The sequence below is a fragment of the Pseudopipra pipra genome, chromosome 22 (assembly GCF_036250125.1).
Source record: "Pseudopipra pipra isolate bDixPip1 chromosome 22, bDixPip1.hap1, whole genome shotgun sequence".
Taxonomy (NCBI): domain Eukaryota; kingdom Metazoa; phylum Chordata; class Aves; order Passeriformes; family Pipridae; genus Pseudopipra; species Pseudopipra pipra.
Window position 1 is genome coordinate 3,742,476 of NC_087570.1, and position 140,104 is coordinate 3,882,579.

Here is a 140,104-nt window from a genome sequence, read left to right on the forward strand (position 1 = left end):
ACCTATGGAGCCTGCTCTGGGAAGTGGTGCTGTGATGCAAGGCCAGTGAGGGACACAACAGAGAACTCTGTTTTAGCATCCTATTGCTAGGCTGCAGTTAGGATGCAAAATCCTGAACTGAAATATGTTAAAGATAAGCCCTGGAATATGTGTGAGAAAATCCAGAAGGGACTTTTTTCACTGGAGTTGAGACAAGGAAAAGATTTGGACTTCTTTTCTGACATAGGAAGGCCTGGAAGGTCTGGGTGGTTTTTTTCATTCTTCTAGGAAATTGTCTGTCCCTTTTAGCCTTTCCAGAAGGTGACAGCAGGTAGCAGAAAAAATATGAAGGTCAGGAAAACAGCAGCATTTCTATGGGCTGGTATGGTTTCTAAACCTGGTATGTGTTACTACAGGGCAGTGTCTGGCTGGTGAACCCACAGAGCAGATATATATAGGCCAGGAAAACACACACAAGTTATGAAATACAAGTGCCCTGCCATGAGATGTGGTGCTTCTGCCAAAAACAGTGTCTGTCTCGGGGCTGCCTGGTGCACAGTTCTCCCACAGAGTCCTCCAGTTCAATCCAGGGCAGGCTTCCTCCTCCAGACATCAGCTCAGATCTGCTGCTTTTCCTCTAGGAAGGTGAGGCGAGACCAGCCAGGAAGCCGGTGCCATTAGAGTTGTCTCACAGATTTCCCCATTTTGCTAGGGCAGAGGAATGGTGAAGGGAAGGAGAATGGGCAGATGGATTTTCCAGGTAACACCTGGTGAAAGAGGGACGACAGAGTCTCACTCAGAACAATGGGTTTGTTTTGAGCTACTTGTCAGGAACTGACCTCTTTCCCCTCTCATCCTCTGAGCATAGGATCCTTGGGGTTTTTGTTTTCTTTCTGCTCTCTCACCCTCAGATAATGTTTTCCTCTCAGTGCAGTGACACATGTAGTGTCCATCAGGTCTCCTTGACATAAATGCCTCCGGGCTATGTCCTTGGTGGTGTCGCTACGGGTGTTGAAAGACTGTGAGAGTGGACTCCAGTTGCAGAGGTCAGGTTATAGTAATCCTTCTCCTAAACTGCAGACAGCCCAAGGCTTTTGGCCGATACGATGGCTATGTCAGGGTGGACGTGTTTAATTCCCTTTTGCCCACCACCTGAGCACTTAGTGCGGGAGAGGCACTTTAGGGAGGTCAGTTATCATTTGGACTGCAAGGAGAGGAGGAGCAGCACTTGCTTGAGTTCTGACGAAGGAAAATGCAAGTGCAAACCTGGCAGGGAGGATACAGCTGCATCCTCCTGAGTGTGCTGCTGCAGCGGATGCGGCCCTCCCTGTCAGGGATCTGTGGCTGTTCTACCGGCCGCTTGCTCCGGAAGCCATGGCCATGATACACCCACTAGGAATGAACATTGCTCACAGCCCCTGTAATCAAAATATAATCTGAACCCACAGTTACAGCCTGTCCCCTACTCAGAGCCCCTCTGTGAGCCAAAGCAATAAAGTGTGGGTAGATAGGGAAGCAAGCCAAGGACGGGCCTCGGACTCTGCTCTTCACGCTGGCCTCAAAACTTCTGAGAAGGGTCCTGATATTGTGTTCATCCTGGTGGCATCCACAGCAAGTCTGTCCCCAGCCACAAGGTGTTGAAGTACCATCCTAAGTCCCACAGACAAAGCTGGCCTGTCACTGTCACACTGCGTGGGTATTGTACAGCCTTGCTGCGCTGCTGCTGGACCTTATTGCATTCAGGCTGTAGTGGCATCCTGTTTCCTCAGTCCCACTGGCACAGAGGCCACTGCCACATCAGCAGGTCATTGTTCCACCCTGTGGATGGGCCAAAGGGACTGTGCCCAGGGTCACACTCTGCTGCTCCTCTCCCAGGATGAACCCAGGACCTCGGCAGCCATGGTGGTGGCCACGTCAGTGTCAGGACACTGCCCAGGGTTGTCAGCATCACTTCTTTAGACAGTTGGCAGAGCCTGATCCTGGGTCCTGGCATGGGGGGCAGTCCCAGACCAGCCCCAGACCAATCCCAGAGCTATCCTGTCATTGTTAACGTGGCACTCGCCTCCCCACATTTTCCATGGTCTGAGCAGACCGGCAGCTCCTTCCTGCCCTCGTGGCCGTCTTGGCGGGCTCTGCTCATCTCTGCCGGCCTCTCCAAAGGAGTGAGATATTCCTCTGCACCATGAGCTGCCCAGATGGGCAGCATCCTCTCCCTGCCACAGCTTCCCGCTGCTGCAGCCACGAGCTGTCCCTGCTCACACAGCCCTGAGGGGGCCAGGTCAAGAGGGACAGGGCTGAGGGAGCCAGGGCTGAGGGAGCCAGGGCTCAGGGAGCCAGGACTGAGGGAGCCAGGACTGTCCCTGCTTGAACAGCCATGGCTCTGAGGGCTGAGGGAGTCAGAGCTGAGGGGGACTAGGCTTAGAGAGTCAGGGTTAAGAGGGATAGAGTTGAGGGAGCCAGGACTGTCCCTGCTTGAACAGCCATGGCTCTGAGGGCTGAGGGAGCCAGAGCCTTGTCTGCAGCTGGGGTACCCTCTATGGACAGGGCAGAGATGGGGGAGCAAGTCCCTGCACTCCCCCCACCGTCCACAGCAAAGGAGAAAGAAAAGAAAAACTAGGTGTGTGCTTTTAGCCATGAGGTGAAACAGCTGTGGGAGCAGGTTCCCGATGGCTCCCTCAGAAAGAAGCGGTAAATGCAGCCTGGTAGATCTGAGAGAAACCCTCTGGCTTCACCTGGTGCTGGAGGTGCCATGAAGGTAAGGTGCAATGGAGCTGGGGAAGGGGTTGGAACATCAGGAGCGGCTGAGGGAGCTGGGAGGGCTCAGCCTGGAGAAAAGGAGGCTCAGGGGGGACCTTCTCATTCTCTGCAACTCCCTGAAAGGAAGGGGAGCCGAGGAGGGGTCGGGCTCTGCTCCCAGGGAACAAGTGATAGGACAAGGGGAAACAGCCTCAAGTTGCACCAGGGGAGATTTAGGTTGTGTATTAGGAAAAATATCTTCACCAAAAAGGCTGTCAAGCCCTGGAACAGGCTGCCCAGCTAAGCAATGCCGTCACCATCCCTAGAGGGATTTAAAAGACGTGTGAATGTGGCACTTGGGGACATGGTTTAGAGGGGGACTTGGCAGTGCTGGGTTACTGGTTTGACTTGATGATCTTAGAGGTCTTTTCCAATGTAAATGATTCTGTGTGAGGGCAGGCAAGACATGCCCATGGTCTGTGCTGGTTGTAATGCCTGGATGGAGGCCACGTGAATCATCTGCCTCCTCCCAAGCAGCTCCTCCCTGCGCTCCCACTGCCTGGAGCAGCTGCCCATGGCCTCCCTGCCCCAGGGACTGGCCCATCATCAGGACTGGCACGAGGGAGTGAGGGCAGCCACAACCCAGGCTGCAAGTTCAGCATGTGCTTGCCAAACCTTGGTTTTCTCAGCCAGTCACAGAATTGATGGGACGTTTCATACGCACGATGCCTGCACTCATGGGAGGCCCTGGGCAGGGGTAGTGGGAGGATGTATAGATAAAGCTGCATAGTAAATTTGGAATATGGCATTCACACACAAAGGAAATTATTTGTAGTGGAACTCCTTGGGTAAGTTTTGAGGGTCTTTGTTGCAAAGAGACATTGTCAATCTAAACATCTGTGCCACAGTACGTTTCATCCTGATGTGCCTCTAAAAAAGAATATAAAGACATTACAAAAATGGGAAAAAAAGAGAAAAATCATCACAGTGTCTGTAATAGCAGAGATTGGCTTCTCATTCTCTCTGCAGAAAAACAACTCTGCAAGTGCCAACAGCAGCTGAAGTCTCTTGGTGCTTCTCAGGTGCTGCCTGTGAGCAATTCTCACCATGGAGGCAGGAGAATGGGATATACCTGACTCTGGGCACCACTGAGAGGAAGTGACTTTAGCCTTCAAATGTGCTTAGTAGTTAAGACCTGCCAGCAAAGCTTCTGCGTGGAAATTCTGCCTGGAAAGGAGTCAGGAAGGTACTGTTCAAACTTTATGGTAACTGAAATCACAAAAAGGAGGCAAAGAAAGGAAAGGGGCTTTTAATTTTTTCTGGTTTACCCTTTTTTATTATTTAAAAACTTGTTTCTAATTAGGTGATGCAAATTCTTCAGATGAACTCTGGGTCTGACGGGGAATATAGGGTTTTATAGAGCCCGGCGTGAGGTTGTGTGTTTTGTACCTTGTCTCCTAGCAGCAAAAACCACATGGATGTGAGAGGCTGTTTTATGATCCGCCAGGGCTGTTGTTGGACAGGCTACAGTGAGCAGAGTTATTCCAACCACGTTGGATTGCTGATCCTTCCCTCTTTCTTGCTTGCTTTTTTTTTCCCTTTCCCTTAATTTTTTTCTTCTCTCTTTTCCTTTTTTTATATTTCTTTTTTTTTTTCTCTTTTCCCTCTTCACCAGGCAAGTGTGAGAGGGGTGGATGCTTTTACCATCCTTGTACCAGAACTCTCTCGCTGGACTTGGCGTCAACACGCTTCTCATCTCCCTTGCAAGCCCTTTTCCCTTGCTGGCTAGGATTTCACCAGGCGTTTCTAAAGAGGCACTGAACTATGCTGGTTACTCTTTCAATTGCTCATCTCTTTAGTGTTTCCAAGAAAAAAAACCCCAACCCCAAAAAACAACAACTCTGTGCTCATGCTGCGCAGCAACTTCCGTCAGCGGATTTCGGAGCAGCTTGGCAAACATTAATGAGCTCGGGCTCACAATGCCCCTGTGTAGGAGGGAAGGGCTGTCATCTCTATTTCACAGCTGGGGAAATTGAGGTGTGGGGAAGCTCAAAGATTTTGCCTGGGCACAGTGTCTCAATTCTACCCTGACCTGGGTTGACTTCTTGGTGCTTTGACCTCCCCAGGTTGATTCTGGTCCTGCTCCTCTATATTCTGACTGCAATCCTTCCTGTCAGTCAGTCTGGTGGCTGTGCAAGCTGTGATTACAGAAATAACACCCTCCCATCTTCCCTGTGTTATCCCACTCACAGTCATTCCTGGGAAGACCTATTCATTGAACCACATGACTGTTTCTTTTTTTTGTTAGAAAAGCACTTGTAACCACTGCTCCCAGAGAGAGGCAACTTCAGGTCTGCATCAGAGCATCACAACAGCCCTGTTATGTCCATGTTGCACATTGCTTTCCTTACACTGCCTTTTTTCCTCTTATTTTCTGCTTGTGAGGCCCATGCAGGAGAACTAAACTTTGACAGACTGTCTTGCATTTAGCACTAGTTCTGGTAGAGCCATTCAGTGCAAGGGCAGTATTGAATTGTTCCCTCTGGCTTTGGAAATACCACCTGTGCAATGTTTTCAGCTCACCTGAAGTTCAGTCCAAAGAAAACTGAAAGAACTGTTAGCGTTTGCACGGGTTTTGGGTCATAATCCAAACCACACACTGAAAGATTTCAACACTTTTGAGTAAGAATCTTCCCTGCCCTTCTCCTCAATCCACAGGGCTTCACACCACCAGTAATTCCCAGCTTCTTCAGTGTTCTGCAAAACAGAGAACAAAAATTCCAACAGAGGAAATGCAATTGCAGTGCAACTTCCTCTCCATGGGATGCCTTTGGGCTGTTCTATCAGCTGCCACCCACAGTTCTGCATAAGACTGAAATCATGAGTCATGACATGGACCAAGAAGTGGAATTCTGATTAAAGACGCGGTGCTGAGATACGGCACTGGCTCCAGACAGAGATGCAGACACACAGCACAAGTCCTGGTTATGAATTAAGAGCTGATAACACCACATATGAAATGTGGGTGTCCTTCAAAAATCCATGTATGGCCCAGAAGAGCAGCAATGAATTGCACTGGTTACAGAGTGGGTAATTTTCATAATTTTTTCCACTTGTTTTAGCCTGGATTTAGGCCCTTTGACTGTCTCTCTGCATGAACAATTATTGGTCCATTGCAAATGAGTCAAACAAAGAGGAAAATGTTCCTAAGTCACTAAGTTCTGGCAGGTGTCATTGAAATTACACCTGGTCAAGGCTGGAGATCCTCTTTGTGTTAGTCTCTACTAGACACGCTTGCCTTGTGAGTTCAGTCCTCAAGAATTCAGATTTTACCTCCAATACAGGAGAGCAACACCTTATCAGGCATGAGAGATTCCTCCCACAACCATACATAGTAAAGGAATAAATCAGATGGATCACAGCATCCTTGTAGTCTACCTTGTATTATTTCCTCAAACATCTGTTACAGACCACTGTCAAAGAAAGATAATTGCTAGAAAAATGGTCTGACTCAGTGTGGTGTTCTTCATGAATCCTGGGGCAGGAAGAAAATACAAATTAGCTTTGTGCCTTCCTGCCCTTCAGAGGGGGAAACTCTGCATTGTCTCTGTCTTGCTGTAAGTGGAAACAGGCTGCTCATGGAAAGAAAGTCTGTTCTGGGATGAAAACATCTGGCTCAGCTCAGTTTTATCCAGCCCAGGCTGGGATTTGCACCAGTTGTTATCTGAATCTTCTGAGCATTTATTTCTATTCTGCCAAGCCTAGCACCAAGCTTTTATTCATACTGGGATGTTATTCCCAGTGTGTACATCCAGGCACCAAGCTTTTATTCATACTGGGATGTTATTCCCAGTGTGCACATCCAGGCAGTGCTGGGGCAGATGTGGTTGATTGCAATGACAGCTCTGTCTCACCATCAGTAAGGTCAAGGCCAAACTGCAACACATCAATCTCTACCTAAATACATGTGGTCCAGAGAAGCCCATGTCAGTCCTGGGTACAAAGGATTTGAAGGAGAGGATGCCTGTCTTTAGACTGAGCTTTTGCCTTAGCTCCTTAGAGCCAGGCAAAATATTTTAACCTGTACATGCCATGAATATTAGGGGTCAACTCTGCCCCAGGCAGATGGGACTCAAAAGGGATGATGCTACTTGCATCCAGTGGCTCCTTGGATTACCCTTTGCTTCCTAGTGGCATGGAATTGGCCAGGATTTATTTTCCACTGACAGAGGAAATGTCTGTGATGATTTTTTCCCTGTACAGCCAGTTTGGTATGTGTGAGACAAGTCAGGTCACAAGTCAGCCAGAGCAGGATGTTTGCAAAAGACACAGACCCCAAAGAATTTGCCTGCTTTGCTTGTGACTGTAAAGGGTACATGATTCAACATGTTACAGGCACTATCTCGGGAGATTTTGAATGCAATGCTACTCTCCTTCAGTCTAGTATAAAGCTGTTGATTCCTTCCTGGTGATTACAGAAATACAACTGACTCCTTTTTGGTATGAATAAATCCCCAGGGAAGTGAGCTGAATGATGGGGAGAATCAGCAGAGTTCAAATCCCTACGTTTGCTCCTTGCTCCTTTCTGCCAGGTTAAGATTGCTGGATGTACAAATGATTCCTGCACAGAGCTGGTGGCCAAATGCCACCCAAGCTAAGCATCAGAGGCAGAAAAATCAGCTTTGCTTAGAAAGAGAAGGACAAGCATGGAAAATCCCCCTAATTATTGTGACTTGCAGCCAAAAGCACTTGAAAGCAGAATAGTTCATGCTCGTTAAGTAGACTTCGTAGGTTGAAAATGTCGTGTTTAATTAGCAAATCATTTTCTTAAGGTCACACAGACAAACTGGTAAAAGGTACAACATACAGCCACAGCAAGAGCTGTGTGTCAGGGCTGCTGGAAGGAAGCTGAATGTGCAGGAACCTCAGTGGAGATGTGATGATTTAAAGTACTGGCAGAAATTAGTGTGATGGATGACACTGGCTTCAGTAATCTCTTATGCTCACCTATCCCCAGGTCTAAGAGAGAGCATGAGGTGTGATGTGTGAGCAGATTGTGCCTTGGACTGGAGCACACCTTGTCCATCAGGAATGAGCCTGGCCATGTGCACCAGACAGAGTGTCCGAGCCCACTCCCCCAAGCCCAGGGGCTGCCCGAAATCTGGGCTTTACCAGAGGAAGGTATTTCTGAAGGGAACAAATCCAACTGCAGGGTATGTCTGTCTGCTGACATCAGTGGCTCGCTATCACAGATGGAATTGATCCTCAGACAGCTTCATCTGAGCGTTTCTAAAGTCATGTATCCCAACAGTTGGATTCACTCTTCTTGCTGCTCTCCTCCCTTCGTTTTGTTCTCCCTTGTGCCTCTTTCCCGCTCCATACTCTTCCTCCCTGTGCAGATCCCTGGCTCTGCACTCCTCTGCCCCCCTCCTTCTCCCACCACATGTGGAGAGGATGACATGCTCCTGCAGGCACCTCAAAGGCCCGTGTCTGCACTGGGAGCAGAACAGCTTCCTGAGGGAGAGGGGCCAGACAGCGCAGCAGTTCCCTCCTCCTGCTCTGGCTCTGCTTCAGAGGGCCGGGGCAGACAGCCCCGCGCGAGCCGAGCTGCCCACACGGCTCTGTGGAGAAGCAGGGAATGGGCTGGAACTAATCAGGATTACACCACAATTAAATAAAAGACAGAGAGAGAGTGCCCTGTGTAAGGGAAAGAATGGCCATGAGGTCCCTGAGGCCCTGATCTGCACAGAGAAGTACTGCTATAATATCACAGTGCTCTTTATCCCCAGGCATTGCACGTGTTTTCACTAGGACTGTTAATGCTGCCCTCTGTATATCTCAAGCAGAAAAAAAATAGGGTTTTCTACGTGCAGGGTAAGAACTAATATGGTTTTTCAGGGCCTTGTTAATAGTTTAGATAAATTGTTTATGTCCTGCTTCTAGTTCCACTTTACTGCAGACTTCCCAAACTGTTCTGGATTACTTGCTGTGCTCAGATCTCAGGAGACCTGTGAGCAGTTGTTAGCCATGTGTATACTGCTGGCCCATCTTACACACTCCACCTCTTCAGTAGTGGCCAAAATATGCCCTGCAGCTGGTCTGCCTCACTTTCTGTGCTCTGGCTGCTTACAATTTATTTTCTGTAGTAGAGACAATTGTTTTTATTTTCTTGTTTGGTTCACATGCAGCCAGTTCCAGAGAAACGATCCGAAGAAACACAATTTGGTATAATGGTATTTACTAAATATGCACATTTCATGCCTGATTTTATACATCCTGCTAGTTTATGGAGTGCTCCCTAGCACAGGACATCAGGCCAATAGAAAGCTTCCCAACTTTTAAAAAAATACCTCCTCATTGCTCTAAGCCACAACAAAGCACAGGCACTTGTATTCTCTTTCATTGAAGCATAGTTCTTTCATTCACCTGCATCACAAAAGGGACTGGGAATGTTTGTGTATAGTAGAACAACACAGAAAAGAGATTGCTGTGCAGGGCGTGGGGAATTATTTCAGTTTCTCTTCTGCCAGAAATAGTTCATCTGGGTGGAAAGCAGAATAACACTTCTGTGTGAAAGCTATTGGCCACCTATACAGGCAAAGCCCAAGTGGCACCTTTCTTTATGTTATATAAAGTCTTTAAATCCTCCCCATGCCTCAGAGCAAAGGGCTGAAGGGAGCAATGTTTTCTGATACATTTCTTTTAAAACTAGTCCAAAGCACACTTTTTTTTTTTAATAATGTCATGCTTACATATCTTATATTTTATTGGAGGAAGTCCTTTTCTGAATGTCAGCCACCTGAGCCCAGCAGAAACATGAGCTCTGGCTTTGGGGTGACCCTGGGGGTCTGAGAGCTGTCTGCTGTCAGGTGCTGCTGCAGATGAGCAGCCACAGGGCCGGGGGAGTTTCCAGTAAAGGCAGTTTCAGTCTCTCACATATGAGCTCCAGACAGACTAACCACAACCACAGGCTATGGCAACTGTGGCAGCAGTGGAGAGGAAGCAAGGAACATCTGGCCTTTGACTTCCTTTAAAGAGATTTGGGGGCAGGTTGTTCTCATTTCCCCCTCCCCTCTCTGTTGGCTCTCAGGGCTGCTCCGTGGGACTCAGAGACAGAAACCACACACCTCGTGGTGCCAGACCAGACAGACACCAGGGTCAGCCCAACCTCTGCTGTGCCTTCATGAGGATGTGGCTGAAAAAGGGAGGGCTGCCTTCTGCCATGACCATCCTTACACAGCCTTTCTCCTTCTGTCCATTCATGGAGGTAATTTCTGCAGTTTCCATCTCACCCTGCTCCCCCAGTTGAACACACCCACACCTGAGGACACAAAACCAGCTCCATTCACAAGACACATCTTGGGCAATTAGCAATTTGCTGGGCAGGATGTCACCTAGCCAAATAAGCCTCTTTGTCTGCATTTTTTTTGGTTTTTTCTTCCTAGCTGATAAGAGCTGTGGTTTGCTTAATTATTAGTATATTTTTTTCCCTCCCTTTTATTCTAAGGAAAAATATTGGAAGTACAGGATCCTTTAGAAAGAATGAAATGTAGCAAACACATTAGGAACAGGGATCAGCAGAGGCTGAATTAGGCAAGCCCACTAGAAGTGACATTTAACTCTCCTGACAGTGCTCAGGAGCAGAACCCTAAGGATGTCTTTATCACTGCCTCTTACAGAAGTAGGGAAACTGAGGCAGGAATCAGTGAATTGACTCATTGAATGGCAATCAAAAGGCCAGTGTAATGTTAGGAATTGAGCCACAGTGTCTTGAATTCCACTCCAGAGGTCTCTTCACAGGGACATGGTGCTCCTGGGTTTGGGTGTTGCCTGGTTTCTGTGTTACTCTGTCTGCACAGGAAGCAGTTTACTTAAGACGTGAATAAACGTGAATAGTGCTCAGAGTTGATTTTTTTTTTTCACCCTGTTTTCTTTTTAAAGGACAGTCTCCCAAAATAAATGTTCCCTTGAGTCAGTTCAAGTTCTGCTAGGAAGAGTTTCCACAGAGTAAAGACCTTTACCATTGGAAGTGGACAAAAGGGTGAGTCAAATTTTTTTTAAAAAACTAGCCCATGATCATATAACTTGCTATATTAGGAATTTGTGTAATTGAGTCTTCTGCTCAGTAACTTCTGAGAATAGCCAGTATAGATACTTCAGGGAAAAACAACCCTGCCCTCCCTTTCACCTGCCCCTGGGTGTCTATAAAAGACAATTGTGTAACATTCATTTCTCTGTAATTTCAACTGTCTCTTTGGGACCAACAGTGTTACCCTTCCAGCCTTTTCACTGCTACCTAAAAATGGTCTAACTTTAATTTTGGCTTCCCAGCTGAGGTTCCCACGGCCTGTAACAAAGGGCTACTTGACACATATGCAGCACTGCCCTTTCCCCAGTGCCTTCCCTGGTGCCTCTGGTATGTCTTTTCCCCAGGCTTGGGCAGTTTGTCCTGAGCAACTCAGTGCTGTGACTTTCCATCCCTTAAGTGCTTCTCTCTGCTCTGACTCACTAATATGACCTGACTGTAGCTTCTTTATTGCTTAACTTACACTAATTATTGTCACAAGGGCAGCACTGGTCAGGCACCTCCCTGTTGCATCAGAATGCACTTTCTAAACCGTGGTGTCAGGCCAGGAGAGAATCCCAATGACCAATGTCATCATCAAAGTGAGTGTCTGTATGTCACTCTCTCCTTGCCATGCTGAAGAAAGGAAAGAGAATGGGAACTGGAGGGGAAAACAGTTTGGAGATAAAGGAGTTAATACCTCAAATACCTTTAGGAAGGGAGGAGAGTGTGAGACAGACAAAGGGTGGGAAATGCAGTTTCCTGATGGAAGAACTTTGGCTGACATATTTGCTGTGAGTAACACAGACCTAGTGACCTGTGTCTGATAGCTATTTATAACTGCTATTTATAACAATGATTCCCTTATCATGAGGCCATGGTTGGTGTCTGCACACCAAGCAGGGGGAGAAATCAAGATAGAAGTGATGTTTTTGCAACGAAAATAAGCAAATTGCCAAGAAACCCTCTTCTCTGTGAGTGAGGCCGTGGTCCAACATGTAATCAGAATCAGAGAAAGGACTCTTGCTCTGCTCCACATACTGTGTAGATCAAAGGAATTAAATACAAGGTGTCAATGGTTCTTCACCAGAGCACATAGATCCATGACACTATCCCTTTTGGGAGGCATTCCCTAACTAGGCTGGGAGCAGTACCTGAGGTGAAAAAGCAGCCAGCAAGTGTCTCACTGGGACATTGCTGCTCTGTTGTGTGGCATGGACACACGTGGTTTGAAGTTCACAAGAGCTGCCTAAACAAGACAGATTGCCCACAGTGTAGAAAGGTGTTCTTGCTTTACACTGTCATTTGCTGTCTCTTTGTCTATGGCATCAGATAGCTAGCACTGAAAATGGGAAATGTGCAAAGTTTAGGGGTAAAATTCCTTTTAAAAAATTATGAGACAAAAGGTAGTTGTGTAAAGCAGAATTAGCTTTTGTGTGCATCTACGAATTTCTCAGCAATCTTTAACAATAGAAAGTGTGTTGGATCTAGTTTCTTTGTATCATTTCCTTCCTTCCCAATCCTAAGAATTCCCTAGCAATCTTATCATACTGCTAAAGTTGTGCTGCATCACACAATTCCATATCAGCCTTAAATGCTGTAATCATGATGTTCCTCCTTGTTCCTGAGCTGCTGTAGTTTGTAGGGAGTCCCTGGCTGTGAAACAAGTGGAAAGTTCTCAGACCTGAAAACTACTGCATATCCACATAGGTACTACTTTCCTGTTAGCTATTTACACCTGTACAGATCCCTTTGTAGCAGTGAAGTTGTGTGAAAGGCCATAGTAAAAGACAGAGGAGTTACTGGAATCCCATGGAGATTACAGTCTGGTTTCACAGATAATGACTAATAGCAGTCCTCTAAAGGAAGACCTCAGAAAGGCCTGTAATTTAACATGCTGATGTTCCTAATGGTTCCCTGAGTAGGACTACCTGCTTCCTACCTTTGTCAACCTGCAGCCATTGTTCTGTGTGATAAATGCACTGATAGCAACAGTTGGTGCTGAGTCTTCCCTGGCCCAGCTGTCAGGACCGTAGCAGAGGTGAGAAATCTTTTACCTGGCATACATGGTGTGAAATGCAGTGGGAATCTCTGCACCCAATATGGTCAGGAAAAAATTGAAGCTTGCATTGAGAAGTTTTTTTGCCTTTTTTTTTTTTTTCTTTCTTTTGACATTTTTATTTCTGTGCTCCACTATTAATTAAATGGTCATGTTAAGAAACTAATGCTTTTACATTAAATAACTTTGAATAGGAATAGCACTTGGCCTAATCTTAAAACTACAGCAAGGGACTGGAGGAAGGAAAGAACCCAGTAAAGCTTTGCCAGCCCAGAGTGGGTGAGAGATGGCTGCAAACCCACCAGGCTTTCTCACTCCCAGGACCAGGCCAGTGCATTTAAGCCTGTTCTCTCCCAGTCCTTGAGCATCTGCTGCTCTGAGAGGGGAAGGTGTTTTTACCATTCAGCCAAGTGGCAGTGCTTGTGTGGCAAGAGAATGACTCAAAAACGCCTGGGAAGCTGTGGTGAGGGTGATGACATCACTGGGCGTCACTACAGCAATCTGCATAAGCTCATTGAAAGATAAATCTTAATAACAAGATAGAATACAGTGATACAGATCTCCAGCAGTAAGCCTGGGGAAGCGTGGAGGCTTTGGGAAGCATGAAGGGAAAACGTGCATGGACACACCCAGGATCTGATGCTCTTAGGCAAGCCTGGGCCTTTGGGTGTATGGGACCCATCACCTGAGCTGAGGGATTGGTGCCAGGGAGGGGTGGCCCTGCAGGCAGGACAGCTTATTATTCTCCAGGTATGGTGAAAGGACTTCATACAGCCCAGAGAGAGCTGGTTGTGTCACTGCTGTCCCTGGATGGGAATAAGGGAAGCCCAAGCACAGCTGCAGAGACAGCTGAACAGAGGCTGTACAGCTCAGCACAGAGCTCTGGGAAATCTCCCTGAACTTGGCATCAAGGCCTTGCTGCAGCTGCAAGGACTGTCCCCCATCCATCTCCCCACACAAAGGGGCCGCATACTTTTGTCAGCCCTATCATCTTTAAAGCCTTGAAGCCAGCTGCTGTCCTGCTGCTGAGGGGGTGGGAAGGAGCAGTGGGGATACTCAGTTCTTGTGGATTCCAGTTCTGATTAGTGTTTCCTCTGCTCACCGGGAAGGACTGGGAGCAGCGCACACCAGCCATGACCACTGCATGTGCAGGCTTCCTCAGCTTGGTTCACTGTGCTGCCACTTCTTTCTCTGTCTAAATCCAGTTCAAGTGCCTGGGCTGACATAATTTCTCACAGGTCAGATGGGCACAAAGCGAGGGGAGAGGCCTTGATGACAAATCATAGAACTGATTGCTGGCAGTGAGGCCTCCCACTAGAAGTCTTCCAAGACCTGCAAGTCACTGGCCTGCATTGTCTGTTCCTGTCCCTCCAAAGACTGGATTCACTTTATAAAAAAGGCAGCAGATACCTGAAAGCAGAGACCCCTGGCATCCATGTTTCCTTAAAAACCTGCTAGGAAAAAGGCACATTTTCCCAGCGAAAGCACTGGAGGATTCAACTCCTTGACCTTTCTCTGACTTCTAGGATGAGCTAACATTTGGGCAGTTTACTTTCTGCTGGCATAATCCATCTCTGAGTGACAGTGACATCTCTGTGTCCAGGGCTGAGGTTTGTAGGTCAGATGTTTGCCCGGTGTGTGGGATTCCCTGGAGAAAGTACCGTGTTCCTGCAGGCTGTTATTAAAGCCAATTATGTCTGTAAAAATTTCTTTCCGGGTGGAAGGTTGAGGTGTTTCATGACATGTAAGTCACACAAAGGACACAGATGGGTATTTATTGCCACAGGAGTCCAACCTCACTCTTCCCCTCCTGCTCCCCCACCATCACCTGCAGAACCGGTTCTCCCCTCCCCGAGGCAGTAACCTAAAACCTTGTGTAGCAAGATGGAGAGAGGAGAGGGAAGAGCAGTCATGTCCAGCTCTTGATGTGACACTCCTTTCCCCCAGGGGCTGAAGGAAGATTTGACATGGAAACTTCCTTCATCCTGTTATCAGCGACTTGATCCCATGGCTCTGCCTGCTGTCTCCGGGCTGTCCCAGGGGTGTCTCAGAGGTCTGGGATGTTAACAGCCTCCAGGCACGACTGAGCCACACTGATAACAGCACCAGAGAGCCACTGCCTGCTGAGAAGCATAAGCAGTTAAAACCCTGCCTGATTCCTGTATCAGTGCCAAGATGGAATCAAAATCATCTTGTGAGCCTACTCTAGGGGTGCAGTTCCCACAAGGAAACCAGAGAGATGGCTGAAAGCTCAGGCTCCTGGGCCAAAAATTGTACTTCCATCCCATTTCAGCCCAAGAGATGAAAGAGATCCATAGGTATTAACCCTCCACTAAATCAGTTTTATCCATAAACAGGCCAATATTCTGGAACATATCATTCTGTAACTCTTCTGTTTTCTCAGCTAGATCTTTATCTGACCTCGTCAGCTCAGGACAATGTCACCCAAATATTGCTTAACAGTGGGCTGCACCTATGTTGCATAAAATTGAATTAATTACAAGGAGCTGCAGAGGTTGTATATCCAGTAATGCCTTACTGCCTCACACCTGAGCAGCTGCAGGCTCACTGCACTCATGTTCTCTTGTATTCAAGAGGTGGTACAGGTGCTGATTTGTGTTCCTGTCATGACTTAGTCAGTTCTTAGACTTGTGAGAGAGTTGCTTCCACTCAGTCGTGCCAAGCTGTCAGTAGAGTTTCACTGTGAATTTTATCTGCTGAATATGGATGGTTTTGCTGTTGTGACAGAATGGAAATTTGCCTACATCTCAGGCAGTGGCTGAGCCATTCAGCTGCTCTTCACTCTCTTCATCGCGTGTGGCAACAGGTAAAATCAAATTTATTCTTGAATTCCCAGTGAGATGTGGTCAGTGGAGCTCAGGTATAGGATTAGACAGTGATCTTGACTGTTGTTGTGTCCCATTCCCAAAACCCCCACTCCCACTGATAGGGCAGCTTCTTCCTATCTCCAATTAGTTGTGATTTCTGCCCTCAGGGCTGTGGTACCTACGTGGAGCACTTTGATGTATAAATAACGTGGCACCTCATCACTTTTGAATGTTGTTTATACCCCACTGCTGCCACGTCATGTGCCAAGGTTATAAATATGCTACTGCGTCTAGACTGTATCTAAACTTGGCTTTGGGCACCCAGATTCATGAGAGTAGTGGTTTCATCTATTAGCACAAAGGGGGTGCCCCAAAGTGTTTGATCAGGGGTCCAGAGGAGGCTTGGCAAGAGACTGCTCTCCTCCTGCCATGCCAGAGCAGCACTGGCCCCACTTTCCAAGGGGGCCTTGGAAACTCTCTTCCTCCCCTGCTCCAAAGCTGCTGGGCACCCAGCCCAAAGGAAATACCTGACCTTATCCTTTCCTGATGTGCTTCAATGCACCATTGAGTGCAAGAGGTCCGAAACATCACAGACTCACCTTCACCAGCCCAGACAGATCCAAGCTGAGGCTGGGCTGGGGCTGGCAAGGCAGGCTGAGATACCAGAGGGGTGGCAAATGGCTGTAAGACTGAGCTGGGTAGGAAGAATAAACAAGCATGAGCTGCCTGTTAAAGCCATGCTGATAGAGCTGCAGCAGGAACCTCAGCTAGTAAATACAGAGTCACAAGCAAAGCTGATGTATTTTCCCATGCAACATGAGAGTAATAATATGTATTTTGACTAAGGACAGTGAACCACTTCGGGCCAGATTGTCTGTAGCTATGTAAGGGAGACTGTGTGAACTCCTTCCCGCTCCTGGGTTTTGTTTGGAGGCTGAGAACACTCTTGGCATATCGTGGGGCTGTTCCATGATGGACGACTGACAGAACCAGGGATCACATCTCACATCGGAGCACTGGCTGTAAATACATTTTGGGCCAACACTGGTGAAATCTCACTGGACTGTAACCTTAGTCAGCAGCATGTGAGTCCTTAAGCTGCCTAATTGCTGCACAGCATTGCTCCTCTCTGACAAAGGCCACAGCATTCCCTGAAGGAATGGGGAATTGGGACAGACTTTTTGTGGCTCGACTGTGAATGTAGAACATCTCACTGTGGTTGTGGCATGCAGGCAGGGCTGCAAACTGCAGGGAGCACAGGGATGCCAGTCAGTCCCTGAGGAGACCCTGATGATTTATGGGATGCAGCTAACTTCTACAGGCCTTGGAAAGGTAAACCTGTGGTCATGATATACCAAGCAGCAACACTGCCAGAACTGTGTTTGGCTTGGGAGATGAGCTCATTTGATACAAAGGCTGTAGAAAAGGGACACCAGACTTGATATGACCCCTTTACCCAGATGACATTCCCCGTGACTTCAGTGAGTTGCCTGAATTATTAATCCCGTATTAGCAGTCTGGGATTGCTGAGTGCCTGCCACAGCCTTCATTCCAGCTGCTTAACCCCTTGCAGGGACTGAAAGGCTCCGTGTGTTGAGTTCTTGTATCCAGCTCAGGCAGTGGCTCCGGAGGACAGAGTGTGTACTGCAGGATTATCTGTTTGGCTGTAGGTTCTCCCAGTGTGTGTCAGAGCACGTCCTTTCCCAGAGGATACAGCCCAGGGCCTGCCTTTGCAGGTAGGGGGGAGGTTCCAGAGGGGGTGGTGTGAGCTGGGCTGCCTTTGCCTCGTGGCTTTGCACGTGTTTGGAGAAGCTGGAGGGTGTGAGGAGTGGGGGGGATGCTGTGGATTTTGTGTCAGGCACTGTGTGCTGAATGAGGTGCCTGCCCAGGAATCTGGCTGGGGATGTTTCTCCTCCAAGCTCTCCAATATTCTGGGATGTCCTGGGGAGGCTGCAAAGCTCATTTCCTCAGCGCCTGGCACTCAGTCTGCTTCCCAGCTCTCCAGCAGCCATGTGAAGCTGCAGGGAGGCCATGAGGTGAGGCATGTTTGAGCTGTTACCTGGGCAACAGCTAAACACTGACTTCAGATAATAATTGTAAAATAACTTAACATCAGGGTGATGAGGCAGGGGGAGAGGGGGGCTGCCACTGCCCGTGGTCCCAGGGAGCCCCATAAAATCCTCATGAAACGCTACTTGTGCAAGCCAAATTGGCTGAAGCCCAACCTGTGCTCAGAGTTCTTGACAAACTGTACCCAGGCAGAGGCTGTGGTGTCCTGATCCTTTCAGGTGGCCTCCTGCACCATCACATCCAGTCACCTGCTACTGCCTGCCACCCCTCTGTGTTGCCTTTGGCTTTGATGAGGCTCTGGATGACTCTATGAAACACATCCAAGGGGAAAGATTTACACAGAGACTGTTTCTCAAGGATCCCTGAGGCAGTACCTCTTGGCACACTCCTCAGAGTCTCTGAGCAGCAATCTGGCTCTCCTGCACCAAAGAAATTGCTGGACTTTAGTCAGTGAGAGGTTACTTTTGTGGTTCATCTTTGAAAATAACAGCAAAAGAAAGGAAGAGCACTAGGGCAGGTTACAACTCAGCCAGTGTTGGACCAGTGCTGGGGCTGGGTATGTGGGTATGTGTGTGAGTAGCTGGGCAGAGAATGACCTTGTTCTGCATGGAATTAGCCTTGGTACTGTGAGCATGGCTCAGCCAGGACTTGCATCTTGCTGTGCTGGGATTGAAGTTTGGCTTGGGAAGCAGAAGGCTGACCCTGGGTTTTTAGATGCCTCAGAAATGGGAGGAAGGGAGGAAAGAGCAGCTGTCTGTGGAGAAAGTGGCAGCCTTTCCTCCTTGTGTTCTCTGCCTGTGCCCCTGAATAAGAGGAACCAAGATTTTCTGCAGCTTTGCCCTCCATGCCCAAGTGACAATCTGTGGTCAGCTCATGTACAGTTCATCAGGTGCAGAGAACACGTGAGGTACTGCAGGGATGGTTGCTGCAGTTTGCCCTGCCTGGCTGGATTGTATTTTCTAAGGATGTTACGCACGAGCTGAACAACAAAACCGAGGCAGAGGTGCCCCAGTCTGGTCACACACCCCCAGCACACTGAGGATCCAGGGCCAGGACAAGGTTCTTCTGGCACAGCAGCGATGCCAAGACGAACCGAGGGGTTTTGCACAGTGTGTAAAGCATGACATAAACCTGTACCTAAGCACTCAGCCACTCTGCATCATGTACATGTGACAGTGCAGGACTTAGTAATTGTTTGCTGCTCCCAGATTTACTGGAAAATGCCTTGACCAGGGCAGGCTGTATAATAGAGTCACTACAAATGACGAGCACTGTTGTGTCTCTATGGTAAAGCTGGCCCTGGTGAGGACTCGCTTCCTGACAGATGGAGCTGCAGCATTAGGTAGTCATGGGAGGGATGGGACTGGATTTGACAAGCAGCATGAGGTCACTTTTTCAGTCCCCTTTGGGTGGGATATATCCACAGGCTGCCGTTTGCCTTGAATGCAGTGACTAATTTATTTTTTAAAATCTGCTTGTGCTGCTTCCCCTTCCCTCTTAACCCATTCTCATCCCTTGCCTTTCCTCATTGTTTCGGTCAGAGATGACAAAGAAGTGTGAACTACATCAAATAATGTCATTTGCTAAGGAGCCACCTGTTTCTCACAGTAGCCAACATACAACAAGCTCACACACTCTCACAGGCGTCTCTACACATCCACAACATAAAAATAACTCTACTTCTTTTACCAGCCTCATCCCCTTAGACTGTGAACCATGTAGGTCTTGACAATGGGATTAAAACTGCAATGGAATCCTGAGGATTAGATAAAAAGGTATCCCAAGGGCAGTGGCATTTAGGGCACATTTCAGCACAGCTGTCAGAAGAGCTGGTGAACCAACAAGACTGAAGTGCCCACAGCACAAAGACCTCACCTGGCTCCAGGTTTCATTTCCCATGAGCCACAATAAATGGCACAGTAAGAAAAGGGGTGGGCTGGCCACTGACCACAGGCCAGTAGATAGATTTGTGCTGGGACTGCAGAGAGCCTGGATCTGTCCTGCTCTGCCTCTCCTGCATGTGAAGAAAAGAGCAAGAGAAGGAGAAAGGAAATTAACACAACAGAGGACTTGACATAAAAGTGTTTTATATCATCTCCTATAAAACAACCCATAAATCCCTGCCCTCCTGCTCCACCCCTCACATGTTTTTAATTTTGCTGGCTGGCTGAAAAGCAGAGAAGTGGAGGGTACAAAGCACATATTCTTGGTGGGAGAGGCTCCCCCATTCCCTACACGCTTCCTACTCACACCTTGTCCCTGTGCCTACAGCACGGCACTCTCTCCTCCTGAGGAATCCCAGCATGGAGGAATTCAGCATCTGTCTGCCATTTGCATGACTCTAATTCCTCCCACTTGGGAGGAATCTCTGCCCCTCCACCAGCACCCTCTGCTCAGTGCAGGGAAAGGCACTGGCTTGGGCAGAACTTCTCAGCCACCAGCACAAACCCCCAGGTAACTGGAACACAGAGTCGAGCCAAAATAACAAATTTCCTTTAGACTGTCACTAGGACACCTTTCAGGAGGAAGCACATTCCAGGCTGGTGGCCCCAGCAGAGCAAGAGCTCCAAAGTCTTGCATGCACAACACACACCAGTGCAACCCCTGACAGGCAGTGTAGAGTCCTATCTCACCGAGTCCTGGCTGCCAGGGAATGAACAGCTCACCTGGGGGCCACAGCTCCAAACAGCCTGGGTGGGTGTCTCTGGGTGGGCTGGATGGCAGTGAGGAAGCTCTGGCATCGGTGACACGGAGGCAGCCCTTCAGCATCGGGAGAAAGGGAAGAGCTTTGAAAGATCCTCCTGTCCAGACTTGGTCCCAAAAGAAATCCTGAGATGTTTCAGGGCATTGCAGGTTATTCTGGAGTTCTTGGGGAAAGCGGGTGAGGAATTTTCTAGAAGGATCTGGTGACCGACAGCTTCAAATTTATAGAAAAAGAGGCAGGGCCCATAAAACTGCAACAATAGGACACAGAGTCCTTGAGGGTTTATTGCTGTATTGCAAAGAGCCATGTTGGCTCACTGTTCCTCTATCCAGATTGTAACGTTGCAGAGCATTTTTAAATGGAAATTCCCATCCACTAAATAAAAAACAAACCTAAGAAAAAAATATGTTCAAATTGTAGCAATTACTGCTTTTGTTCCCATAAAACGTAATCCAAGTCTTGGGCTGTTAGACCAAATCTTTTTAAAGCCATGCTGGACAGAAGATTAACTGAGATAAATCTGAAGGTCACCCAGAGCTTTCATGTTGTAGTTAGAGTGGTAATTTCAGGGGGTCTGTGCACAGACTTCATGGCACAATCAGCATGTCAGGGATGAGGTAAAGAAAGTAGTCCTGGAATAACCCAAAGAACCTTGTACAGTAAGACATAGAAAATGCTTGGTTACAACCTTGTTACTTAATTCTGGAGTGAGGACAGCAAAGATCAAGACACAGGAAAGGTTGGAAAGGATTGTTTAAAGCTCAGCTAATGATAATAAAAAAGCACATGTGGAAGGTAATAAAACTGATGGGATGGGCAGCCATTTTACTGAGCACTTTATGCTGATGTTAGCTAATAAAACAGCAGAGCATTTGTAACTGAGCTTGTCTCCTGTGCATTCCACCCTCACTTAGATTATTTAATTCCTCTTTAAAAAAACCCCACTCCTTATTTTTAAGGGAAAGATTAAATCGAGTGATGACGTGCAAATCCAGGGAGGTGAGAGGTATTGTTGAGATGAAGGATATTTCATGGCATTCTTGCAGGTATTTTGTTAGTTAAACTGCAGAGAAGCAGAAACACAGGAAACAGAGATATTCAGAGCACTGTCACATTGAAAATTTTCCTCACCATGTTTCTGCTATAATTCCAGTTGAGGGATGACAAGAGCATGTAGGTGGTGCAGGTTGTCACCATGATTTTAGGGTTTGAATTGGAAGCAACTCTATTCTGCTGTGTAACAACACACTGTTCACTTGCATTATACATTGTCTTTAGACCTCAGCAAGGACCAATGTCCCTCATGGCTTGTCCAGTTCTGACAGTTTGATTTGGGAGGAAGGGAAAGAGGTGTTGTGGGAAGGTGCAGGGTATGGTTAGTGACTCTCATGCTTTGCTGTGCTGGATCTGGAACATTCTCAGACTGGCGTGTTGCCCTGGGAGGGTGGGAACCACCAAACTGGACCCTGCACCTTTTAAGTTCCCCACCCAGCCCACTCCCCATTCACAAGATGTTTGATCCCTGAGCTCACTCCTGAATGGGGTCCAGGTAGCTCCTTCATGCTTCAGCTGCTCATCCTGGAGCCCTGGATCACAGGCTCTCTTCCCATATGTTTCCTATTAATCCCAGCCTTGCCTGCAGAGAAGGCTATGAGGATGGAGGGAAGGGGGTTCACAGAGAGGGATGCTGCTATTTTTTTCCATTGATCCCCTTTTCATTCTCCAGAAATCATGATTATTTCTGACTATATTTGTCTATATACCCTATATTTGGCTATTTAGGCTACATTTTTACTGAACTGCCAAGGCTGGAATAGCTCTGCTCACCCACTGCACTTCAATAATGCTGGTTCTTGGAAAAAGGCTCTCATGGGCTCCTGGTATTCCCCACAGACCTCTGGAAGCTTCATGTATCCTTCAGAGGGAAAGCTATTGAGATATCTCAGCACTGTGCTACAGGTCATCCTTACCACAGTGTGAAGCCACCAGTATTTTCTGATGTTTCCAGCAGAACCAGAGGTGGCCTTCCCACGGTCAGTGGTGGTGGCTCTCTGAGTCAGCAGGGATCCAGGTTGTCCACAGGCCAGTTCTGAACAGCCTCCCAGTAACCAAGGGCTCTCAGGGCTCTCAGTCACTCGTTCCCACTGATCACACCTCCTGTTCTTCTAGAGAGAAAAAACAAAAGACTGAATTCTTGGCCTTAGTGGCATCCTCTCACCTCAAGCTCCTGAATTCAGTTCCGTGTTAGTGTGGAAAAAATGTCTTTTGCCAGTTACAATTTTACCCACTTTCCCATCCCCTTGAATGCCCGTGTTGTTCCTGTGCTGCCAGGCTGCTGCTCCCCTGGTGGCTCAGCCTGCAGTGGCAGAATGACCAAGCAGCTGCTCCTTGGTGTCTTGGCCCTGGAGGTGGAACTAAACCTATTTTAGCCATGGCAACGTGTTCAGAATCAGAGGCCAAGTCATGTAAGAACCCAAGACTCCATCCAGAACATCCAGGCACAGCTGACTGAGGGAGTACATGTTGTGACAGATAACTGCTGACCTTTGGGCAAGGCAGTCCCTGCCCTGGCCTCATCCCTGCTTGATCATTTTGTGCCCACTGTCTTGGTGCTTCAGCTTTCCACATGGAAAACAGGAGGAGTCAATAATCCCTCACTGCAAAATGAGACAGATAGAAGGAATTCAAATATGCAGGTGCATTTTATAGCCTTTAGGATGCCCATCAAATCACTTGAAATGCTCTCAACAAAATCTTGCTGACAGAATAGCCACGTGATGTGTCTCTTCATTATGTTCTTGGACGCCACGTAGTCTTCACTGTGACTTTGGATAGATACTCTTTTGGACACACACTTCTCCCAAGGATGCTCCTAAAATCTGAGCAATGACCTCAGCCATTCTTAGGGCAGATGAGTGCTATTGGGATGCTCATCACCACCAGAGAGATTTCTTTGATGGTGTTCCTGGCAGGGATGCACTTTGGAAAGAGTATCAGCCTCCCACTGACATGCACTTAAGCAGGCTTCTAGATTCCTTTCACCAGGTGCTTTGGCTGCTCTAAGTTCAAGCCTTCAGTGTTTTCAGGAAAGAAACATAATTCCTCATGCTCCTGCTTGACTGTGTTGCTGGTTTTAAAATAGCAGGGTTGCAGGCACCTATCTGCTGTGTTGGACTGTTTTACCAATATTTCACCAATCTGAGGACTTGAGATACATCTGCTACAGGGATGTCAGACCCAGCTCCAGCTGCACCCAGAGGAAAAACAGTAACTGACTGCAGTGGGAGCTGGATTGGGACCTAAAACAGTGAGTGCAGTGGTGCTGCAATGTCTTTCATCTCCAAGATGCTGGGTGAGATCCAGACTAGGCTGGTAATGGTTGGCAAGCTGCCAGCTGCTAATGATGTGGAACAAGCTGGTGAGTCCTTGCTCCACTTTGTAGGAAGCCACCAGACAAAACAAGTCCCAGGAATAGTCGGCTCAACCCTTTCCTGGTTGGGTTCATTCTGTACTGGCAAGACAGTAATTTAGGAACTTCCCCTGATGTGGCTCCTGTGGTGTCTGATCTGTGGAGGCCACAATGCTTCTGTGCACATTTATCCTCATGAAATTCCCTAGAAACACTCCACATGCTGTAACAGCAGTGTCTGGAACACAGTGTTTTCCCAGATCTGGCCCACTCTCCCGGTGCTTTGATAGGCCCACAGCATGACCACAAAACCTGTGTTCCTCTGGTTCCCCTGCCTGTACCCACATCCCCTGGACCGAATACCTGCACTCTGCAGAGCTCCCTCCTCCAGCTCACAGAACTGAAGGGCACCCTGAGGCAGAGGAGCAGACACATCATGGTGTGTGGTACCCCCGGAGCTCAAATTCAATGGATGGCTGAAGCAAGAAAGAGTTTGATTCCCCAACAATATCCCACTGGGCATGTGAAGCAGTCCGGGGATTGGACAATCAATGTTTTCCAAGTTTGAGATCACTACCAGAAAGTTATGATGGGGAAGGAGAAGCACTCCAGAGCAGCCCGTCTGTACAGCTGTTGAGGTGAACAGGTATGAGCAAAAACACCTCCTCATTCCACCTGGTGGGGGAAAATGAAAATCAGGTGATGATGGCCAGGAAGCAGGTAGGAATTTTGCTGTCTGGATCAAGCAAGTGAGGTGCCCAAACAGTGCCAATGGCACTGTGTCCCAGAAGAAGTCATCAGTGCCTGAGCTTTTTAGAACTGATCTCCCCTCGGAGATGTGTTTGGTGAAGAGGAGCAGGAGCCACAAGACAGAGTATCTTCGAAGTGTCCAGAGTGAGTGATAGGCATATATAGGCAAAACTGGAGGTGCAGTCAGAGACTGCACAGGAGCTGGTAAAGATCAAACCTTACACGCCTAATCCCTCACTGCTCCAAGGTGACTCTGCTCCTAACACTGCTCTTGCAGTGCTCTCTGCTGGGGAACGAGAGGTAGAGGCAGGCAGGGCTGCCTCCAGCCTGGAAGGCAGACAGCTCCACAGGCTAAGGAATAATGTGCAAATTTAGCTTACGCATCGCTCCAGTGAGTGTGTCCATCGTCCTCTGGCCCACCCAGGTACAAACCAGGATGTGCCCATGCTCCAGGAGTGAGTTTCCAGCAGATGCAGGAGCAGGTGGCACAAATGTCTGGAGCCAGTGGCATGTTGCTGTTCTGTTGGTGTGACGGTGTTCCCCGGGCAAACAGGCTTCTCGTGCAGCTCGGGGGACATTCAGGCTGCCCAGCCCAGGCACCCAGCTGGAATCCGTGTCACAGACTCCTTAATGAGCTCGGCAAGACAATTACATTAGTGTCTTCTACTGCTCCCCCTGTGCTGCCGGCCATGGTAGGTAAGGCAAACAGTAAATTCCACCGGGATAACTGCTCGCCTCGTAAATTAGGGAACCATCCACTGTTGATCACCTAGGCAAGTCCTGCTAAGCTCGCGTTCGGTGGTGGAAGAGCACTTTTGTCACCTTATCAGATGCAAGTTTTGGATGGGAACACACCTTCCTGTGCTGCTCAGGTGCTCCCACCAGAGGGCGCAGCGAACACACCCACTCAGGTACAGGTGAGAAACCAGGCGGAAAGGAACAGTTTTAACCAAATTATTGGCTAAAAAATTACGGTGTTATGTTATTGTAGAGTCCTCCTCGTTAATTAGCATTCTTTAGGGGAAGTGCTCTACACAAAAAGCCTGTAGCTTTACTTTACTATCATTGTATTAACTCCCAATAGCTTGGAACTTGTTGTTATGCACCCTCAGTGGGGATGAATTGGGATATGTGGTTTCACACCCTACAGCACATACAGAACTAAGCAGAAAGTGTTCATAGGTAGACAAAAAGTGTTCATTGGTAGTTTGGACAGTCTTGGACAGATTCTATGATTCTTGCCTGAGGAACCTACCTTAGGTGCTGCACTGTATTAAATTTAACTGAAATCTAGGGACATTTAAATTGCCATGCTGGGCTGTAGATGTGATGACTGAGGAGTCAGCTCTGTCAGTTCTGCTGCCTACAGTCAGACACCTCCTAAACTGCTTCCATGTGAATTAGGAGAGCTCAAGTACCAGACTTCAGTGGCTGCTGCATCTCTGGCAGCACAAAGGGGCATAAAGGGAGTGATGATGCTTCTGTAGGAGCTGAGTATTTAAAGATGTCACCCTAGACCTGGTAAATCTCACACAAGGCAGGCAGGGACGTGCTGGGTTGCAGTCTGCCCTTGTGGCTATTTTCTACTGCTGCCCATCTCTGCTTCTGTCTGGGCCACAGGCTGTAGAGTGTACATTGCACTTAAGTTATAAACAGTATAAACTTCATCTGTCCTGCCTCAGCCTGGAAATAGAGAATGTGGAAATCAGGCCTTACAGCTTTTACTGTAACATGACCTGCCATTCCAATCAGTGAACCGACTCCAGGGGCTGTGTTCAAGAGAACACAGTTCTGGACACATCCTCCCCCAGGTCTCAGATCACAGACAGCCCTCCTGGAAACCCTTCCCAGAAATCCGGAGGACTTTCTGGGAAGCTGTTTGATGAGTGGCTGTCTTGAGCTACGCCTCCCACACACCCCCTGCTTGGGCTGGCACCCAAGACGTGGCCCTGGCTCCCTCCTTGGCCTGGCAGCTGCTCTTGCTCCCACTCAGCCCTTTGCCTGGCATAAAACCCCACTGCCCTGGTACCAATGGGCAGGAGCAGGACATTGTTCACTGTGCAGAGTTTAAGGGCAAGGAAAGAGCGAAGGAACAGCAACAGAATAAAACAAACTGATGGAAAGGACATCCAGCCCATGTGCACGTTCTGAAGGTCCTTATATGCTCCAGTTGCTTAAACTGATTTTTCCCTTGACCTTCGTGCCAAGAAGGCACAGCTGCTTCTCTCCTCGACCACCTGCCCTTGTGCCTTTGTAGTTTGTGTGTGCAAATGAGCCTATTTGGCCCAGTTTTCCCTGTGAACCCTTACATATTTGCAGTGTGCATGTGTGCCACTGTCCTGCTGAGCTGGCAGCCTCAGCAAAGAGGCCCTCACAGCCAGGTTGTGTCGATGTTATCACCTGTCACAGATGTGTTGCCCAATGTTTACGCCTACGTGGAAGTTTTTGTCATTGTGATAAGGTCAGAGGGCTTTTGGGCTGGTGAGAGACACTATAAACAAGGTGGCTGAGTCAATATCTTGAGCAAACAAAGGAGATGTGTTAGTAGAGTCATCTGTGTTCTGATAACCCATGATGGTTACCAGCTCCCTTCTGAGTCATCTCCTCTCCAGATTTTATTATTCTTACATTCATTTGTACGATCTAATGGGATTACACTGTAGAGAAAACTGTTCATTTACCATTTTACAGGCCCAGCATCCTTGATATATTAACAACAGCAAATCCATATTGCTGCCTGGATCTTGGGTATCTATTCAATGTCGTTAAAAAAGTAACTTTATAGAATCTCAATGATCATTCGGGGTCCTCAGCTTCCCAGGAGGTTTGGGGACCAGGTGGCCAGAGCTGTAACTTTGCCTCAGATCCTATTTGCACATAATGCTCTATTCATTCCTCAGTTTTAGCAAACTCCATTTACAGGGGTCACCCCCCGTGTCCCTCCGCCCGCGGTGACGTCACGGCGAGGCGGGAGTGTGTGCAGTGACGTCATCCCGCGGGGCGGGGCCTCTGGTGACGTCACCGCGCGGCCGGCCCCGCCCCGCCCGCCGGGAGTCACGTGCGCGCGCGCGGCCCGTTCGCCGCCCGCAGCTCCCGGCGGGGCCCGAGCGCGGCCCGGCGGCACCGCCCGCGCCACCTTCCTTCATCACCGCCCTTCATCACCGCCAGCCCCGCCGCGGCCATGGCGGGCGGCCCGCAGGAGAACACGCTGCTGCACCTCTTCGCCGGCGGGTGAGTGCGGGCCCCGCCGGGAGGGACGCGCCGGCCCCGCGGCTCCCGCGTGAGGGGCGGATGGGGACGCTCTGCCCCCCCCCCCTCCCCGTGCCCCGCCGTGAGGGACCCCCCTGTGCCCACTGCCGCCTGGAAGGAGCCGGGCCGCCCAGGAATAGCAAATCCATCCTTGGCGGCCCGGGCAGGAAGGGCAGGGAGGGCTCGCGGGGCCGCCCGAGGTCAGGCCGGCAGCGCTGGTCGCTGTGGCAGTCGCTGTGTGCGAGGCCCGGAGCCGGCAGGGCGCGGGGAAATGGAGCCCCGTGAATCCGCCCTCCCGTGCGGGGCCGGGCAGGGGCTGAGCGGTGTCGCCCGAAAAGCGCTGCCCCACGGGTGGCTGCGGGTCTGTCGCGGGGCCGCGGCCCGGGCTGGGCAAGGAAGGTGTCGGCCCAGCGCTGCCGTGGGCTCTGGGGAGGTGGCAGGAAACGTGGAGGAGTTCCACGGAGCCCGTAACTGCCTGAGCCGTGGGATGGCACTGAAAAGCTCCCGAAAGGGGAAAGCAGCGGGGGGAAGGGGAGTTCGAGAAGGGCCTGGTACTTGTGTGCTAATGACCTGGCATTCCAGGCCACTTCTTGCTTCGAGGACCTGTAAACGTACTGGTTTTGTTGTGTTAAAGTAACAGCCCTAGCCCACAAACCACCAGCCAAAATCCCTTCCTAAAAGCCCTGTTGGTTGACTTAGGACAGTTGTTTTAACAGTAATCCAGTAAGAAAGTTTTATGCTGTAAACTAATTTTTAATCATCTGTCGTGCAGATTAAGTGCACTTTTGCCCTTGTCAGAAATATTTTATTTTAAGTTTTTAGCAGCTTAAATTATCTAAGTAATAGAATATTCCGTAGTGCTTGTCAGCTGACGGTAGTTGGGAAACCAACATGAAATCTGTTGTCAGTTTAAATCTGTTTAATAGCAGACCGATTTTTTTTTTTGATTGTTAACAGGAGATTTCAGTCTCCTCTGACATGTCCTTGGAGCAATAGGTTCATTTAATTTAATATTAAACCCAACAGAGCTCAGTTTTTCAGAGACACTTCTGCTGGCTTGAATACTTGTGCTGAGTCCTCTCTTCCCCCACTTGCATCAGAGCAGTACCTGGAACCTGGGACAGAAGCTGGACCTGGATGTACACATGGAAATTCTTTGGGTACTAACAATGCCTATCCAGAGCTCCTGGTGTCCTCATGTAACTCATCAGACTATAAATAAATAGGAATTTTATACTCATTAGGGTTTTAATCTAGTACTTGGTGGTCAGCATCTTCCTCAGTGATTTGTTGTACTCTTCTCCAGGGATCCCAGCAACACTTTCTGCAGCAGGCCCAGGAAGGCACGAGGTCCAGTCTGGTTTTGAGAGAGGTTACAGGGAGAACCCAGCAGGGAATATCCCCCCTGACCACTCTGGTGGGATAGGATTGATCTGGTTCTGAAGCAGTGATGAAGATGCAGCACAGGGGACAGAGATGCCCTTTTAGGGTAAATGGGCCTTTAAAGGTTCAGTGCTGGACCTATTGCTGGTTCTGCATTTCTTGTTATTTAAAGGGACAAGGGAAGCTGTGCCATCACTTCTGTGATGGGAAAATGAGACAGCAGATTTAGGATCCTCCAGCACCAGCCAAGGCTGAAGTGTCTGGCCCCACACACACCCAACCTGCCATGCAGTCCAGTTTCAGGCCCTCAATTCCCATATTCTCTCTGTGTGTGCACATTTATTAATGCTATTATCTGCTTTTTAAGTGAGAAATGCGCTTTTTGGGGCTCACTGGATAGAACAAGACATGGAACAGGAAACTGGTGCCTGAGTGATTAAAATGCCCATGTAGGGACATGTAAGAAATGTTGTGGGAAAGGGGTGATGTGTTTGGAGGGGTGCTGGGCCAGCCCACTGACAGGCAAGCTGGAAACCCTAATCAAATTAGGTAAAAGGCTCTCTGCCATATCTGCCTTGAGCATTTTGCTTTTTAATAGTAGTAGTGGTAGAGAATGTTTGCTCAGTAAAGTCTGATTAAAGGAGCTCAGCTGTGATAATATTTTGCTGCATCTATTACATCCCAAAGGAATTTTAGAAAGAATTAGTGTGTTAGTGCTTGAGTAATAGTGTCTGTTGAGATCTTTTCCTCAGTCCTTCACATACCTTTACCTTTGCAATTCGTTTCACAGAACCCTGTTACAGCAAATGGGTTGTACTGTGACATAAAGCTGCTTGCAGAACCAGGACCTTGGATAAAATTACCCATACAGCCAAAGAAAATGCTGGAAGTTCAGAATACTTTATAAATTGTGTAAGGTGCCAACCTTTGTTCACTTGTAAAGTGTTTTCTGCGGATAAAGCAGCCCATTCACTTGAAATAATTTGAATAGAGACATTATTGCGACTAGGATGGCTTTCTGGGAAGGTGAGGGTGGGGGGTGGTGTGAGATTAAAATGTAATACACTATCTTTATGTGTGCACAAACCAGGCCAGCCTCAGATAATCTCGGTGGCCAGAACAGAAGTGTTTAGTACTTCAGAGCCTGGGGGTGATGAAATGCACTTGAATGTTGCAAAGTGCTCTGCAGTTGTTGAAAGAGATGGTTTCCTATTAACCAGGTTATTCAAGGCACACGGACTCATTGGCCCCTTTGTTTCTGTTAGTTCCTTTTAAGGCTGCCAGTGGTAACAGCAAAGCAAAGGGTCTTGGAGTTCTGATGGGAACATGACTCTGAGGACTGGGAAGGTTTTGGAGGCAGCAGGGACAGTGATGCCCAAGTTGCACAACAGATATAAGGCTGTTTACAAGCCTGGGTTCCTGTTTCCCTGCTCAGGTCAGGGCAGTTGCTGCTTGTTTTTGTTTAGGAAAAGCTGTTGCAGCAGAGGTTACTCCATGTTGTCTTTCCAGCTGGAGTAATGCTGTTTACTACAGGGATTTCCTAAGAAGTGGTATTGGGAGGCTGCAGTGCCCTTCCTAGAACTGGCAAAGAGCAAAACCTGGGCAGAAACTTTTAATCCCGAGTTCATACAGGCACTGTGTGCTGTGTGTTCTGGAGTAGTTTGGTGCAGACTGGGGGGAGTGTTTGAATGGAGCCATGTTTGTGACTTGGCTGTTTTCCATCTTGGAATTGAAGCCTAATTCCACAACTCCCTTGCTCCTGTGGCTCTGAAAAGCAGCCTTAGATACCAAAGCTTGTTTAAGCCACCTGTATAAGAGTTGGAAGCATTAATGTGGGAAGTGGGTGACACCCAGCTGCTTTGAATTGAGGGCACGGTGGTATCTGTCTCCCTGGGCACAGGTGGATTGTCTCAGTCAAAGCTGGAAATTCATTGAATGACCAATATCTTAAAATTCATTAGGAACAATCTGTTGCTGTGATACTCAGTTTCCTGTGGAGTCTGAGAATTCAGCAGATTGTTTTCTTTACAGTATTGACAGTGCAGTGATGAAATCTCCAAGGCAGAACCTGCCTCACAGTTTCTGCTGTGCACGTCACGTTAGACCACGTGGCATGGTTTGGAAAACCAGAAGAACTTCATATACTCCCACTGCAAAATGTGTCAGGCTGGTTATAAGCTGTGATTTCTCTAACCAGGCAGCTCCATCATCATTGCTTGTGATCTTGGTGAAGTCAGGGGTACTCTACTGAAAGATCTTTGTTTTGCAGGGCTCCCTTTAACGTTCAGCATTGTCTTGTTATTTGTACTGAGAATATTGCTCAGTGATTAAATCTAGGACTGATGAAGTAAGTCTTACTCTTAATTAAGATTCTTGGCATCTCTATCAATTGTTCTGGTGGGTGCTGAGGGTTTATTTCAAGTGCAAGTCATGGGTACATTGGGGGTGGACTTTGTACATACAGACAGAAAGCTGGCAGCAAGGGAGAAATGGGAGTTGGATTTTGAGATGTGAATCTTCTGTGTGTTTTTTTAAAGTGTTCTCTTTTATGGAAGTAAATTATTTTTCTGTAGCTGTCAATGTAGAATACATTAGGTTTCTCCATGTATCACCGTGTTTGACCTGTTGAAAATACTCTACCATTGTGTTATGTTTCTAGGGAAGTTTCTGTCTTTTCACTAAGGACAGATTCAGGCACTGTTATGGGATTTTTGCAAGAGGCTGTTGCAGTAAACACTGCTTAACATCTCTGGAACTATTGTTCTGCACTGATGGATTAAAAAAATCCCTGACTCACAGCAGTACGAAGACTTGAGGCTTTGCCTTGATTGCAGCATAAGATTTTCCCAAATCAAGTTTATCTTCCTGCATAGCCCTGAACCTTTTGGGGTCTGTGGCTGTTTATGTAGCTGAGGTTGTTTCTCCTTTCTTCCCAGAGTCAGGCATTTGGAACACCCCAGGAATACAGTGTTTCTCTTGTGCACAGTGTGTTGTTTTTCAGGCATGTTCCCAGGGACTGGAGCAACACCAGGGAGTGATGTGTAGAATTCCCATGCAGAGGAAAATAATCTCATCTGAAAAAACTGCCCAATACATCAAAGTCCTTACTTGAACTATCTGCAGTATATTTATATTTGAGACAGTGTGTGTGCACCCTGGTGACACTTTGAGAATTGCTCTGTTAGATAATGGTTTTTTTCTTAAATGTCACACTGACAACATAAACTCTGAGCTGTTAAAACTGGTGTTGCAAATATTCACTCATTGTGCTGAATATCAGAGGATTACATGTGCATTGCCAGAAGTACTTAACTATTAAAGGCTGCATAAATTAACTGGATTATCAGTCTAAAAGGATGAAAGGCAAGGAGTGGAGTAGGAAAGCAAGAAGACAGCTGATGGAGGAGGGAATATGCCAGAGAGGCTAAAAAGCTGTATGGCAAGATGTCACTAGACTGAGCAGCTGGTGGTTCAGAAAATAGCAAATAGAGTTTCAGTGCTCTGAATTTATGAATTGTTACTGACAAAGTATTGTTGTAATGGTGATAAATGTGAAATAAATGAGGACTGAAGACAGGGTACCCAGTAGTGTAGCATTGGTAGAGGAATGAATTGGGAATTAAGGCAATCAAATTCTCTTCATCAAGTTCCCACAGACTTACAATTGCTCTGAGTAGGCTGATTAGTCAGGTGTTAATTGTATGTACTTATATCTGTGTTGGATGTACATCTTAGGGAAGGAATCAGTGAGGACCTGGAAGGGGGATCCTCAAAACACTTTCTGCTCGGAGTTATGTGTGGAACAGGAAAGGTTTTGCTGGAGAAGCCATTCCTGACCGACCTTTTCCCCCTGAGGTCTAATTTCAGAGAAGTGTGAGCAACATGAGCTTCATCTGACAAAACAACACCACTGAACTGGAGGCTCTTGTTGACACAGAGACCTCGGCTCCGAGCCCTGGGTCAGTACACAGAATAATCAGCCCTGATAAGGTCTGTGAGCACAGTCATTTCTGAGCCAAATGACACAGTTTCAGCTGCTCTGGACCCAGTTCCATGGATGACTCCTGACTTCAGGCAGCACTCAAAGCATAAGTGCTCCAAAGGGAGAAGGCCAAGTCCATTCTTATGGTGTCTGTCACTGTGGATGTGTGGCTTGTCCCAAGTTTAGGGTTTTATCCCTTTCAGCAGGAAAGAGGAAGGAGCAAGGACTTAGAGAAGAAACTCGTGGAACAGTCCTGTTAAATCATACTGTCAGACTCTGTGAAAACAGTTTCTTCTGTTGGATGCATTTAACATCTGAAAAGCACAGTTTGGGGTCATTCTCAGACAGAATCTTGCAGAACATGAAAGCTGTGGTGAGGAAGTTGTGTTCCCTGGCCATGAGGTCTGGGGTGTCCTTTTGAACCTTATAAAGACCTTCATTTCTGTGGTTGTGTAGCCAGGGTGGTCAGGCTGTTAAAAACTTCAGGGGTTTGGCAAAGAGTGGTTTCTGTTGATGCAAGACATACTGTTTCAACAAGCAAAAATAAGCTGTACTGGATAAAGCCTTTATAACCTTCAATTCCAAGACAGTATCTACAGCTGGGATCTTTTTGCCATTCTTTTATTGCCCTTTTCCTTGTGTATAAAAAAAGATTCTCCTAGTAAAGTACTTCACATCTAGAAGGGGCTTTAGGAAACATGCACTAGTACATTAATTAATGTCCTTCTATGGATCCCTGTTCCCAAATTAGTGCAGGTAATGTTCTTTAGCAAGCAGTGGGGCTTTTTATACACAAGAAAAAAGGTGGGATTATTTTTTTAAATTCATAATTTTTTTAAATTCATCTCCCTTTCATGGAAAACTATTTAAATTACAATTTCAAAGAGAGTTAAGTTGTTGACTCATGGTGTTTTGTAAGGAAAATTGTCACGTGCTTTGACACTTGTGTAAACAAAGAAAATATTTCCTGATCAGTTCAGTTGTAGTAAATACTCTTAAAAAAACCCCCTGAAGTATTTTGTTAAGTCTAATATTTAGTTAAATCCTGGTGTGTTTGAGTAATAAAATGTAGATTTTATTACCTTTTAGCCAAGCCCAGCATTATGTTTAATTGTGAAGTTTGCCAGAGGGGACATTCAATTACGACAGAGGAACAGCAGCAGAGAGAGAAATGGGTTTGACCAGTCACTCTCCAGATCACTGATTAAAATGAAAATTAGGACTCATACACTTTATATTCTTGGCCAAGTGTCCTTTTTATGAGGCTCAGTGTGACAGTATTAAGATGAATATATGCCTATTATAGGATTGTGTGTGTATAATATTTTATTTCTGTTCTTCTGTTATCAGAGTGGGGTGGGTTGTTCCTTAGTAGCCTTTCTGCCCTGTTATTCTGTTTTCTCACCCTCTTTCTCATCCTTGCAGCTTCCTTCCCTCTATACAACCCCCCAAAAAAGTTGACATCCATTCTTTTATTTAAGAGTGCCTAACTTAGTATAGTTTTTATATTTACTCCTCTGTAATCATAAGTACTGAAGTGGTGAAGAATTATATTGTTGTGTTTTCAGTCTGTAGTGTCCTAATCCCCAGTGGCTTGTTCTCATCTGCCAACTTCCTGCTTCTCATAAGAAAATCCTTCCAAGGGTACATCTGTTTTAGGACAACAGCCTCTGAAACATGGATGCCTCTGAAGCTTTTACAGGCAGAATTCCACGTCGTGGTAGAACATGGGACCAGTCCCATGGTCAGTCAGGGATTTTGTGTTAGTGCTGGGAATCACCTTTGTGTTTACCAATCTCATCACTACACAACGATCATTCTACCAGTTTCTCCAACTTTCTCCCTTCCCCCAGGGCCTGGGAACAGTTTTCCTTTGCCTCCTGCCAAAATTGCCCTGTTTCTTAATGATTTGTCCAACACGTAGAACCAGCTGGAGACAAGTCTGCAGGTTTTATTTACACACTGTGCTGTGATTTGGTTTTCAACCTCTGTCTTCTGTTTAAATTGTATTTTGCAGATGTGGGGGAACAGTTGGTGCCATCTTTACGTGTCCCTTAGAGGTAATAAAGACAAGGCTTCAATCTTCCAAGCTGGCCTTCCGGACTGTCTACTACCCACAGGTGCAGCTGGGGACCATCAGTGGTGAAGGGATGGTCAGGCCAACATCTGTGTCACCTGGGCTCTTCAGTGTCCTCAAGTGAGTGCTGCTGCTCCTCCTCCTCTCATTCAGTGTTTCTTGACTCCAGTGATCCGAGTTTTCCCTTCCTCTGTGCAAACACAGAATGCAGATTCTGCTTGGGACTTGCACTGGAAAGATTCATGTCAGTTGGGCTTCTGCCTTCAGCCACAGAAAGAGAAATGGTTCTTTTAAAAACACAGCTGTATTCAGGACTCCTCAGTGCTCCTTTGAACTTCCACAGGAATTTGTTTCCAGTGCTTAGAAACTTTCCAAATTGAATAAGAGCCTGGAGGGTTATTTTTAAATTGTCTCCTCACATTTAGGCTTTTTGGTACTTATGATTTCCTAGGGGTCAATACACAGGACAGACTGTAAGATCTTAATGTACCTTAGCTTGTGGGAACTGTCAGAAAGGACTTTTTTCTCTTTTTCAACACTGAAAAGTGTCACCTTTGTCACTCATTTGGAATAATCGTGTTTGCTGTGTCCTTTGAGCATTGCACACGTAATCCTTACTAACTGAGGGCAGTTCCTGGTAAGGGATTGAAGGACTGCATAAGTCATACATGCTGTCTTTTTCTTTTTCCTGGAGCTGTTCCTGATTTTCTTTGAGTAACAAGTAGAGATACTTGTTGCTATTGCTGTCCATTTACCTATTGCTGCCCATTTACCTGTTTGATGGAGGGAATTTTTAATCCCTCTCAGGAAGCACTCTCTCTTTGCATCCTAATACAGAAGTGAGAGCCTTTCCTTCACCTCCATGGGCCAGCACTGTAACCAGGTTTGTGATTCCTGCCCTTAGTGCTGCAGGTCTGCCCCTGGTCTATCCTTGAAGCTGGCACTGCTTTGAACCAGGTGACCTCCAGAATTCTGTGTTCCCATACATTTTAAGACACGCTTGCTGTACTTTTGTATGGATGATCTAAAACTGAAACTTATGGCAGTGGGGCAGAACACTTTTTGCAAAAGCACTCCCTAAAATGTAATATCTACTTGGAGGCTTTTACCTTCTCGGCTGTAGCTGACAATGAGCTCTCTGCTATTAGATGTTGTCTTTGCTGATTATTATTATCCATCAATCCTGTCTACACCAGTATTACAGTCTCTGTTAAAAGCCTTCTGAGTGGCTCAGGCTGCAGCACTTGCTGCTCTCGCTGTGCCCTTTCAGCTGTGTGTTCATGAAGAAGAGCAAATGTGAAATTACTTATCTTACAGCTGCTGACAAATTCTACCAGCAACTCTGACATCCCAATCCCTACCACTGTGTTTAATACCAGAGCACCATCGACATATGGGTCAGACCTCCTGCAAAAGGATTGAGTTCTTTTGGCTCCCTGGGCACCCCAGGGCGATGCAGAGAGGTCCTGTTGAGATCAGGTAGCAGGAATGCCAAAGAAAACACCGGGTGGCAATGCAAGTTGAATGATTTTATGTAAGGCCAGCAGGCCTGGCAGCCTGCCTGGGGAGAAGCTGCACAGTTATATAACAGTGGAGTGCTAATTCAAATTCTCTGCAGAGCTCTCTGCCTGGGAGTCATTCTGGCACTTGAGTTTCTGTATTGTAAACAGCCTGCTTTCCCCTGCCAAACATTTCTTTGTCTGCTCAGAGGTGAGTCTAGAGCAGTTCGTGACTGAATGCGTGAGGTAGTGCCAGTTGCCTTTGATTTGCATTTCCTTTCCCTTGCTGTCTTTTCACCTTGCAGCATTTGACTTTAGGCAGCTGTAACTAAAGGAGGTGAAAACTTTAAGGCAAAAGGTTCTTAATTCATCCTCTGGGCCCATCTTTTTCTGGGGCTGTCTCATTTTTTTAGGGGGAGAGGAAATGGTTTAAAATTGGGTCAACCTTTTAATATATTTATTAAGCTTGTTAAATATGATGACTGTGATCTTGTTTTCATTTCACTTCAGGAATTGCTTAGCTATGTGTATTACCAAGTTTTCAAGCTGATTACTTTAGAGGATTGAGAAGTAAGAGCAAAATACTTCTGCTGTCATTCCCCTGCAGGCAGCATCTATGAAGAGCAGATAATGCTGTTGATTAACCTAAGAAAATAAAAATGTATGAAGAAACAAGTGAAGTTCAGTCTCTTGCTTTTACTCTTCCAGCCCTTTCTCAATCCTGATCGTGCATTCATTGCCAAACTGGGTATGACTTGGGCTTCCAGGTTTGGGAAAATTATATGGCTGTGGAAGCAGCCATTAGAGCCCTACCTGTAAAATTGCTCTGTAAGGGTTAAAGGTGTTAAGTATGAAAACCCCTTAACTGCTGTAAATAGAAAAAAAACAGGTACCCAGGGAGGCAGGTTAAGCCTGCTGCTGATAGAAGTTCATTCCAGAAGGACAGGCTGTTTTTGTCTAATCCATTTAAGATTCTGATGAGTTAGCCCAGCTGGAATCTGCAGTCGTGACTGTTAAGTGACAAAGAACAAGTAGTTGGTGGATCTGTCTCCTTGGAGACACTCAGCCCTGGAGTTTATACAGAAAGTTCAACTCTGCTGCAGAAAAAAAGTGTTTCAGAAGCTCATGTATCTCCTCCTGTCTAATGAGCTTGGGTTTGAAGTCTGTGGGGAACACTCTCAACAGTGCTAATGACCTAGAGAGCAAATTATGAAAACTGGCAGTTCCAGTGAGTGCAGTGACTACCCATGGAGCCTGGAATTATCTGGATTTTCTTGCATGGTTTTCACATGGGGAGTTCAGTTTGGAGAGCTGCTGTCTCTGTGCACTCACATAGCTTGTGGTATGGCTGCCACATTTCACCTTTGTGTCATCACTGGGTCACTGTGAAAGGGAAAAGCATTTCTTTTTTCATGTCTCTGTACAGGACTGTACAGGAGGCAAACTCCTGAATTGCTTAGATGCAGAGAATGCCAAAGATATCCTTTCTTCATCAGACTCAACTATCACTGGATTTCTCCAGGAAACTTTGAATCAATTCCTGACAGCTTTCAATGAATGGAAATTATAACCTGGTGCCATATGCCACCCATTTGCCTGTAGTGCACTGAATTTTATGGTACAGTGGCTTTTATTCAGTAGTGTATAATTCTACTAATTTTGAAGGATATCATGTAGCTTAAAATCTTTATAGCTTCACAGTAATACTCATTGCTTTTATATAGTTCTTTTGACTCTCTGCCTGACAGAACAAGAAATGTAACTTTTAACCTAAATACTGTCGTTGTTTTTATTTTAAGGTCGATTCTGGAAAAAGAAGGACCAAGGTCACTCTTCCGAGGGCTGGGTCCAAACTTGGTTGGAGTTGCACCATCAAGGTAAATAGTTAAACTATTGCTAAAAGTAACATTTGAGATGCCAACACAAATGTTAACAGTGCATTTGTGGTTCAGAATAGTAGGCCATGAAGTTATCCCATCTGTAAAGTGAGATTTGTAGAGGTACTGCTCAGTGTGCACACCAAGAAACACTGGTAGAAATCTGGTTTACACTTGTGTAACACTGTAAGGTGCAGAGTAAATACAGCACTTAAATTCCAAGTCATTGCAAGAGCCACTTATGTGCTTGAGAAAGCAAGATAAAGTAGTGCAGAGAAGTCTGTAGGACTAATAATTGCATTATTGTAATATACTGCTTCTCTTGAATACGTAACCCAGCAGTGAGTGGGAGCTGGATGCCAGGGGGCAGGGATGCCTGTCTGCTCCTTGATTGTCTGAATTCTTCTCCAATGAAACACTGCAGCTGAGGGGGAAGGAGTCTCATTGCTGCCACACAACCCCAGAAGGGAATGTGTGTCCCTCTTTTAACAGCAACAACAAAAGCAGCTACAAATTTGCTTGCTTTTGGAAGTCTTACAGGCACCGAAAGGGCTTCTGTGTGTGCCTGTGGCTGTCCCAGTCTTGGCAGGGCTGAAGATCTTTCTGTCTAAGAAATGTTAAAACTCATTGGCCACTGGAAAATTGGCAGATGTTTTGTGCCTAAAATTGAACCAGTTAAAAGGGAACTTCAAGGGTGGTGAACATCCTGCCTGGCCTCTTGCCTAGTAGGTGGGATGTTCCCCTCTGGAAGCAGGGAGTCCTGCTTCTGTACAGGTAACCTTTGCAGCAGCAGGGATCTGAATCCAATCCATGCTTGTCCATGCAACTCACTCATGCTCTCTTTTGTGTTCCTTCACATTCATCCATAAGATTGAAATAAGGTACTTCATGGAAATTCTCAAATTGTAGCCACCATTATTCACCTTTTTCTAGCAGTTCCCTTAGCTGTGAGCTGAGCTTACTTAATTCAGGCAGCTTCTTACTCAGCCCATTGATTGTTGTAGATCAGCTGAGCTTCCTCCATTCCTGTGCATTTTGTAGGGATTTGAGGTGGATAAAACTTTTATTTCAGTCCAGGCTTAAGTGTTTAAAGCATGAAGTGCTGCTGATGCAGTTAGAGTGCTGCACAAATTTATGGAAATCATGGGCTCCAGGTGGGAAAGTGACAGTCCCAAGTTTACAAAGAGTGTATAGTGCCAGAGCTGGTGTAGGTATCAGGTCTAACTTGCTTTGTCTGCAAGACCATATTGCCTCCCATAGTAAAATATTTTTACTCTGTAGGTGTCAAGTCAAATAGGGGGAAAAAAAAAAAAACAAAGCCAAACAAAACCTCCTGTGTCCTTGTAGATGGAAGTGGTCACGTGGAGGCCTCTTTGGAGAGAGGTTTGGTTTTCAGGGATGGGGAGAAGAACAGAACAGTAATTGTCTCATTTGACATTGTATTACACTGCTTTTCTTTTTTTTCCCCACAGAGCTGTCTACTTTGGATGCTACTCCAAAGCCAAAGAGCAATTCAACAGCATGTTTGTGCCCAACAGCAACATTGTGCATGTCTGTTCTGCAGGTTCTGCAGGTTTGTGTTTATAGTTCACCTTCCCCATGGTCTGCAGCAGTACCTGTGTCCAGCCCTCAGCAGGCAGTGCACTGCTGTCTGAGACAGTGGCTCTGAGATGCACCTTAATTCTTTAAAGTATTTATTCCAAGCTGTTGTTGCTACAAGACTCCTTCTGGCCCTCCAGATAGTTCAGAAATTAAAAGAATGGATCATAAGGTGGAGACTGGGCTGTCTGTCTGTGCAGGACCTGGGCTAACACCAGTCCTGGCTGACACACACCTCTGGGTGATTGTGGTGTATAAACAAGTACAAAGGCCAGTGTGTGGCATGTTCTGAGGTACACTTAGTCTGAGGTGGTACGTGCCAGAAAACAGCAGTTTGCAAGCTCCTAAATTGACTTTGTCTGTGGAGGCACTGTTTTTCTGTTCAACCTTGAAATATTTCTAGATTGTTCTTTACTAATTTGGAATGTTTTTCCAGCTGCAATGCTCTGGTAATGTCTCTGAAGGCATGAAAAAAATTATTAGTGGACACCAGCAAACTTCTAATACTGTTTTAGCCACATTGTTTCAGGATGCTGTATTTTTCCTACCAGGCTGGGGAAAATGGTTTGTTCTTGTAGGAAAAATACTGCAGAAGAGCTCTGCTAGTTCAATCATCAGTCATCAGAGTGGTCACTAAAAATAACCGTTCCCAAACGAATCCCTTAATTAGGGGTGGGTTCTGTTAATGAGCGGCTCAAGGGCACCACCTACAGCCCTGGGGAACACAAGTCCGGTACAGGAGTGTGTTCCCACGGGTTTGCTTGGAGCTGGGATTCCAAAACCCAGGCAGTAAGGAAGGTATGTTGTCTGCAGCAGCCTTTAGGAACGTGACATACATGTTAAAATAGGTGCAAAAAGGAAGGATCCACTGGTTGATGCCTCCTGAAGTTTAACATGAGATTGTAAGCTGTGAACCTGGGGGGCTTTTGACACCTCTAGCCAGAGCTGGTGACTGGAACTGCATCACTGCACAGGGGGATAAAGGTCATGACAATCCACCAGCCTGGATTCAGCTACATGTTTGGTTTTTTTTCTTTTCTCCAGCCTTTATCACAAATTCCCTGATGAATCCTATCTGGATGGTGAAAACGAGAATGCAACTGGAACGGAAGTAAGTGACTGACTGAGAGAGATTGGATGCCACTGCATGGCTAAGGGAGCCTCTGGAAAACTGAACTTCCATGTCTTTCCTCATGGCTCTTTGTACTTCAATAGAGCTTGCCCAGTTGTTTCCCTGACTCCCAGTTCCACCTTTTGAGCCACCATATTTCCATCTGGTCAGACTAAAAGTTCTGGTTCTGTGTGTCCTGTGTCAGTTGGATGCACAGATCCTGTTGAGAAGGATGTGGAAGTTGCCTTGAGAGCTGTTTGGTTCAGTCTCTGGTTTCACTGTAAATCTTTAGTTGAGCACAACATTATTTTTCTCCCAAATTCCTGCATACAGAATCCTCTGTAATTCAGGGGTCATGTTGAAGATAAATGTAATAAGGACTGAAATGTTTTGATACAGCAGTAACAGAGGCTATGGAAAGGTCACTTGTACTGAATCCAGGTCGTGCAGGTGTGTGTTACTGCAGCAGGCCAAGGGTGCTGATGCTCATGTAAACAGAGAGATGATGAGTTTAAACTGTAAAGAAGCCACATTAGTGTAGTTTCATCAAACACCCCGGAGGCACTAAGAATCTGTTGCAGTGGTTTAATGTTGTTTTGCCTCCTTCAGCATTGTGTTGCTGTTAAGCACAGCTCCTGAAGACAGAGAGGGAATTTGCCAGCAGTATCTTAGCCGAGTGATTCACAGTCACTGATGGATATCGGAGCAATAAGGGACTCTGCTAATAACGTGACTGCTTAGAATGGAAATTCCCTCCTGCAAGGAAGGACATGTTAGGTCAAATAAGAAGGATCTTATAAGGCACGACAACTTTATAAATAATTTATAAGACTTAATTCCAGCACTTCACAGAGTGGCACCTTTGAACAGAGTGCTGCCTGAAGGATCATTCCTCATGCAGCAGACCTGTGTCTCTTGGCCTGCTGAACATGGCTTTAAATGGAATCAGTGGTTTAGCACAAAGCAGTGTCTCTTCAGTGCTTATTGTCTTTTAAAGCATAGGTGTGAACTGTGACAGACTGCATAGAACTCGAGCTGAAAGAATTCTTATGAGTATGTATTAGTGAAGTAGCAAAGCCAAGTGTGCACTCCTAGCACGATAGTCCAGCTGTGTGCAGCTTTCCTAGGAAAATGTGGGAGTAACACTTGTCAGAGAACCATTTCTGTAGTTATAAAAACCACTGAAAGCCATAAGGGTGGGTGTTTTTTGAATATTAATTCTTTTCTTTGTTCATAATATGCTCTGTTCTGTTTATTTTTTAGAGTCAGGGGCTCCAAACCGATGAATGCTTTGCAGTGTGCTAGACATGTGTACCAAACAGAAGGGATCCGTGGCTTTTATAGGGGCCTGACTGCCTCCTATGCAGGGATTTCTGAGACCATTATCTGCTTTGCTATTTATGAAAGTTTGAAAAAGCACTTAAAGGAAGTCCAACCACCCCCTTCTTCCAATGGGACTGAAAGGAGCTCGACGAACTTCTTTGGACTGATGTTTGCTGCTGCTGTTTCCAAGGGCTGTGCCTCTTGTATTGCTTATCCACACGGTATGTCAGCTCTTCCATTTATGAGAACTGTAGAGCAGCTGTTGCCTGTAATCCAAGACAAATGATGGGGTTTAGGGATGAAAATTCCTAGTTCTTTGAATGGCCAACTGCGTGTTGTGCATTGGCATTTTCAGTACTGGTCCCACCATTCCTAGGGAGACACTAGGTTGGTGCTTGGGACTTGCTGGTTTAAAAACAACCCAAAAAAACACCAAAAAGAAATGGCTTGCCTAATGTTTCTGTTTTTACTAGTAGCCTCATGTAGCTAAGTCCCCACAGCCTTTGGGATTCTGTGATCAAGTTGTGGGAAAGAAACACTTGTGGGCTGAGCAGTGTTATTCTTTTTGGATAGATGTGAACGGTGCCATGGTTGTATAGAGAGCAATATTGATTATGTAGCATCAGTAAAGCATTTAGATCTGTAGTAGCTTCAATGAGCAAACCATTCATTTATTCCACATGAAGAACTCTTTAACTTTTCCTCTTGCCTGAAGGGCGGTGTGTCCAGGATTCCATGGCTGGATGTACTGGCAGGCTGTTGGTACAGGAAGGTTTTCCTGTCCCTGGGGTTTGCATACAAGGCCTTTCCTGGTAGTGGCACGTTTCTTAAAATGAAGGATCATTCCTCATGCAGCAGACCTGTGTCTCTTGGCCTGCTGAACATGGTTTTAAATGGAATCAGTAGTTTAACACAAAGCAGTGTCTTTTCAGTGCTTATTGTCTTTTAAAGCATAGGTGTGAACTGTGACAGACTGCATAGAACTCGAGCTGAAAGAATTCTTATGAGTATGTATTAGTGAAGTAGCAAAGCCAAGTGTGCACTCCTAGCATGATTGTCCTGCTGTGTGCAGCTTTCCTAGGAGAATGTGGGAGTAACACTTGTCAGAGAACCATTTCTGTAGTTATAAGAGCTGTTGAAAGCCGTAAGGGTGGAAGGTTTGCTCTGTTGACGCTGTTCCCCTGCTCTGCAGAGGTCATACGGACACGGCTGCGGGAGGAAGGCACCAAGTACAAGGCTTTCATCCAGACAGCTCGGCTGGTGGCCCGGGAGGAAGGTTACCTGGCCTTCTACAGAGGACTCTTTGCCCAGCTCATCCGGCAGATCCCAAACACAGCCATTGTGTTGTCCACCTACGAGTTGATTGTGTATCTCTTAGAAGACCATGCAAAGTAGCAGAGCCAAGACTTCAGTTACAGACTGAAGACCAATTCCTTCACTGAACAAATAGTCCTTTAAGAGACTGGTGCAGGTGGCAGCGCTGGTGGGAAAACTACAAGTCTGTGACCACCTGTGGATATTTCCTTTTGGATTCATGCTTTCTGAAAGGTTTCGAGTCATTAACGTTAATAGTTAATTATAATTTTTTTTTTAACTTGATGATAATTAAAATGCTACTAAATTAAATTACACTATTTAATTTAAGTATATGTTTGTACTTTTCCTTAAGCACAGCCATATGTGGTCAAGGAATGTACCTCATACTATCAAGTGATCTCTTGGACTGATGTTCATTAAAACTGTATTAAAACAGGAGAACTGGTTTGGACATTTGAAACTCTGTCTTCTTAGCACTGGTGTCATGTTGCTTTTTAGCTCTGTAATGCCCTAAATGCCCAAATAAGTTTGAGAGTAGTTCTGGTTTATTCAAGGTGCATCATTCATTGCTGTGTGAACACTCTTGAGTGTTCAGGTAGGACAATCTTGTTTCTCTGTTTTGATGGTGTGAACTATGCACACCAGAATCTCTTAGAAAAATCACTTCCAATATGATTCTGGGAGGCTTTTCATAAAAATGTAACTACAGTTCTGATCCCCCTGTGCATTTGGGATACATGGTTATGCTACTGGCTATAAACAGATCTGTCAGGACTTGGCTTTTAGACCTTGTTTGTGCTCAGGCCTGAGAGCATAAGGACAGTCAGTGATTGTGGCCTGGCTGCCCTGTGGGAATCCCATGAGATGGAGTGATTTGGTCGGGTATCCTTTTACTGCAGTGGGACTTTATTGAGCTATGTTTGCCTTCTACTTCAATGTCAGGGGTCTAGAGAGTAGAAGAGAAGATAAGCTATGTCCTAAATACTATAAATGCAGTTGTGGATTCTACTTTACAATATGATACTCAGGAATAAGTCCCTCTTGACTTGATATCCTTGTAGAGCAGTGCTTCTGATGGGAATGAGATACTGTGTTATCCTGTAGACACATCACTGCAGTTAACACCAAAAAAATCCCCAGTCTATGTAAATAGTTCCTTCATGTTATTAGTTGATTTCTTGCTGAAGGCAATAAGGATTCATCAGCTTAGTACAGCTTTCTGAAGAGTTCTCACATTTCATATAGCTGTGATGTCTGCCTTCCCCTTCACAAACACAGTATCCAAGGGGTATTCTTCAACAGTTCTCACGATACAATTCTTGCCTTTCACTTAAAAATCAAATATCCTGCATACCTGAGATTATTAAAATTGAAACCATATTCTATTTTTTATGAAAAACTAATCTTCACCACTTGCAGCAGTACCTTGTAATTCATGTGTGGTATATGAAATGCTGTTACTGATAGTGTTTTAGAACTCAAATGTGTAGATTTGTGTTTTGCTTTGGCCATACTATGCTCTTCATTAGTGTCATTTGCCTTGGCAGCTGAGACAAACCCTGCAGCATTTGAGCCCAGCTTCAGCCTTCCCTGGTGACCTGAACCATGAGCTCCTCATGATCTGAGCAGGAGCTGAGTTCTTGAGCATAAACAAGTGTTTATGGACATCTTTGGCTTCAGGGACCGCTCACAGCAGAGATGGTGGTGTGCAGGCTTGGAAGGAGCATGGGAAGCATTGAGAAACAGCCTGGTAGTGAGCAGGGCTGTCTTTGATCAGGTAAAGTTTCCAGGCTGGTGTTCTGCTGCAGAAAAAGAATGGGCTGATAACTGGATTCAGATCCCATTTGTTCGCACCAGACCCCAGCTGGTGACTGGTACTCGAGGTCATGTTTGACATCAGTGTGATGTAGGAGCTTACAGCAAAGACAGCAGACTGTGTGTGTATACCTCATTGTGAGGCAAAAATAACTGATTTCTGTTATGTCTTACTGAACAAAACAGATCACGTTCCTCCTAAGCTAAAACAGGAAAGAGTTGAGTAAAAATTGACACGGGTTTTTTATGGAGACAGTGAGCAGCAAAAGCTTCCCTCGCTGTATAGGAGGCAAAACTGTCAAACAGTGCTGATGCTATTTTTGAGAACTGGGACACTTGTGCTGCTACTCTGAAACATTTTCTGAGATTTGCTTTCCTAAATTAGCATTCCTCTGTACGTACAGTGCTCTAGCTCACTTCTAAAATGTTAGTCAAATGTGTAGACTGCTGATGTCTTCTGAGAATGAGGGGAGGGAACTCCAGCCCTTTGGAGGAGTCTGGGCCTTGGTAAGAGAGAAAGCAAGAGAAAGTGAACAGTTTTTTGTTCTGCCTAAATCTGATGGAAAATCAGGAATTCTGCGGGATTTTTGTTCTTGTTCTTTAAGCTTTGTTACCAATCCTGACAGAATTAGTCTTAATTTGATAGAGGGTTAATAAGCTATATTGGGAACTAATAGAGTTTCTGAATTAACATAATTAAATCCTTTTTCCTTCCTCTATCTAATAGAATTTTTAAAATTCACTGGCCCTTGATTCCTTAAACCCTATAAAGAGTTACCATTTTTAGGTGACGCTCTGTGAGCAATCCCATTGATGTCACTGAGTATGGAATAAGCCTATTACCAGAGGAAAGAATTTGAAGTAGCTTTTACCAAAACGATACCTGAATTTAAAAATAACCAACCTTTCTCTGCTTGTGAAAGTCAAACTAAAAGCATTTTTCACTCTTCATTCCTCTTCTCCAGCTTCCACAGAAAGTCATTTTCATGGAAGATAGGTAAAGGCTTCACTAATAGACCCTTTGTAGTTTAATTATCAGTAAGGTGATGAAACTACAGTCCTATCTGAAGTCACCACTATGACTCCATTAACTTTACCAGGACTGAACCCGTTCCTATTCATATATTAACAGTTAAATTGAAGTTACAAACACACTGTTGCTGCAATTGTATGAGCTGCTCTTGTTGGTTAATTTAGTTTTGGAAGCATTTTTGAGGCATTTGAAGATTTGTCAAAGTCCTTATGCTGTAAAACTTACTGCCTCCTTTTAGGTATTGTGATATCCCTCAAAATACCTGCATTTGCTGAGAATTGGCATCCATGCTTGTATTGTGATTGTGCCCCTCACTGTGATTTATAGTGGTTTTGCACAAGTTCCTCATTAGCTCCTTTAAGGAGGAAACTTTCAAACAATGCATCTCTGGCTGGACTGGTGCTACAGAGAGTTGATAGGAAGGGAGGGACCTCTGAAGAAAAAATAACTAGGTCTCCAGAAGTCCTAGAGGACCTCAAAGGTCTTCATGTGCCAAATAACAGGGTGGGTTGTTCCTCCTATCCCTATCACTTGGGCTCATAAAACAATCCTTAAGTGACTGTGCTAAACAGTGGAAGAGAGATGGAAAAATTATGTCCCTTTTACGTTTGTCAAGATGAAATATTCACTGTTACTCCACAGAATTCATTACTGTGGTTAAATCTGTGGAGAGGGAAATGGAACAGTGAAGAGAGCCCAACCATAGTTAAGACAACCTTAAAAGCACAGCTTACTTCCAGCACAAATATTTGGGAAGAGCTTTTCCATTTGTGCCTTTTTAAATGGTGTTAAACATGATGTTTGAAGCCTTTTTCCCCCTTCAGAGCTGGGACCTGTGAAGGGCCTTGAGGGGAAGGTGTGGGTGGAGCGGCTGAGGGGACTGAGAGGAGACCTCATTGCAGGTACAACTTCATTGTGAGGGGAAATGGAGGGGCAGGTGCTGATGTCTGTGGGGATCAGTGACAGGACCAGGGAGCAGCTGGAGCTGTGCCAGGGCAGGTTTAGGTTGGATTCCAGGAGAAGGTTCTTCCCCCAGAGGGTGGTCGGGCACTGCCCAGGCTCCCCAGGGTTTGGTCACAGCCCCAAGGCTCCCAGAGCTCGAGGGTTTGGACAACGCTCTGAGGGACAGGGTGGGATTGTTGGGGTGTCTGTGCAGGGCCAGGAGTTGGATTGGATGATCTCTGTGTGTCCCTTCCAGCCCGGGATGTTCTGTGCCTGTGCAGCGCGGCCGCCCTTCACCGGGACGCCCGGCCTGTCCGTCTCTAACGCGGAAAGCGCCGCGTCTAAATTTAGTCAAGCCAACGACTCCCCACCGCCTCCCGAGCGCGGCGGGCCCCGGGCCAGGCACGGCGGGGGCCAGGCACGACCTCCCCTCCGCCAGCCCCCGCACGGGGCCCGGGCAGCGCCGGGGGGCCCGCGGGGCCGCCCCCGCCGCCACGATCTCGGCCTTTTTTCGGCGGCGCTGACTCACGGCGGCCCCGCCGCACGACTCCGGCCTTTCCGTGAGTCACGCGCCGCCCCCGCCGCCGAGCGAGGGGCGGGACGGGGGGGCGGCCGCGCCGCGTACAAAGCGCCGCCGCCGCCGCCGGGTCGGGGCCGGGGCCGGCATGGAGGGAGCCGGGCTGGGCGCCACCGTGTGCGCCGCGGCCGCGGGGCTGCTGCTCTACCGCTTCGCGCGGAGGTACGGCCGGCAGGGAGGAGGAGGAGGAGGAGGAGGGTGTGGGAAGGGAAGGAGGGAATGAAGGGAGGGAGGGACATGGCGGGGTGTGCGGCCCGCGGCGGCGGGAAGGCGCCACGCGGGGCCCGGTGCCCGGCTGTGGGGACACCGCGGCTGTGGGGACACCGCGGGTGCGCCCGGCCAGGGTCTGGGTCCGTCCCCGAGGCGGGCGCTGAGGGAAAGGCCCCCCGCGTTGTCAGGGTGTGGGTGAGTGGCCGGATCTGTCCTTCCGTGTCCCCCGGAATGGCTTTTGTGTGTGCCGGGCTGAGCATCCAGGACGCGCCGCGGTGGAAGCGGTGAGTACCGCGGGTCGCTGCCCTCACGCCGCCGGGGACACGGGCTCCCGGCGATCGGGGGCTCCCCCGTTTTTTCTGAAGTGTTTGGGGCAGGGAAAGAGAAAATCCTGCTTGCTGTCGTGGTTGGCGAAGGGTGAAGGCAGGATTGCAGGACTGTAAAATAACAGCGCCCTTAGCACGGTGCTAGAACTCGGGGGGGGTGTCCGTAGAAGTCAAAATGATTGATTAGAGAGCAAAAGTCTTTGGTTACTTGGTTTCTTGATTGCACAGAACGTTCCTGACTTTAGGACAAATGAAAAGCATCAGGAGAGATGTGAGGATGCAGGGACAGAGGCTCCCAGGGGTCGGGGTCTCCCCCATTTTTTTCTGACGTGTTTGAGGCAGGGAAAGAGAAAATCCTGCTTGTTGTGCTGGTTGATGAGGGGCGAAGGCAGGATTTCCTGGGGATCAGGGCTGTGAAATCACAGCACACTTAGCATGGTGCTAGAACTTCGGGGGGATTCCATAGAAGTCAAAATTATTGATTAGGGAGCAAAATTCTTTGGTTACTTGGTTTCTTGATTGCACAGGACATTCCTGACTTTTGGACAAATTCAGACCAGTTGGAAAGCAGGCTTGAAAAGCATCAGGACAGATGTCAGGATGCAGATCGCATAAAAAGGAGCAAAGCTTTAATTTGACAGATTCTAATCTAGCCTAGCGTGACAGGAGTGCAGGGATGTATGGAATACGAGGCACTTTAGTCTTTATAGCAACAGACAGCAATCAGCTCATCTACTGAGTGCTTCTCTTGGAGAAAAGGCAGCCCCAAGGGCTCCCTGTGTTAAGGTTCACTTCAAGTTTATGCTTAGCAGTAGAAGCATATTTCTTCATTCACAATATCATGCTTAAGGTTAGCTCTAAAGCCTTTGCTGTTTGTGGAACCATATAAGTGATCAGTGGTACATTAGCCCATATACAAGACTTGGCATTTCTGTGACATATTTAGGGTAGGCAAGAAATCCTGGTGCCCTGAAGCAATCCCAGTGAAGCAGGCAGTGTTTCTTTGACCCAGTTGAGGCTAACATGCCTTTTGAGGGAGGAGATTGGATTTGTTTTGCTCAAGTTCATCAAAAGGTCTCTGGAATGGAAAGCATTTCTTCCCAAGTCCTTGAAGACTGCTGGTAAATTCTGTCAGGAGGTGACCTTGATAATTCTTTGGGGGTACGTGTTTGTGTTTCTTAGTAATGTTCTGATGTTACCAGATTTCTTACTCTGTCTCAGAAATTAATCTTCCACAGTCATCAAGGAGGACAGCTTTATAAGGGACACAGACACGATGTCAAACACAAATATGATGCTACCTTTGCTTTTTGAATCAAGGAAATAAAAGATTTGATGTACAGTGTACAGGAACTCCTTAATCCGCGTGAGTTTGGGTCAGATAGAAAAACTCTGGTATGTTTTGTGGTCTTTCTTTGAGATCACAGCCTGGCTGCCTGTTTGTTGGTTGGGGTGCTGAGTTCAGACCAGCAGCTGTAGCAACATTTCCTTGGGAAGCTTGTCACAGGTACTGCAGTGGCAAAAAGAGGCACCTTTCCTGGAGCATCCTGTCCTGGGGCCAGTGTTCTCCAGAGTGTTCAAAGTTGCTGAAGCTGCAGTTTCACAGTTCTGACAGCCCTTGAGGGGGACAAGCCCAGAGAGTGGTTACAACTGTGAGTCTGTGTCCCTGCCTAGGTCCACTGGGCACCTTATTCCCTCTTAAGAGGACACTAAGTCTGGCTTTTATGAGAGGAGAGGGTGCATTGTAACCTCTGACACTGTACTAGAAATCTGATCTTGTGGCTCAATCTTCAACCCTGTGCACAACTGGTACGTGTGAGCAGATGTGTCTGTGACAGCATTCACCTGCTGGACTTTAGATAGATGTGTTTTTCTTGCACTGGAAAATGGGCTTTAGCACTGGGTCTGCACTGACAGACCCCTTTATTGGCAGGTGATGGACATGGGCACCACCTGGAACTACCCAGGAGCTTCCCTGATGGTGAGCTGGACTGTGCCATGGCTTGATCTGTGCCTGGGACTGATCTGTGCAAATCAGCTCCTCTTCCTAGCGTGTCTTTCCTTCAGATTTGCTGGCATAGCCTTTTGTATAATTGCTTTGTAATCCAGTTGTGCCAGAATGAAGAGTGCTGCTTTAAATACTTTTAATAGAGAATTGGGTTTTTCTTCTAATCCTTGAGAGAGGATGAGGATAACCCCCTGAAGAACTGCATATCCATATTTCTTTTAAATATGGAAAACCAAACATCTTCATTTTCTGACCTAGTAGTAAAGGGAGGGAGGGGGAATAGATGTAAATATTTATAAATAAATATATAAATATTTATAGATCCAGTGTATTATTATCAGCACTTTTCAGGCAGACTGTTCTTCTGGCAATCCATTAAAAGTGTGGCCTTGAGTATGTGTATAAATGAGGAATAGTGAAGGGTGCTGGGAGTTGGAAGGAACCTAAGGTCCTCTTATGTTACACGACAGACACAAAGTAGTTGCTAAACAGTGTCAACAGGACCTGCAGAGCTGCAACCTGATTTTTGTGAGCAAAATGAAGTCGTCTGATGGCCCCTCACAAAGAAACATTTTGTGTTATATGAGGGCTGTCAGACATTTAGGTGTTGATCCCCTAAATGTGTTTACTGCGGGTATTTTCCCCTCACTGTTGTCTTAAGCAAATATCTTCTACCTGCAGAATAATTTATCGAAGCCTGGGGATTTTCTCGAGCTTGTTTGTGTGTGCAGGTTCCACACGGAGTTAGCACAGCAGGTGAGCTGGGAGTGGAATCCCCCTGTGCTGTCAGTAATTGTCACCTCTTGCTGCTCAGGTTTTCTTTTGCTGGGAGGTTCTCTGTCCCAGTGAAGCTGGTTCGAGTTAGTGCAGTGGTACATTTAAACTCCTCGGGGATGATTTGCCTCGTGTTTTGCAAGGGATTGAGCACATTGTAAGTGCTCAGTTTTGCATTGTCTGTCTCATCCCAGGGTGTGACTTCAGAAGCAGTGTGTGCTGTAGCTTATTGCCTTCAGCTGCTGCCTGAATTCAGTCAAGGTAAATATAGCTCCAAACTCATTAAATCTGTATTTGAGAGTCTTTCCAAATGCAGTACTTGTTTTTTGCTTTTTAAGTCCTGCCCAATTACTAGAAAACTAGTACCCCACCTACATGTTCTTGCCTAAAATGACCTTTTTTCCCCCTTGTTCTTCTTTTTGCATCCAGCAGATTGGAACTTGGGTTTTTTGCACCTATTTCTATGGCAACAGATCATAGGTTCACAAAAGGAAGGATTATTGCCTCTTATCCTAAATAATCCAGGACTTAGCCATTTCTTTTGCATACATTGTGAGAATGAAGGGCTGCTGTTTAATCCTCGGTAGCAGTTCCTCAGCCTCAAGAACTAGAAGTGGAATCCTGTTTGGGAAATGATGGGAAGGTCTGGAGTATACTGAGGATTTGGTCTCTTATATTAGCAAGTTCTTGGAGAGGGTCTGGCATTGATTCTTTTTTTACTGAAAATCAGTGCTTCCACCTCCTCTGTCATGTCATGGAAGACGCTGGGGGTGGGTAGGGGCTGAAGTGTGGGGTGTCTTATTTCCATGGATGCCAGAGGATGGGGAACAGCAGCATGGGGGTGGGATTGTGGCATGTTCCACAGTACCTGGGACTTGTGCAATAACCTCCCTCAGTGGGTGGAGTTCAGGCTGTACTTACTGTGAAGCCTGTGCTCGAGGAGCACTAGGATTTGTGTTTTCGTGGTTAAAGAAGCCTGCATGTTATACTTGTACCCCTGTGATGGTGAGATGAAACCAGTACCAACAGGTGTTGCTGTCCATCCTTCACATGACTGTTTTGACAAGTGGTTTTCTTGGCATTTGGACAGTGGGAGCTCATGGATAAGTCAGACTAACGACCTAGATTTGTCTGCTTTAAACTTTTTTTTTTTTGCCTGTTAGTTTCAGGAGTGGTATTTTTAACTCGCATCAGTTACTGTTTTGAGCCCCCTTGGCAGTGAAGAAAGTTGAGCAAGGAATATTCATTTTAGGAGGGGTGTGGGTGTTTGCATCTATTTTGGGGTGAGAATCTGTCACCCAAGTAGCTCCAGCTATTTTCTTTCAGCATCTGGCAGGGAATCCTCAATGCATGCTGGAGTTTCAGTGCTTCATTGCAAGCACTGTTAGTACCTAGACTGGAAGGCCAGGCATTGCCTGAGGGTTGGATATTCTATGAACCAAGTTTCAAGGCACAGTCTGTGGAAATGAGAGGGAAGAAGAATGTTAATTTTAGGCATCCAACTACAGAGGTGATGGCTGAGAGAGAGGGGAAGACCCAGCTGCCTGTTTGGTCGCAGGGTGCCAGACAACACTTCTGCAGGATTCAGAGTGTGTTTCACTATGGAATTTTGTAGCAGCAGATACCATTTCCTAGAGCAGGAAGAAGAGAAGTTGCTCTCAATTTGGGAGCATTTGGATTCCTGTTAGTTGCTTCCCAGGCCCTCCATGAGCCCCCTGCTCCATTGCTTTCTCTGCCGCTGCAGTGGAGCCACACAGATTAATGCCTTGGTGGAGCTGGGCTCGTGGCAGCTGGGTCCATCTGTCTGCATAGCTGCCATAGCCAGTCCCTGAGCAGCTGCCTTCCCTTGGAAGTGGGACTGGGGCTGGTTCTGATAAACCCAGACAGCTGGGCTGTGCTGCCTTGACCTGCCAGGGAGCTCCTTGTGGAGATTGCACCAAGTTCTGAGACAAATGCAGACCTTCTTTAGCAGACAGGCCCAGGGCTTGGGCCGCTGGAGCTCTTTGCTCAAACATCTGTCACAACCTGTGGTCACATCACAGCTGGTTGTCTGTATTGGCTGTTGTTTTAACAGGATTGCTTTAAGAAACAAGGGGCTCATGGATCAAGGTCATTAGTCTTTATCCCTTCCGTTCTCAGGGAAGACGTGTTGTTTCCTCAGTTCTTTATGTATCTAAAGCTGTGAAGAAACAGCTGTTAACAGTGCCTGAGCCTTGAGATAATGTGATAACTCTTGCCCTTGAAAAATTTTCTGTCAAAATAGATAGAACTGTAACCATGAGCCCCTTTCCTGGGTTTCTGAGCACCATCATAGGCAGCTCTTGTGGATCGTAACTTCCTTTTCCTGGGATTCTATGTATTAAACATCAACTCTACAGCACCCTTCTCATATAATAACACTGCTGATTATGAAGAGGATTTGCACCCCCAAATGTGCCCCTGGAAAACAGGGAAGTTGATAATTCAGCATGTTCATGGTATTAGTACAGAATTAATTTCTACTTTAACAACCCACCTTTTCATTGCCAAAGCGACTACTCTGAGTCGTATCACGGAATGGGAAGACTGATTGTTTTTCCAGCCCCTGTTTGAAAGCCTGTGCTTTCCTGTCCACCAGCTGAGTTCAGTGTTCGTGCCTGACACGTTTCCTCCCCCAGCAGGAAGAAGCCCACACACGTGACGGTGAACTGCTGGTTCTGCAACCAGGACACGGTGGTGCCGTACGGGAACCGCAACTGCTGGGACTGCCCCAACTGCGAGCAGTACAACGGCTTCCAGGAGGTACTGGGACGGGCTGGGAAGGTGGGACAGTGCTTTGGGAAATCCCTGCTCCTCCTCTGAGGTGATGCAGGCCCAGTGCACGGGAATGTCCAGCGGTTTGACAGCTGTGCTGAGCACTGGTGAGCTCAGCAGCCCATCACTTGATCAGCTTTGAGAAGGAATCTGCTGTACTGGGGTGTGCTGGCTGTGATAATGAAGACAAATTTTCCTCCCTTTCTTTAAAGGGCAAAAGCAGCCTTGACATATCTCTTAAGAATATTTTTTTAAGTATATGAAACAGTGTAAAAATCCCTGTGCTAGGTGTGATAAAAAGGCTTTAATATAAACATTGCATGCAATTCCACCATTCTGGGTGATTTCTGCTCCTTTCTACTGGACGAGGAGGATGGAAGAATAAAACCTCTGGTTTTTAATGATGCAATCAGATTGTCTTTATTAATAGCCAACAACAGTAAAAGAGTTTAAAATCATGTCAGAATAGATTTTAGGTGTCGGCACTATATTAAACTATTAGCAATATTGATTAAATATTAATTAAATTATTAATAATTTAATATTATCAACAATAAACATAGCAAATAATATATAAAATATTAACAGTAATTAGAAATATATTAAAATATTATTATTCTCCGGGTTTGTATTCTGTTAAATAGCAAAACCTGTCTTAAGCCAGAATCCAGCACAACCTGCAATAGGTGTGTGGAACAGTGGAGGTGGGCAGAAGATTTGAAGCATTTTGTCTCTTTTTTTTTTTTCTTATTTACTTTGTTACATAGGTGAATGCATGTAGAGCTCCTGACAGAGCTTAGGGAATCTTATTGCCAACCCAGTTTTGATTTTATGATCATTAGATCTGCTTCCCCTCCTGCTTTTTTGTCAGAATGGAGACTACAACAAGCCCATCCCTGCCCAGTACATGGAGCACCTTAACCACGTTGTGTCGGGCGGCACAACTTTCTGTGATCCCACCAAACCACAGCAGTGGGTGAGCAGCCAAATTCTGCTCTGCAAGAAGTGCAACAACCATCAAACCATGAAAATCAAACAGCTGGCTTCATTCTCACCGAGGGAGGAGGTGAGTGTTTGACCGAGGCGTTCCCGTGCGTGGCTCTGCTATTCCTGCTCGGTTTAATTCATCCTGCAGCCTTGTAAGCAGGAGAGAGAGCAGTTTTTCAGTGTACTGTGGAATGATGCTCCAATAGTCTTCAGAAGCATTATGTGGCACTCCAGTGCAGAGAAGGTTACTGATTAGTGTTGCAAATTTACCTAATTCTATTCCAAAGCTGGAATGTAATGCCCTGTTCTAGATGAGCACTGGGAGTTGAAGCTCGAGCCCAAAACATTGCTGAGATCAGCTTACAGCTCCAGTGCTTCCCATGGCCAAGCTTCCAGGATTTGGCAGGCACAGCTGCCCGCTGGATACCTTGAAACCTTAACAGATTCTGTTTTTCCTGGGGCCCTGCCTGTGCTGCTCTGCATTATTAGTGCAGTGGGAGAGGAATCCTGTGCAGCCACATAATTTCCCTGGTCAGGCATCTGTGCCTAGGAGGGCAAAGGGAATTTTACAGTTACAGCAACAGGATTTCCTGCTGAGCAACTTCTTGGCTTTCCCTTTACTTAATATGCATGGAGGATGGGATAATGGGGTTTTTCCTTCACAGTTTTATGCCTCCCCAGCGTTTCACACAGAGAATTTAGTGCTGCACTCCTTAGCTTTCCACCATTGTCAACAAGCCTTGGGGTTAGACTGTGCTGTAGTGGGATGTGTTCATCCTCTGGTTTTACCTAATCCAGTCTGCTTTGTGTAATTGTAATGAGTTTGATCAGGATGACTCCCAGAGAACAGATTTAAATTTGATCATGCTTAATGAGAGTATCTTCAGCTGGTGCCCTTTTCTCAGCTTCATTTCTAGTCCCTGCCTCTTGCCAGACCTGTGCAGTTCCTCAAAGCACTGCCTCTGGCCACTTTTTAGGCATTCAGTGACCTGCAATGTCTGTGCCAGCTGAGAAACACAGGACTGTGTTATCCAGCATGGTTGGATAAGTGTGTCAGTGGCAGCAGTGGCCTCTTGCAGCATTGCTGGCCTGTTCCAGTGAGGGATGACCCTGCTGCTCCTGGTCTCTGCCATGGGATTCCTTCTTGGTTCCAAAAGATGGAGCCTATGGAACTGCTGGAGCAAACTCTTGGGCAGCCTCAATGCACCATCCTGCTTCCAAAGAAGCTGCATGCTTTCAGCTGACACTTTTGGTACAGGGATCTTGGAGTTAGAAGAGCCCTAGGAGCTTCTGTGATAAGTGATGTGTCTGCTGAAGTGACACTGAAAAACTTACCTACTGACTGTTTTTACCAGTGTTATTAATGATTTGTGGAGCTCATCTCCCAAACAGGGACAGCCTTCAAGTTTGAGGCTGATTTTTGAAAGGAACTTATCTCTTTCTCCAGCACAGTGGAGTGAAGGGGCAACAGGTATTTTGTGTCCCCTCATTTGAGGAGGGGAAGAGCAGTTTTAGTTTCTTGTCTCACCTCCTGTGTTGAGTTCATAAGGTCTCAACAAAGACGGCAAAATAGGGCCACAGAAATTCAGCATCCTGGAATTGGGCCACAGCAGCCTTCTGCAAGGCTTTTTTCATCTCTTCTGGGACATGGAGGCTGGGTCAGCTGTATGTGAGGCTGGTTGCATGCGTGGCCTCCAGCTTGGTTCCTCTGGGGGCTGTTCCGTGACCGGAGTCACGCTTTGTCCGCCTGTCAGGAGCAAATATGATAACAGGTGAGGGACCTGCAGTGCTCACCTACGTTTCCTCTCCTGTTCTCTCACCAGGGCAAGTATGATGAGGAGATTGAGGTGTACAAGCACCACCTGGAGCAGACCTACAAGCTGTGCCGCCCGTGCCAGGCTGCTGTGGAGTATTACATCAAACACCAGAACCGGCAGCTCCGCGCGCTGCTGCTCAGCCACCACTTCAAACGCCGCGAGACAGACAAGGCCTACGCCCAGGTGAGGGGGCTCAGGAGGAAATGCAGGGAACTTGATCCCACTGCACCTGGGTTTGCTGCTGGGAAAGGGAGGCAGCAGCCTTGGGGCTCCCTAAACCTGGGAGCTGCTTCTGTCCCAGCAGTTTAGAAGAGTACAGCGTACACAGATGCTCCTGATGTTAGTTTGAGGTTTTCCTCCTGCTGGTGTCATTCAGGGCAGTTGCCAGAAGGCAAGTCTAATGTAATAATAACAGAGTGGAAGGAAAATTATGGGACAGGCAGAGAAGGGGAGGTAGGGAAGGCAATTTATGGCTGCAGTGCAAGAAACTAGAGTACAAGGGGAAAAAATTAAAAAAGAACGATGGGAAGTAAATTATGACATTCTCCCTGCCTGACCTTGGCTTCTGCTCATAGCTCTGCAACTGCTCCCTGCTAGTCTACAACATCCCATATGGTGTCAGCCCAGTACAGAGACTTAGAAGGACCTGAGCAAAACAGTCCAGTAAACCATACAGTCTGGAAGTGTTTCTTAAAGCACCATTTCAAAACCTTACTGCAGTTCCTTCAGGCTTCTGACAAGGTGTTTCTCCCTTCTTCTGCAGAATTTATGTTCATCCTCCTCCTCTGCTTCCATAACCACACCAGCTCAGGTGATACTCCTGCGCTTCCTGGCCTTCCTCAGCTGCGCGTTCCTGGTTCTGATGGCCTTGTACGGGTCAGGCAACCCCTTCTCCCTCAGCACAGCAGTCCCTGCTCCCGTTCCCTCTGGCCCAGCATCCCTTCAGAACAGGACTGGCTCAGCCTCCCATGCAGACGTGGGCAATGACACCTGGGTGAGGGTGGCAGGATGGAGGGAGCTGCTCCAGCTGCTCCCGGAGCACGTGGTGGAGAACCTGAGCGCCGTGTGGGCTTACGGGAAGAATCACCAGATGGCCGTGGCTGTGCTGGGGCTGTTCACCTGCCTGCTGGCCATGTTCCTGGCTGGGAGGATCAGGTGAGTGTGCACTTGGCTCCTGGTTCACCCCAAGGAAAACTATGTTATATTGGAGGTCTTTGGTCCAGTCTTGACTCGGTGATCCAGGGATAAACATCTGCCAGAATGGCACACATAGCACTGGGTGGCACAGCTCTTTGCCAGCAGGCTGGGTGGAGACAGCAGAGCTTGCTTTGGATCTGTGCCTTGGTTCATTCAATTTAAGCTTGAATTACTGTGAATGAAGAGTTCCCTGTGCAGCTCTGGTAGAAAATGGAGCTGATCTACTCAGGTTCTTACACAGCAGTGGGCAGGGCTGCACCTAGTCAGAGGCAGTACATAACCTGCTCAATCCATACCCTTCCCTCCTCTTCCCCACCTTCCCTCTCCTTCCTCAGCACCGAGGGAGTTGGCTGGTGTTCAAACTCTTGTTTTGGTTTTTCACAGACTCCGGAGAATCGACGCGTTTGCCTCGGTGCTGTGGTTCGTGGTGATGAGCCTGCACGTGGCTGAGAGGTACCTGAAGATGGAAACCCCCAGCTGGCTGGACACGGCCAAGTTTGGCACCACGTCCCTGTGCTGCCTGGTGGGATTCACCGCAGCCGTGGCCACGCGGAAGTCGACGGGCCAGCGGAGATACCGGCCCCGAAGGTCAGAGCCAGAGCAGTGACCCTGGGGGAAGGAGCAAAAAAAGCCTTGTGAACTCTTTGCGACTGGTGCTTCTCTCTCCTCTTTTTATTTTCCCTTCCTCTGTTTCCTTGTTTGTTTGGTTTTTTTAATCAGATAAGCAGTGAAGATCTCTTCTTCCTTTTTATATATATCTATATATATATATTTTTTAATTTTTTTCCCATCCTTGCTTACCACTGTGCTAGCTGCTTGGAGCACTTCCACTGCTAGCCATGGAAGCCTCTCCTGCTGCCTCCATTCTCCCTTTCTCCTGCATCCTACATCAGCAGTGCAAATATCCAGCTTCCCCAAAGCCAGTTCTTCCAGCAGCTGCCCCACAAACTGCTCCATGAATGCAGCCTCCTCCCCCTTCTGCTCCTCCAGCCAAAGAGATTCTGGCTCCTCCTGTCCTCCCAGTTCTTCTCACTGCCTCTCCATCCTTAGCCACTCACAGAGGAACCCTCTGCCTTGATCCACCATGGGGCCCAGGCCACCTTCACTTTTCTAATGGTGCTGGTCATTTTAACTTGGAACTGATGGGAACTTGCCTCTGGATTTGGAGCCCTTGTAACGTGTGCTGTGGTAACGCCCAGGCATGCGAGGAGGGGACCACACGTAGCCCATAACCTGGTTCTTCTTGCCTTCCACAATGTAGCATCACTTACCTGCATGTTCTCTAGCTCTGCCCTTCTCCTGACTCCTGTTTTATATGGAGAAGTGTCCTTAAGTGCTGTTGACTGGAACTCCAATAATTTATTCAAAAGGGTGCTTTACAAGATCATGTAGCTCAGGGTGTCTGATTTAATACCTGAAAGTATTCAGCTGGTTGAGGCTAAATTTTCAGATCTACCAGTGGCTGTTGCTTTCAATGCCAGTTTTCTTTGGGTTTGTTACCCACCCACCCACTCCCTGAGGAACATCTGTGTACAAGCACAAGTGGATAAAAATGCACGTGTTCCTTCACTCCTATAGAAGAAATATGTGATAACAACCTCATGCTGTGATACATGGTCAGCTGGCAGTGTTCATCACTACTTACTCAGGCAGTGTTTATTGCTGAGAACACAGATAGGAAGGATGTGCCAAAGGAAGGGGTGGGAACTCTGCTGTGGGACTGCATGGCAACAGAGATGGATTTTTGGGGTTACTTGGAAGGGTTCTCTTTTGAAGTCTGGCATCAGTGCTGATGCTGTTGAAAAAAAGGGGTCTGGAAATTGTGATTTGGAGCTGAGTGCCTGGCAGTCCTCTGCTGAAAGCTGGGGTAACTGGGTGTTACTGTGTGGGGAGGGAGGAAGGAGCTTCCAGCTGCTTGGGTTTTTGTGGGATTGGCTTGTTGGGGCCTCTTAGGATCAGCAGTCTGAATATCCTGCACTGTCGTTGGCAAGGCACTCCACTGAGTTTCTCTGATGGATTTGGGTCTTCCAAGAGGAAATAGCACTGTTACAGAAGATCTGCTATTTTCTTCTGTTCCAAATAGCACAGTGGAACTTGCCACACTAACAGTCTGATATAAATTAATTGGATGTCGTGATCTTCCAGTGTATAAACTCTAAAATAATCAGAGTGGAGCTCTCACTGTGAAGTATCTGCAACTCCTGCTGAAACATTCAGACACTACTGGGTGCTGCAGATGCTGGTGAAACCAGAGAAGCTTTTTTTAAAGGAAACAAAAGCTTTCATTGCTTTTCTTAGTTACTGCTCTTCCAACCTGTGATCGTTGTGAAAGCACAAAGTGACACTGTGAGGTTCTTTAACAGTAAGCCAGGCTGAGTGTGCCCTGGGAAGGTGCAGCTCCTGGCTGAAGGACTGTGTGCCTGTAACTTAGCAAGGGAAGGGGCCTTCCCTTCTGGGCTCTCCTTTGGAATGTTTTTTCCAGTGCCTTCAGACAAATATCCATCCCCAAGCTCACAGAACACCTGTTTCCATTCTGGTGCTTGTGAATGATGGTGCTCTGAGGGTTGTTTACTTATTTACCCACTAAAGGAACCCAGCACCTGCAAAGTCTGGTTCCATCTTCCACCTTCCCATCACTTACCAATCCTGACCCAAAATGCTTGTCTTCCAGCTCACAGGTTGCTTCTTATTCCAGTCTCAGACTTTCAAAATGATGATAATAATAACTATTTTGTCCCATTTTCTGCAGGGGCACTTGAGTGAATTTAGAGAGTTGTTTCAAAGTAAATACTACAGGAAGCCACGTGACAAAGCAGGGGGAAAAAGCCAGCAGAAGTGTGCTGGGTCAGACTTTCACAATCCCTCTGGTGCCTCTTTCCTACTCTCCCTTAGGAGATTTAATAGGAAACATTCCTTAAAAATCCAGTCTTTTTTCTCTGTACCTATCAACCTGTTGGAGCAGGAAGCAGTGTTAGGACAGGAAGTAATAAGCTCATGAAAGGATGGGAAATGGCAAAGGATAAAAGCCCTAAAAAAAGCCAAAAAGGGGGACAATTTGTGTGCTATCAACTGTTTACTCAGCACTCCTTTCAATGCAGTGATCCCTGGAAAACTCCTCACTGCAGCAGCCCTTCCAACACCACTGTTCTGCAGCCCATCTGCTGTTCAAAGTGGGGTGGGCAAAGCCACCTGATGAGATGGGCACTGGCACCAAATCCAGTGCCAGCTCTGCCATCCTCTGAAAAAGCTGCACAGAAAACCCAGGACACCCTGAGCTGTCATGGCCATTAAGTGAAATAAAGACACCAGACTTCTTTTTCCTTCCTCCCTTTTTCCCGCTTCGGGACTTCAAAATTTTCCTCCTAGAGTTAAATGTAGGAAAAGACTGATGTTCCTATTGAGCTGTGATTGTCTTCTGCACTTACTGCACAAGTTGGAAGTTCCTCTTGCTGCTCTCCTGTGAGGTGTGTCCCAGTGATGGGAGAAACCTCATGTTTGAAGGATATATTGAGGCTGCTGGCAGGAGGAGGGGCGTGGGGATGGCCATGGCAGTGTCATGCCTGATTTCTATCAGCAATTATCCCTTTTTTAATAAGAATGAAATTAATCTGCCCAAATTTTCTTGCCCAGTAGCGAGGAATCTCTCAGTGGCAGCTTCTAAAGATGCTTGGCAGCCTCTTAGAATGCTTTGCTTCCAGGAGCTGAAAGTCAAGGCTCTGTTAAACTTCTCTGTGCCCTGTTTCACGTGCCCTCCTGTCTCCTGTTTTCCTCCCATCTCTTTAGGAGCACTTTGGGTTTTCTCCTTTAATTTAAACTTGCCACATCTTTGAGCCCCCTGAGGTCAGGCACCTTTTATGATATTTTCCTCTTCAGTGTTACGTTGTTTGACCATCCCTGTTCTTTTCTCTTATTCTCTTGTCTTTTTCCCTGTGCAGTGCTGGGATGGGATGGGGAGGATGCAGCTAAATATTGGGAACAGGCAGTTGGCAGAACTGTGGGAAGGGGTGGGATTTACACTGTGAAGCCTGAATAGTCCTATTAAGGAATATATTTAGCTCTGTTTGCACAGCAAGTGCAGACCTACACTGAGTTTAAAATCTTTTAATCTGGGAGATATGTTAACTGCAATTTAATACAAGCAAGAAATCCATTTGTCTTCGCTTTATGCAGATTAATACCAGTGAAGTATATTTACAAGTTGCACTAATTTATATGTCAGAACATCAGAAAGCTACTTTGTTTTGTGGCCAAGCTGTACAACTGATCTCTGTGGTGCTTTGTTCATGATTTACTGAAGAACTTTTGGACTTGTAATTGGAAACATTTCGTGGGTGAAACAAAATAACACGTGTTGAAGTGGGGTTCAGTTTTAATGCCAAAGAAGCTTATGTCTGTACTCAGGTGTCAGCTTATTTCCCCCCCTTCTTCGTGCCTCAGCTTGTCTGTGCTGCTGCTTCTCAAAACACCAGAAAACCTCAGAGCCTCAAAACCAAACTTGCAGCAGTTGAATTTTTGGTCCTTTAGAGACTCTGATGCTGATGAGTCTCCTCTCTTTCTGCTTCTCTCACATGGTTGGTCTCTCATGCTTTTGCTGATGGATCTTTTAGGGGAAAGGGAAGAAAGGAGGAGAAGGGTGGGATTTTCCAGAGGTGTTCTGATTTATAAACTGTAGCATTCAAGTAGTACCAGTTGTGTCTCAGACAACAAGGCCTGTAGAAGATCAGTTGTGAGTTTGCAGTATTTTACTCTGGACTGTTCCTGGGGAAAAAACAATTAGGTAAATCACTACTGCCTTTACTGAGCCTGTTCTTGCCATACCTGATTTAATGCCAAATAGACTGTTGTAGACACTGCCATGCTGTAGGTTCTGAATGGAAGGTGCTTTGCATTTTTCACCTGAGGTTCAATTAGGATGTAGCTCAGCAGTTGGATATATCACCTGACTGCATGATTGCTTCTCCCACAGTGGATCCAGCAGAAGGAAATGTGTGCTCCCAGCTCAGTTATTGTGGTGCAAGTCCATGCCCTGAGCACAATCCTCCCGTCCCTGTGCAGCTGAGGTGCTATTTTGTGTGACACACACACGGGAACACATTTCCTCCTGCTGGGTGGGACAAGAGCTAACAAAGGGCTGGTAGCTAATGATCACAGCTGGCACAAAAGCACCCAGGACCACTTGGTCAGTGCTTTGAGCTCCTTGTTTTCCATTAGCTGGACTCTTTATTTCAGGCCAGAGAGGAACACTGTGGTAACCTGTGGTTACGAGATGCAGCTTTGAAGCCTGAGGGTTCTCCCAGCCATGCAGGCCAGAGCATGCAAACATTTTAACAGTATTAGAGGGGTTTAGCCCAAAAGCCCCTAATTCAAGGTGCTGCTCTTTCACACTGGCCATATGCTGGTGTCTGGACCAGAGGATGGTACAGCAGAATGGAGCTGAGGGTTGTGTGTCACTTGAAATCAGATCTGCTCCATGCCCAAGTGCCTGACTCTGGCTCTCGGTGGTCATGGCTCATCTCCAACTCAAAATCTTGTGCCCTGCCCAGCAGAGCCAGATTTATAAAGGGGCTGATGTGGGTTCTTTAAGTGCCTTTCCCTGGACAAGATCTGTGACAACACTGTGTTGCTTTGCTTCAGTGGAAGCGCTGAGGCTGCAGCGTGGGACAGCAGTGCCTGTGTGTGTGTCAGGCCAGTGCTTCTGTCCCCCATCTGCCCCCAGTGAGTGTGACAGGGCATAAGAGGACACTTGGGCTGCACTCTTAAATTTCTGAGCAGCTCTGCAGTCTCTAAGGGGGTTGAGGGAGAACCCAGAACTAGCAGCCAAATCAGCACCTCTGCTGCTGCTACTTCTGAAGCCCTCACTGACATCAGTGCATGCAAACTGACGCCTTTGTAGCCCTTTACCCTTCAAAATACACTATATTTATATCCCATTTTTTCTATTAACTCCTTCTTTCCTGCACCTGTGCTGTGCATGCCCTAGTGAGCTGAGCTGGGGTGTGGCAAAGGGTGAGGACATGAGGGGAAGATAAAAACGGTGTAGTGGCGTTTGATTTTGGCTTGGTGAATATTCTTCAAGTACTCTGAAATTATGTGAAGCTTATAATCATGCTTAGATACTCTAGGAACTATGTATTGATGTACTGTGGACAAAGTATTTATGCTCTTATAAAAATTAATATAATTCATAGCCAGATGGTTGCTCCAGACTGACTCCACTCCTGAAAGCAGGGAGCTGTATTGTGTGGCTTTGCTTTGATTTTTAAAGAGATGCTTTTGAAAATGCATGCTGTCACATATAACCTGCCAGGTCATTCCAAGTGTGCTGTCACCTGTGAGTACACTTGGGGCCACTTTGAGCCGTGGCAGATGCTCTCCTGTGAGAGGGACAGTACTCAGTCCTGAAGTCATCCCCTGTAAAGCCTCATCTGGGAGCAGAGGGGTCAAGTGCACAGGCAGGAAGAGGTTCCCTGGACATTTTTGTCATGCCAGCAAGTCTGGATTCATGTAGACACAGGACCTTTGTGCCTAGGAGGGAAGGCAAAATTGATGCCAAACATCTGTGCTCTAGAAGGTGTTAGTGCAGGACCTGGCAGCTGGAGCATTTTCAGCTCCAATTCAACCCTCCTTTTTCATCCAAAGCAGGACAACATGTAGGAGAGAAGAATTCCTACTCTTGGCAGCTTAAGTTTCTAGCTCTCTTAAATCACATATCAAAATATTAATGTGTCTGAGACCTGTGCCCTTTTTAATCATTATTCTCCCTTCTCCCTGTGCCTGTTTTTTTATTCATATATTGCTCTTCACTCCTGATTCTTGACTGTAGGCACAGGTTGTGGCCCTGGCTGATGAGATGGAGCAGAGCAGAGCAGTGCCTGGTCAGGGCACAGCAATGTGGGGTAACAGGGAGCTGTTCTGCACCCACAGTGCCTGGGAACAGGGTGCAGTTGTACCTGGAGAACTCACAGCTCAGTTGTGATGGCACATTAAGTCCAGAGTTAACATTTTATCCCCTGACTGCCCCTGGCAGGTGAACCTGGGCAAACACCACGAGCTGCCTGCCTGTGACTGCATCTTACCTTCCTCCTTCATGGACTGAATTCCCTGGCACAGGAGTGGGTCCATCCAGCCCTGTAGTCTGACCTGCCCCATGCCCTCCCATGTCTCTCTCTGTCCCAGGATGCAGCATCTCTGGTTAAAATGTGAATTAAATAGGCACACACATAGGTGGTGTCTTTGGATAAGAGGGAGGTGTTGGGACAGAGGAGGGGAGGCTCTGCTGGCAGGAGGTGTCTCTTCAGGACCGTGTACAGTCCCATACTGTGTAATACTCTTATTTAACCTTCTATTTATTTATTTTTAAAGTATCCGTGTAGCAGAGTTGTGCCCAACTGTCTAGTAACGCTGTGATCATTGTAAACACTAATTAAGATGCCCAATTTTTGATGTTCACAATATCAAGTTCTGAAATAAACGGCTTCCGGGCCCTGACTATTTCCACAAACTGTCTGACTCCAGAGCCTTTTTGTTACTTTTTTCACTTACCAGCCCCATTATTATCACATGCACAAATGGCTTGGAGGGAAGGCACAGCTCTAGTGCTCCATTCCAAGGCTGGGATGTGGTTGCTTCTTGCCTTATGATCCTCTTGATCTCCTCACCTTTTTTCCTCTGCTTCTGAAAGAAGTTTTAGTTCAGCTGCTTATTCTCAGGCATGAAGCACATTCCCAGCACAGCTTTTAGCAGCATCAGGCCCTCTTGACATGGCAGTGGCAAACACTAAGGAGAAAAGTGCAGGGAAAAGGAACAGGATTTTGCACACTTTGCAGGAATTTGTTCAGAACAGATCAATATTTAAGCCAGTTTTTAGTCAGCATTCAATCCTAAGGCCTTAATTGCTATGCTTAAAATTCTTCAGCTCCTCTTTGCTAACCAGAAAACTTCTTTTTCTGGATGGTGCAAGGCAAATGATTCCTCAGCTGCCCCGAGGATCTGACTGCTCAACTTGGTGAGGTTGAGAAGTGGGGCTGTTGAGCAGCAGAGCCATTGGAAGACTGCTCCAAAACAGTTACAATCCCAGGACTGTGAGAGAGAGAGATTGTGGTTGTGGGTGATAAATGACTGTAACATCTTCCAGCCCGTTGAATGAAAAACTGCTGCAGCAAGGAGCTGTGTAAAGTTGGGTCCTTTAGCCCAAAGACACAGAAGGTGCAAAGTTAGGACAAAAGGGCTGCATTGTTCAAGGGGATGCTCTGATTTGGCCCTTCCCAGCCATGGCACAGTGAGTGGTGGGTATCACTCTTTCTCCTGTGATTCATATCATAGTCCTGAGCTGCACTTCCAGTCCCCTTTCCCACTCATTTTCCCTTACAAAGCTGGGATGGACACGTACATCTCTGTGTGTGTGTATGTGTGTTATGGGGCAGATGTGGATGTGGGAGTGCACTAAAGGGAAGCACAACACCCTTCCCAGGTCCTGGAACCTGAAGAGGTTGGGCAGTTTCTGCTGCAAGACTGAGGAGTCCCTTGCTGCTGTTAGAGGCAAGTCCTACTTCCAAGATGTTGTTCAACCTGGTCAGGATTGTTATGTCTGCCTCATATGAGCAGATAAGTGGTTTTATAAGATATTTTAAATTGTAATCTTAATTCTAGACTGCTTCTTCTGGACGTTTTAGCACAGCATGATATTGGTGCACCAGCTCTTTAATCTCTGAGACAGAATGGAAGGTCCATAAATCACCTCACAGCACAAGGCTGAGATATGTATATTCCTTCATGCTCTGATTTACTCCTGGCTTCCCTCTGACAGAAGAAAAGCCATGTTGCTGCTCTCATCTGTCTCATCTGTTTCCATCAGAAGTGAGATTAAGCCTCCAAATATTGCAGCCTAATTTTATTTCCATTTAAAAATATATGTTAGTTCTTCATCATGATTTCTCTGACAATTATACTACCTGTTTCTGACAAAACAAAAATCTTACAGATCAGAGATCTGCTCCCTATTCTAGACTTTCTTGTATTTTCATTCCACTGTTAAAAACAGTACAAAATTGCCATACTTTCAGCACTGCAACCTTTGTGGAATACTCATTTGGATGGTTTGAGGACACAAGTGAGACTCCAAAGCTGACTCCTCGTTTCTGAGGTGATGTAGTCAACTAAACTGTACACATAGACTAAGATCACTATGTGATTGCAAGGAGGAATAGAAAGCAGGTAAAAATAGGAGTAAGTTTTTAACAGATTGTTCAGCTCAGGTTGATTTTTTAAATTTTAAACCACTGCAAAGTTAGGTGATGAAATGGGGGTCGGAAATGAATTGCATAGTTTGTTTGCATATAGCAACTGAGTGTGGTAGTACTAGCAGTGAAAACAATTAGAATACAAAGTCCTCTCATACAGTTATTTTACCAGAGAATAGAGGTCAGTTTATGTCTGTAGCACTCAAAAATCAATAACTGGTACAGGTATGTTTTGTCTGTTCTCTCTCCTCTTGTGTTCTCAGCCTGCTCACTCTGTTCTGCAGCTCCCACTCTTTCACTTGGAAAGAACCCATTGAAAACAACTCACAGACCTAGAAATACAATTGCCATTATTGTTTCCAATTTAAATTCTTTCCAGGCACTGTAACAGAGATTGGGTTTTAGGCACTAGGAGCCAGGCACTTCCTGGAGTGTGTGCTGCAGGGGCACAGCTCCCTGGAGCGGCTGTGCTAGTACATACTTGGGGCAGAGAAACTAAATGTAGTGGTTTAGGCCTCACTTTAGGATTTTCCCATCTGTAAAATGAGGGTAGTGAGTCTTTATTACCTGACAGAAGTATAAATAAAGGCAAATGTGTTAAGGAGGTCTGAATGTTGGTTTTAAAACAGAGCTCTTGTGCTGAAATCTTCATCCAGGTAGCCACTAAAAATCCTTTTCTCTGTGCTGACATCAGAGGTAAGATGTTAATTCTGTTTTCTAAGGACAAAAAAAATAGTACATAACTACTTGCTTCCCACAGCCATGACATGTCTAAGCATGCAGTTGGCATGTGCACATAGCAGACATAAGATGTGCTCTGTGTACCTGGATTTTTTAAAGCATTCTGGTGTCTCTAGGTAATTTTCTCATCCAGGGAGAGATCCAAGGTACTGTGCCTATTTGCACCTGAGTTCCTAAACTCTTCCACCACCTTTTCCACCCTGTACTGTGGGACAGGTCAGTGCACAATAATTTGAGTCAGGCTGAGCAGTTCTTCCTTTCCCAGCTTCAAAGTGTGGGAACATTCCTGTGAACTCTTCAGCGTTCTGCATCTTGCACTCCTGCACTGAAAAGTCAGTCCAAAGCTGGTAACAAAACAAATGTTCATGCTACTACAACTGAGAGAGGCAGTGACTGGAGCTTCTCCTTGCTAAATGTCTGTCATGTGTGTCCTTTGCAGGTACCTCTCTGGGGATTCCATGACTCTCTTTCCCAACGGCACTGGGACAGCCTTCCCTTCACCTGCCACGTCTCTCTTTGTCCCCACACCACCCAGTCTCCTCCACCTGACAAACCAACAGCTCTTCAGGTCCCCACGCAGAACTTCTTCATCCTCCCTCCCTGGACGTCTCAACAGGGCCCTGTCACTGGGGACCATCCCCTCCTTGGCCAGGGCAGGTGAGTGGGCAGGAAACTCTCCCAGCAGGAAAGGCAATGGAGTGGTGCAGTCAGAAGGAAATGGGCTGTGAGGCATCCACACCTCACAGTCCTGTTTAGAGATGGCTGCTCCCGTGGCCCAGAGGAGTCTCCAGCTTTTAGGCATTTGGGTTTTGGCATTAAGAAGTTGCACAGCAGGCCACTGCCATCCTGGGGAAGCAAAAGCCTCCCTGAGCACTTGCCCGCTATGGGTTAACTGAAATCCAGGGGCTTCTCCAGGCATTTGTGTCAGGATGACACAATCCACAAGGTTATGTGTGGGAGAGAGGCAGAAGGGGCAGTTAGACGTGGGAATGGAGAAGAGCAGCTTGGGAAGGGATTGGAGCAGTGGGATAACTGATCTGGCAGGACCCACCCCTCCCTTCGAGCTGCTCTGTTACTTTGCTTCTCTTGCTCCAGCTGAAGGAGCAGAGGTGAAGGCAGGCCCTGCCCTTGGTCTGGAGTTGATTTGCATTAGCAACACTACTGAAGCTGCTTTAGGGACCCCATTTCCTCCCGTTTTTAAGCGCTTTGTGTGATCCAGGGAAGATTTATAGGCCTAAGGAAAGCCTCTCTCCCAGTAACTCAGTAACTCCTCTCTCTGTTCTGCTGTGCTCGAACCCAACAGATGGGCAATAGTGTTCCAATGCACTTCTCCATGCAAGGAAAGCCAAGCTTTGCTGTGTCTCTAACTGATTGCCAGAAAGTCAGAGGCCAAAATGTGGCAGTTTTCTAGGACAGTACTGCAGTCCTGCAGGGATTTTGTAGTTCATTCCACATTTCTCTAACTCACCCTGCCAGCAGTTTTGCCAGATCTAATAAGAGCAGGACAAGGACCAGCCACACAAACCTTACAGCAGTGTGGCAGCTTTTGGCACAGCCTGAACCCTCCCAGCTCCCTGAGTGCCCTGGAAGGGCAGGTGCAAGTGCTCCAGACAGCTGGGATGGGTGTCTGGGTTTTATTTACTGAGGTGCAAAGCCAGACAGTCTGGAGAAAACAGGCTGTTGGGGCTGAAGGGTTTTTGCAAACATCAAGGTTTTCAACTTCCAAAGCTGTTTGCCAATAGTTCTGTAAATCAAGTGCCTAAGAAAAACAATTTATTTAAGCTGCCGTGTTTTGTTTGTAGCACTTCTGCCTGACAGGAGTACTTTTCATGGTTTGGGTTTTTTTCCCTGTCTTTGCTTTTATTTATTTTTATTTTCATTTAGTATGGCTACCATGCCATAATAAACCTGTCAGTTAGATGGGAATTCATCTCAGCATCCATCTTTTCACCTTCTTCCTTTTTAAGTAGTGGCAAACCAGGCTGTGATATAGTCACAGGGCAGATAATCTGAATTTGATGTGTATTTAGAAGTCATCTGGCAGCTTTGCTAGGAGCAGGTGAAGAAGTCACCACCTTTGGAAGCTGCCCCATCCTTCTGTTACAACCTTCACAACTAAACTTTGTTCATGTTTGTCATCTACTCCTGTGCAACATGAGATAAATCATTATAAGCCAGTTCTGCAGTGCCAGAGTCCACTGGCAAATGTACTGCTTCAGATATTTTGGGGAGGGATGTGTAATTTAAAGCCTGCACAGATCTGTTCTGCTGCAGCTGGGAAAAGTGGATTATTCTGCTGCTACCATAGAGCCAACCCAGGAAAACAGGGACATTTTTCCTGCCTGCATTTCCCACCTGTCCCCTTGTGAGATGATGCAGTTGCATTTCTGGAGGACAGACCTCCAGCAGCTGAGCCAGCTGCCTTCAAATTGTTTCATTTTTGCTTTTAGATTCTGGCTACTTGTTCAGTGGAAGTCGACCAGCCTCACAGTCCTCTCAGTCCAAGGAATCTCCGACATCAGGTACTGCACTGGGCCTGCCAGGCCAACTCTCTGCAGGGTTTGCAGTAAATGGCTTGAAACACGTGGCTGAATTCTTTCCTCCCTGCTCACATCCCAGTGAAAATGTCAATTGTGCTGTTAGAAATGGTGCAGGGAGAGCCCCAGCTGAGAGTGGGATTGCATTAAAATCAGGTGCTGTATGTGTTGGGTGTCCTTCTCCCCGGGAGAGCTCACAGTGAGACAGAACAAGGATCCCTTCCCTGCTTAGAGCTGAGTTGAGCCTGCTTTGATAGGAGACTTCAACTGTTCCTAGGGCAGCTTTTTTATTGTGCTTTCCCAGGCCCAGGAACTGCTAATTTGGCTGCCCTGGCTGCTCTGCCCTTTTGCTCCCGTGTCCCCATGATCTGTGTGTTGCCTCTCTGCCCCAGATGGATCCCTTGGCTGTTTGTGCTGCTGGAAATGCGGTGACAGCCTGGTTTGACCCCCACAGCCAGTTGTGCAAACCTCCTCACATCCCCATGCACCTTCCCAACAGCCTCTGAAGGACATGCCAGAGCAATCCATTTACCTGCAAAATGTGTAATGGAGGCTCTCCAGGATGGACACGAGGGAGCAAAGAGAAAGCTCACCAGGCTCCTGATAACCCGATTCCTGAGTCATTCCTGAGTGTACTAAAGTGCACATGGAATTCCACAGGATGCTCTGAGTTGGAAGGAACCCACAAGGACCAGAAAGTCCAGCTCTTAGTGAATGGCCCATACAAGGATCAAACCCATAACCTTGGTGTTATCAGCACCATGCTCTGACCAGCTGAGCTCATCTCGGGTTTCTCCGTGTTTCTCAGTGTGGGAACTCAAATAAAGAATTTCAATACAAGATACGTTGGACGTTTGCAACTCCCATTCCTTTTTCTTGTAGAACTGTTAAAGAAAACTGTACCTGTTGTATTTGGGTGATAATCTCATGGTTTCCCCTCTGGGGATGTCTCCATTTCAGAGCACTTCTCCCTGCTGTCTGGCAGCTGCGCTCCCTCCCGCATCCCCTCCCCAGCACCATCCGTGGCCGGATCTGTGACTTCCAGCTCGGGATCCCTGCGGTTCCGCCGGCCCCTCATCAGCCCTGCCCGCCTGAACCTGAAAGGACAGAAGCTGCTGCTGTTCCCATCCCAGAATGAGGCCCTGCTCACCCCAACCAGCTCAGAGGAGCACACCCACTCAGACAGCAACATCTTTGCCCCCGAGCTGTCCAGCTTTCCAAGGAAGAGCCTCAGTGAGCGGGGAATGCCCGGTATGCTGGCAGCCTCCTGCACTCCTGGGAGGGCATTGGGAGGAAGGAGTTGGCTTGCAAGCACAGCCCTGCAACATCTAGGCCCCAGTTGGATGGGAAACCTTCAAGAGAAACCCATGCGGTGGTGGTGGTGGGCTACCAAACTCCCTTCAGAATCCACTGGCCTGAGGAGCCTCTTGGCTGCCCAAGCAGATGTCCTTTTCTCCCTGGTGGTGCCCAGGAATGCTGCTGCCACCACCATTACCCTGGCTTGGAGAGCTCCTTTAGCCATGGGTGAGGTGGTGCTGCTCTGGGCAGTGTACGAGACATGTGCAGGCAGTTCTGCTGCACAGCACTGAAATTTGCCTTTTGCTTCCAGTTCCTGTCCATAAATTTACCAGGCAACCATCCATTACTCAAGTCTAGCTGTAGTCTGGTAGTTTTTGCTACTTTCGGCTTCCACTGGTGAATTTTCCTTTTGAATTTTCCTATCTCTTCTCTTTGCAGATATGAGATCTGCTATGGAAGGAGGGAGTATTTGCAGTGATAATTCCATCAAAAAGGAGGATCACTCATCACACTCATCTACCTGTGTGGTAGACACAACTACTAAAGGGGAGGATTTGGCAGGCTGGAGAGGTAAGTGCAAGTCATGTGAGTGTTTCATGCACGTGTGAGCATTTCTGTGAGGGTAACTGAGATCTTTCCTGTGCTGCAGTGACCTGATCTTCAGATCAAATAAATAAGTAGCAAAATGGAACTTGTGCCTGCTATTCTAAGACCTTAACAAGGCTGTTCCTGTTCTTTGGACTGTCTGAAGAGCACTGACAGGGTGCTAAACTGAGACAGAGGAAAAGGGGTGGGGATGCAGGTGTCAAGAACAGCGATGAGATTGAAAATAGAGCCAAAGAGAGCAGAGGAATCTTTCCTGACAGGATGAGTCCTTCAGTGACTTCTGCTTATGGTGAAAACACTGGTCAAAGAGAGAGAAGCAGTACAACCTATGTTCACTGTTCTCATCAGTTCTTTAATACCTCTTTCTGCTATTCCCTTTTTTCCCTGTGTTCCCCTCCTCTAAGGTCACTTTGGTACCTCTGCTCTCCGGGGCCTGCTGGCTGTGAGCCTGACCCTCAACGCTGTGTTCACGTCAGCCTACGTCTACCGGAGCCTGCGCTGATCTGGGCCCACACTCCCTGTCCTCCTGGGCCCACCTGGTCCTGAGGAGACAACCAGAATTCAACCATGGCTTCATGTCTAATGGCCATGCCACTGGTGCATGCTGGTTTTTAAAGAACTACTGTACACCCAACACTCATGACAAGGAACCTGGGTAGCTGCTGCCATCACTTCCAGGTAGAACATATCCCAGGATTGCCCCTGGAGGTGGCAGAAAGCTCCAGTTCAAAGCAGGAGGCCTGTTAAACGGCCCACACACTTTTATTTCAAAAGAACTGACCTGAGACACAAGCCTGAAAATGCGTGAGCTACGTTTTTAGGAACCTATCCCAGCTCTTCTTTCTGACATATTGACCTCGTGCTGATGGTGCTGGTAAAATGAGGAGAATTAGAGCAAATGAGCTGAAGAAGAGGGATGGCTTAGTAGCTGGTGCTGGGCTTTGGCTACTGTAGCAGCATCCCCAGCCTCTGCTCCCTGGTTCCTCTTCTCTCTTCCCTTTGGTACTCTCCTCTAAACTATCAGTGAATTTTCTTTAGTTGCCTTAAGCTTGCCTAAGCACGTGGGTGACCTTGGCTGCTCTGTCATGTTCTTGCATCTTAGATGTCCATGTTCTTCCACCTGGACCTGGCCCTGAGGCCACTTTGACCAGTTCTCCTTCTGGGCATGCTGGTTCTGTCCTGCTGTCTGTCCATGCCTGCAGCCACACTGTGCTGCACAGCCCCCACACAGACATCTGGGGGGGCTGCAGCAGAACGAGGATGTGCTTTGCTTTACCCAGGAGGCATTAATTCTGTTCCAGTGAAGTCTGTAAGAAGAAAGGATCCCGCTGTGATTTGCACCCCAGTCAAAGGGCTTCAGCTCCCAGCTCTGCTGGTGTTTTCACTGGAGCAGTGGGTGGCAGAGCTTGTTCTTGCTGTAAATCGCACAAACCTGTTCTGTCAGAGGTGGGTGAGGGGCTGTCTGATTGTACACATCTATCCACAAACCTGATGCCTCAGTCTGATGTTGGGATTTGCTGAGTAACTGTTTCAGATATTTCTTAGTTAAATGCCCAGGTGCTCTCAAAATGCCAAACCTGTACAGTTCAGCCTTCTGGATAGATTCTGTTTCTAACCCAGGGGAAGTAACCCTTGATTTCTAAAAGCAGTTTATCATTTGGCATTTCTACTTTTGGGTGAGTCTTCAGCATTGCTTGGAATTCAGGGGCCATTTAGAGTATTGTGCAGAACACTCAAAATCATTTAGTGCATCCTAGGGGAAAAAAAATGTCTTCATGTTTTGATTTATAAATACCAAGTGCAAAGAGATTTACCAGTGTGTCAAGAATGCCTGGTGAAAAGAGAGCTGACTGGCATTAACTGTGTATTTCTTGAAGCAGGACTTGCTCTATTAAGAGTTTTTCTGTTGTGTCTTCCCTTGGGCTCCTTTACCTCAAATTTCTCTCCCCCACCCCACTGTCCCGTGTTTGCATCTTGAATTAGTGTTGGGCTTACTGTGTCTTTCCCTCCCTTTCAGTTTGCTGCTGTTCCCTTTCTTGTGCTCTTGCATGTGCAAAGAACAAAGTGTATCAGTGCTGACCATTCTCTGCTCTGAACCTGGAATTCACACCTTCCTTTCACCTCAGTTTTTTTCTTTTGTGTTTTGATCAAGTCCCCACCACAGCCTCACTTAGTACATCATTGGAGTCATAGCCAGACTCATCAGCATGCATATGACTGCTTCAGTGGGGCTTTGCTGCTGCTGATTCAAGCACTGAAAAATTTAAGTCTCTCTTTGTCTTTTCCACGTCTCCTTGCATAGTTTCAGCAGCCCACTTCCAGCTGCTGCTCCCACCCTGCCTGCAGGGAGGACTGCTCCTCCTGCTTTGCCTGGCACAGTTGGAGCACAGACTCACCCACACGTGCTGATCTGAGAGGTTGAGGAGATGCCACTCCTGACTCTGCATCTCTCCCAGCCCCCTCCGGGAGCTGCAGCACCTCCCACACAAAGCCCTGGAGCCAGGACAGACCTGCAGCAGGAAGATGTGCTGTGGGCTGATGATGGATTCTATTGTAACTTGCATGAATTGTTCCTTGTAGCCAAACTGGACCCATAACCTTGCTGTAAAAAGATCTTTGTCCCCTTTTATAGACTTCTGCAGGCTCACTTGAGCATGTGTATAGGCAAGATGCTAGCAGACCAACTTCCAAGCTTCTATTTAAACCTCTGCTGTTTGGGTTTCGTGATGTCCTGGTGCAGTGTGTGACGTCCCATTCACGGATCCTTGTCCTACCTGAGGGGCCTCCTGTACAGAGACAAGCTGCCAGAAAATACTGTGGCTGTGCTTGTCTTTGTCACACCAACAGATGTGCACTGTGACTCCACGTATGCAAACTCCCCACCTTCGCCTCCCAGCCTGCTCTGGGTTTTACCATCACACCCACCTGGATCCAAGTTGCTCTCGGTCTCGACCAGATTGCAATAGAAACCTTCTCCTCCTTTCCAGCAACCAAGGAGCTGCAGCCTCTCAACACACCTCTTCCCACTCCTATTCCAGAACAGGAACACTCTGACCTGTCACTGTTCCTGGAGGGGTGTTTGGTGACCTTGTCCAAAGCAATATAAAGACTTTGGATTTTATTGCTGAAGAGGGAAGACAACCAAGTTTTTCATTCTGGTGCTAGAACACTCTCCAGTGGTGCTCTCACAGTTGTGAAGCCTTTGCTTGAAGAATCCATGAGTGTGTGTGTGTGTGAGTGTGTGTATGTGTGTGTGCAGGTGTATAAAAACATCTGGAGGGTTTCTTCATTTCAAAAGATCTGAGCCCATGTTTGTCTCTATATTGTTGGCCTTAACCTAGCTCGTAGATACTGTGTCTATCTTGCTGCTCTTTTCTATATGAAGCTGGTTTGGAGGAAACAAAAGTTGATCTGGTCCCCCTGTAAAAGTCTTCGTGACTGATGTTGTTGATCTTCATACAGTGTTGGTCAGGGGGGAGATTTTATTTTTCTAATATTTTTCCTACTGCAAAAATTGTTGGAGTGGGATGGAAAAAAGATCTTTACAAAATGGTGTGATAAAGATGTGAGCATTACTTAATAATACCAACAGTTAATGATCAGGTGGAGTATAAGTGAGCTCTGTTTCCAGACCTTTTCCATTTCCTACCTTCCATTGGAAATGCCCAGGTACTTTTTCTTTGCATATGGGCTTGTTAGGCATGTTCTGAGACCTTGCAGATACTGTAGATGATTTTGCTGTTCCGACTTAGAAAGAATTTGGATTTTAGAGTTTGGTTCCAGTTCCACAGTCTGGGTAGTTTGGCAGATGTGACAAATATTGTGCCCGTATCTATTTGATGGGATAGAGGGAGTTGGTAGAACGACTTGTTTATCTTTTTACATAAAATTTTAGACATTAAATTGGTCACTCTGGGGTGGGGGTGGGGGAACTGGCATATGTAGGCCAGATTCACTGAATTTTAGGCTGTTTGTTCAAGCAACAGATCCGGCCTGTGAATGTTGGATTCCCACCTCATTTTCTGGGGTGATGGGAATACCTGTAAGACACTGCTGAACTGGCTGGGTTCCTTAAAACAGGGCAGCTGGAATGAAGGGCTTGTGTTGCCTGTGGATGCTGCTATATTTTTTCTTCCAAGCACCATTCCTGGAAATAACGATGGTCTTAACCTCTCTCACAGACATTTGTTAAAAGGTTAGAAAGGGCCAATTTGGCCAACACTTTTTTCTTTTTTTGTTTTCTTTTCTGCATCCAGAAATTATCATCACTGTGTCCTGTGGTGGGAGTAAGGTACAGAGTACTTTTGGATTGAATGGGTATCTAGAGAGGGTGAGCAGGACAATTTCAAGTCCTAAACCTTATTTCCTGTGAAAGACTGTGTGTTATGTGTGTATACTTCTTTGGGGAGCTCTATCACTGTACAGTTTAGTTAAACATGCTCCAAGGAAGGAGAAGCTGTTCCTCAGAGGTTTTTAGTTCATGCTTTGTGTTTAAAGAAGAATATTTTTCTTTAAAAAATAAAAACGGATAAGTTTTCACCTTAGTGTGTGTGGTCCAGTTATATCCACACTGTACTTTTGTGTTCATTTGGCACTTAAGGGATTTTTTTTTTTGTTCTGTGAGATGGTGACTGAGAGTGTTTTACATATTATTGCATGGTTTTAACTTTATGTTTTTATTTTGAAATGTATATTAAGGGACAGGTGGTATAAGCTTTTAGACATAGGCTTTCTGATCACAGGCTTCAAAGGCTGTCATTTTCCTCCATTTATACTTTTATGACTCATGTTTAGATTGTTAAAATGGGCTGCTAATTTGTTTCAAGACCTGGTCGTGTATTCTCTGTATCTTTAAATACCTGGAGAAGTTCTGTGTTTTGCTGGGCAGGAGGGGATGCACTTCTCAGGCACTTTTCCTTTCACCCCTGTTCTTTCAGTGTTGGAGACCTGTTTGGTTCTGCAGCCTGTTTTTATTTCCAGCAGTGCCGTCGTGTTTAATTGCTTTTGCATTACACAGGGCAGAAAAACAACCACTGTGGCCACACTGCTGAGTCTTTCCTCTGCTCCATCAGAGCTCCCTTCTGCTGTTGGCAGATTTGTTATAACCAGTAGGGATGTTTCATTCTTAGCTATTTAAATATTTCCATCCAGCCCAGTAGAAGTTTTCTGTTCAAAGATCTGTGCATTATTTTTAAAATATGAGCCACCAGTGTTGGTAGTTTTTGTAAATGGGAACAGCAGCCTGATAGTCATCGATTTTTTTTTCCTTCTGTTTCTTAGCCCTGTACAACTTTTGGAAAAGAGGGACTGATTCCGTCTAAAACCCTTCCAGATTTTTTTTTAAATTGAGGCACTTTTGTGGGTTTTTAATTAATTAAGGGTGATCAAGGAAGTAGTTTTTAAAGGAGGGTTTATTTTAATTAAATAACTGGCATAGGCCCACTAATAATTCTGTGCATAGGGATGTATTCTGAAGGATTTAGTGACTTGCACGGATGCAGCACCGGTGGAACCTGGGTTGCTGCACCACAGCTCTGCTCCTCCATCCTCCTCCCGGTGCCTGCAGGGACCCCCGAGCGGCCCTTCCCCGGGGGGGTGTTGGCACCTGTAAGTAGCGGGTGTGCAGCCAGGCACCCGAACCCGCCGGAACGGTAAGAAATGATGGGTTTGGCCGCTTTTACTACAGGGATTTTTGCCCCCCAAGCTCCGAGCTTTGCCGGGGCTGCCTTTGCCCGGGGCCGACCCCGTCGCTGGCTGTGTCTCACTCCTCAGTGTTTGGGTTTGTGGAGCCAACGCGCCGTCCCGACCCCGCCGCGACCCCCAACTTCCCGGAGCGGGCCGGGCCGGGCCGAGGGGTGGGAGGGGAGACGGGGGGAGAGGGTTTTAGGGCGGCAGCGCGGAGCCGCAGCGCAGTGGGGCCATGGGCGAGGCGGACCCCGGCGAGCTGCGGGCGGCGGGCACCGACCCGGCGATGTCGGGCACCGACCCGGCGATGTCGGGCACCGACCCGGCGATGTCGGGCACCGACCCGGTTATGTCGGGCACCGACCCGGTTATGTCGGGCACCGACCCGGCGATGTCGGGCACCGACCCGGCGATGTCGGGCACCGACCCGGTTATGTCGGGCACCGACCCGGTTATGTCGGGCACCGACCTGGCGATGTCGGGCACCCACCTGGCGATGTCGGGCACCCACCTGGCGATGTCAGGCACCGACCCGGCGATGTCGGGCACCGACCCGAGCGAGCCGGAGAAGCCTCCCTACACCTACGTGGCGCTGATCACCATGGCCATCCGCGCCAGCCCCGAGCAGCGGCTCCCGCTGAGCGGCATCTACGCCTTCATCACCGAGCGCTTCCCCTACTACCGCGGCTGCTCCCCGGGCTGGCAGAACAGCATCCGCCACAACCTCAGCCTCAACTCCTGCTTCCGACGCCTGCCCCGCCGCGGCAGCCGCGGCGGCGAATGGGCGCTGGATCCCGCTTTCCACGACATGTTCCCGGAGGGCGATTATCGCGGGCGCCGCCGCCGCCTCCGCCGCCCGCCCGCATCATCATCATCATCATCGCCGCCGCCGCCGCCCGCATCATCATCATCATCGCCGCCGCCGCCGCCCACCCCGCTGCCCGCCGCGCCCTGGTCCCCGCCGCCGCCCTTCGCGGTGCCCCCGGTCCCCGCAGGCTGCTCGCACGGGCCCTGGGCAGCGCTGGCGCTGCCCCGCGGGTGCCTCTGCCCGGAGCTGCACGGCTGGGCCCCCGCCGGGCTCCTGGGGCCGCCGCAGGGCTTCCCCGCCTGGCCGCTGGATGCGGGGATGCCCCGCGAGCTGGGCGCCAGGATGTCGCCCTCCTTCAAGTGAACTCCCCCCCGGCCGGGCTCGGGGCGCTGCTGCTTCGCCGCTGGGTTCCCGAGAAAGCGTTTGAAACCTGCTGGATTCCTGAGAAAGCGATTTCAAACCGCCCGGGAAGCGCCGTGTGAGAAGTGCCTGTTGCGGTGACTGGGATGCTCCCCCTGCCTCGGTCCTCTGTGCCCCGAGGAGGATGAATTGCGCTTCTCTACTGCATCGGTTTGGATTTGGGGAAGGAGGGATTATGGTTTTGTTGTTCGAACCTTCAGGCAGGGGACGAATTACAGTTTTGGTGTTTGAACCTTCAGGCAGCCTGAGAGGGAGCCGCAGAACACGGGCGACCTCTGAAAGTACGCGAGGAGGAGTCGTGCCCGTGCTACTCCTCGGTTCGTGCAGGGAAGTTATTTTTTTCAAGTGTCCTTAATTTATTTTGAAGCTTTTCTTTCAAGGTTTATGGAAAAGCAATATCTATGTTGTGGGGTTGGTTTGGTTTTTTGGGTTTGGTTTGTTTGGTTGTTTTTTTTTGGGGGGGGGAAATACCCCAAACCAACAAACCCCAGAGGTGTTTGGGTTAATACTGGAAATCTTGTGGGTTTGTATTTGAAGTGAATTTATATGGGATTTTTCATATGGATTGTTTTATACTGTTGCTGGTTATGTATGTTTGCATACGTTCATTGTTAACAAGTTTCTTACATATTACCGTGTAATAATATTTTCCCTTTGGGTTTCAGAGGGAGTAGTTTTTATGCTTTTCTCTCAAAATAAGGGTTCAGAGACAAAATGTGCTTCCAATAAGAACCACGTTTTAAGTTTAAGGGAGAGAAGGATTCAAATACTGTTATGTGAAGAGCAGCATTTATTGTATGTTATATTAATAAATAGTATTTCCTAAGAGATGTGGCTTCAAAAAGTACTTAAACTATTTTGATGCTTTTCTTGAAAGTAGGTACAACTGAAATCCAGTTTTATAGTTATTTTATATTTTTTTATGTTTATGAAGTGATTCTGAATGTCATCTTTAAATTCTACCAGTATGTTATAAACAATACTGTTAGATTTAGATGGGGTGACAACTTTATGGTTGTTTTTACGGGATGCCAACACATTAAAGATGCTGCAGTTCTGTCATGTTTCAAGTTGTTTTTTTCTTTTCATCTCATTTTTCATGTAGCTCCTGATATCTTTAAACACCAAACCATTTGCTCTACTTCGAAGAAGTGTATTTGGACTCTGGTTATAAAATCAATTCAGTGCCCAAAGGGGAATGCAGGTACATAAGGATTGCTCTATTTTGAAGCTTTTGGTAACTGTATCTAACTGAAGCAAATTCTTATGGGGTTTTTGTTCTAAATAAGACATGGTTCTCTTCTGCTTGGCAGAGTTGTTACGTGCCTGCTGCAGTTTAGAGCATATGTGAACAATTCATATATGTAAAACTACAGCTGCTGAATTTTGGGTATTGATTTTGACCTCTGCACTCCCATTAATTCCACAGTGCACACAATTAGGGAAGTAGGAAGGGTTTCTGAAAGTCTGACTCTCATTGTGTGCCTCCCACTGGTGGTTTTATCTGGATTTTCTGATTTTTCCATTGCCCAGGTAAAGGTCCAGTACATGGAGTCTCCTTAGAAACCCGGCGGTGGGCCCCGTGCAGGCTGAAACCTGTCCCCGGGGTGGGGGGGTTTCCAGAAGGGCTCTCTGGGTGGGGTTTGATGTGAAATACCCTCTCTTGGAGACAAGCAGCGGCTATGCCCGTTCCTGAAGGGCCAGGACATCATTTTCCCCAGGGAATCCCCCCGTTATCCAGAGGCCTGGGCCCAGCCGGGGGGGCTCGGTGCCCTCCCCTCAGCCCGTCCCTGCCCCTGCTCTGTGGGGCCCGGGAGGGTCTCCTGCCCCGGGGACCCGCACTCGCCTCAGCCCGGGGGATGTTGTACCCCTTTGTGCCCTGCCCAGGGATGGCTCCTGGGCTGAGGCTGCCCATGGCTCGGCATCCAGCTGGCAGGGATGAGCTGGGGTAAGTGATTAAATTATAACCCTTTCTTTACTTCCATTTCGGGACGCGGTGCCCTCACACGGGGGGGGTGAGGGGAGGTCCCTCCTCAGCCTCCCTGCCGGGGGTGCTGAGCGGGGTGGGCTCCAAATGCGAAGACAGGGCTGCTTTTATGCTCCCCTTAAGTAAAGATCGCTCCTGCCGTGATTATTCCTCTCGGAAATAAGAGATTATAAAGTGAATTTTGTAGCCCGGTGGTTTCGGGGCTGTGTGCCCGTGGCTCGTGAGGCACTCGGGCACCGCTGGCTTTTGTGGGTGCAGAGCGAGGAATTGGTCATCCATTTCGGCTTTGTCTGTGCTGTGGTAGCAGCGATGCAGCCCAGGCAGGCAGAACAAATTTTAAAAAAAAGTGATTTTCAGATATTTGAAACCATTTGCAGCAACTTGCCGCTAAAGGAGCACTTTACTGTGTGTTCTCTGGCCCGTGTAATCCTGCAGGTAGCAAGACACAGACATTTAGTACTCAAAAGTGGACTTAACTGTTGGGGTTTTGTGGCTTCTTTTTTTTTTTTTTTTTCCTTGTTGTTATTTCCCATTTTAACTTTTGGATTAACTGCGGCTCTTGTGTCTGGGGCATCCATTCTCACACAGAGATGGTGAGCCCACTGGAAATCACTATCGACATCTGGCCCAAGGTTTTCAAAACTAACGAGTGAATTTGGGTCCTGGACACAAGATTTTTTTAATATCAGGCATTTAAAAGTCTTTCCATTTGGAATTCTACAGTTGCATTTTAATTAGGGAAGAGCTGATTTACTGTTCATCCCTTGTCTTTGATGATTTAGTAGATGGAAGTTCCTTTTTTTATGTTGGAGATCCTGTGAGGACTGTCTTATCCTTCATCTGTCTGTGTGAGATTCAGTAAATAAATGAACTTCCCAGTTAACTCTGGCTTTTAAAAGTGTTGGGCAGGGAGGTGTTTGGGGGCGGGGTATTTTTGTTGGGGTTTTTTGGGGGAGGTTGGTTAAGTTTTCAGGATTTCCTAGAGCAGTCCTAGTTTTTAACTGTCCGGGATGCATTTAAATTATAATTGTAGTTTATCAGCAGACTTCTGTGTGATGGTGTTCACAGCTACAGCACTCAGGCCCCAGGCATTCCTAAACAAAAAAGTGTTTACTGTCTAGAAAAGGAAATTGTGGTCGGTACATAAGCCTGCGTTTCATTCAGCAACTGCAGCAGAGACACTAGAAATGGCATTTCAAGCTTTACATAATTACTAATACATAGCAAGAGCTCTGTTTATATGTCAGGTTTCTGAAGAACAGGAAATAGATATGGATGGGGCTAAATCCTGCAAGATAATGCTGTGTATTAGAAACTGCATGAAATGCTGAATGCCTTCTAGGCAGTAGAGACTGTGAGAGAGAATGCAATATGTCAGGCAAAGCATAGGAAAGTAGTCTCAGGTTTCCAGTTAAAAGCCTGTGTTATGATTAATATTGTGAATAAACGGGCGCAGGAGTTCTGTGCATTAAGAAATGCTAATAATGTTGTCAAATTATACAAAGTAATTATAGATGCAGGAATTTTGCATTGGTCCAGCTCTTGATATTCATCTCTCAAAAAAAACACATACAGGTGTGGCAGGCTTTTGAGGACACAGGGAAGAGTCAAGAGCTTTGTCCTTTTTTTCCAGGGAGTTCATGTGTCGTGTTGTCCCTTCATCGCTTTTAGCAGCCTGTTTAGTTAGTAAAGTGATTTATTTGCCAGCACTTAATCGGTTTGTGATTGCCACTAGATGGGGCGTTTGTGCCAGCATCCCAGAGTGAGGAGCGGTGCTCGAGGCTAAAACGGGTTTTTAGTGAAAGCCCAGCATCTCCTCCACCCCCTCCGGAAAACGAAACAATAAATACGTGTTGGAGCAATGTCAGAGAGAGATTCTAAAACCCTGCACATGGAGATGGGAACGTCCCAGTGCCATTTTCACCCGCAGTGGTCCCTCCTGCTCACCCCCTCCCAGCAGTGCCCCCGTCATGCTGGGCTTGGATAATTTCTCTCAAGGTGATGAGGTCCATGGTCAGATCCAAACAGATGCAGGTGGAGTTCATGGTATTCCCTGTAAGAGTAGTAGGGATGCACGTGACTGAGCTACTTGTGGGTCAAGTATTTGGATTGCAGACCACTCTGTGAGGAGCTCTTCCTCCTTTTATGCTCCTTATTGCACCTGCTTTGTCCTTTTTTCGGGAGCAGGTTTGGGTAATGAGCCACAGCCCCAGTAGCAAATGGTTCTGTCTCTTACGTGGATGCCCTGATATGGATGCCACAAAAGAGTTAATCATCTCTTTTAGCTGTCTGTATTCTCCAGAGGCTCCTTCAATTGTCAGCAGGGATGGGCTCCTCCAAAGAACTATTCAGAGCACTTAAACAAAGGCCCTGCTCTGTATCTCACCACTTGTAGGAGCCTCTCTCTCTCTTCATTATTTAAAAAGACAAAAAAAAAAACAACCCTAAGAGCCTGGGAAGACTGGCTACCTCTGCCAGCACAGGGAGGTGCTGGGAATCCCCCTCAGCCTCATTCAGGCACCCCCGAACTCCCCCCCAGTCCCTGCCTCGCCTCTGTGGCTGGAACAGAAACCTGCTGCATGGGCTGCACTTAAACCAGGGGATGGCTCCCGGTTTGCTCGGCTTTCCTGGCGGCTCAGAAGGGCCGGAGCTTCCCCTGTGCTCTGCCTCCCTCCAACAGCTGAGGCTCTTGCTGGTAAGCTGCTCTCTTGGGCTTGCGACTGCATTTAGAAAATCTGACCTCTGCTTATTTTTCTTCAAGTTACAGCCTCAGGTCAACATTCTTATAGGTTTTATAAATAAACCTCAGCCCAGCACATCCCTCTGTGAGCAGTGCAGAGGCTTTGGGTATGACTGAGGAAATACAGCATTCCCCTTTCCCACCAGCAGATATCAGACTGTTTAATTCTTTTCCATTTTGTGGCCTCAAGTCTGTCTTCACTCCTTCCCCTTCGGTTTTAGCAATTAAAAATGGGTTTATGTGTTACTAGCAGTAGAAGAGGAGGCCAATTTATCTGGTGCCAGTAGAAGAGGAGGCCAGTTTCTGCGTGGTGCTGAGTTAGTACAGATATAAAAGACTTTTGATTGACAAAATCCAAGCACGGCGTGGGGAGGTGCTGATATTTTAACATGTTAATCCCCATAACTGACCCTGAGCTGTTGCTCACTGTGGGATGTGGGAGGTCATTTTGTGCCTTCATTTTGTGAGCTGTTACCCACTCAGCTGTACACACTCATCCCACCCGTGTTCACTTTAAATTTTGAGTGCTGGTCTCCAGAAGCACTGGCCAAGCTGCCTTTGGTGTTGGGCTTCTTCTTCCTGGCTTTCAGCATCACCAGGATTCCCAAGGTGTTGCTTCCTTCCCTCTTGTGTTACCCAGATGGTTGGTCAACATAAGCCCAGATGTGGTTACGTGCAGCAACAAAGCTGGGAATGCTTTCCATGGAATGGAACTGGGGTATCTGTGTGTTTGTCAGCAGTTTGCTCGGCCTTTCTGTCCCCTACTCGTGTTTTTGCCCCTGACTGTTGTTTCCTCATCTCCACCCTTTTAATCTCTCAGCCTGATGCTGGAGACTGAAGAGATAAGGGCGTGAGCAAGGAAGATTCCTGCAAAACAGAAGTCTTTGTGTCAGAATTTGCCAGCAGAGGGTGAGTTGGGAGAGCTGTGAATGCAGAGAGCCGCAGGCAAGATAATCCTCTGTCCTTCTTCAGTAGGGAGATGAGACTCGGAATCCTTATCCTTTTAACAGGTTATATGGGCATAAAATGGTGCAAAGAGCTGATTGATTGCAGCAGACCATGGATAAAGCTCCAACAGCCTGTGGAATGGTCCTCAGTAGATATTTGAAGCTGCAAATCTGAACTTTTGAGGATAAAGGAGTTACACACTTTTCCACGGAGCGCAAAATGGATGCAGAGCTGCCTGTGGAGCAGTGTGTGTTCAGCCTGTTCCTTTTATTCCAAGGCCATGGGACCCCCCCAAGCTCGGCAGAGCCCAGTGAGATGTTCCCCTTCGTGCTGCTGGATTTCCCCTCCCTCCGTGGCTCTCCAGCCACGCGACTCCGTAACCAGTTTCCCGTCAAGAGCGAGTAGAGCATTTCTCATCGAGAATGTGGCCTGTGGTGAGGGGGTGGGAGGGGAAGAGGGGGTGGGGTGAGTGCTGGGGGAGCTGGTGCTGGTGCAGTTTCGTGCCTCAATCTGTATTCTCTCTCTTCTCTGCATGGCTTCCTGTTTTTTCACACCACTGCTCTTAGAAACAACAAGCTGCAAGCGGAGGGGAGGACAGGGGTGGAGGTTGGTAGGCTGGAAGAAACCTCTGGAAACACCTGCTAAAGGTCCTGGTGCAGGCTCCAGAAAAGGCACTGCAGGGTTATATGTTCCTCCAGGTGGGATCCTGTCACTGTGTCCCACAGAAGTGGCTCTCCAAGGGGGTGATGCTGTGGGGGGGTGTGTGTGTGTGCCCCTCATAAATGCACTGCTCAGTGCTGTGCAGCAGAACTATCCATTAATTCGCCCCCTTGGCAGTTGTCTTCCTCAAGCTGCTCTTGAATGGACAAAACTAGAATGTGTCCTGTGCTTAGGGATCTTGTGACAATCAGCCAGACGTGCTCGGTGCCAGAACAAAGCTGGACGTTGAACCACCAGTGCTGATTCCTGCAGAGTCTGGGATTTTGTGCCTCAAAACACACCAGGCAGTGTAGGTTTGCTCAGGGTGTGTGAAATGGGGAAGCCTCTGCTTTGGAGTGCAGCAGTGAGGAGCTGCCCCACCTTCCCATGACCCCGGGCAGCCTGAACAGAGGCTGGACTACAGTGAACTGCTCAGAGAAGTGGTTCCCAAACTGAGAGCCAGGCAGCAATTTTTAACTGAAAATTAGCAAAGAATTGAAAATTCTCGAGAGCTGTGAGTTCTGTTTTTTGGAGGCCCAACAGCATTCATAAAAAACCAAAGAAGTTGCTGTCAGTGTAATTCCTGTATTTGCCGCCGTGTTTTCTCCCCTCTGCATTGGGAGGGGGGCAAATGGCCTGTTTGACCATCAGTAAGAGGCAAAATGTGAAGAAAGCTATTTTAAGTCTGTAATTCGTCTTTGTAGGTGAATAACTTGAGGGGTTGAGGGAACTGCTCCACAATATAGAGCCGTGTCACTTCAGCATCTGGTCTGTGCTCCTGTTCAATGCCACGTGCTTTAGAGAGGCACCAGGAGCCCTGTGCTCTTGTCAGTGTGGTTATTGCAGAATGGAAGATTATTTTTAACCTGAGATCGCTGTGTTGCTCCTTTGTCTGCCAGTGGGTCAAAGAGAAATTCTCCAGAAGCAACAATTTTTGAGGAACTGAGCTACATGGCCACAGACACTTTGGTCCAAGGCATGAGACAACTGGGTGTTTCTGAGATGCTATTTTTGTTGGTGACATCAGAGCTTTGGTTTGCTGGCACGTTGCTAAGTGACTTCAAAAGCTGCTCCTCTGGATAATAGTTGCTGAGTCCAGAGAAAGGTAAATAGAGGATCAGGCTGCAGAGTCTTGTTCTGGCGCTGGTCCCTCTCCCCAGGAGGTGGGTGGGCAGCCAAGGGAGCACAGCTGCTGGAGGAGTTCCTGGCTTGCCAGACAGTGCTGTAGGAAGGAGATGAAAAATGGGAAAGATTGCATCAATTATTGAGCCTTGTAAAAATAATTAGCAAGGCAACAGCAGGCAAATGGGCCGGGAGGAGAAGGAAAAACAGCTGCCAAAGCACGGGGAGACAGGACTTCACTGGGGATGGGAAAGGAAGGGGAGTGGGGTAAGATACTCCTTCATTCAGTGGCTGGGGAGAGATGAAGAATAATGTATGAGTTTTGCAGGCAGAGCAGGGCAGGGAGGGAGGGGGCATCCTCTTGTTCAACCTTCTTCCACCAAAGGCTCCTGCAAATTAAGTACCATTTTTGTGGTTTTTCAATAGTTACCAGTGGTGCCAGATGTGAGCAGTGATACAGGGAGAGGAGCACAGCTGGTGCAAGTGTTTGTGGAGGAGGGTTGCCTGGCTTTTCCATATTTGAGTTGGTACCAGGGCTGTAAAGGGATCGGACAGAATGCTGGTTAATCCAGGCTCCTAAATGACAGGAACAGATTTCCATTAGGATTCCTTTTTTCTCCTTCATTCTACAGTTCCTTCCAGAGCCACCAGCAGGCACATGAATGATTTTTGCAGTGTAACGCTGTGGTGTCTGATCTGTGGGCAGAGCTGTCTGCTGTGATACAAGGACACAGTTAATAAGATTTAACAGCCAGTCTCTGCTGTGTGCTGGATGTCGCTCGGTCGCTGGTGATTTCATGGTGACGCTCATTCATGTCGTCCAGATTAATTCCTAGGGCTGTTCTCCTTCCTGGTTTGGTTTCCCATGACAAATCTTCCAGGGACCTCTGCTTAGGATTTAGCAGGTGCTCCCTCCTTGCCCTGTGAGCTCTCGCAGAGATATTTTCCTGAGTTACCCTGAGCAGATCTTTTGGTTTTTGTAAATCTGTGATGCACACAGACAGCATAAAACTACAACTGCCTTGTATGTTAAAGGAAACAACCTGTCACTTGGCTGTTCTCAGTCCTCCCACCAGAATTTTGTTCTTCAGTGAAGGCAACCAGCCAAAAAAGGGGAGGAAAAAGCAGTGCTGGGAGAAGCCCCTTTAACACAGAGCACTTGCAATCTGTGGAACTGCTGCCGTGCTCCTTCCCTTGGGGAGAGCCAACTACACATATGTAGTAGAGGGTGATTCACTCGGCCATGATAAGATCTAACAGATACTCTTCATTGAGGTAAACAAACAAGTATCAGCATAAACTTAATACTAGAGCTCAGTTGCCTCTCTGTAATGGAAAGTTTCAGGGAAACTTTGGGGGAATTTGCACACATGCAATCAGAGCTGCTGACTCCTCGTTCAGAGCAGAGAAAAACATCATTTTCTGAATCAGTTGTGCTGCTGGTTGGTTTTTTTTTATGGCCTCTTCCTCTATTTTTTTTTTTTAATGACATAAGAGAAGCAGTGTGACTGGTTTTAATTTTCTGCTACAAGGCTGGTCCCAAGGGAATAAGTGGGGGGGACTGCTGGACAACTCACACTTCTCCTGATGCTGCCAGTGTGCAGGAAGGCCACTTTCCCTGGACCCACATGCTGGGAGCACTGTTTGCAGGGTTCATCTGGTCTTTGCTAATCCACATGTGGGCAGGACATGTGTTTGCCCGTGCCAACCTGGAGCTAGAAGGTCTCCAAAGCACAGCCAAGGTAGCAGGCACAGCCATCTGTCAGCGAGCTGGAAACACCGAGTCAAGAGGGTGATCAAAAAGTAATCAGGGTTTGATTGTCCCGTGGCTGGTCACTGCTGTCTAAGGTGGCTGAAGAGCACTGAAGGGACTTGGCTCTGTCAGCAGTTCTGTGCAAGTTTGTTGGGTGTTCTCATCTTCACTTTTTTTGCAACTTAGCAGGATTTCACGTGCTGGTTTTCGTCGTTTGTAAGTTGAGTAGATGTTTGGCTGCCTTCCCTCCTTCAGTCAGCTGGAACCCCATAAAAGAGGTTCAGGAAGAGGAGTAGGGAAAAATGCTCTGATGGTGTGGATTGAGCAATTCCCAGTGCCTGGGACAAATCTGTTACCACCAAACATGCTGAGGTGTCCATTATCAGAGATGAGGCCAGACAAAGGTTCAGCAAAGACAGGAGCCATGGGGGACGAGGGCTCAGCCATCCTGGTAAATAAGATCAGTTGCCTGTACTGTTATTTTGCCAAGAGGAGGGATACACATTTCAAATCTCTGTAGGATTTGCTTGTTCTGATTCAGCAGTAAAAAAAAAAAAAAAAAAGAGGTGTGGGTTTTGAGGGATTGGTGGGTTTGGGTTTTTTTGTCATTTGCTAATCTGAGGGAGCTACTCCAGTGTAAAAGTTTGCTCTGTGGATTCTCATGTGACCACAGAGTAAAACTCCCTGGTGTTTTGGGAACAGGCAGCAGTGCTGGTGTCCATCCCCCCACTGCTGAGTGTGACTTCCCATCAGAGGGAACACGCAGAGCAAGCACAGCAATCGATAAAGCTCTGAAGGAAGGGAAGAACGGTAAACAAATAATGTGCTGGAGGAATAGCCAGGGCATGACCCTCAGCAGTGAATGGGCTGTAAGTGGGTGCTGTAATGGCAGTAAAAGCCCATATGGCACCACCAGGAGCTCTGTGCTTTGAGAGGGCACTCATCTGGCTTCAGGGGGGGAGCCCAGAGACGAGTGTGACAGGCTGGGAAATGGCACAGGAATAGAAATGTTTCTGCGAAAGGAGAAGTCCAGGAGGAGAGTTAGGGTGTGTTTTTAGAGTCCAAGGGCTTGTGGAGTTCCTTTGCTTTTGACACTGAAGGAATCATGTGAAGTCAAAAGGTGGGATTTGCTGGGGGCTTTTCAGGGGGGAGAGGAATGTCTTTAAAGGCCCCTTTTCTTTGCAAATTTTTCTTTAGAGGGCTGAGTGAGTATCTGGGTTCCCAAGGGGGCCCAAGGATGGATGAATGGGTGGGTGATACTGAGGTGCTGGAGCAGGTCCAGAGAAGAGCAACAAGGCTGGGGAAGGGACTGGAGCACAAGTGCTGTGAGGAGAGGCTGAGGGAGCTGGGGCTGTTCAGCCTGGAGAAGAGGAGGCTCAGGGGAGACCTCCTCACTCTCTGCAACTCCCTGACAGGAGGGGGGAGTCAGGGGGGGTTGGTCTCTTTTCCCAGGCAACCATCAGCAAGACAAGAGGGCTGGGTCTGCAGCTGTGCCAGGGGAGGGTTAGGTTGGATATTGGGAAGAATTTCTTTGCAGAGAGGGTGCTCAGCCCTTGGAATGGGCTGCCCAGGGAAGGAGGGGATTCTCCATCCCTGGAGGTGTTTAAGGACAGACTGGATGTGGCATCAGTGCCATGGGCTGGGAACAACAGCGGGGTTGGATCAAGGGTTGGACTTGATGATCTTGGAGGTCCCTTCCAACCCGGCTGATTCTGTGATTCTATGATTCTATGATTCTATGATAGGTGGTCATTTCATTCTCAAAGTCACACACAGCAGAGGGCCTTGGCAACATCACTGTGCTCTACAAACAGCACAGACCTGTGGAGCTGGTGCTTGTGGGAGCAGAGATTTCACTACATTTTCCCATTAAATTTCCAACACTAATTCTGAAAGCATCACCTCGCCAGAGTTGTGCTCAATCCATCTCTTTTTTGACAGGGCTGTGCCCCTGATTTTGTGCTGTCAGAATCTGAGCATCGTTCCTCTTGCTGCCTGTGAGCTCTAACCCCGTGTGTCTGTCACCGTGCTCTCCTCACCCCCGTCATTTTGTCACTTTATCCAGCAGACTTTGCTCCGTGTCTCTGCCCGTGGCCTTTAGGAGGAGGACAAATTGAAAAATCTGGCTCCTGACTGCAGCTAATTTACAGCAGTCACTCAAAACCCCCAACAGAAAGCGGGCAGGAGGAAGGAAACAAGAGGCCGAGTTTTTTCCTGTTGCAGGTAGCAAGGAAATAAAATAGGAAATTCAATGCAAAGTGATCATCTCGCTGAGCCCCCCCAGCACCACAGGCTGCAGGTGCTTTATGGCTGCTTGTGTTTGATGGTCTATTCCTCTCACTGTCAGGGTAAAGCTGGACTTGAGGTCTTTGTGATGGTGCAGAGCAGCTTCCAGCAGAGATCACTTAGAAAAGGGACATCCAGGCAGTCTGGGGAGTACCAAAATTCCTCCTGTTCAGGAGAGGAGGGGAGTGAGTCTCTGTGAGCTCGTGGCTACTGAGGAGATGGTGGAAATAAAGTCGTGTCGAATTCAACCTGAAATCTTTCCGTTTTCCAGCCGAGTGAGGCACTGTGTGGGCACAGGTGTGTGAGCTCCGTGATCTGTGTTAGATCACTGCCAGTCTGGAGAAATGGAAAAGTCACTGAGGTGAAGCCTCGTTCCTCAGGGGTGTAAAATGTACACGTATTGTACACTGCAGACTCTTCTAGAAAGCAATTAAGACTGCACACGGAAACTGCCATGATTCACTTGATTTAATAATTGAATTAATATTCAGTTTTGTTTATGAATATGGACCGGTTTATTATCTATTTAGGAGTAGATTATTTACTTAATGTGCTAGACTCAGCTAAAGTATCAATTCAATGAGTGGGACTCTTTTTTTTTTTCCCCTTAATTTTAAACTATTCAGATATTTTCCTTGAAATAAGCAGTATGGTCTTCCATACTGTCCCCTCTCTCTCTGGCTTTAGGAGACTGATTTTTAAAGACCTTGCTAGTTTGTGACACTTTGTTTTTTCTCCTTTTCGTGGGAATAGCAGAAAATCCAACAATAAAGACAAGGGTGGGTGAAAAAATGCTGATTACTCTTAAAGGATCCAACACTAAATATTCCTGTGGGCTGAGAGGGAAACCAAGGCAGGGAGTTTGTAGCATGGCTGGTGTCAGGGAAAGGGGCAGGGTGAGACCTGCACATGGAGCTGCTGCCACATTTTAAATGATGATGCTGTAATAATAAACAACAGAGCTTTTTATGTGATGTTTTGAGGCCCACTCACCCTTGGAGCACACAGTGCTTTCCACAGATAATCCAGTTTCCCAGTCCTGGTTCTGTTTAGGCTGGCTGGACTGTTCACTTCTGTGAAGTACATCTTCTCTTCTTTGTAAATATTTTTAAAGACGTAATGAAAACAAACATTATCTATTCCTGGACCAAAATTCGAGTACAAAAATCTTGCACTTTTCCTGCTGCTGAAAAGAGTTTGTTTTTCCTTCAACACTGTTCCCAGGGTAAAAGCAATTTTACCTCCAGCTATGTAAATGAGTCTTCATCAGTATGTCTCAGGTGGAAATTCCCCTGTTTGCAAATGGAAATTTTCCTCTGGTGACAGTAAAAATAGTTTTCTCTCAGCCAAAGCCATCTCTCGTTTTAGAAAAAATATTTGAAAAAAAAAATTCCTTTCACATTCCTTTTCTCCTTGTTGTCACTGATGACTCATGCAGTGGCCTTTGCTACTAATTTCTGACTCCTAAGTGATTTTTCAGGTGGCTGCTAAAAAAATTCTTGAAGCATTTGTCACTGGCATCCGCCTCGTTTGGTAGCAGGATACATATATTCTGATTTTCATGCAGAGACTGTATTTGTTTGGGTTCTGAATGTTGCTTAGTTTGGAATACACATTTTAAATGCCAAACAGAGCTAAACAAAAACCACTGAAATATAACAAACTCATGCATTTTGTGCAAAATATTTAGCACAGTCAGGCACCTGCATCTGTCTCGGGTGCAGCCAGCCAGCCACCCACACAAGATCCGGTCTTACTGGAAACAATTAATAAAGACCCCCAAGATTCCCAAACTGGATGAAGGACTTTCATTTCAGTGCTCTGACTTTATCACTGAGCTCTGGGTTTACGGGGTTTTTTTGAGAACCCAACGCTCATGTGAACTTGAACTGCAGTGTGGGAAGACTTGGGTGCTGCTTTTCTCCTGGCAGCAAAGAAAAGGATCCAGAATCCCCTCAGAGTAATTTCAAGATTAAGCAGGGTGGTTTAGTTAAATAGGCAGTTACAATTCATAATGGAAATTCGTGGGTTTATAGATCACTCAGATCGAGTTGTTTGTCCCTCCTGAAGAACTGAGAGTCAGAAAAGGGGGATGGAGCTTCTGCCCAGCTGTGTCTGACATTTTTTGGTTTTGTATCAAAAAAACATCTTCAACAGAAGTGAGTTTTTGAGCAGCATTCCTTGTGTGGGGGGAAATGTTCCCTGTGTGGGGGGAAATGTTCCCTGTGTGTGTTCGCAGGGACGTTCTGAAGAGATAAGGAAGTGATATTTTGTGTGGACACATTATTGATGCTCTGAACTTGTGAAGCACCGCCAGATAAAGGCCTCAAGTGACTTGTACAAACAGCAAAGCTTCACAAAAATGCCCTGTGGAACACAAAGTAATATTGTCTGTGTTCTGCTCTCAGAGAAAGCTGGTGTAGTGAAATCCGTGGCATCGGCACAGTGTGAGGAGTGGACCATGAGTCCCTCACTCCAGGTCCTGTCCTTGAAACTCTTGGGGTTTCACAGCAGGGTGGGTAATTTTGCTGGGGATTTTTGTTGGTGTTGGTTTGTATTTGTGGGGTTTTTTTCCCCCTCAGACCATTTTCTCCTGCATTTCTGCAGTCAGTAGCTCACCCTGTATCCCTGACTTAGCTGTAGCCTCACACATCTTGCCGAACCGGGTCAGCAGCCTCTCCTCCTATCTGACACTGGACTAACACCTTCCACCCTGTTCTCTGGGATGATGTGCTGCCTGCAACACCAGCACTTAACAGAACGTGCTCCTTTCCTTAACACAGTAATTTGGCATGGGCAGAGGTTCTAACTTAGAAAATCTGATGAAGAAACAGCCGAGGAGGTTCATTTTGATAATTCTGTAGCAGAACTGCCTCCAGGGATTTTTCTTCTGTACAAGTCCTGTGGTGTTGCTGATGACCAAGATGGGACTCTCAGCTGCTCACTGCAGCTAACCTGGGTCACTTCTTGTTACTTTTTTCCTCTGCAGACATTTGTGGGGAAATCATGGAGGAATGCACTGTTCTCCAGTCTGCAGTATCCTTCATTGAAATGCGTAGTCACACAAAGAAAACAGTATTTTTATCTGGGCAAGGACACCAAATTAGGCCACTCTGGCCTTCAGCAAGAGAGCAGAGTATCTTTTGTCATTGTTCTCCCTTCTCTCTGTCATTTTGGCTTAACACTCTTTCAGAGGCTTTTTGAACAGGCTGCTCAGGTCCTCGAATCCCACCCCCTAATAATTCACCATCAGCTCCTTACAGCTTGGGGAAGGACTTTGCTTAATGGCATTTTTGTTTGAATGCATGTCCATCAAAGAGAAAAAACACGCTGAGGCCTTGTCGTGGTTTTAGCCTCGGAAGTCTCTCTTGTGGCAACATTAACAAGCAAACTGTGGCCTTGTTCTTGAAAGAAAAACAACTCACGTTATCCCACCGTGCCCTCAGCTGTCCTGAAGTCTGAGCTTTGAAATAACTGTCACGTTTGTCCTCAGAGAAATGTCCTCCTGACGAGGTTGCTTGGGCACAGGTGAAGAATAGAGGGAAACAGAAACTGCCTGAGGTTGGTTAAGGATGTTTGTGCTTGTGATGCTTTGGGGTTTGTTTCCCTAAATATCCTCACCTGGCATTCATCCCCTGCCTTGTCCTTAGCAGGGGACAGGCCAGTCTTGTGGAGCCAGAGGCACACAGAGCTTACAGTACATGCTATTTAAGTGTTTTAAGCAGTACAAACGAAAGTGTGTGAGTTCTGAATATATTAGCAATATTTACTATTTATTATTTATTGTTGGTAGTGCTGTATTCCTATAGAACAGGAATTTATGTCAAATTAGGTTGGTGCTGTCGCATCAGTGCTAGATCAGAGCTCGGTTTCCCCGGGATGAGTGTTTGCTTTGATAATCCTTCTGGCAAGTTGAGCAGTTTGTGTTATCTCTGATGTCCCACCACACTGCTGACTGCTCTAGGAATAGTCATACGGGGCTTGGCATTAAAATTGTGACTTCATATCTGAATTTCTCCAATGAAGTTTAGGAGGTTTTGGATCTGCAGTTGGTTCAGATTAGTCAACGCTTTCCTCGGAGCATCAGCACTGATTTTCAAAGTGATGAACATCAAGTCCTCCCCTCACCTTTTACATTCTGGCCTGCTTGAACAAGTATTAATACAGCAGTATGAAGCTGTTTGTGAAGTTCCTTGGAATTTGTAAGGCTCTGCCAGCTCTGACTATTTGAAGTGAAGAACTGGAAAGCTCAAAATATGAAAATGAGTGTGTACAGAGGCTGGAGGCTGTGAGGTGCCTTAATACCTAGTGCAGTTTATCCTGATATCCCAATGTCCCTTTGGTGTGCACAGTGCTGTGTGCCCCAAATATATATATATATGTGTGTGTTTAAAGGAATCCCAAGAGCCTGTAGCAGTGTGGTGTTGTGCTATAACACAGAGAGCTTTTGTGTAACACGTAAAAAGAAACTGATAGTCAAACCTTGAAGTAGTTTGGCTTGGCCAGGGGCTTTTCTCAGCAAAGGATGTGTCCTGTAGCTGTTCTCACACAGGTGAGCTCTCTGCTCCCCGCCGACAGCCAGCCTGGATCAGTGCTGCACACTTCACGTGGCTGCGATCCTATTTCAGATCTCGTTGCCAAAAAAAAAAAAAACAACAAACAACAACCAAACCCAAACCCTGGTCTGAGTTCTAAACACGAGCGGGTTCCCAGCCGTGCCGGAGCGGCGCGGCGGAGCTGCAGCCAGGCGCGGTTTCCCGCTGCCGAGTCGCGTTAACCACATGGAGCAAAGAGCCCCCACTCTCCTAGAGCTGCCGGGGCTTCCTGTTTGCCTTGTGGCGCTAAGAAATGCGGCCGGTTTGGTGGCTGGGTTTGTTTGTTTGTTTGTTTACCCCCTGCCCCAGAAAGGAGGAGGATGAGAGAGGTGACTTCTAGCCCGGCGCGTGGAAGCGGCGAGTGCAGCTTTGGGAGGTGTTACTGTTCGCAAAACTCGCCAACATCCCCACGTTCGTGACACCAATGGCCTGGGACCCGGGAGGGAGGGCAGGGTGTTTGTCTCTCCGGGTGCTCCACTGGCAGTTGGAAGTGTTCCTGCTGGGTGTTCCTGTAAACACCAAGGTGTTGTGGTTACGTTACTTACTTGTCGTGGTCCTCTTCTTTCTCCCGCTGTTGTTCCTCCCAATGCTGACCAGCTGTCTCGTCTAGGCTGGGAACATGGGCTAAATTTCTCAATGGTGTGACAGTGGTGAATCCCAGGCTGGGGTCTGCATCTTCCCCAAGCAGGACGTGCCATCCCCCTGACTCAGCAGGAGCAGGGAATCATGTTTCTGGCAAATTCACCAGCTGAAGTGCCATGGAGCACATGCTACTGTATCAAGAGAACCCGAGAGCTGCAAACACTAACCTTTCAGAGCTTTAGGAACAACTCTGGGTAAATTTAAACCAGACTGGCATGCAGCAGAGATGGGCTTTGTGAACTGGCATGCCTTGCACGTCCCTCACACTGGGTGCATTTGGAATAATGCCACGTGGATGCCACTCGCCCTTCTCACCAGCGTTCTCTTCACACGCATTAGCACTGTTTGGTTCTCAGTAACACAGAGGAAAAACAACTAATACCTTCCCTTCTGTTCTCCCTGGAGGTCTCGGATCTTGAATCTAGCAGGTTGCAAACTATTTTTCTGACTTTCAGGCCCTTTTTCCCCTTTCCGACAGTTTCTGGTGTCCAACTTCTCACAGGCCAGGTGGGCAAATGCCCTGTCAGTGTTCAGTACAGTCCTACATGTGAAACTTGGAGATGGTGAATAGAAAAGCTGTTGAAAAGGGGAAAAAAATTTGCAGAACAGAAACCAGAATTCCTGTAAACAGTCTGTTAAAAATATCTTCAACACATGTCAGGGCTGATGATTTAAAATAGACAATTTCTTAGCATTAAAAGGTCACATGGAGGCACGATAGTAGATTCAAATGGAGTTGAAGAACAAATGTTTCAACAGTCACATTTTGTACTGATGGCAAGATATCTGTGTTGCCAACTAGTAATGTTCAGGGAAAAAAATGAGTCAGAATGCAAGAATAATGAGTTTTTCTTGGATGATAACATGGAAAAAAAAAAGAATTTATACCTTAATCACATGCCTCCAGCAGCAGAAGCTTTAGGAAAAATGGTGATTCCGGGAGTCCTAAAATTGCAGGACTAGTCAGGGTGACACAGTAGCACCAACCACGTCCTGTACCAGGGTTGTTTGTTTCCCTGGGGGGCAGTGAAATAATTAAAATCACAAATCCACGCTCGCCATCTTCTCTCATTTGTGACCCAAAATACGGTGGGTGCTTCAGAGGAGACGTGTGAAAAAAAACAGGGATTTTTTTTTCAAATGAACAAATGGTCTTTGGGTATCTAATTGCTGCTGAAAATTTAACGAGGCAGAGAGGAACGATTGTCTTTGAACACTAGAAACATTCCAGATCCCCATCTGCTGCTGCTTTGGAACCACTGATTTCCCGTGATGAGTGGGAGAGCTGCTCTGTGCGAAGGGTGCTCGCAGCCCCGAGGGGGTGTGAGGAGTTCCCAGCCTTGGGCCACCTTGGGGTGCTGCACTGGTGGGAGGGCCCTGGGTGGGTTTCCTCTGCGGCCAAGGGACCTGTACAACAGGTTGGAGGGAGAAAAAAAATGGGTGGATAACCCTGTACATCCTTGGCATCCAGCGTATAAAAGTGTTTGTTCCCACTCCCATGATTAGCAGGTGTAGTGGAACACCAGGAGGTACCCCTACCTCGGAGCCAGGGGTTCCTTGCCTGCCTTGGAGGTGTTTGTGCTCACCCTCAAATCCACTGGACTCTCTTTGGGGATTTGGGTTCTTCCCCGTACTCGTTACACAACACTTTTTCAGACGAAGGAAGAACAGTTGCACGACTGAGGTTGTCAAAGGAGGGCTTTCCAGGGAAGGAGTGAATCCCAAACCATTTCACATCTGCTGTGTGAGTAGTTTTACGCGTACATGCGTGTTGAGGACCTGCCCTGGTTGCTGTGCTGTCGCGCAGCCCCCGCAGCCCCCGCAGCCGCTCCCCGTGACAGCGAGTGCGGTTCGGGGACACGGCTCTGCGGCAGGAGGGTGGCAGCCATGTCACGCTCCGGACACTCTCGGGGCTCGGCTGCCGGGCTCGATCCCTCCCGCCGCATTCCCCGCGGGTCCCCTCCCGCTGCCCGCCCCGCTGGGGAGCGGCTCTGGGGGCACTGAGCGCTGCGGGACCCGCGCCGGGCTCACCCCGCGCCAGCGCATCCCCGGCGCGGAGCGGGGCCGGAGCGGCCCCCGCACGGCCCTGCGGGGGTTCCGGGGTGCGGGGGGGCCGGGGCGGACCCGGTGGGCGGCCCTTTCGCAGCCGGTGCCCGACGCCCCTTTGCAGGCGGTGCCGGGGCGGTGCCGGCGGCGGGGCCGGGCCGGGAGCGCGGGAGCGCCCGGGAGCCCCCGGGGACCCCCCGGGCACCAGCGCAGGTGAGCTCCGGGATGGGGATGGGGATGGGGATGAGGGGAGTGGGGCCGCGGTGCCCCCGCCCGCCGCGGCCCCGGGGGTCTCCCGGTGCTGGGGGGGCTCCGCCGGGCCGGCTGCGGCAAATCCCGGCTCTGCCCGGGCTCCTTTAGCGAACGGCGTTGTTCTTCAGGGGAAAAAAAGCGCTTCTGCTTTATGGAAATTTGGGCTTTCCGAACCCGGCGAGCTGCGGGTGGTGCGCGGGTTTGAGCTGCTTGAGGGTCGCCCTTGGCGCCGTGTCCCCCCCTCCCAGGAGCGCTGTGGCGGTGGCAGCGATTGCTCGGTGTCACGGTGGGTGGGTGGGTGGATGGATGGATGGATGGATGGATGGATGGCTGTTTTGGCCAGTGGTCCACCCCACGGGGAGGTGGTGAGCTCTTGCCCTGCTGTGGTGTCTGCCAGGCCTTTACCGGTGAGGTTTGGACTCATGGCACCTTGTCACCACAATTGTCACTCCCGGGTTTGGGGAGTGGCAACATCTGGTCGTCCAGCCCTTCCCTGAAGCAGGAGTTCAGTTGCTCATAGCCGTGTGTGTTTCTGCTGTGGGCTGGATTGTGTTTTTGGCAGGGCATGAGGAAGTCTCTTAAGAGCTCTCTGGAGAGAGTCTCTTAACACCCAAACACAGTGTGCTGCATGTGCCCGAGATGGGAACCTAAAAGTAAAGAAAGTTGAATGTCGTGGTAGAGGTCATTAGAAATGCATGACTTAGTTTTGTTTTCATCAACAAGATGCACCTGGGGGGTTTCTGGCATTGCCCACTCATGGGAGCAGTTGAAAAAGCCTAATTTCAGCAACCTCTTCAGCTGGAAGCTTTTATTTGTCACGACTTCCTCCAACTCCCAGACTCTGCCCGCATGAGCAGTAATAGCAAGAGTGCAAGGGTGCCACAAACACTTTGCCAGCATTTAAGGGTTACAACATCCTTCATGAGCTATAGGTTGTACTTGAGCATGTGAGAAAGCTGAAACACGTAGGAGTTCGTTGTTTGAAGTTGTGCATCAAACAGTTGTCAGGGTTGGAAAAGGAACTTTACACGCTGTTGCTTTTCAAACTCTTGCTTTAACCACTAAATATACTGTTTCCTACTAGATAGTTCCTCAGGCAATACTGTGAGCTTGCCTAAAAGTTGGTTGGAAGTTTCCACCAGAGCAAGATTCTCGAGTCTCCCATCAGATGCTTTTCTCACTCCGTGATGTTCCTCTGTCTCTCTCTGGTGATACTGGTTTTCATCCCAGGATGAGGTGTGGCTCTACATCTCCTTTTCTCTTAAGTTGCTTTACCTGAGCTCCCTTTCCCTCCCTCTGGCTGTTCCGTCTGGTTGGATCTAAGGTTCTGCTGAGCTTGGACAATGGCACATTGCTCTGAGGCTCTTTCTGGAGCTGGGAGCCCCGGGAACTGCAGCCTGTTGTTATCACCACGTGTCCATTCTGCTTTCCTGTCTCTGCAGTGACAACCCCTTCCATCATCAGCCCTGCACACAAACAAGGTTAGCTCCAGTTCAGATCACATTAGTGTACTTCTGCTTCCCATTACTTTTCCCCATGAGCCTGTTTTGTAGGAGTGTGTGTGTGTCTAAGGCGGGCATTGAGTAATATAAGAGCTCAAAGTAAAGAAGCCTTTATTTCATAAAGGGAAGGGCACAAGCCAAGGGAGTCTTTGGATCCAGCGGTTGTGTAAAGCTTGATCTTTGTAGTTTCCCTATAGCCAGAACACTTCCATGGAAGGTGGGAAAATCCATGGCTCTCCAGTGAGATCTTGATGCACAGAAGATGCTGATTTTTGGGACTTAAGTGCTGTTTTTTATCAGCCCTTCTGGTAGGGAAGAGGATGCTCTGTAGTGTCTCAGAGGCCTGAAGAGTTGGGGGGGGTGTTGTCATCCCTTGCCCAGGTATCCTGGGTAGAGTCCATGGTACATCCACATCAGTCTATTTGTTTATGTAATTAAAAGTGATTAATCAGGGGCTTAGAAATCTGATAAAAGGCATCATCAAACCAATGTAACTATGTGTCTGCCATGTAGAGCTGGATGAACAATGAACTGCTGCTGAAAGAATGAATGAATCAGTGCAGGGGATTGTGTGGCAGGATATGAGAGATCAATGCACAAACAGAAGCTGATAATCTGAAAAAAACCCTTTATTTGATTTTTATATTTCAGAGAGGTAGAAGTCATATTACAGTAAACCAAATAAAGGAGATTAGAACATTTTAAACTAGGATTAGAGGAAGCAAACCCTGGAGGTACAGAAGCTAATGCCTTTGATTTTAGGGGTTGTTCAGTGTTTGAATGCTTCTCCACACCTTTTCAAGGGGTCCCAGTTTTTCCCCACCCAGTTCACGAGCCGAGTCTTGCACTTGTGTGTGTGCTGAAGGAGGAACCAGAGACAGACAGAGCTCTGGTGCAACTCGGGACTGTGCTGAAGCTGCAACACTGTCACAGGAACTGAAGGAGAGCAGTGATGGCCTGATGGCACAGTTGGGACACAGATCTGCATTTTACAGGAAGAATAATAGAAGTTAATACATCTGTATTTCACAGGAAGATTAGTGGAAGTTGTAAAGGAAATACCTCTGTGACAGGAGAGCAAAAATCTATCTTACTAATGCCAGTTGTGCCAAAGGGAAGCAGCTACACATGTTTTTTTCTGTGTGATTAAGTGACTGGCACTGGGGGTGAGTCCCCTGCAAGGCTGGAGTCCCCCACGTGCAGGAAGAGTTTGACACACTTACCTGCTGCAGGGCTGTTCCCGGTCTGTCCTGGGGGGTGGGAATTTGTGGGTTAATTTTACAATGCAGAGTGGACTTGTTTCAACTTGTGACCCCGACCAGAGGATCAAGACCTGGCTTAGAACACTTGCAGAACACTCACAGAAAGCTCGGGGTCGGTTCAGACCTGCCAGGTGCCCATTGACTGTGTGGCAAAGACGTGTGGAACACGTGTGCACACCAGAATTCCCGTGGCCCCTTCCCCCAGCAGAGCTGATGCCAGCAGAGAAAGGGCCTTCCTGCTGTATCCCACACAGCACCACCACCTGCTCGTTTCTTATAAAACTCAGGAGGTGTTTTGGTGGTCCTGGGGTTCAGTAATTTTGCGATTTGTTGGTGGGTGTCGGAGCTCCCGTGCCCGCCCGCGCAGCCTCGCGGGGCTTTGGGCAGCGCTGCTCCCTGGTGATCCTGCCAGCCACTGCTGGCCCTGTGCTGTGAACACCAGAGCTGTGTGGTTGACAGACTTCACAAGGGGAAATTTGTGTTAGTGTGCTTTATGGCAACATGCCAGAAATACTGGCTGGGTAGTCTCAGGTGTGTCTGTTACGCTCTGCATAAATTTACTTTTACCTGCAAATATGCCTCAGGTGTGTTCCCTCCTGTCACTGATGTCTTGCCTATATTTTCTACATGAAATTTAGTAAAACTGGGGGTTTATTTCTGTCCTAGCAGGTTAGTCATTGCCTAGTCCCATGTGCACATCAGCTCTGCCTTGGCCAGCTCTCCTCTATGGTAAAGACACACATTTGTTACCTTTACACTAATTACTGCAAGGGGAAACCTCAAGGAGGGCAAAGCAGCCTGTAGCTTTCCTGCAGCAAAGTGAATAATGAATTGAGGCAAAGGGAACAGAGGAAGTTGTGGACTTGCCTTCATCTGAAAAGTGGAATTTTGTCTCATGATTATTTTCCTCCACCTCTTTTTCTGCCCAGTGGTGAAGAGGACTGGGCATTGTATGATGGGTTTGTTGCACCTGGGACTCTAAGGAAGTGATTAGTACCAATGGGTGCCTCTTCCCTGGTTGCTCCCCTGGGAAGTGACTCCACACCTCAGAATTAATGAGGGATTATGGAGCAATTGGCCACTACTGGGAGACTTTGCTGCTGCTGTGCTGCTCTGAGCCAGAGGCAGGGGTCAGTGTGGAATGGCTCCACGTGGATTTCATCCCTAGTTTCCTGGCAAAGTCTGTCTTGCACAGTTTTTTAACTTTTGCCTTACAAAAATATTCCACATAGCAGAAATACCTGTGAAAAGGGGGAGTGCACTTGAATTGTCCAGGAACTGTGGGGAACAACTCTGTGTTTGGACTCATGGGAATCTCCTGCTGGGCACGTGCTCCATGCTCTGGGGCCTGTGTCGGGTGACAGGGAGCACTTCCCTTCCTCTGACAGGGTCTGAGAGGTCCAAAGAGATGCTGTGCCTGCAGCTGGAGAGCTGCTTGAGAGCTCTCAGGAGAGTTTGAGAGCTTGAGAGTTTATCATCAGCCCGAGAGCGGCAGCTGTGAGAGCCCCACAGCTCGGTGGGCACAGCCTGTCCCACAGCAGGGCCCTCCCCTGGCCTTGTGCCTGGCCGTGCCTCTCATTTTCACAGCCAGTTCCCATCCACTGGGCTTCCTTCTGGTGGAAAATGCAGCCCTGCACCTGCCCTGCACCCCAAACCCAGCGTTTGAGGGCTGTGGGAGATGTGGCCGGCGGGGGGGGAAGATCTGTCGTAGGAAGATGTGGGTGGGGGAATGTGGAAGTATTCTAGCAAGAAAATGCTTTGGGGTTTATTGCAGCAGGAAGAGTGAGAACTGGGGGTGTCTTACCGTAGATTGTGGGTGGCTGCAGCCCAGCGTTGACAAGCAGGGGTCTTTGGTAACCTGTGTGCCTGGGGAGGTTGGTTCTGTGGGTTTGCATCCCTCTAAAACACGAAGCTCTGTCTCACCCTGGCTTGCCCTGGCTCTGAGAGATACACAAGTTGTACAGGAAACTACTTTGTCAAGTGTGGGTTGATTAACTTGAACCTCAGGCTACCAGACCTACGGGCCAAAACCCTACCACAGGATGGGATTTCTAAAAATAATCCACTTGTCCACCAGGATGAAAGTCTGAGGTGCTGCTGGGGCTTTAAAAATTGTCAGTTACAATGGAGAATCCTTTGGTTTTTTTAAAGGCTGCTGCAGTGAAAGACAGAGTATATCTCAAAAACAACCCTGACAAAAAGGGGTGATGCTGCTATTCATAAATGGCAAAATGACCCAGAGAAAAGGGAGTTGTAGTTACTTTTACTCAGGAGGTCAAGATAGTGCAAACAAGGTTACAGCCTGGAGAATTCTGTTCCATTTCCCAAGGCAAAAGGGAAGGTGGAAGTGAGGTGGTGCAGGAGTACCAATCTATGCAGACCTTGCCTCATGTAATAATTGTCACACTGGGTCAGATCTGAGGTTCAACAAAAAGAGAATTCTGAATTTAGCAGTAGGAAGGGGAGAGTCTTGGTGAATGATGTGTTAGAGATGGTGAAATTCCAGTGTTATTCTTCCTGTGGTATATCCACTCCAGGATACGGAAAAACCCTTCTACATCCCTCTAAATCAGTGAGCTGGGAAAGATGAGGTATTGAACTTGAACTTGACATTTTAGTGTTCATTGCTTGGGCAGGCACCTCGTATCCAGTGGGATGTGGTGACAGGTAGAAATGCTCAGCAGGAGGAAGCAGTTCAGCCACTGCTGTGTCTTCTGTCTCTGCTGGTCACTAGGGTTGTGGTGGTTTGCTGATTTAGGCTGAGGCAGCAGATATGCCAGAAACTTGCTGATTTTATTGTTAATGAGCAGCAAACAAGGCCAGCTTGTTTTTCTTTATTCAAACTTTGAACCTTGCCTCCTCCCCCTTTTTGTGCCCTCCCTCTCCAGGCACATTCAGGGTGGTTTTTGCGGTCTCCCTATCCGGTGGCTGTGTGATACAGCCTGTGCACTGAGGAAGCAGGACAGATAAAACATAGCTCATGTTTCTGGGAATCCTGACCTCAGTGCTGACAGGGAAGTGGTGTGCTCTCCCAGGACCTGGCAGATAAGATGCTGCTGGGCTCCTTGTCGTGCTGAGGCACAGGGCTGGCTCGGGAGGAGCTGCCAGCAGGACCCCATGGTTTGGGGGACCCGAATCTCCAGCAGCACATTGCTCAGCCTCTCCCAAAGTTTCCACACTGGCAGCTGCAAAGCCGTATTTTGAGTTGTGAATGAGCAAATTTTGTGCTGGTTTTATGGGCTGAGGGTAAGTGCTCAGGGCAGGAGGCTGAAACCTTGGGTATGGAGCATCTTCCAGGCTGTACCACTGGGATGTTCCTCTGCTGACCTGGTGGAAAACCCTGGTAAGTGAGAGGGAATTGAGGTGAGCTGGTTCCTCTGCTGAGGTGTTTGGAGAGAATTAGTTAGAGCCACCTCCCTGTCTCCTGCTGGGAGCCAATTCCACCAGTCCCAGTCTCCCCCAGCATGCGGGGACACCACATTCTGCTGCTTGTCATCTGTGCAGGAAACTGGAGTTTTATTGCTGGAGTATTTTGCTTGTGGGAAATGGGATGGAGTGTGAGGGTGTCTCTGACTTTGGTCTTACGTGTCTTTGAGAGAGGAAATGTCCAACTGGCTTCTGGTGAATGCCTTTTGTTTCATCCTGTGTTTGAAAGCAGCAGTTTGTACCTGAGAGCCTTCAGATTCTTGTTCTCCTCTTTGCATTCCTTGGGTGTACTGAGAATAAATTGTAGAGCCCTGCCAAGGGAAAGGCTGCAGATAGAATTAACAAACTTATTTAGGTTGCCTCAGCCCTGAACTTCATCTTTCTGATGCTTGTAGAGGGAGGGGATATACAGCAGAGTAATATTTGTTTGTGTGTATAAAAATCCATGCATACTTGGAACCAGCAACAACTCTCTTTCTCCCTCTTGCAGGCTGGAACTGAGCTCTGGAAAAACAAAGTGGAGCTTGGAGTATGTGGCCTGAGGATTGCCTTACACAGCCAGGGGTAGGGACTCACTGTTTCTCTTGGCTGCTTGGTCGTAGATGAGCTGTTGGGACAAGTGCCTTTGTTCTCAAGTAAAGACAATTCTTTTGTTTCATCCTCAAATGCACATGTAGATGTTAATCCCAGTCTAGAAGGGATTAAGAGAGGGTTACACTGAGATAGAAGCAAATGCAGTAGTTACATGTGGCTTAAAGACACTGGATTGGGAAGTTGACTGAAGTCCATGTTTTCCTGAGCTATGAGGCTGTGCTGACCTTCCTTTCTTTGGGTTATTTTTCACTTTAGCTCTCAACAAAACCCAGCACAGAATTGAGCAGACAGTATGTGGTCAACAGCAACAGGCTATTTTCCCTTTTCTTGCAGGTGGTAGCTGAGCAGTGAGCAGGATGCCCCCAGGCATTTACTGCCCTACGGAATTTTGGTCCAAGGGGGAAAACCAGAACATCCAGGTGGACTTTCTGCTGCCCACAGGAATATACTTAAACCTCTGTGTGCCCTGCAATGCCAGCTTGGGCACCATCAAGCAGGTAACAGCCTTGTTCCAGCTGCTAGGTAACAGGTTTGTGTCACAGCCAGAGGCCCATCTGCTCCAGAGGTTTGTCTATAGCAGACACTTAGGATGAGAGTAAAAAATCAGATATGAACAATCACGTGGGAGTGCTGTCCCCTGGGAGAGGAGGATCTTTGGGAACTGGGTAGTCTTGACAAGATGTGAGAAAAGCTCTTGGCTCTTGTCATAGATTTCATGTTACTGGGGGCAAGGTACTTATCCCAGTTTTGCTTCCAGTGTGAGTAATTCCTCTGTTTCACAGGGTCACAGTCACAGGTGCTTTCTGTGAGGATCAGGTGGGGGTTATTTAAACACTCAGGTTGAGGGATTTACCTTGCCTGAAACAAACGGCAAGAAAAGGAAATCAGTTAAAGGCACTTGAAAATAAACCCACAGAGCAGTTCAGCACGAGCTGGGAGTCACCAGAGTGGGAAGCAGCCTGGGGTTGCAGGTCCAGGAGTGCTGGGAGGAGGCTGGGCTGTGCATTGCCTTTCCTAAGTGGTGTATCCTGGGAGAGTGAGGGCGTGGGTGACAGCGGAGGTCGGAACCGACCCGCAGAGCTGCAGCTGTGGCAGCGCAGGGAGGGCTCACTGTGCTGTTGTCTGGCCCAGGTGGTGTGGAAGCATGCCCAGTATGAGCCCCTGTACCACATGCTCAGTGACCCCGAGGCCTATGTGTTCACCTGCATCAACCAGACGGCCGAGCAGCAGGAGCTGGAGGACGAGCAGCGGCGGCTCTGCGACATCCAGCCCTTCCTGCCCGTGCTGCGCCTCGTGGCCCGGGAAGGGGACAGGGTCAAGAAGGTCATTAACTCCCAGATCAGCCTGCTCATTGGGAAAGGTCAGTTCCCCCCTCATCAGTCGGGGGCTGCAGATGGGACTGCTCCTGTCCCAGACTCCTTGGGGCAGTGCTGGAGCCCTGCTCGTGCGGGAGGGGGGATCAGCAGGTTTGATCTCCAGTGGGTCTGGCGAGGGAACAGTGGGAGTGCAGACCCAAGCCGGGGGATCCCTCCTGCTGGATGAGGGCTGGGGTAGTTGAGTCAATAGTAAATCATAAATAAATGATCGCTGGTAGCTTGGCTGACTCTTCTCCTCTTGGCCACATATTAAGCATGTGTTCAGGAAGACTCTTTCACAGACACTTGAGTAAAAGGCTCATTTCCCCCCTTGGCTGCAGATGCTCATTTTGCCTTTCCCCCTTGCTCTCCACTCAGGTTTGCACGAGTTCGACTCCGTTCAGGATCCAGAGGTGAATGATTTCCGCACCAAAATGTGCCAGTTCTGTGAGGAGAGAGCAGCAAAGAGGCAGCAGCTCAGCTGGGCAGCCTGGATGGAGTACAACTTCCCCTTGCAGCTGGAGCCCATGGCCAAGGGCTTTGGGACTGGCTCTCTACAAACCCCCACCAAGAACATTTTCGTCAACATCAAGTTCCAGTCTGGAGGGGTAAAGCACAAACTTTTCTGTGCCAGTGTTTGGTGGTTTGTGCTTTCCCTTTGGGACCCTTTGGGCATTTGGAGACAGAATAATGTCTGTGTGGACAGTGTTTCCATGTGTTCATCTTCATTCTCCAGATTCCTCTGCCCGTGGAGATGGTTGGGAGGGAGACTCTGAGCCTCCAACCAAGGGAGCTGTTCCCCTTCCTGAACATGCCTTGGGTGTACTGGTTATCTGGTAGCTGAGGTTGCTGCATGTTAATGGGGTGGAAATGTTTTGGTTTTGGGTAGGAGAGGAGCACAAAATCATTCACATGCCTTTCCTTTGGAAGCTCATGGGTCTGCTCAGCTCCTGCTCAGCACACACTGCTTACAGGCACCAGCCTGTGTTGCCTGTGGGCCCCTGGTATTGCCTGCTACTCCTAATTAATGTTATTTTTGCATGTTGTGCCCGGGCATGAAGCAGGAGCCATGCCCAGGGAGAAGTGCCTTCCAGAGCAGTGTGTTTGAGCGTGGTGACCCTTCCACCCTGTGCCTTGCTGCTGGAGTGACAGTGGGAAGGTTTTTAATGACTGGCAACCACGTGAGCTGGTGATTCTGCTTAAACTGGGCTTGAAGTTCCTGATTTCCAGCCTCATGCTTGCGCTGCTGAAACATTCTCCCGCCCAGTTTGGCAAACATCCCTACTGGTTGGCTGATGTCTGTGTGATTCCAGCTCCCTGTCCTTCTCCTTGTTGTCCTCAACAGGAGGGCTGTTACCTGTGTGTATGCTGCCTCAGCCCTGTGCTGGTGTCTGACGGCCTGTGCTGTGTTGTTGGGGTTGCAGGAGAGCTTCACCTTCCAGATCTCCCCGAAGGAGTTCCCCATCACGCTGATGAGCTATGCCATCAAGAAGCAGGCGACTGTGTTCCGCCACGAGACGGTGCAGAAGCCAGAGGATTACACCCTGCAGGTGAACGGGAAGTGGGAATATCTCTACGGGAACTACCCCCTGTACCAGTTCCAGGTGAGCCTCGTGTCTTGCTTTATCAAAGAATCTGTTCCCTCGTGGCCTCCTCTTGCTGGGGGCATGGATTGAGGCATGTTAGCAAGGAGACAATGCTGTTTACAGGAGTGCAGCACATCAGTGACAGGACCTGGGTGCTATTCAGGGCAAGGGGTACTTCTGGCAACTTAACAGGTCCTTATGTTTTTGGGGGCCAGTGATCTTAGCCTGTCTCTGGGTGCCAAGTGCTGTGTAAATACATTTATAGACCGTGGTTCTGGAAGTATTTGCTTGCTTGCCTGGTGGGCTGGGGCTTCTCTTCCTGAAAGCTGGGCAAGTAATCCTGTAAGCTGTGTTGTCCTGGCAGGGCAAACTCCTCTTGGGAGTGCTGAACCCTTCTCAGTGTTTTCCCTTAATGCAGCCATTTGAGTGCACTGATGAAATGCCAGCTGTGAAAGGCACTTCATATTCTCAGCTCTGGCAACACGAGCCCAGGCTCATGAAGCAAGAGGACATAAATTAGAACTGAAGTTTGATTGTTGCTGTGTCCTCTCCTGGCTCCTTCAGCCAGCTGTGGTTTGTGTGATGGCTCTGACCCCCCTGCCTCTGTCTCTGCAGTACATCCGCAGCTGCCTGCACCGAGGGCTGACCCCCCACCTGACCATGGTCCACTGCTCTGCCATCATTGCCATGAGGGACGAGCAGACCAACTGCATTGCCAGCCCCCCAAAGATGGCTCCCAAGCCTCCCCCGCTCCCCAAGAAAAAGGTAAAAAGGGGACAGTGGTCTGTGGGGTCCCCTCAGCTTGTCTGTAGATGGAGGTGCTGACCTGGGCTGGGAACAGCAGCTGGTTCTCCCTCCTCTCTCAGGATGAGTCCCTCGCAAGGGTCTCAGAGGTGGGAATTTCCAGGCAGCCTTCCAGCCCCCTCCACAGCTTCCCTGGTTGTCCCAGGCTTCATGTCCTTTCCTGTGGGAGCAAAAATCATGTGATGGGAGCTGAGTTCTGGTGCTGGCTTGAGAGGTCCTTGTTCCATTTATTTCTGATCAGAACCCTTTTCTCTTTCCAGCCAAACTATGGTTCTCTCTGGTCCTTAGAGCAGCCTTTCTACATCGAGCTGGTGCAAGGCAGCAAGGTCAATGCAGATGAGAGGATGAAGGTGGGTACTGACTCACTCTGGGGTTTTGTACTTGGGCTTTTCCCGTCACATCTGTCTTGTCTGTGTGGTGAGGGCAGCAGTGGCTGCAAGTGTGATCTCACCTGATCCTCTGTGGTGCTTCATCCAGCCTTTGGGCAGGTTCTGAGCTGCAGCACGGCAGGAAGGGGAAGGGAACTGGCCAGGCAGAAGCCCAGCCTTAGAAACACTGCCCTGCCAAAGCTTCTGCACAGCCAAGCAGAGCTGCTGCCCTGTGGTGATGGCATCTTGCAGTGGTGTGGAGGGACAGGGAAGCTGCAAAGAGCAGAGGAGGGGAAGTGCAGCTCTGAGAAGGGAATGATGGGAGAGGTGGTGGCTGGCAAAGTGAAGGCAGAAAGCAGGATGCAGCAGGCCCTGGGATATGTAGGGTGCTTGCCATGAAGGGGGAGCAGGGGAATGGCTGCCTTTTGGGAAAGGAAGCAAATAGGGCAGGAATATATCACGTTATACAATGTGCAAGTCTGCATTAAGTAAGAAGATAACAATGCCCTTCCTGAAGCTGAGTGAAGATAAAGACTAAAGAACTGAATGTTTCAATGATTTGGGAAAGAGGCAGGAGCAGGACATCCTGTTCAGGGTGCCCAGTTCCACTCCTCTCCTAATCGTGTGTCTTCAGCAAACAAGGCAATTCCCCACGGGTTCATGGTGTTCCCTTATTTCTCCTTCCCTCAGCTGGTGGTGCAGGCAGGGCTGTTCCACGGCAACGAGATGCTGTGCAAGACAGTGTCCAGCTCAGAAGTGAATGTGTGCTCAGAGCCCGTGTGGAAGCAGAGGCTGGACTTCGACATCAACATCTGTGACCTTCCCCGCATGGCCCGGCTCTGCTTCGCCCTCTACGCCGTCATCGAGAAGGCCAAGAAGGCACGTTCCACCAAGAAGAAGTCCAAGAAAGCTGTAAGTAAAGCCAGTGTGGGGCTGAGCCAGGCTTGCCAGGGCTGGAGGGCAGAGGACACCGCTCTGAACCAAGGGCCCTCCGCTCTCAGGAGGCTTTCTATTAATAAAAGGGCTTACAGAGTAACGGCCAACTTCTCCAACAGGAACGGGAAGCTGAGGAGTGGCTGCCTGTTGGGAAGGTTGTTTAAGTGTCATTTCTCCTCTAGAAAGGCCATTAAGAAACATGCCCAGCATCTGACTGCACTTAAAGAGGAATCACTTGTGGTGGTGGTGTCTCCGTTTCACTGCTCTGCAACTTCCTTGTTTGGTAGTTGAGGTTAAACCATCGTCTGTGTTGCATTTTCTTTCTAATAAGGTCTTTCCTGCAAACCCCCTGTGGAGCAAATTAGCAGCTAGGAAGGGGGAATACACCGAGGAATGTAAACACTGGTTATGGCAAAGCTAGAGGTAAAATGAAAGTGCAGGTTCTTCAAGGTTACTGTTGTTCAGGTGTAGCAAACTGAGGATGGAAAGTGTTAAATCACTTTGGAAGCTCTTGATGTGAGCTTCTTTAACTGGAGAGGTAGGGATATTCCTCACTTTCCTCACCTCTGCTCCAAAACTTCTAGCCTATTAATGGTTCAGTAACTAGATCCAAGTGCAGCCTGTAACTGAATTCCAGGTTTCCCAGAGTTGTAACTTAAGCTCACGGCCTCGAGCTCTTTGTATGTGAGAATTTTCTTTATGAGCAGCAAATGCACTTGTTCCTCTGCAAATTATTGTTTGTGTGGCCACAAAAACACCGTTTTCATGCCCTGGAGAGAGGGTTAGTCCTGCCATCCTTACTAGAGTGCAGAGAAATGAGGGGCTGGCTGACAAATGTGACCGGGGAAGATGTTGGTTGCAGTTCTGCTCCCTCCCTTTCTCTGCTGGGAGGTTCACTGGGCTTTGTTGGGCTGACATCAGTGGGGTTCTCAGGGTTACTGTGCAGTCATGTCTGGGAGCAGCAGACAACTCATGAATCCTGCTTGTGGGGACCAATCTCTGGGTTGGAAACTTCAGACTGGAAATGTTTTGAGGACGGGACCAGGATCAACCTTTTTATTGTTGTTTTTTGTTATTTTAGAATAGCAGAGTCCCAGCTCCTGCTGGAGGCTTTTGTTGGACAGAAGATCTGATTCATCCACAGGCTGGATGTTTGTGACCGCTCTGGAATAATATTCAGTTTTGAAGCAGTCAGAAGGAAATCTCACTGTTCTGATTGGCAAGACAAACCCAGTCTGGGTAGCTGAGTTGTTAAAAGGATCTTAACGAGGTGGATGCATTCTGATGAGCTTTTAGTTTAAAATCACCTTTACTGGAGCTGAGCTCTGCACAAAAGGATTTTTCCACACGTTGAGCTGCAGCTCTGGGTGAGGTGCTCAGAAATCATTTAAAATGATTGGTAGGAGTAGGTTACAGCCAGAGTGCACCCTGATTTTTTTCTTCATTTTGTTTTTTTGATTATTAATCTTTTTCCTCACCCAGAGTTAATGCCATGCATGTTGTTTTCTCTGCAGACTGAGCAGAGCAGATAGGTGGGACTAAGTCATTTACTACCACAAAAACAGGCGTGTTTTCAGGCTGACTGAATGAGTCACAGGGTTAATGTCACCCAGAGGGTTGGCTTTCAGTGTTTCTCTAAATCATGCAGGAGATGTCTGAATTTAGAATGCTGAATCCTTGTTTTGCTGGGCCTTATATCCGCCAGGAATCTTGCCTTGTGTTTTGGCAGGCTCTGAGCTGTGGTTTGCTGCCATTTACTCTGTCAGAAAAGGTTATTGCTGGTGTTTTGTTTGGCTTTTCCCCGTGATCTAGGAGCTGATGTCTCAAAGGGGATTTTGCTGAAGATACTTAGTGTAATCAAATCAGCTCCAGGGTTTGTGAGAGGCCGCTGGGAAGTGATTCATTTTGTCACCTTAGAGGGAAGGGGGGACTCTGTCACCTCCACCAAGCCTGTGGTGGCCTTGGGGATAAGCCTGCTGAGCCCTCTAGAAGGCCCCAGTGGAAGGAGACGTGTCACTGTGGCTCCCTTCACACACGATGCTCTTTGTGGGTGGGTCTCAGCAGAGTTTTTGCCACGTAACCCCTTTTCCAGTTGGTTTCTGTGCTCGAGCCTTGGTGTGCTCTGAGCTCCGAGTGCTGGTGGTGCTGAGGCCGTGCTATGAGGTAAAGTGTTCCATCTGGGGGACCTGACTGCAGGAAAGCTTAGGTCACTTGTGGAGTATGTGTCTGGCCTGCTCTGGGGGAGGGAGCTGGGCTGAGCAGGGAGACAGGTTCTTTGTCTTGGCCGTGTCCCAGTCCCGTCACTTGCTGGAGTCTCCCTCCTCCAAAATGAACCTGGCTTGGGCTTGTGGGTTTTATTTTGGGGGTGTGGTGGGGGATTGGCAGCATAAAGTTTGATTCCTACAGATAGTGTTCATTCTCGTACAAAGGAGCCAAGCCTTTTTTCCCCAATTATGAGCTATTTCTAGCATTCTTAGCCCAGTTTTCTGCAGTCATGTGAATTCCGTGTTCCCTGTTACAACATTAAGGTTCTTCTCCCTCCCCCCACACTGTGAAATATAGGAAATACCTCACAGCTCCTTCAAATACCATTGAGTGTAGAGTAACAAGGCCTTACTGGAAACTTTGAGGTTCTTTAGTTATAAAAAGTATCAGGTGATGAATTTTTAGCCATATTTGTGGGGGGTGTTTGGTGCCATTCAGCGCTACACAAAAGACCTCAGTTTTTGGCAAATACCTGAATTTGATATCATCTTGTACTTTTAGAGAACTTAAAAGTTAGGCAGACAGGATGGCTCCCTGGTACAATTTTTTACAGAAACTCTTTGATGAGGGGGTCCCCACACACTCTTGAATGGGAAGTTCCCTGTCTGCAGGGATTTGCAGACTTGGAAAAGATTGTATAACTTTGGGTTCCTGGACATTGTGAGGCCTTTGGATTGGGATATCTCACTTCCTTGTTAGTTCTTCTCTTCCCTTCACCCCCCTTTAGCAGTTACAGCCCCAAATGAGCTGCTGTCTGTGCCCTGTAGGACTGTCCCATCGCCTGGGTCAATGTCATGCTCTTTGACTACAAGGACCAGCTGAAAACTGGGGAGTGCTGCCTGCACATGTGGTCCTCCTTCCCAGGTATGTCAGGAGATGGAGCTCCTGTCTTGTTTTGCATCTTCACAAAGACAGGGGTGCCCCAGGTCCTGCCTCGCTGTCCAATTCAGACCAGCAGGCCCTGTGTGGTCACTGCTCTGTGCTGTGGTGGCACCCAGAGCCCTGCCAGGGTGAAGGCCTTGTGCTTGGCATTGCACATGTGACACAAGGGGTGGCTACTGACCTGCAGATGTCATGTGCACCTCACCTGGGAGAGGTCAGGGCGATGAAGGAGCTGCTCAGGGCCAGGCAGTGCCCGGTGGCAGAGCTGGGGGCTGGCAGAGCTGGGGGCTGGCAGTGCTCTGTGCTCTGCTTTCTGCACCAAAGCTTCACGTTTGGGTCCAGGGGGTTTATGTGCTTTGCTTTTCAGATGAGAAAGGGGAACTTCTGAACCCCATGGGCACAGTGCAATGCAACCCCAACACTGAGAGTGCAGCAGCCTTGGTCATCTGCTTCCCCTGCGTGGCAGCACATCCCGTGTATTACCCGTCCTTCGAGCAGGTGGGACACTTGGGACAGTTTTTTGGGAGACACAGGAACTCCCTGGCTGTGCTGGGGTGGGAGCATCCAGTGTCACTGTCCCTTGGGCAGTTGGCCACAAGCAGACTTGACAAATAGATATTACTGACTGAAAATGTGACTTTTTCTCTTAACTAACAGACCTTTGGGTGAATAGTTTTCCAAGCTGTGAATTACTGAGGTGAAGTTGCTCTTATAGACAAGAACCTGTTTAAAAAATGGGTTTAACTGAGCTGCCTTTAAACTGCAGGCAGTGTTAAGCTCTGTAGGGAGGAAGAAGAATAAAAGGGGAAATGAGTGAAAACAGGCAGCCTTTCAGCAGAGTGATAATGTGTTGTGTTGGGTGGGGATTTTCCATCTGTCACTGCAACTGGGCAGACAAGTGGAAGAAGAAATGTGCCTGTTACAGGGGAGAAGGGGACTCTGCTCTGCCAGGGCATGCCTGTGTGCTCCCCTCAGTGCAGGGTCTGGCTCAGGGGGTGTAACAGGCTGTGCCAGTGCAGGGGGGGCTCGGGCAGCACTGACTGCTTGGCAAACACTCCTCAGTTCTGAGAATCTGGGATGGGTCGTGTTAGCCTGGAGCTCAGTGACCCAGAGCTCATGAGCTCTCTGGGAGTGCAGACGTGCCCTTTGGGGGGCAAGGACTCATCCTTTCATCCTTGTCACCACCAGGGCAGGGGCAGCATGGGCAAGGGGGGCCCTGCTGAGTCCCTGACCTACACTTGGGCTGTGAGAGGTGTGATTCCCTTCTCCAGAGGTGGCAAGTGACTGACCTCTAACACAGCATAAATCCCTGAAGTGGTGGTGAGCTAGAATCACTGAGCAGTCTTCCTCAGACTCTTTATTTGTGTCCCAGCTGCTGGAGTTGGGGAGGAATGGAGAACCACCCCGAGCTGCACCAGAAGATCCTGAGGAGGTGAGTCTTCTGGTACCACTTTTTCAGCTACGTGCAAACCTGCTTTCATGGATCAAGTCAGACCTTTCCACCTGACCCCACCAGCTTTTTCCACCAAAGTGGGCCATGCCCCAGTCCTACAGGGTCTCTCAGCCTCTGGGTTGAGACTGAGCCCTGTGTGTGCTCTTTCCTGTGATTCCCACGAGCAGAAGCTGCAGCTGAGGGAGATCCTGGAGCGGAGGAGCCACACGGAGCTGTACGAGCACGAGAAGGACCTGGTGTGGAAGATGAGGTACGACATCCGCGACCAGTACCCACAGGCCCTGGCAAAGCTGCTCATCATCACCAAGTGGAACAAGCACGAGGATGTTGCCCAGGTGAGGAGGTTGGGGCTGGCAAGCCAGGACTCCCTTTTTGATGCATCTTTCAGTGCCTGGATTCCTGTGTTGTGCTTGGGGGCCCAGCTTGGCTGGGGATGTTTCAGGGTGCCCCAAAGGAAGGTTTTCTGTTCCCAGCTGAGGTTTGCCTCTGTGGGCTGTCCCAGATTTATTACTAACCAACAAGGTCTTATTTATTCCTTCAAAAAAATGGAGGCAAGGGAAAAAAGATCTGTTTAATTCATGGGAAAAATAGGATCTGGATTGGATATTCTTAAATGACAGTGAGAGACCAGCACTAGGCACCTCAGGGTTTGACCTGGTATTTGCAAACTTGCTGTGAGGCATCTATAAATAGTGACCCACCACAAGGAGCTGCTCTTCCATCAGCAGAATTTCAGATTTATATCCATTGTCATGAAAACCTTGTGCCTCTTTTTTTTTTTTTTTTTTGGCCATTACAGATGATTTCCCTGCTTCAGACCTGGCCAGAGCTGCCTGTCCTGAACGCCTTGGAGCTGCTGGATTTCAGCTTTCCCGACCGTTATGTTGGTTCCTTTGCTATCAACTCACTGAAGAAGCTGACGTAAGTGTGATCCCCAGGGGACAGAGCCCCTTTCTATTCCTGGCCAGGGCTGCTGAGGGGGGCTGTGAACAAGCCTGACAGCCTTGTCTCTGCAGGAAAGATGAGGTTGTCTTTTCTGTTTTCCTTCTGCCAACAGAGATCATGATGTGTTCCAGTACCTGCTGCAGCTCGTCCAGGTGCTCAAGTACGAATCCTACTTAGACTGTGAATTAACCAAGTTCCTGCTGGACAGGGCGTTATCCAACCGCAAGATCGGACACTTCCTCTTCTGGCACCTGAGGTGAAGGGCAAATCTTTTAGGCTTTTTCCCAGCAATTGAGTGAAACCAGCATTCTCTGGTTTCTTTGTTGTGCTGTGGAGTGGGACAGCAGGCCTGGCTGGATGTGGAGCTGACAGGGTGTTTGTTTGCTGTCCCTTAGCTTGTCCCAAAACCCAGAAACTGCTGCTTTTTACCTTGGGCAACTAAGAATTATTTCATAGACTTTCCTGAGCTGGAAGAGACCCACAAGGATCACTGAGTCCAGCTCTCCAAGAGGGGACAATACATTTTTTTGTTCATTTATTTTTGTCTGTTGTAGTTGGTGGAGTTTGGCTTAGGTTCTGTTTTCAGAGTTTTTGTCTATATGTGTATATACACACACACAAGCCCGTGAGCTGGAATTTCCTTTGGACATCCATGGCCACCTGCCAGCTCTGAGCCATAAGCCCTGAACTGTTCTTGCTCCCCAAGTGCCGTTCTCAAAGGAGTGGTTAGTGATTTAGTCACACAGAAAATGTCTCACTCATTGGTTTTCCTCCATCACCTTCTGGGGTTGGGGGCATATTTTTTTTTTTCCTTCCCCATTACACAGAAAGAATCAGCAGCCAGTATTCTGCACCCTCCTGGTGTGGGTATGAATGGGAGGATGAGTCAGTCATGCAGTGAGTCAGCACTGCTGTAACCTCCCTTCTCCCCAGGTCAGAAATGCACGTTCCTGCTGTTTCCCTGAGGTTTGGGCTGATCCTGGAAGCTTATTGCAGAGGCAGCACCCACCACATGAAAGTTTTGATGAAACAGGTAAAAATTGCTTTTAGCCATAAGGTTGACTTCCCTCTTGCTTGGGGCTGGTTCTCAGCTGTTGGCTTTTCCAACTTCACATTATCAGCAACACAAAAAAAGCCTCGTAACTGCTCTGTTGGTTTTGGCACATCCTGTTGGGAGCCTGGAGATCCCCATCACGTGTGAGTTCCCTCATCTCTTACTCACCCACACACCCCCCAAATCACACTGTGTGTCTAGAATGGTTTGAAATCTCAAAGAGCAGTGCTGTTATTAGATAAAGTGGCTGAGTTATCATTTAGTGGGAGCTGGTCACAACTGGCTGATTCAGAGCAGTGCAGTCATTACCTTCCAATGCCTTTGTGCCCAGAGCAGAGTATCCACAGTTAATTATGGATCTCTCTCTCAAGCAGATACTACTAAATTTGTTTTGTTGCAACATGTGAAATTGCTACAAGTTGAAGAGAAAATAAGAGGTGCAACCGAGGTTTCCATTTCACGGGAAAACATTTCCATTCAGGTTTTTTAAACTTCCTCCAGGAATTTCCTATTCATTAACCCTGTTCCAACTCTCCCTTTTTTTTTTTTTTTTTCCAGGGAGAAGCACTCAACAAGATGAAAGCTCTGAATGACTTTGTTAAAGTGAGTTCTCAGAAGGCCACCAAGCCTCAAACCAAGGAGATGATGCATGTGTGCATGAAGCAGGAAACGTACCGTGAAGCACTTTCCCACCTCCAGTCCCCCCTGAACCCCAACATTATCCTCGCCGAAGTTTGGTAAGGAAGGGAACTGCACCTCTTCACCTGTGCTTTGTTTGGCAGTGGAGCCAGGTTTCAGGTTATCCCAAGGTTCTTTCCTCATGGAAGTCCCCACTCCACCAGTGTTTGTAGGTGCTGTTGAACTGGCAGCTTGGATGGCTGCTTTTTTAACAGATGGGAACTCTGATGGTAATATCTTTATTTCCTCTAGTGTGGATCAGTGCACCTTCATGGACTCCAAAATGAAACCTTTATGGATTGTGTTTAATAATGAAGAGACAGGTGGAGGTGGAGTGGGCATTATTTTTAAAAATGGAGATGGTAAGTCTTTATTTAATGGCTCTGAAAACATATCCTTTAGTCTCAAGTATTCACTGTGGTGAGTGAACCTAAATATGGACAATCAAGATGTTGTGGAAATGAGGACCTTTAATGTTTTGAGTTTTTTTGGCACTAATCTGGAAAGATAATAAGCTCCCCTCTATATTTCACCTGCAGCCCTCTTTCCTGTAGATTTTAGTGCAGGGGTGGCTGGATACCCTTGAACAATAAACCTGAACCTGATGTGAGGTGTGAAGGAGCTCCAGCAGTCCGAGCTCTGCAGGGCTGGGGTGGCTGCTGCTCACTGCTGCGTCCAGGCAGATATTTCTGCAGTGCCACACTGACTGCCATGGCAAGAGCTTGGGCAAATTGAAGTAGCCTGTACCTCCCTTAATAAAATCATGGGAGTTAAGGTGTCCGGTGGGGTGGTTTTACACTGTTCCTGCAGCAGCAAACACTGCTCTGTGCTGGTGTTCATTCTGAGCTGGACTAGCAAGTGACAGATGTGGCAAAGGCCCCTCCAGCAGCTCTGCTGCAGGGACAGAACAAGGACCATTTACAGGAGCACTGGAGAGGGGACACTGGGAGGTCCTGATGCCCCTTTTTCCCTGACAGATCTGCGTCAGGACATGCTGACCCTGCAGATGATCCAGCTGATGGACATCCTGTGGAAGCAGGAGGGCCTGGACCTGAGGTGAGTGGTGTGCACACAGTTGTCCTACTGCAGTGATAAATCATGGCTGGTGAGGCTGTTTTTCTCTGCAAGCTCATTTTGCCCCCATCAGATCTGTCTGGTGTGGTGTGAGCAGCTGGGCAGGTCCTGTGGTACTGGGGAACAGAACTGCAGAGGAGAGATGGAGGAGACGTGGCAGCCAAGGGAAAGCTTAAAAGTCAACACCACCCAGTTCTGGGCAGGATTTCAGTGGAAGGGTTTCTTTCATCTCTGCAGGATGACCCCTTATGGCTGCCTCTCCACAGGAGACAAGACTGGGCTGATTGAGGTGGTCATGCACTCGGACACCATCGCCAACATCCAGCTGAACAAGAGCAACATGGTGGCCACGGCAGCTTTCAACAAGGACGCGCTGCTGAACTGGCTCAAGTCCAAGAACCCCGGGTGAGTGGGCTCCCCTTTCCTCATTTTCCCTCAGTTATGCACATTTCCAAGCTGTCCCACAGTGTCTGTGGCTGCTCCCCTGCCTGGCACACCTGAAGGCATCTTGTGGGTCTGTGTGGGTTGGGAGCAGAAATGGAGGCAGCTGGGTTACTGTTGGCAAGCTCGTTGTGATCTTTGGTAGCCTAAGGTAGCATTGCCCCCAGGCTGGATCCAAACCCTGGTCCTGTTACTTTCCCCAGACATACACAGTGTGGTGGCAGCTGGAAAAGGGGCAGGAGGAGTAGTGCCAGAACTGGAAGGTGAAAAGGGAAGGGGCACAACAGCTCTGTAACCTGGGGGTTTACTGGACAGAGAAACAGCAGCAATGCATCAGTGCTGTTCTGGTGCAGCAGGGCCACCAACAGGAGTCACTCTAGGAGCCCTCTTTGTCTTTGGGATCCATGGAGATCTAGAAATGAGGTAATTTAGTTGAGACTAAATAATTTTCGCTGAGATTGTGGCAACAACCTTATTCAGACCCCTTTAATCACAGGCAGTTACTGCAGCTCCTTTCTGTCCAGCAGGGGTGGGAGTCCTGCCTCGGGAGAGCTCTGCAGGAACCCAGACGTGATTCCCTTCCTTTCTCCTGCAGGTTTGCAGGGGGGGAAGCTCTGAAAAGAGCTTTCCAAAGTAAAATTCTCTTTCCATCTCTTCCTTGCCCTCTCTAGGGATGCCTTAGACCAAGCCATCGAGGAGTTCACCCTCTCCTGTGCCGGGTACTGCGTGGCCACGTACGTGCTGGGCATCGGGGACCGGCACAGCGACAACATCATGATCCGGGAGACAGGACAGGTACAGGCACTGCTGGGGGCTGGGACAGGGGCCTGAGAACACTTACTGTGGACAGAGACATCCCAGTGCAGTCCCACCTCCCCTCCAGCCGAGGCAGGCTGGGCCAATGTGTCAGTGAGCAGCTCAGTGTCATCAGGAAGGTAAATCCAGTTGTCTCATCTGAACTGCAGCATTGGTGCCTGGGGCTGCTGGAGTGCCCAGAGCTGCTCTGCACAGGCCCCTCGCTCCCTCAGCCTCCTCAGGGAGCTGATGCTCCCCAGCACAGAGCCTGGGGACTGGGATTTGGGGGTCACAGCCCCTCTGCAAAACTGCCAGGGTGCCCCAGGCTTTGCACAGGAGCCTCCTCCTGTCGCTGCCCGAGGGGTGCAATGACCTCACTGGGCTTGGTATTTAAAAACATACCCAAAGGAGGGGAAAAGAAGCCTCAGCTGAGGGAGTAATATTTTGTAGTGACTTCAAAACAGGACAGTTTCTTTCTGCACTGCCTGGGACTGCAGCCTGCACTGGCAGGTGCCCATGGAAGTGCTCTGCCTCCTTCCACTAGTGACACAGTAAATCAGGTATTTCTTCAGATATATCAAGCACTGAAGAGGCACCTAATCACACTAGAAAGTATCTTGGCAAGTAAACATTGTCTCTTTCCCAAGGAGTGCTAAGGGAGAGGTCATTTTTTCTCCTCCCAAAATCCTCTGGTCACTTCTGCTGAATTCAGTAAATGAAGAGAACTCAACACTGATCAGCTTAAATAGATACTGTTCTAAAAACATTTTTCCTTCTTTATTTTCAGCTGTTCCATATTGATTTTGGTCACTTTTTGGGGAACTTCAAGACTAAATTTGGTATTAATAGAGAACGAGTTCCTTTCATCTTAACCTACGACTTTGTGCATGTCATCCAGCAAGGAAAAACTAACAACAATGAGAAGTTTGAAAGGTGAGTGTTGGGAGTGGAAAACTCACTTCAGTTTTTTTAATCTCTGCATTTTTAGAATTTATTTCCAGCAATATGTAGCCTGTACACATGAAAGTAAATAAATTATTATCTACCCATTGGAGAAGGTGACAGAGCTTGGTATCATCCATGGAGACAGCAGGGTTCAGACTAATCTGTAGCTTTGCTTTATAAACTGGCAGAGTTTGCAGTGTTCACTCCTCTGCCATCTCTCTTTCAGGTTCAGGGGTTACTGTGAGAGAGCCTACATGATCCTGCGGCGCCACGGGCTCCTCTTCCTGCACCTCTTTGCACTGATGAAAGCTGCTGGTCTGCCAGAGCTCAGCTGCTCCAAGGACATCCAGTACCTAAAGGTGAGAGAGGCAGAGCCCAGGCAGGGGGAACACTGAACACCTGATCCTGTGGCTCAGGGAGGAGTCAGTGTGGAAGGTGTATTAGAAGCAGAAAGGAGTAGATGCAGGACATGGGAAATGCCAGGTACTGGTGCTCAGGAAATCACTGGAGGTTCTTCATCCTGAGGGCAGCATGTACCTTCTAGAACCAGTTTGCAGGGAAGGAGACAAAGGCCTTTGGCTGTGTATCATTTCCTGGTCCCAGTTTGCCCCTTAAGTGATAACCACACATCCCTGGCCAGCTGCAGGACAGCACCTTTGTAATCAGCAGAGTGGAATGGAAGTATTTTATTAGTGAAAAACCTCATGCAACTAAAGTAACCATTAAAAAACATTAATGGCTGTTCCTTTCCTACTCCTTTCAATGGGGTAATATCTTAATGAGTACACATCTTACTAGTTGAGCTGCTAATTGCTCACAGTGAGGCCACACTGAATTGTTCCTCTCACCTCCAGGACTCCCTGGCTCTTGGGAAAACCGATGAGGAGGCACTGAAGCACTTCAGGCTAAAGTTCAATGAAGCCCTGCGAGAGAGCTGGAAAACCAAAGTGAACTGGCTGGCACACAACGTGTCCAAGGACAACAGGCAGTAGAGCAGCAGAGCACAGCCCTGGGACAGGGACACAACAGCCACGCTGAGCCCAGCCAGGCAGACAGGCTGGTAAGGAAAGACTGGTGGAAGCTGCAGAGTTGAAGATCCCCCACCTGGATTCCCAGAGATCAGACATTGCTCCATGACTGAAAAACTGCTGGCCTGTCCTCAGCCACACCCCGTGGCTGCTGTAGAGCTTTGGGGGACAAGGGAGAGACGTGAGGCAATAAAATTACTGCGTACAGTGAAAGGTAGGTAGAGGTGCTGTACCCTTAGAACTCATTAAGCTTCAAATACATCTTCTAATGGAAGAGTTGAGGCAGTTGTAACATCCTTCCAGTGTGCTAATGTCTGTATTTATATTTTCTTGAGAATTTAGCTGAACAGAGGACCTCCCCCCCATCCCTGTAACCCATCTTGCAGGTCACCACCATTACAGCTCAGAGGCTTTACCTTCAGCACTGCCCTGTGTCACTGTCCACCAAGGGGGGATCAGTTTAAAGAGCCCTGAAGCTGTCTTGGACAAATGGTTTTACTCTGCATTGTGACAGGATAAAGATACCCACACTGTCATATTGCTTTCTGTCTGCTCCAGAGGCCAAAGTGTTCTCAAACTGAGCTGGAACTCAGCTGTTGCTGGACAAAACTGATGCCACAACAGCAGGTTCAGTGGCCACTGGATCAGGTAGTTTCTTTGCTTTCCCAAGTCAGGCTTTAGTTGAGCCTCAAGCAATTCCTGCATTTATTTTGGTTTTAAGCCTGAAAACAGTAAGACTGCATTTTCCAAATGGGCATGGAATGTTTGTGGCTCCAAGTGCCTCCTGCTGGGGTACATTAGGAGCTGGTTTGCCACCTGGTCTCCCTGTACCATGTGTGTGCAGGGCAGTGCCCCACACCTACACAGTCCCTGGGATCCAACACTCAGCTCCAGAGGCAGCTGGCACAGATGGCACCGCTCTGTGCCCAAGCTGTTGGGCCAGACTGTCCTCCTGTGCAAGGAGTGCCAGGATGAGTGGGTTTAACACTGAAACACTTACAGCAAGTTGCATCTCAACTCCCATCTTGCAAATGTATTCCCTTTTCTTTTCCCCCCTCTTCCTCCTCCCAGCCACAGTCCAGACTCCTGCCCTGCTCTGAGAGCTGCTGGCAAGGGCTGGGGGTCTGGGGGGGCTCAGCTGTGCCGGTGCCTGAATTGGGACACAGTGTCTCCTCCAGCCTCCTCCCCTTCCCATGGCCTCCTCAGCCTCCTTCCCCTCGCCCACACGGTGCTGGGATCAATCCCACAGTTCTGCTGTCACAGCTCTGTCTCCAGGTCATGGCCCCACCAGGAGCAGCTCTGGGTGCTGGGCTTGCCCAGGGACAGGGAGCAGGAGCCACTGCTGGACACAGGAGGGTGGGCAGGACCTGCTTCCTCTGCCAGTTCCTTGGGTCCTTCCTTCCATTTCCTCACACCCTCAGGTTCCTGTGGAGGTACCACCATTCCTGCCCTTTCAAGGAACAGCAAAGTCTAATTCTCAAGACACCCCCAAAGCTGAATCCTGTACTTCACTTGTTTGCCTTTAATTAGGTTCAACAATTTTCTTTTACTCACTGTAAAGTGTTTTTTAAACTCTTTCACTTCTCTCATGTAGGTAAAAATAGAGGCATTGCAGATCCTGGTTCTCAGGTAACAACAGGTACATGTGTTGTCAAATGATGGACTAGACTCTCATAAATTTAGCATTCAAGTCTGCTTTAAAATTCCCACAGAAGCAGCAAGTTCAGGAGACTGAACTGGCCTGTTTAATAAATCTTCCCTTCATGATCTAAATTTGATTTGATTTTTGCACCCAGCACATGGGTGCAAATCATTCCTGACTTTCAGCTGTCAGGTACCCCAGTACTTTAAAATTAAAATTAAAATTAAAAAATACTGCCCTAGAATGGCTGTTTAAGTCCACCTTTTTTGTTTAAGGGGATCAGTTCAAATCTGTCAGCTGTGCAGCTGGCGAAGAGCAAAGTTAACACTGCTTTATAAAACAGTAACTTCTTCTGTAAGAAGAAATAAATAGTAATGCCAGGTTTGGTCAGTGAGGGGAATCTGAAACACCTGGAATAAACCCTTCTCTACCTTTATATCCCAACAGGCACTAGCAGTGTTACAGTTTCTAATCTAAATTGTGGTTTAAAGTACTTACTGTGTCTTTTCATAGAAGATATTAAGCTGTGGGGTCTGTTCTGTTCTGGTTTGTACCTATTCAGACAAACCAAGTTCCCTCTCCAGCACCTGTTGGTAGAAGCAGCAGTTCTGGCCTAGAAAACACTTGATTTTAGTTTTATGTAACTCTTTTCCTGCACCTTCCCAATGATCCTGGGTGTAACTGAAGCAACACTCAAGCTCTGACAGCTGTTTTGGTACTAGAAGGAAATCCTGCAGGATTGAGAGCTCTTTGCAGGCTGATCAGACAGTGAGCACACGCCCTGTGCCTCTGCTCCATTTCAGAGAATAAATATTGCTGTTTCTTTCCTTATTGAACTAATTTACAGAGCAAAAAGTGTGCCCCAGGCAAGGTGAGATGCACTGAACCCACCCCCTGATCAGGTTTGTACGTTCCTGTGGAAGGGAAGACACTACAGTTCTGTGCCTGGAAAAGCAATTCCACAACCTGCTCCTCCAGGAGCCCTCTGATGTGCCTGGTTTCCAGGCTCCCAGCAGGAACCTCAGGCCCTAATCACAGTTTTCCAGCAGTGGCTCCTGTCCCCTGTCCTTCAGTGTGAGAAGTGCAATAAGACAAAGGTGTCTCAGTGTCAGCTGCAGGGACTGGGCAATTCCCCAGGGGTTTCTCCACCCGGCCCAGTTTCACAGAGGTTTCTCAGTCTGGAAACTTGACTTACCCCCAAGAAGTAAAAATCCAGTGAGTCATCACGTGGACCTTCTTCCTTGGACACTCCTGGAAGAGCATCTTTGTTGAAGCTCTGATGGGTCAGCAAAGAGCTTTTGACTCCAAATCCACAAAGCAGCAGCTCCTCACCTGATGATTTTGAGCCAGTGAATTGTACTGAAGATTCAAACTTAAATCACTTGCAAAAATATTCCATTTCACCATAAATAAGTGGCTTCTCCTTTTATAAATATGCTCAGAATGATAGACCTATTTCTATTTATTTAGAGATGTTTCTGTCATTTTTTTTTTAACTCACTCTGTACAAACTGATTGTGCTTATTCTGTTGCCTTTGAAAAAAAGAAGTATTTTTTTAAGCCAAACTGTGGTTCTGCGAAAAGAGAATGTTTACATGTTTAACCTTTCAGTTGCTTTAGGTACATGTTTTGTAAGTAAAAAATAAAAAATATTGATAAATTGTCCACAGATGCTGCCGAGTCTTTCTGTGCTTGAGATCAACGAAAACAAAGACTCCTCCTCCCCCAGCAGAGGCAAATTAACACTCAGTTTATATTATTTGATTCTACTTTGTTCCACTCGGGAAAAAATAAATGCAAACAACCTTTAGAACCAGAAATTTATTGTAGCTTATAGACTTTCCAAACTGACCTGTTACCAATATACACATCTGAAAAGTTATACCCACAGTGGCTACAAACTGCATCAGGACGTTACAACCCCTCAGTATCACCATTAAGTCATGATCAGTTTTGGTCTAAAATACAGCAGCTACAGCAACAGTATATGGAAGGATAAGTCTTCTACACATTAACACAGGACAACTGTCAGACATAAGTTAAAAGTTTCCCAGTTTACTTAAAACTAGCAGTTAATTACCACGTAAGTAGTCAAAACCATTTTCCCGTTTTAGAAATCTAAAATTTTACATTTAAAAAAAAACCCAAAACAAACCCCAAAACAACCCCAAAAAACCGGTAAGCTCTGGTGTGGGTTCTCTTCCCTGCTTCCAGGTCCATCTCCTATTGTAAAGGCACTCCACAGTCAAGGCTCCCCCGGATCAAACCCACCACAGGTCCTGTTACACCACGAGGTGAGAACAGGTCTGCTCTGGAAAGCAAACTGTACAAGCATTTGGAACAGCCCTTAATCTTTTATCTCTCTCGGTTAATTAGGACCCTTTGTGCCCCACCTTTTGGCTCCTCTGGCACAGTCCCCAGTGCCCCTGGCCCTGCTGTGTGTGACACGTGTGGGCTCTGCACCCACCAGCAAACACTGGAGCTTGGCTTACCGTGCTGAGGAGGGAATGCAGTCCCAGGCTCCTGTTACAAGCAAAACAAGTTACTCTTTAATCCACCTCCATAGAAATCAAGCAGAAATTCATTATTCAAGACTCTGCATAAGACCAAAGAAAGTTAAACGAGCCCTGCCTGACAGAAAAACCAGCACTCCCCACCCCGGGGCAGCAGCACTTTCGTACCTTCCAGCTTTTGTCCTTTGCAGTCCCAAGTCAGAACTGTGATGGAAAACAATCCCAGTCAGCTCCACTTGGAATAACAGTAACATGATTCCCAAGGTTTTCTGGTTGGGTGATTTATGCTACAGTTTTTCACCAGCAGGAAAACACAATTACTAAGTGTAAACAAAGGCTTAAAACACCGACAGTCCGAGTTACTGTACAAGGGGCTGCAGGGGAGGAACAGGAGTGGTCAGTGGGATCAGCTACACCCCAAATCCTCCCCCTGCCAAATCAGGAAAAAAATGAACAACTAAAAAAAACCCCAAACCCCTATTTATGTAGACTGGTAGCCAAGGTGCACAGGTCCCCAGGGCTCAGGCTCTCCAGCTTCATTACAATCCATCACTTACAAACACCCACCCTGTCAGTACCAACAGCCCAGCACTGGACTACAGGCAGCCTCCCTGGAATTAACAGGAGCTGTGGCAACACCCCACAGCCCCATGGATCTGCCCACCATCCATGTAGTGTTTTTTTCCCCCAATAACTTAAAAGCCCTTATATGCCAAGACTTAATTGGAGAGGGAAAAGAAAAATTTTAAAAAAAAATAAAAAAATAAAAATGAAACCCCAATAACTGTATTGCACAGGGCAGCTGAACCTCTGCAGAGGCTCCTAAAGCCTTTACAATTTCTCACAAGCTTGTGTTCCCTCTGCAAAATAAAGGGGGTTAAAGAAAAGGAAGGAACTGAGGGAGAGCGGGGAGCGCACATCGAGTCAAGGCCAAGGACAGAGTTACTGAACATCTACACTAAGAACTGTGCCCGTGCTCCTGCTGCAGTAGGATGAGACTTGTAATAGTTCATGCTGCATGATTTTTCACTTTAGCGTGTTTTAAACCCCAATTCCCTGTTTTTCACTACCACAAATGACATAATTACATAATTCCAAGATATTTACAAAATATTAAAAAGTCTTGTTAATCTTCTACATATTAACCTCATTCTGCCACTTTACACATGCACTAATTCGGGGGGAAAAAAATTAAAAAGAAATCAACAGGCTGAAATGAGCAGCTTTACCCTTTGTCAACAAGCAATCTTTGCATCTTTTAGAAAGAGGAAAAAAAGGAACAAAGCCAAGTTTGTTTCACTGAGCAAAAAAAGACAGTTCAGAAATTCATGTGCAATGGCTACAGAGCTGTAGAGTCACTTAGCTGAGATGACATGAAGAAAAAAGTGCAAGGTGGTTCCTCACAGAGCGTAAAAAAAATCCAGTCACTGAGGCAAGGCTGAAGGAAGAGGTGCTAAACTACAACCCTAAACATCAGGGACTGACAGAACACAAACACAGGAGGTGGGGGGGGTCAATCTACTGGCCAGAATGAATTTTTTTTGTTTTAAACACATGAATCCTCGGTACCAATGGAGTGTGTTACAGTGGAGTCTTCTAGAGCGGGAACAGAAAGACAAAGGGAACAGCGGGAATCAATAGCTGAGGGTGGAGTCATCCCATTCCAGCTGTTGCTGTCTATTAACATTCTGTTGGTCCTCCTCCTGCTCTCCCTCCTCCTCCTCGCTGCTTTCAGACTCTGCACTAGTGATGTCATCTTCTTCTCCATCTTCACTTTCTTCTTCCTCCTCCTCCTCTTCCTCTTCACTGCTGTGTTGGTCCTCATAAGTCTGTTAAAACAAAAATTAACTGTCATTACCACACTTGCCAAAATTCTTTTTATTCTTTATTCAAAGCACTGTGTTGACAAAGGGCTGTTGCAGATGCCTTGCTGGTTTTAAAAGCTCAGCAGGAATTAGGCAAGCAGAGAAGACAAAGGCAGGAGCCCTCTGTGGAAGGGCTCTGTGACTCTGCTGTCAACCCTGGCCCTCTACACAAGCTGATGCTGAAGGGTGATCCAGTCCTGCAAATTCTGCTGGAGAAGGATCTTGCAGTAGGACACACCAAGGAGGATTACAAACACAGATGTTTTGATGATAAATTCCTGCCAGTTTGGACCAGACCAGGCTGGTTAAGGCAGTGTGCAGCACGTGCTGGACACTGGCCTGCAAAATTCCATCTTGTATCATGAAGCTCTAACCCCTGCAAGATCCCAAATATAACTGCTCTTGGTATTTGGCACATTCATTCAAAATTCCCAGTCTCTGCTCTGTGCTCAGGGGTTGGTTCTGCTCTTCTCATCTGCCCATGGACAATCCCACCCCTTACAGATAGAAAAGGGCATTTTTGGTTCAGTGCTGAGCCCCAGCTCCACAGGGTTTTACCTCCATGGGGTTCACAGTGATGGTCAAAGCAGAGTCATCCCAATCCATCTCATTTTCCTTCCCAGTGTCCTGGTCACGCATCGTCCTCTGATGTGCAGCTCGGATCCTGAACACTCCCAGGATAATCATAAACACCAGGAAACTCACACAGACAACAATCACAACAGTGGCTGTGCTGGGAACAACTGCAAGGAGAAAAGAAAAGGGGTTCCTTACATGGCAGTGGTAACTCTTCCACAGTGCCAGTAACCATCACCTGCACTGCACAAATCCTCATGTACCTACAGAGGCACTTTGGCCACAGCCACTTAAAAAGTCAGTTGGAGAGGAAGAACTAAACCTCAGTTCCTTAAATATAATTACATCAATCTGAAGGACTGAAAACACATGGAAAGTAGATTCCACCACATGGACTCCTCTCTAAATTGCCTGTTTTTCTTCCTCTCACATCCTACACTCTTGCCAAATTAATGTAATTAAAACAGAAAGGGCAGACCCCATGAGTCATCAAGGGAATATCACTGCAGTTCTTTCCTCGTGCCATTCAGAAACACTGTCCCAGTTCCTCACAGCCCTTTATCAAGTCCCTCCCATTTTCCAACACACACACCAACAGAAAGCTCTTCTCCCAGCAGGAAAAGGAATCCTGGATCTTTAGGAATCTGGCTTGGGCAAGAGCAGAACAGGCCCGAGGAGTTGCCTGGATTATCAGTCACTGGTTTAAACTCTGGAAAAAACCCTCTCTGCAGCAAGAAGCCTGCTGGACATTTTAACAACAGAATACAACCAGCTCAACTCTATAGAGAATCCTGACCTGAAAAGGGATGAGGGTTGGCCAAGTTGTGACCAGAGAGGTCCACAAAGGAATGATGCACGGGGTGAACGAACTGCGGCTGCGCCGCGATGTGGTTGGCGTGTTCCACGGGGCTGGCAGTGTGGATCACGTTCACCTGGGGACAGGGACAAAGGGTTAAACTCCAGAAATCCAACAAGTTTAGTTCTGAAGAGACAGAAATGAAAGAGAAAAAAAAATTAAAACAACAACAAAAAAAATAATCTATTTCCCAGGGCAGGCATCCAATCCCCCTTCAACACAGCAGTGGCTTTCCTCAGGGGACAGCCATCCCAAGCAGTGGCTCCTCATATTTTCCACTTCTTGTCACAAAATCCTTTGGTTTCACAGCTCTCAAATCTGTTTTAGTCTGGCAAGCTGGTGTAGAGACTCTAGTAGTTCAGAATAAAAGAGATAAAGCCAGTTTATTACCAAATTTGGTAGCCAGCCACTTTAACTCTGAAATAACAGCATATACAAAGATATCTAACCATTAATTGCATTTCCTTCATTCCCATCTCTTTTATTCTGCTGTATATTTTCAGCTAACAGCAAAGACAAAAATTCCTTATTACAGTCAAAGTGTTAAGAAAGAAACTACTCTTTCAAGTTTAACCCCCACTTAGCAGAGCTGACTTTTAGGCACAAGTGGAAGCTCATCACAAATATTCCACGTTTCCTTGCTAAACCAGCAGAGCTAAACGTGCCCCTCCTGTGGTGGAACAGACCCAGGGGACCTGCCCCTGCACAGCAGGAAGAGAGGGGAACTTGTGTTTTACTACACAACAAGGAAAGCACTTGCACTTCCAGAGTTTGGTAAATCCCAACTCAAGCTCACAGGATTTCCTCAGGAAACAAAACACAAAAATATCTGTTCTGGAACACCAGGGGCTCCCAGCCCACCACCACCACCCCAGTGGTGGCAAATACTGTGGTGGCTTTGCTGTCAGTCCCTTGGTCAGCTTTAAAATGTGGAAATTCAAGCTCAGAGCTCAAAGATGTCAAGTTATGTGGCAGTTCCTCCCCAATATAAATCATTCCACATTCCAGCACTGGAAATTTTACTGCCCTTAATGTCATATTCTGCTGTCCTCCCATATATCTGATGTAAGTACACTAAGTAATAATGACCCTCTAACCTGCTGCAGAGGAAAGGCAATTTTAGCCTGTCTGTGCTCTTACAGAAGTCCTAAAAGTGTCAGAAATTTAGGCACCACACACAGTGAAGGGCCCAGAAGTTACACACGAAGCTCTCTGGGAGCACCACTCCCACTCCATTTGCTAAACGTGTTTTCAATTCAACCTTTTCACCTTCAGTTTGTATTTCTTCTACAACACAACAGTTTCACCTTATTTACAGCTTCTTATTTACAGCTGGAATGTAGGACTAAGACACGTTTATATATGAAATACAACCCGAAATGCTCACATTTACTAATATTTATTTACAGGACGAAAATCTAAGCCAGTGGCTGATCCATTATCTATCAGCTGAGGCAACAACCTCCATCCTCCTAAGCCAGCCATGCTCTAGAGCTGCTCAGAGTGCCCAGCTGAGCTCACAAACCTCCACTTTGAACTCGTTGCTGATGTAGCGCCCGTTGAGCTCCGAACAGACCAACTTGAACTTTCTGTCGAAGAGAGACACCGTGTGCCAGTTCCTGTAGCGTATCAAATGCAACACTTCCTCATAATTAGCCATAGTATCCACCCCTGGGGAGAAAAACACACGGGGAAAACAGTTACTCTGCAAAGGATTCGAATGCACCATCATACACTGGACAGGTATCACACCCTCTCTTCAGTAGAAGTTTTCTTGGGTGATGGATTTTCAGTTAGGAGACATAAAGTACCACCACAGACACAATGTGGCTCCAGTGAAATCCTGTGGATGGATTTTGTGATAAAATCTCAGACCCAGCTGGTCTTTGAAGGGATTTGGGGAGCCTTTCTTTAGAATATTTTAATGTATTCTGAATATAAACCACAAAGGAATGATGTTCCCAGGCACTGGATTATCTGTGCAAGGAACAAGCCTTTTCTGGGGCAAAGTGTAACTCCATTTCCACAGTCCAGAGATAACCTGCAATTTGAGACAGGAGAAAAGAACACAAAGAAGGTTCTAGAATGATGTGTTTTCTAGAATCACAGCCTTCCACCAAAACGGTTGTGTCTGGAATTCTAAAAATGGTCCAAACTTGAAATTGTAAAAGAAAATGGAATATCTGGAGTAAGGTGTTAGAAACCACCTCTCCAGAGAACACTGTTCCCTTGGTGCTGCCTGCAGACCCCTCCCACAAGAGCACCAGCAGCAGGAGCCCCACCTGTGATGATCATGCCCAGGTTGGAGCTGCTCATCTCGATTCCCTTCTGCTGCAGCCGGGTCATGTCGATCTCCAGGCTCTCCTGCTCCTGGTTCAGCTCCTCCCCCAGCACTGTCACCTCACACGTGTCCAGGTTGTGCATGATCTCCTCAGATACCAAAGACTCTTGCACTAAAAAGCAGAGGAAAAGCCAAACCCATCAGCAGAAACACAGCTGAAGGAGACAGGAGCCCAGGAGCTACAAAGTGTCACATGCAAACTCTTCTCCCAGAGCAAATATTAGAATCTGGGCCTGAAGAGAGCAAGTATTCATGAAATAATGATTAAAAAAATAAAACACAAAACTCAAACAAGGGATATTTAAATGAGGATAATGGCCTGGGCTTACTATCATTTCCAGTAAGTTTTTGTTAGCCCAGAGCAGAGGACCTACATCTTATTTCCCCTACTAGATTCTGTATTAAGGAGATAATATAGAATATAATATAAAATATCATATATATATAAAAAATATACAATATAATAATATATAAATATATAATAAATATAATATGACATGATGACATGATATATGAGATGATATGACATATGATATATGATATGACATGATATATCATATATAATGACATATGAGATGATATATGACATGAGAGATGAGATGAGAAATGATATATGATATATGAGATATGAGATGAGATGATATGATATATGAGATGATATGATATATGATATATGATGAGATGAGAGATGAGAGATGACATATTATAAGAAATATGAGATATCATAAGAAATATGAGATATCATAAGAAATATGAGATATCATAAGAAATATGAGATATCATAAGAAATATGAGATGTGAGATGATATGAGAAATGATATAATAGATCCTCCAAGGGGATCAGTGAGTGAGGTGAAGGTGGGCACAGTGGAAGCTCAGCAGGGTGTTGTTACCTGTGGGATCCTCATCTCCATCCCCCTCCGGCTCCACCTCGCGGGTGATGGTGCTGATGATGCGAAGCTCAGGGAAGAGGGAAACGCCCTCGGAGCTCTCAAACTCGGAGGCAGAGCGGGCAAAGTGGTTGATCCCACTCAGGCTGATTTTTGGCTCCTCTGGCTGCAAGACCATGACATATCCCTCCACAGAGGGGATGGAGACACAGGCCTCTTCATTGAAACACCTGGGAGACAGAAGAAGTTGAGGTTATCTGGGAGGGAGGCACAATTCCACCCAGTAATTGCTTTATAAATCTTTGAAAAGCTGTCTCAGACCCAAGAGCCTCAGATAAATTCAGCAGCTGCATCGGAAAGCAGGAATTCCCCACCTGGGGAGCAATCTTACAGTTAATTTTTACTTACAGTTACCATTTGGCCCCGTTTCTATGCTCTGACTCACAGCCACAGGTAACACCTCTAATGAAGGCAGTGACTGGCAAGACATTCCTGTCTTACTCCTTCCTCCATTGCCAGGAAGGAAACAGTGCTGGTGTAGAAAACATTTCTGTATTCACGTGTGAGACGGTCTCATACACCAAGGCTCCTTTGTTTCTCCCCACTGAGACACAAGGACACCATTCCAGGCTCCACCAGCCCTGCCAGGGATGGATTATCTCAGCCCCAGGACATACTTGACAACGCTGGTGATCTTCAGCCTCCGAATGCCGGGAGTTGGGAACTGGCGGGAATTCAGGTAGGAAATGTGCTGCATGGCCTTGTCAACCCTCTCAATGTCATCCCCTTCTATGGTCAGTGTTGACTGACTGGGGTTCATGTGGATCTGAAACAACAGAAGAAAACCATAAGAGAACACCCAACGTGGTCTGGCAATTCCAACTGGAGCTCAGCACTGCTCAGCCTGGTCAATGCAGGATAATTGCATCCATGTTCAAAGCAAAAAGGGCATTATTTACTGGCCCTGTGGCACACAGGCTAACCTCCCTATTCACTGCCTCATTCCTGTGGAATATATTTAGTGTTTCATCCCTTAAAAAATTTCTAGGCACTTAACATAGTTCTGGGTTCTGGTAATATGGAAGAGAGGCAGCTGATATAAAGGAGAAATTTAGCTCTGCTCAAACAGCCTTGCTACTAAAAAAGCCAGGCAAGTTAAATCTCGTTTTATGAACTGCTTGTTAAGAATCTCTTTTATCAGACACCCTGGTACAGCTGGTTAAATAGAGGCCCACAAATATGGAATGCCTCTTCCAGACTTCAAGATGAGAGTTACTGTGTTCTCTTTAACTCCACTACGGCCATATTCACACAAGAAAGATTTCCCAGGTTTTAGGCAATTTTAATGCAAAAAGCCACAAGGGCTGAGCTTGTTTTATTTGGGACACCCCAATTAACTCTGCCAGCAAAACCTGTACCCATCAGTAGTGAGCAAAAGGGAACATGTCCATTGCTTCATCTGCAACTTTACCTTCACCCCTTTGCCAACACCATCAGGCATCTGCAAATCCAGCCCCTCCTTGCAGGTGTAGAGACAGTCGATGACCTTCTTGTTCTCCAGTTTCCCAGAACGGATCATCAAACCCGCCAGATTCCCTCGGAAAAACTGCGCCATGCGGAGCTCTCCACCTTCGGGAAGGGAGCGAGGGAGGGAAAAAAACCTTCACTTGCTTTGATTCTTTTTCCTCTTTTCTTTTGTAAAACAACAAATATGCCTCCTGGTGCACAGAGTGTGACACGCATGCGGGTTAGTTTTGACCCATCTGGGGGTTAAACCTCGTGATCATGGTCAAGCACAAAGAGAGTTCCACAGTCCACCATGCACGTGGCCCTCAGACAGCCGGGGCCACCCGGAACCGCCGGGCCCGGGACAAACAGCTCCAAAGGAATCCCACCCGGCGAGGTGGGAATGGAAGGCAGGGCCGGGGGGATGAACCACAGAACGTGACGTTTCAAGCTGAGGAAATGACACCTCCTGTCACTGGGATCTCTGCAAAGGCAACGCCCAGCAGGATCCATCCTCCAGGGGTGAGTTATCCACCCCCAAACCCAGCCCTGCAGGCTCTCCTGGCAGTCAAGGGGCAGGAAGGGACTTCACAAAGTCATTCAGCTCATTCTGAAAAAGGTGTCCAAGAGTTACCTGCCCCCCTCTAAAGGAGCCCCTTCTCTGAGCAGACTCAGATGTGCATTTTTAACTCAGGTAACTCACTTTTAGATATCTGGGTTAAGTTTGATGAACTGCAACCTCAGTTGCAGCTATTCCTCGACATCACAATCATCACCTAAGTCCATCTTGCTAATTAACAGGGGCCACAGAACACCACCTGGAAATCTGTATTTCAAGGCCATCACTCACTAAGCAACTTAATTTTTAGAGATGTCTAAGCTTGTTTTCAAGATTCCAAGTGATAAAAGATCCCTGGTATAACTCAAAATAATATTCAGTGGGGAATTGTCCCATTACAAATGATACAATTTGCAATTTAGATTTGTACAGCTCCAGCTTTGAACCCCTGGATGCTGCTACCTCCTTGCCAAATTAAAAAAATTCCAGGAATTCTTAAACTTTACAGAAAGAGTTCACATCTTGAATTCACTTTCAGAAATACACACTAACTTTAAAGGTCTCAATTCAAGACAAAACTGAACTATAAGTAAAAATTTCTAAGAAAATCCAACCCTGTTAAGACAATCTGAAATGCCTGGTAGCCAGAGCTTTTTTCTTCCCCATTCAGTGTAATCAGAATTTTATATAAATTTCTGATTAATGAGTATCCCCTTTAAATTACAGGTCTGTCTTTATGAGTAGACTGATCTAAATATGAAATCAGTCTTACTGTGAGTGGGGAGCAGGGCCACCTGACTCCCAGAGGTCCTTCCCAACATCCTGAATAATTCTATAATAAACACACATACCTACACACAAACACATGTATTTATACAGGATGAGGGGCACTTATATTTTAACAAAACTGGGTGAAAGAAATGATGGCTGATATTTTATAACAGCAACTTACTGACACCACTTCACTGCCATCCCCAGATTTGTACATGGAGGCGTGTTTGGATGCAACCAAAAAAAAAAAACAACAAAACCAAACCAAACACAAACCAAACAAAAAAAAACCAAACTCCCCCCCAAAACCAAGCAAAATGTCAGCTGATGAAGCTCTGCAAATAGAAGCACAACGAAGAAACAAGCCTAGGAGAGGATTATGTGAAGGTCAATGGCCCGAATGCGATGCTGCGGTTCATGCTCTGGGTGAGATGAAGCAATGTCTTGGCTTAAAAATGAAATAAAACAGTAGGGAAAAAACTCCAGCAACCTGCAGAGGTCTCGGGCACAGTTTCATTGTCATTCTCATTTCCTGTATATTCTGTGGAAAAGTAAGACAAAAGAAAGGGACAAGAGGGAAAGGACCAAGTCGTTACAGTTTGGCAAACTCTTCTCACAGAAAATACAAATGGTCCTTCCCCCAAAAGTCTGCTCATCCCCCACCCAGCTTCTCAAGGATTAGGAGTTCTTTTGAAACATGAAGAGCTGCAATGCAGGGAAGAAGCATCACTGTGTTGTTACAAGAACATAAAAAGTCATGGCAAGACAACCCAAAGAGCCCCACACACAACCCTGCAGTAAAACCAGTAGAAACTGGATTAAGCCAGAGAGCAAAACCTCCCACAACCCACTGCTGGTAATGAGACTGTAAATCAGCTGGCTCCATTTCAGGGGAAATTAAGGTGAAATCCAGCCTAATACAGCAAAGCACCAAAAGGTATTAAAAGCTGATCAAAACAAGCCATTACCAACACAGATTTTATCATCATAATAATAGCATCACATATATTAAGCAGTCAATTTATCAGATGGAAGCAAAATTAAAAACAGCTTTTTAACTTTTGAAAGAAATGTTAAAAGAACTTCTTCAAAAGCATAAAATCTCTCTCTCCTTGGAGGTGAGCTGTATATATAACTTAGAGCAGCCTGATTTATTTTAAAGTCTTGATAGGACAAAACTAACAACCATTTTTTCACTCCTTTGGCAAACTCTATTCACCATGTGTTCTAATCCCCTAAAAATCAGGCTTTTGGTGCAATTTTTAAAAGGCAGTTCTTGTACTTCAGAGTCTTATACTCCTATTTCAGTCTGCTTTCATTAAAAAGAAATCTCATGGCAGAAGAAATTAAAGAATCATATCATGGTGCCAATACGAAAGCACAGGAGTTTTTAAATTAAATGTACATGTTTTTGTTAGGATGCAGAACATACATGGAAGGCATTATACAATCCATACATTTAGCTGGAACTGAGTTTCCAAGCTCCAGTTTCTTTAAAATCAGTCACTGTAATTTCCCTTTGAGATAGAAGAGATTGGTTGGAAAAGTCACAAACAGAGTGAGATGAATTATGGAGAAATCAAAATAACTGATGCAAGGAAGAAACAACAGAACCAATTTAGCCCTGAAAAAGCATTAATACTGAATTATAGTGAACTTGTCACAAAATAACAGATTTGATGGAGAGGACAGATAATTTAACCTTCATTCACACTTCAAAGCCTTAAAACTCACAGAGAAAAGAGACATTATAAGACAGAAGACTGTTAATTTGATTAAAACATCTCAAAGCTTTCCATTTGTCACTCATTCCCAGGCCACATCTGTGCATTCCTGCAGACAGCAACTACAGCCTATAATGGGAACTAAATAAAACAGGAATGATTTAACACTGTTTTATCTCCAACCAAAAAGAGCAGTTTTACACCAGCCAGGATCTAATTTAATCAGCAAACACTGCAGTTCAGCAATGGAGCAAGAGCTCTGTTCCCAAGATCTCTGGAATCAGCATCCATGTGCAGATGCATCCTCCTCCTTCTTCTCCAGCTCTGAAGAGTAGGTTTTAAAGTATTAAAGCACATGAATCAGCACTTCACAGCTTGCAGAATATTGTATTTTAAGCCACAATGTGCAAACAATAAAGCAGATGTCTATTTTTATAAGCAGAAATGGTAAAATATCCAAGGACAGCAGCACTGTGCTGCTTTGCTGAACTGTCTGCTGGTCATGGTTGCAATAATGAGAACACTCTTTCTACAATATGCTTTTCAACTTGAAATTAAGTGTTCTGCTTAGTAATCTGAAGTATATAAAGGATTCTTGCAACTATTATTAAAAATAGCAAGAATCACAACAACAACAATAATAATAATAAAAATTAAAAGCTCTCTGTATTGCCATGGTCACCACAAAACCCACTTTGGTGGAATACAGCTTGGTGAGCAGCTTGGTATTTCACAAGCACCCGTGGCCAACGAGAAAACAAACACTCATGGAAAAAATGACTAAAAGAGGAAATATGTGATACCAGCCAGGAGCAAAAAATAACCTGCAGAAGGCAAATCAAGTTATCTTTCAGGCACTAAAAAGATCTGCCATGTAATTCTAGATAACCACAGAGATATCATTAAAAAAAGTTAATTAAAGTATTAAATGTTGTAAAGAGTTACCTTGCCAACAGGCTCCAACCACCAGCTGTGTTTCTATCTTGGAAGGGTGCAGGGGGTAATCCTCAGTCACTGGGAAAGGATCATAGGAAACACCATCTACATAAAGAGTCACTGCAGGGAACTCGACGTTGACAACGTAGTGATGCCACTCCTTGTCACACACCTGAGCAAAGAGAGTTGGAAACATTCATTACAGCTGAATAACTGAGCTGATAAACACATGCAGACATGCAACATCCACGAGCCTGTACAGACACAGCTGATGTTGCACACACATGGCACACATCTGAAAGGCAAACTGACTGTCAAACATTAATAAAAAGTTTCTTTTCTTCTGTTGCCAACACAGGAAGCTGCTGTATTTCCCTTCCTTTAATTTTTATACTGAATAACAGCGTTATTTCAATCTAAAAATACATATCTACATGCAAGCACATCCTGAAATACTGTTACAAGACAACATTACTTGACAGAGGACAGGTATTTTCTGAGAGAGAACACTAAAAAAAAAAATATTTTGAATTGGAAAAGGCCTTCCATGACAGAATTATTTACAGTGAAAGCTGATCTGGTTTTGGAAAGTAGAAATTTTCCTACAAGGACATATGTGTGTATTTTATTATTAAAACAACACACATTGCCCTGCACAAAAACTAGGATATAATTAGATGTGTTACAAAGTCACTCACTGTTTGGGTAACTGGCAAAACAGACCTGCAAGAGCAACCTAAAGCAACTAAAAGAACTTGATAAATTGACAGATATTCAAGGTTATTTTATCATTCAGATCCAGAGCTCTGGAAAAGGTCCCACATTCAGTAGTACTTTAACGCTGTAAACAACCTGGAATATTTCCTGTTTTTTCATGCCCTCTGGAATACTTCCCATTTTCTCATGCACCCCCCCTTACAGCGTATTCAGTGAACACAGATGAATGACACTGGGTTTTTTATTTCACACCCAAGATGAAAAGGTGCAGCTGAACCTGACACTTGATCACAAGTCAAACAAGTATCGTTGGGGTCCAAGTCTTTAGTAATAATTATACCACCAGGGAGTTTGGTCTCTGGTGGTTGGCACTCTAACATCCTACCAAACTGTCCTTCCAAAGGTACCTGGTTCAGCTTCCAGTGGAATTCAGCAGGTTTGTAGGTTTTTCCCTCCGAAGGGTCCTGGCGGAAGAGGAAAACGAGCCGGCAGTTGTGGACGTAGAGGGTGTAGTGGTGCCGGTTCATGTCTGCACGAGAGGTTTCAGGGACAGCATTATTCCCTGGAAACCCCCAGAACTCCACAAAATCCACCTGTTCTGCAATTTCACACTTAAATCTCCATGTAACCGGGACGAATAAACCAATGTGGAAGTTAGTCAGGCACAGTAAGAGGAATCTGAAACATTTGTAGAAGCAGTGAGGGCAAACATTGCTGAAGAACCCACGAGTAACAGACATGTCTCTCCAAATCCAATCTAAACCAGGGCATAGGAGTGAAGAGCCAGAGATAAACTATCAGCAGGAGAAAAAGAAAAGAGCTCTCTTTGCAAACAGAGCTTTTTTTGTTACAAAGGAGCAGCTCCTACAGCTTCTGGTTCCTGGTTTGGAGCAGGTACACACACTTCCCTTAGA

General features: G+C 47.3%; 5 protein-coding genes and 1 long non-coding RNA gene across 13 annotated transcripts in view; 4 read left to right on the forward strand and 2 right to left on the reverse strand.

Moving 5' to 3' along the window:
• Positions 1 to 14,598: 14,598 nt before the first annotated feature.
• On the reverse strand, positions 14,599 to 23,007 carry LOC135425833 (uncharacterized). The gene is made up of 2 exons (XR_010435776.1): positions 20,404 to 23,007; positions 14,599 to 19,751 (listed from the first exon to the last, which is right to left on the reverse strand). It is a non-coding gene; the product is annotated as an uncharacterized LOC135425833 (long non-coding RNA).
• Positions 23,008 to 27,657: 4,650 nt separating this feature from the next.
• SLC25A33 (solute carrier family 25 member 33) lies at positions 27,658 to 44,458 on the forward strand. The gene is made up of 7 exons (XM_064678509.1): positions 27,658 to 27,831; positions 35,232 to 35,411; positions 38,590 to 38,667; positions 40,140 to 40,240; positions 41,311 to 41,377; positions 42,641 to 42,921; positions 43,893 to 44,458. Exons 1-7 carry the CDS (start codon positions 27,782 to 27,784, stop codon positions 44,093 to 44,095), a joined length of 960 nt encoding a protein of 319 aa, XP_064534579.1. The 5' UTR covers positions 27,658 to 27,781; the 3' UTR covers positions 44,096 to 44,458.
• A 3,937-nt stretch (positions 44,459 to 48,395) lies between these two features.
• On the forward strand, positions 48,396 to 77,457 carry TMEM201 (transmembrane protein 201). 4 transcript variants are annotated; one of them, XM_064678510.1, is made up of 11 exons: positions 48,396 to 48,546; positions 54,360 to 54,483; positions 55,367 to 55,561; positions 57,306 to 57,482; positions 58,063 to 58,454; positions 58,881 to 59,084; positions 68,916 to 69,133; positions 70,927 to 70,998; positions 71,974 to 72,264; positions 72,751 to 72,882; positions 73,323 to 77,457. In XM_064678510.1, the coding sequence occupies exons 1-11, from the start codon at positions 48,473 to 48,475 to the stop codon at positions 73,418 to 73,420; spliced, it is 1,977 nt and encodes a 658-aa protein (XP_064534580.1). In that variant the 5' UTR covers positions 48,396 to 48,472; the 3' UTR covers positions 73,421 to 77,457. The 4 variants fall into 4 exon arrangements, with proteins under 4 accessions (XP_064534580.1, XP_064534582.1, XP_064534583.1 ...); XM_064678512.1 differs by having other exon boundaries at positions 54,363 to 54,483; XM_064678513.1 differs by lacking the exon at positions 48,396 to 48,546 and adding an exon at positions 48,722 to 48,878.
• Positions 77,458 to 79,025: 1,568 nt separating this feature from the next.
• On the forward strand, positions 79,026 to 80,901 carry LOC135425707 (forkhead box protein E3-like). Its single transcript, XM_064678245.1, has one exon. It carries the CDS (start codon positions 79,037 to 79,039, stop codon positions 79,772 to 79,774), a length of 738 nt encoding a protein of 245 aa, XP_064534315.1. The 5' UTR covers positions 79,026 to 79,036; the 3' UTR covers positions 79,775 to 80,901.
• Positions 80,902 to 98,281: 17,380 nt separating this feature from the next.
• PIK3CD (phosphatidylinositol-4,5-bisphosphate 3-kinase catalytic subunit delta) lies at positions 98,282 to 125,601 on the forward strand. Of its 2 annotated transcripts, none has more exons than XM_064678516.1 (24): positions 98,282 to 98,347; positions 105,582 to 105,655; positions 106,019 to 106,182; positions 106,817 to 107,045; positions 107,419 to 107,648; positions 108,465 to 108,644; positions 109,242 to 109,391; positions 109,691 to 109,780; positions 110,489 to 110,710; positions 113,767 to 113,863; positions 114,249 to 114,379; positions 115,254 to 115,313; positions 115,502 to 115,669; positions 116,134 to 116,255; positions 116,392 to 116,535; positions 117,213 to 117,312; positions 117,892 to 118,070; positions 118,264 to 118,373; positions 118,989 to 119,067; positions 119,323 to 119,490; positions 120,198 to 120,321; positions 121,109 to 121,254; positions 121,493 to 121,625; positions 122,121 to 122,575. In XM_064678516.1, the coding sequence occupies exons 3-24, from the start codon at positions 106,042 to 106,044 to the stop codon at positions 122,256 to 122,258; spliced, it is 3,141 nt and encodes a 1,046-aa protein (XP_064534586.1). In that variant the 5' UTR covers positions 98,282 to 98,347; positions 105,582 to 105,655; positions 106,019 to 106,041; the 3' UTR covers positions 122,259 to 122,575. The 2 variants fall into 2 exon arrangements, with proteins under 2 accessions (XP_064534586.1, XP_064534585.1); XM_064678515.1 differs by lacking the exon at positions 98,282 to 98,347 and adding an exon at positions 98,774 to 98,862 and having other exon boundaries at positions 122,121 to 125,601.
• A 141-nt stretch (positions 125,602 to 125,742) lies between these two features.
• CLSTN1 (calsyntenin 1) overlaps positions 125,743 to 140,104 on the reverse strand; it is a 37,617-nt gene continuing 23,255 nt past the window's right edge. For 2 of the 4 annotated variants that reach the window (XM_064678520.1, XM_064678517.1), the window contains 11 exons: positions 139,598 to 139,719; positions 138,483 to 138,645; positions 136,304 to 136,354; positions 134,449 to 134,606; positions 133,655 to 133,803; positions 132,981 to 133,207; positions 132,029 to 132,199; positions 131,272 to 131,417; positions 129,687 to 129,822; positions 128,873 to 129,057; positions 125,743 to 128,278 (listed from right to left, as the gene is read on the reverse strand). In XM_064678520.1, coding sequence (XP_064534590.1) covers positions 128,084 to 128,278; positions 128,873 to 129,057; positions 129,687 to 129,822; positions 131,272 to 131,417; positions 132,029 to 132,199; positions 132,981 to 133,207; positions 133,655 to 133,803; positions 134,449 to 134,606; positions 136,304 to 136,354; positions 138,483 to 138,645; positions 139,598 to 139,719 — 1,703 coding nt within the window. In that variant the 3' untranslated portion in view covers positions 125,743 to 128,083. The remainder of the gene's footprint in view (positions 128,279 to 128,872; positions 129,058 to 129,686; positions 129,823 to 131,271; positions 131,418 to 132,028; positions 132,200 to 132,980; positions 133,208 to 133,654; positions 133,804 to 134,448; positions 134,607 to 136,303; positions 136,355 to 138,482; positions 138,646 to 139,597; positions 139,720 to 140,104) is intronic. The other 2 variants (XM_064678519.1, XM_064678518.1) reach the window with 1 other exon arrangement.

Coding starts and splice junctions, on each gene's coding strand:
- LOC135425707 (XM_064678245.1), top strand. CDS start 79,037: ATGTCGGGCACCGACCCGGTTATGTCGGGCACCGACCTGGCGATGTCG.
- TMEM201 (XM_064678510.1), top strand. CDS start 48,473: ATGGAGGGAGCCGGGCTGGGCGCCACCGTGTGCGCCGCGGCCGCGGGG. Junction 48,547..54,359: donor CTCTACCGCTTCGCGCGGAG/GTACGGCCGGCA, acceptor TTCCTCCCCCAG/CAGGAAGAAGCCCACACACG. Junction 58,455..58,880: donor TTCCTGGCTGGGAGGATCAG/GTGAGTGTGCAC, acceptor GGTTTTTCACAG/ACTCCGGAGAATCGACGCGT.
- PIK3CD (XM_064678516.1), top strand. CDS start 106,042: ATGCCCCCAGGCATTTACTGCCCTACGGAATTTTGGTCCAAGGGGGAA. Junction 106,183..106,816: donor GCTTGGGCACCATCAAGCAG/GTAACAGCCTTG, acceptor TGTCTGGCCCAG/GTGGTGTGGAAGCATGCCCA. Junction 115,314..115,501: donor CACCAGAAGATCCTGAGGAG/GTGAGTCTTCTG, acceptor TCCCACGAGCAG/AAGCTGCAGCTGAGGGAGAT.
- SLC25A33 (XM_064678509.1), top strand. CDS start 27,782: ATGGCGGGCGGCCCGCAGGAGAACACGCTGCTGCACCTCTTCGCCGGC. Junction 27,832..35,231: donor CTGCACCTCTTCGCCGGCGG/GTGAGTGCGGGC, acceptor TGTATTTTGCAG/ATGTGGGGGAACAGTTGGTG. Junction 42,922..43,892: donor TTGTATTGCTTATCCACACG/GTATGTCAGCTC, acceptor CCTGCTCTGCAG/AGGTCATACGGACACGGCTG.